This window comes from Pristis pectinata, chromosome 5 (assembly GCF_009764475.1).
Source record: "Pristis pectinata isolate sPriPec2 chromosome 5, sPriPec2.1.pri, whole genome shotgun sequence".
NCBI lineage: Eukaryota > Metazoa > Chordata > Chondrichthyes > Rhinopristiformes > Pristidae > Pristis > Pristis pectinata.
Window position 1 is genome coordinate 74,110,908 of NC_067409.1, and position 144,179 is coordinate 74,255,086.

The following is a 144,179-nucleotide window of genomic DNA, read 5'->3' on the forward strand; positions in this document are numbered from 1 at the left end:
ATGAAGGACAGACAATCTGGATGGTGTGCGACTTGAATGGGAACTTGCAGGTGGTGGTGTTCCCATGTGCCTGTTGTCTTCCTTGGGTATTGAGGTTGTGAGTATGGCAAGTGCTATCAGAGTAGCCTAGATGTGTTATTGCAGTGTATTTTACAGATGGTACACACTGCAGCCGTTGTATGTACACGTTGTATGAAATGACTATTTAGTGTGGTAGGTGGGATGCCAATGAAGCAGGCTGCTTTACCCTAGATGGAATTAAGCTTCATGAGAGATGTTGAAACTGTATTCATCCAGGCAAGTGACTTTTGTCCTGGAGAGGCTGCAAAGTTTTTGGAGTGTCAGGAGAGAATCACGTGCCACAGGATACCCAGCCTCTCACGTGGTCATGTAGCCACAATATTTATGGGGCTGATCGAGTTTCTAGCTAATGGTGACTCCCCAGGTTGTCATTTGGGATTGGCAGGGGGAAAGCAGGGACACTTGGCTATGGTAATGGCATTGAAGATGTTCATTGCTTGCTACTTTTGTAACACAAATGTTAACTTCATTTATCAGCCTATGCCTGAATATTGCCTAGGTCATGCTGCATGCAAGTTTGGCCTGATTTATTTGTTGGGGAGTTGCAAATGGAATTGTTTGGTGCAAATGTTGCCACCATCTGACCTTGTAGTGGAAAAAAGGTTGTTGATAAGGAAGTTGAAGATGGTTGGACTGAGGACAATGTGCTGGGATGATTGACCTCCAACAACCACAATTATCTTTTCACGAGGTATGACTCAACATTGAGTGGTTTCCCCCGATGCCCAATGACTTTAGCCACTGGTGAAGTTCCTGAAGACTGGAAGGTGGCTAATGTTGTTCTGTTGTTTAAGAAGTGTAGCAAGGACAAGCTAGGGAACTCCAGGCCGGTCAGCCTGACTTCAGTAGCGGGGAAGTTACTGGAGGGAATTGTGAGGGACAGGATCTACCAGCATTTGGATAGACTGAGTCTGATTAGGAGGAGTCAGCATAACTTTGTACCTAGAAAGTCATGTTTGACGAACCTTAGAGTTTTTTGGAGGTAACCAAAAAGGTAGATGACGGTAGGGCATTGGATGTTGTCTATTTGGACTTTAGCAAGGCCTTCGACAAGGACCCACATGGTGGGCTGGTCTGGAAGGTTAGGTCCCAGGGAATCCAGGGAGAGCTAGTTAAGTGGATTCAAAATTGGCTCGAAGGTAGGAAGCAGAGGGTGGTGGTTGGAGGTTGTTTCTCAGAATAGACACCGATCACTAGTGGTGTGCTGCAGGGGTTGGTGTTGGGACCCTTGTTATTTACATAAATGACTTGGATGTGAATGCACAAGGCTTGATCAGTAAATTTGCAGATGACATGAAATTTGGAGATGATGTTGATAGTGAAGAAGGTTATTGTAGATTACAGGGGGATCTTCAACAGTTAGGGAAGTGGGCCGAGGAGTGGCAAGTAGACTTCAATACAGATAAGTGCGAGGTGACGCATTTTGGAAAGTCAAACCAGCATAGGACTTGTACTATGAACGGTAGGGGACTAGGGAGTGTACTGGAACAGAGGGACCTAGGAGTACAAGTGCATAGTTTTTTGAAAGTGGCATCACAGGTAGACAGGGTGGTGAAAAACATGTTTAGCACACTGGCCTTCATCAGTCAGGACCTTGAGTATAGGAGTTGGGACGTTGCAGTTGTATAAGTTGTTGGTGAGGCTGCACTTGGAGTATTGTGTACAGTTTTGGTCACCCTGTTATAGGAAATATGTGGTTAAACTGTAGAGTGCAGAAAAGATTTACAAGGATGTTGTCAGGGCTAGAGAGTCTGAGTTATAGGGAGAGGTTGACCAGGCTAGGTTTTTATTCCTTGGAACGTAGGAGAATGAGGGGCAACCTTATAGAAATGTTTAATATTATGAGAGGCACAGATAAGGTGGACGGTAACAGTCTTCTCCCCAGGGTAGGGGAGTTCAAAACTAGGGGGCATAGATTTGTGGGAGGGGAAAGATTTAAAAGGGACTTCAGGGGCAACTTTTTCCACGCAGAAGGTGGTGAGTATATGGAACGAGCTGTCAGAAGAAGCATTTGGATAGGTACAAGGAGGGGCGAGGGGTTAGAGGGATATGGGCTGAATGCAAGAAATGGGAATAGCTGGGTGGGCACCGTGGTTGGCATGGACTCATTGGGCCAAATTGCTCTATGACTTCAGTTACATCAAGACACCTTGATGTCAAGGGCAGTCACTCTGCCCTTGTCAGGATAAAGGACGTGGGATAAGGGATGTGAGGGGAAGAAAAACTTCCCGAAATTGGACATGGAATATTAGCCATTATCTGGAAAGGTTGAGATGCTGCTGGGGAGGAAATTATAAAGCAAGATCTTAAACTGCATGATCTCCCTGGATTCTAGTGCCTTGTACTAGTGAGTTAAGGAGCAATAAAATAGGGCAAGTTAATGTGTGGCTGAGACATATTGCATGAAGGAGGGCTTCTGTTTCCAATTTTGGGGCAGGAAGGATCTGTTCAAGGTGGACATCTTGTACCTTGAGCTGATGTCAACTGCCTGGAAGGATATTACTATTCCCATGCCAGAGGGTTTAACCTTATTTTGTAGTGGAATAGACATCTGTATGAAATTTGAAGAGACTAGGATTAAAGGAATGAGAGAATGTGAGCACATAAATATAGTTTAGAAATAGTCAGGAGCAGACACCATGGAAATGTCAGGTGAGCTTTGAATGTACATACATATATTCCAAGGTGCATAAAATTTAATGGACTGCTGGCCAATAAAAGATAGGACTCAGAAGAGGAGGGCGTGAATGGAATGGACCAGATTGTGCCAATGAATGCCAGTAACACTGCATGGAACAGTGGCATTTCTCAGTTACATTGGGAGTGCCAATATGAACATGGAGATCCTAAACATGCTGGCCAAGCTTCATTGGACATTTGACTGCAATTCATCACTGGTCTTACTGACACACACACACTGTGGAATCTGTTCTTGGATCCTGCATGGTTTGGAAGGGAGGTCATGATGGCAAATCAGAAGAGGATTTTCAAGATTTTCAAGAGTGGAGGGCCACCTCAGCAGATAGGTATGTTACTTAAATACCTATGGTGAATGCCTAGCGCTTAAGTCCAAAGTCTGAATAGATTGCTTTAAGTAAGTGAAGCAAGCCTCAAGTTGTATGAAGGTCTGCTGGTGCATGCTTGGCCTTCTCAGTATGCAGAAGCACAGAAGACAAATCACAGACACTGAGGGATTTACAGCAAGTCATATAATTGTACAGCACAAAAACAGAGCCCTTCAGCCCACCATGTACATGTTGACCTTTTTGCCCATCTACACTAATCCCATTGCCTGCATTAGGTCTGTGTCCTTCTATGCCTTGCCTAGTTAAGTGTCTAAATGTCTCTTAAACAGTGATTGTATCTGATTCCAGCACCTCCTCTGGCAGCAAGTTCCAGATATCAATCACACTGTGTGAAAATACACTTACCACTCTGATCCCCTTTACAACTCCTTCCTCTCACCTAAAACCTTTAACCTCCTGTTTGATACCCTTACCATGGGAAAAAGATTCCAACTATCTACCCTATCCATGTCTCTAATAATCTTATATACTTCTACCAGCTCATCCCTTATCCTCCTTCACTCCAGGGAAAACAAGCCCAGCCTATCCAACCTCTCCCCATAACTAAAGTTCTCCAATCCAGGTAACGTCCTGGTGAATCTCCCCTGCACTCTTTCCAGTGCAATCACATCCTTCCTATAGTGTGGCAACCAGAACTGCACACAATACTCCAAGTCCTGTCTAACCAGTGTTTTGTAAAGTTGTAGCATTACATTCCCAACTCTTATATTCTATGCCCTGACCAATGAAGGCAAGCATGCCATATTCCTTCTTCACCACTCTGCTATTATGTCCATTATTTTCCTGAATGATTGATATTTTATTTAAATTGAATCACAATGGGAACAAAAGCATTGATCTAATTTGTGGGCTGTTGTATTTTTGCTTGGGTATTTACAGGAATGAAAGTTCATCATCCAGATGAGTGTAATGTTAAAAGGTTACATCAATACAAGAGTTCTAACCAATTTGCCTTCCACTCCAGAGATCTACAGTACCTTTTGGTTCTTCCCTAACCCCTTCCCTGACTCTGTACTTAAAACTTAGTTGCATCTCAAAACATTTCCCAGTTCTAATGCAAAGCCATCAAATGAAAACATTAACTGTTTGTTTCTCCTCCCATGCTGCCTGAATCATGAAGTATTTCCAGCATTTTTAATTTTTATATATATATATATATAAATAAAAAAATGAAATATATATTTGGACTGAAATAGATATTTTATAATATATTAAAATATATAAAAAATATATTTCAGTCCAGAAGTTGTTCCTCATACAATGGACCCCTACAACTGACACACTATTGAATTGTTATAGGGCATTACATGAAGTGGAGGAGTTTGATTTTAAACTACATTTACTAGTTTCCTTTTTCCACTAATTATGAAAAAAAGACCATTAAACTCCAGTAAATCAATAGATATTTACTAAAAAATACCTTATAACCATTGTAATTGCTTCATTACAAACACATTATTGAAGAAACTTGGTGTTTTCTTTGCAAAGAAGCATTTTAAATACACAACAGAATTTTAAGAATCTGATTCTGTAGCCATTAACACACATTTAAAAATATTTCTGGTTAAAATGCAAAGATTCAGTTAGAAGGATCAGTAGTTCTTCTTCTGGTGCCCATAACCATCAGGTCTAAGAAAGAAATACTGATCCCAATGCAAAATAATGCAACGTGAAAAAGTTTTACATTCCATTCAGCATTAAGCTAGGAAGATTCACAATGCAGAAGAGTTTACAAGGCACTAGTAGTGTCTGCAAGACATATGAAAATAAATATACCTAATCTATTATTCTTCTTAAAATTGATTTAAATATTAAAATTTAAATCAACTTCTTCTGGGAACATTGCATAAAGTCTTCAGCTGCTTTTCATATCCATATCATAAAAGTGTAAACAGCTTGTTGTATCTTGATCTGTGATGGTCCACTTGATTCCAAATTAGAAAATAATCCCAGTTATCAAATAGAAATAAGATCATCTTTGAATAAGATGCTTCTGCACTGAATCAGGATGATGATCCTGGAGCCAAATTCTCAAATTAGAAACTCCTAATTCAGACTGATCAGTAGCTCTCATGGTAATGGCTATCTATGGCCACCATACTTAGTTGCCCAGTCAGTCCTTCCATGTACTGGATGGATGGGTGGTGGATAAGCCAGGCGTTCTGCAGAATTTTTTTTGGCTGGATTGTAGCTGGGACCTGGGAGCTGGGACTGGTTTGGTTTGGTTTTCCATGTGTCAAGGTCTTTGGGAAAAAAAATATGTTAATACTGAAGATCATAAGACCACAAGATATAGGAGCACAATTAGGCCTTTCACCCCATCAGGTCTGTTCCAACCTGAACCTCCTTACCAATCAAGAACCTATCAATCTCTGCCTTAAATACACCCAATGTCTTGGCCTCCACTCCCCTCCGTGGCAATGAATTCCACAGATTCACCAACCTCTGGTTGAAGAGATTCCTCCCCATTTCAGTTCTAAAGGGACATCCCTTTATTCGAAGGCTGTGCCCTCGGATCCTGGAATCTCCAGCTAATAGAAACATCCTCTCCCCATCCACTCTATTCAGGCCTTTCAATTTAGATCTTAAGCCATAACCACATTTAACTTTTTACATGTTATTTAACCATGGAATGTAGGAACATTAGTTTTTTTGGAGCAAATTATCATAATGATGACGTGGAAACAAACAATATAGAAAGGGCAAAAAGCAGAAGAAAGTCCTGAAAAGTGGATTTTAAGGCAGAAGTGTTGGGGAAGCAGTGCTGGATCTACATCTGTGGGGAAGTGCATCACCCAAAGCATCTTTCGGTGGACAGCATTTGAAAAACAGGGATCTTGCACCCCAGAACCAATGCTTGTGCCAGGCTCACCAGGGTGTCCCAACAGAAATCTTGGTTTTCACTGCCATGTGAAACTAAGCTGTCAGTAGCTCTGCTAACCCCTGCTGCTCTGGTGGACTCAGACTTGGGGTGCCTGCATAGCTTGCTTTGGGTTAAGCCTGGTCCGAGTATAGCAGTTCCCTTTCAAGGAAACAGGATCTGCTACTGGGAGCACGATTGAGCAGCTTTTTGAGAAATCATTTAAAGTTTCAATGTTTTAAACTTATTTTAAATATATGCATTATTTTTGTGTTTTGAACATAAAAACAAAATAAAATGTTTTCTTAAGGCTTTCTAAATACCCCAAGTGTAACTGATTGCTTGTGAATGTGCATTGGGAAGAGCAACATTGGCTGATGTTCTGCAGGGCTCTGTACTGGGACCTCTGCTGTTTGTGATTTATATACAAATGACTTGGATGAAAACATGGATGGGTGGGTTAGTAAGTTCGCAGATGATACAAAGATTGGTGTCATTATGGATAGTGTAGAAGATTGCCAAAGGATACAGTGGGATATAGATCAATTGCAGATAGGATTAGGGAAATGGCAGATGGAGTTTAATCTGGCCAAGTGCCAGGTGTTCCACTTTGAGGGGTCAAATGTATAGGGACAGTACACAGTTAGTGGCAGGACCCTTAACAGTAGTGATGTACAGAGGAATCTTGGGGTCCAAGTCCATAGCTCCCTGAAAGTGGCTGCACAAGTTGATTGGTAGTAAAGGTGTATGGCATGCTTGCCTTTATTAGTCAAGGCGATGAGTTCAAGAGTCAGGAAGTTATGTTGCAGCTTTATAAAACTCTGGTTAGGCCACATCTGGAATATTGCATTCAGTTCTGGTTGCCCCATTATAGAAAGGATATGGAGGCTCTGGAGAGGGTGCAGAGAAGGATTCTGGATTAGAGGGCATGTGCTATGAGGAGAGGTTGAGTTGTTCTCTGGAGACCTGATAGAAGTTTATAAGATTATGAGAAGCATAGGTGAGAGGGGGTAAGTTCAAAGGAGATGTGCAGGGCAAGTTTTTTTTTTGTTACACAGAGGGTGGTGGGTGCCTGGAATGCACTGGCAGGGGTGGTGTTGGAGGTAAATATGATAGATACATTTTAGAGGTTCTTAGATAGGCACATGAATATGCAGAGAATGGAGGGATATGGATTTGCATAGGTAGAATGGACTAGTTTAGTAGGTTTTTAATTACTAGTTTAATTAATTTGGCATAACACTGTGGGCTGAAGGGCCTGTTCCTGTGCTGTATTGTTCTGTGTTCTATATTAGGTCCGGGCAAGGGTCTGCAGGGCAAGGCTTTTGGTAATTGTAGTAAGTGCCTAGTTTACTTTTAAGTAGGCAGTACCTACGGGTTTGCTTTTCTGTCCTGGTACTGATGTTTTGCTGTGTAGCTGCATTTACAATTAGCCTACTTCACAGCTGGGTAACAGTTCTGATGCAGGGTCCTGACCCGAAACATCGACCATTCTTTGCCTCCACAGATGCTGCTTGACCCACTGAGTTCCTCCAGCAGTTTGTTTTTTGCTCCAGATTCCAACATCTGCAGTCTCCTTCCTTCTACTTGGTCTTCAGTACAGCCAACAGTACACTTCATCTGCTATCTGCCATTTTTAGACGAGGTGGTCCAATTTTAACCCTTCCCATCACTGCATCGTCATTTTTGACAATGCATCTCATGTTTCAAAATCCCTTTAAAAACTTCCCTTCCCCAAAAATAAACTAGGTTCATTAATAAACTTGTGACCAGTTTGTCACAGTGGAAAAAAATTCACTGCTTGTACTTTTATAATTTTCTAATTTTGAAAGCATTATTTCCTCCATAACCTTTGCTGATTGTTTAACAAGCCTTCACAAAACGGCAGTTTTATTTTGGTTAGAAACAAACTTCTAAGTACATGGTGAGGGAAGATGGGGGAAAGAAATAGATACTTACTGCCAGAAGGTCCTCCAAAAGCAAACTGAATTCTCTGTCCTGCTGATCCCACTTCCTTTTTGAAAAAGGATGGAATATAACCACCAGTTGTTGTACTGTCTGAACCAAACACTCCCAGATTCCCTGTAACAATAACACATTACCTCATGTTGATTATTAATTACATTGAACTCCAGCTCACTCTGGAGATTTAAGATTAAGTGATGTTAAATTTTGTTCCTGGCCTCAGTCGTAACAGTGTACCACATTCAACAGTGCAGCAACGTTATCTACTCTCTAATTAATGCATGGTATGTGGGCATGTTGGCAAGGCAAGTAATAATTCAGCAGTAATCATAGGGCCGAAACTGCAAATCAAATAAATGATAAGAATGTTGGAAATAGTCAGCAGATCAGGCAGCATCTATGGAGAGAGAAACGCAGAGTCAACATTTTCATCCATTGACCTTTCAGTAGAACTAGCTCTGATGAAAGGTCATCAAACTGAAAGGTTAGTAGTTTCTCCTTCCACTGACGCTGCCTGATCTGCTAATTCAATGGTCATTTAAAATAAAGGAACAGGATAAATATTTGAAGAGAGAAAAAACCTCCTGAATTATCCAGTGCTGTATCATTCTAAAATTTCCCAATATTGAAGCAATTTACAATCAGTGGACAACTGTCCTACTTACCTGCATTAATTCTACCAATAGAAGTTCCTCCACCAATAATTCCCAGTGCTTTGCTATGTTCTTTATTGCTTCCTACCATGGATGTGTTCTTGGGATGTATCCCTGAAATAGAGTTAAGAAATACAAATATTACCCAGTTTAATGTGGTCTACGTTTTAAAAATTCTGATAATAGCATTCCAACTGAAATGCTTTAAGGGTAGTTATTCCAATTATGTTGGAGCTAATCATAAAGATACATGACAGAATTCAGTTTGTGGAGAATGTCATACCCATTGTACAGCTCCCTTTAGTTTTATTTAGTGAGTGGGGCAACTACATTTTTGACACTAGCAGGCAGCATGTTGAATTTGTGTTATCGGCTCTTTCAAGTGATTTCTCTATGATCAGTGTGGGTGATTTTATCTTCAAATGCCATATCTTGCTGATTGCATATGTAACTCACGATTAAATTCATTATCCCCAACTCCCCATCACTCACATAAATGCACAAGCACACATGTCAATATATCACAGGACTCAAACCTGCATTTACATGCTTTACACCATCTCACACTTAAGACCACTGCAAATTTCACACCCACACATGTGCTGCCATTCACAACAGTAACATCAACAAATTGGACAAGACTCAATGAAGCTCTTCATCCTTCCTTGTAAAAAGAGGTGTTGCACAACAGCAGGGAGGACAAAGAGCTGGAGGAGTACAAGGTTATCTGCCCGTTTTAACATGACTGGAATGGTGGATATCCTAGAAAGGCAATAGTCACTGACAGGCTGCAGTGATTCATATGGCTCTCTGTAGAGTTAATCCTCCTCCTCACATTCACTTCTGCATCAGTCCTCAATTTGTCCAAGCTGAAACTGCAGAGAATTCCAGCATGCACTTCATTACTTTTCTGCCGTCTCACCAGAACCCAATCCTTGAATTTTTCACCAGGAATACAAGAACTAGAGGCTGCCTAGTCTGCGGAGATGAAAACAGCCACCGGCCTGGATGCTGACTGTGCTTAGAATCTGGCAAAGGGAAGGAGCTTGCACACAGTGAGGTGGGAAAATATAAACACAAGATCAGCAAGGTCACACACTAATAAAGACTTGGATTGTGTCAAGCTATGGAAGAAGGCCAAGCAAAATACAGCAGGTGCTGAAACTAAGACAAAATCAGAAAAGGTGGAACAACTCAGCATCTGTGGGAAGAGAAAAAACATTATTATTTCTGGTTGAGCAATTCAGAACTGCAAACATTTAGAAATGAAATGAACTTGCAGGTAAAGAGGGAGGGCAGAAAAAAGGTTTGTGAAATGGTGGAGATCAGGAAAAGTAGCTTGCTGCAAGTGATAGGTGATGCTGGCAGAGAGAAGGGAATGAAGGTTTGTCTGGAGGAGATGCGGGGGGGGGGGGGGGGTGGCTGGTGGTGGGGATGAATAGTCTAAAATACCAGAAGAGGAGTGAGGGATGGGTCAGGTTTCATTTGACATCTACTTACACCTCCTCTAGAGAGAAATTCATCTCCCCTTCACCTGTCATTCAAGTTCATTTCATTTCCAAATGTTCAGTTCTGATGAAAGTTCATCAACCTGAAATGGTAATGTTGTTTGTTCAGCACCTGCTGTATTTTTCTTTGCCTTCTTCCATAGCTTGACACAATCCAAGTCCTTACTAGTGTGTGACCTTGTCCTCTGTCAAGCTCGTTATAGGTTCCCACCTCACTGTGTGCAGGTTCCTTCCCTTTGCCAGTTTTTAAGCACAGTCACTATCATGCACTTTTCCTCTTGCTCCCTCTATTCCCTCCCTCCCCTTTTGTTTTGCTTCTAATTTCTCTTCGTTCCAATGCTAGGTCCTCAACTTGTAACGTTAACAGTACCTAGGGGGTGTTTCCATCATCTTGTTTTTGGTGTTCAAATCCAAATGTTTGGTGGAAAGCCTGCCAGATATCTTCCACTCAGTATCAAGGAGCCTAAGACTCTACCATCAATTTGTCACAGGCCTTTGCACAGACAGTGGACCTATCCTTTCCTACATGCAATAGGTGGTCATCTCCTTCAGCACACCAATGGAATACCTATGCAGTATCCAAGTGATAGAAGCTCTCACTGTTGCCCTTATGCCTCTGGATACAAGGACAAAAAGTTTTCCAGGGCCTCAGTACATTCCATCAATTAAAACACAAAAGATTCTGAGGATGTGACAGGATCAATTTCAAGAATTGTTTACAGTGGCTGAAGAATCTAGAAGAGAGCGTTGTCTCAGATTATGGGATAGGCCATTTGGAATAGATGTGAGGGTCTTTGAAATCAGTCGTAACTTATATTCAGGATGGCTGTTAATAACTCTTTGGGTGTTAAAGAAATCAGGGGATATGTGGATGGGTGAGAAAGTAGAGTTGACAACCTTAAGTGAGAGGCTGGGGTTTCATCTGATTAAATGACAGGGCAGCCTTGAGAATATACAGGCCAGTTCTGCTCCATTTTCTGAGTCTAACGTGTTCCATTTGTCCTCCTGCAGACTACTAGCATTGCAGAGACATCACGCCACGAAATTGTTGTGGTGCATGGCATATGAAGCCCATTTTCTTTGAAGATAACAGCATTCATGTTTGCATTCCCATTAGTCAGCCAGTGTCCCTCAGTTACTGGCCAGACTGCTGTAGCCCAGGCCTAGATGCTATCGAGTGAAGCTGGACCATCTCAGCACAGAGTTATTGCAATATCTTAACAAGATCAGCAGCTTTACATCACTAGGGAGGCATCACATCAGAACAGTAGAAGGAGCAATCATGGAATGTGCAAGGGTGATCAGCTTAGTTCCTGCTGTTTGTTATTTCTGCATTGTCAGTAATAGTACAATATGCTAGTCAGTGATAAAGGAAAGATACGAGAGACCATTGAGGTTACTGGTATTGTTCATGCACTATATATAACTTTTTAACGTCCCTACATCTCCAATTGCCTGTTGGTCTCACTCCTCCCCTCATGCTCCTGCACTCACCCAGTAGGCAATGTCAAGAGCTGTTCCTTATAATGGTCAGGTAACATCAGCATGCAACCAACTATTGCAAGTCTTAATACCTACATAGGTGATTACTGCAGAGCTCCTCTGAAACAGTGCAAGCAGCAGAAATGTTGTTTCAGAAAAAACGGTGGTTCCACAACATTCCTTGTGGCAATGTGGCTCTGACCGTATGGCAGAGTCCTTGCACATTAAAACAGGAATATGCTATTTAGCCCCTTCAGCCTGTTCTGATATTCAGTGAAATCAGGTTGATTTGTGATGCAACTCCCACTACCAGGATTTGCTTCACATCCTGCAGTACTCCTTGTAAACAGAAATCTATAATCTTAGATTTGACATCATCCGTAAACTGCTCTGATGTGGCTTGCAATCTGGTGCCATCTATAGGGAACCTGAGGCACCCAGGAACAGGCTGGTGGAAGGCTACAGTTTGGAATTCTAATGCATTTCTTAGGGAACCAGTTGAGCCCCAGTCAAAGATGCAACATAGCTATCAGTGACTGTATCTTGTGTGTTCTACAGTATGTTAGACCTATATATATATATTAGATTTGATTTCACAGTGCTTTTCTGTCATTTGTGAGGAATAGCTCAAGAATGTGATGAAGAACTCTCCTCTTTCTCCAGCAACACACAGCATCCCTTATGATTGGCATCCCATTCACCACCAGCACACCATAGAACACTACAGCACAGTACAGGCCCTTCGGCCCACAATGTTGTGCCGATATTTTATCTTGCTCTAAGATCTATCTAACCCTTCCATCCCACATAGCCCCCTATTTTTCTATCATTCTGGTGTCTATCTAAGAGCCCCTTAAACGTCCCTAATGTATCTGCCCCCACAACCTCTGCCGACATTGCGTTCCACGCACCCACCACTCTGTGTAAAAAGCTCACCCCTGACATCCCCCTTATATCTTCCTCCAATCACCTTAAAATTATGTCCCCTTGTGTTAGCCATTATCGCCCTGGGAAAAAGTCTCTGACTGTCCACTTGATCTATGCCTCTTATCATCTTGTACACCTCTATCAAGTCACCTCTCATCCTCCTTCTCTCCAAAGAGAAAAGCCCCCAGCTTGCTCAACCTATCCTCATAAGACATGCTCTCCAATTCAAGCAACATCCTGGTAAGTCTCCTCTGCACCCTCTCTAAAGCTTCCACATCCTTCCTATAATGAGGCGACCAGAACTGAACACAATACTCCAAATATGGTCTAACCAGTTTTGTAGAGCTGCAATATTACCTCATGGCTCTTGAACTCAGTACCCCGACTAATGAAGGCCAACATCCCATAAGCCTTCGTAACAACCCTATCGACCTGCGTGGCAACCTTGAGGGATCTATGGACATGGATGAGGGATCTATGGACGTGGAACACAAGGAGTTCAGTGTGTACCACAAGGAGACTCGAGGAGTTATATAAAACCTTTATTAAACAGATTGGCCTCAACAAAGGCATTACATCTAATTCAGGATGCAGAGGAAGGAGAGTTTGCAGAAGAGATCTGGAGTGGTCCTAGGGAAGCAGGACTTTGATTACATGCCCCAGCACACTATAGTTGCAGTGTGTACCATCTACAAAATGCACTGCAGAAACTTGATGGGGCTTCTATCACAACACTCTTTAAACACACAACCCGTACTGTCTAGGGCAAGTGTACCAAGCACATGAAAATGATTCCACTTGCAGTCCATAAGACATAGGAGAGAATTAGGCCATTTGACCCATTGTGTCTGCTCTGTCATTCGATCATGGCAGATTTATTTTTCCCTCTCGACCCCATTCTCCTGGCTTCTCCCTGTAACTTTTGATACCCTTACTAATAGAGAACCTATCAACCTCCACTTTAAATATACCCAAAGACTTGGCCTCTACAGCCATCTGTGGCAATGAATTCCACAGATTCACCACCCTCTGGCTAAAGAAATTCCTCCTCATCTCTGTTCTAAAGGGATGGACTACTATTAGAAGCCCTCTGGTTCTAGACTCTCCTACTACTGGAAGCATCCTCTCCACATCCACTCTATTCAGCCTTTCAATATTTGGGTAGGTTTCAATGAGACCCCCCCTCATCCTTCCAAACTCCCGCAAATACTGGCCCAGAGCCATCAAACACTCCTCATACATTACCTTTTCATCCCCAGAATCATTCTCGTAAACCTCCTCTGGACCCTCTCCAATGCCAGCACATCCCTCCTTAGATATAGGGCCCAAAACTGCTCACAATACTCCAAATGTGGTCTGATCAATGTCTTATAAAACATCAGTATTACATCCTTGCTTTTATATTCTAGCCTTCTCGAAATGAATGCTAGCATTGCATTTGCCTTCCTTACTATCGATTCAACCTGCAAGTTAACCTTTAGGGAATCCTGAACTAGGAATCCCAAGTCCCTTTGCACCTCCGATTTCTAAATTTGCTCCCTGTTTAGAAAATAGTCTACACCTTTATTCCTCCACCAAAGTGCATGACCATACACTTCCCTATGCTGTATTCCATCTGCTACTTCTTTGCCCATTCTCCCAATCAGTCCAATTCCTTCTGCAGACTCCCTGCTTCCTCGATTTATCTTTGTATCATCTGCGAACTTGGCCACAAAGCCATCAATTCCGTCATCCAGATTATTAACATATAACGTGAAAAGTAGCAGATCCAACACCAAGCCCTGCAGAACACCACTAGTCACCAGCAGCCAACCAGAAAAGGCCCCCCTTTATTTCCACTCTTTGCTTTGTGCCAGTCAGCCAATTTTCTATCCATGCTTGTACCTTTCCTGTAAAGGGAACCATGGGCACCTATCTTGTTTAGTAGCCTCAAGTGTGACACCTCATCAAAGGCCTTCTGAAAATCCAAGTAAACAACATCCACTGACTCTTTGTCTTTCCTGCCTGTTACTTCCTCAAAGAATTCCAACAGATTTGTCAGGCAAGATCTCCCCTTAAGGAAACCATGCTGACTTTGGCATATTTTATAAAGTGCTTCCAAGTACCCCGAAACCTCATCCTTAATAAAGGACTCTAAATCCTGACTCCAATTCACACAACATCCTGACTTGGAAATATTGTTTAATCAGATGGATGGCAACATTTCAAAAAGTGGCTCAACATCACCCTCTCATGGGCAGATGGGGATGGATATTAAATGCTAGTCTGCCAGTGGCACCAACATATAGTGCAGTAATAAACCTAAAAACATGCTCCATTGTGTAATTTCCAGGTTACTATAACATTAGTAATGTTAGGGATTTCTAATTGTTTCATCTATTCCTTACGCCAAGGTACAGTTCTAAAGAAACCAGTGGTGTTGTACTGGCTTTATTTTGTGCACAAGTCTGTACAGGAAGCGATAGCAAGCAATGCAAAGATAAAAGGCATCATTCTTGCAGCTGCACGTCTACTTTCCAGCAAGTGTTTGTGGATAGCAAACCTGGTAGTTTTCTGCTCTTCAGCCGTCTTAGGCCTGCTGTGCTGGGACCAATACATCATGTACCAATATAGATCAAAAATTAAATCAGGAGTATTTCAGAGCTGCTCATCTCAATACCACAGGAGGTAGTTGAATGAATCTCAAGCTGACAAGTGTTCCCAGGTTTTGCTTACCTGGAAGGTATCTTGACTGCCTCAAATAGTGCTGCCTTGCTGAGGATGCAGATAATCCAGAATCTACTCTTGGGACAGTGGTTTTTGGAACTGTTTTTGTTCCTCTGCTGTTGTGATTTTGTTTGTGTTCAGCTGAACTGCAAATCAGAACAATGCATGTTGCTATTACACAAGAGAACAATCTGGAAATCTAGAAATAAATAACTGATTAATATCAGACAGAAAATAGATAAGGTTTAAAACTGCTAAACAGTTACTGTGTAATGGTGTGAATGGCCATTTGTGGGGGATGGCATTTTTAAATATTTATGTGAAATTCTGTATATGGAAAACTTCAAAAAGAAACAAATGAATTAAAAAAGACCAGGAAAGTAAATATGGGAGAGGGCAAGTTCAGTAAAATTGATTCCTGGAAGAAATTGAAGTACTGAAAATGTGGGATGCTTAGTTCAGATTTATATGTGTACTTGGAGACTGGTGTTTAACAATTTGCTCTGCTATACGAATAGGCTTTAGGGACAGTCAAGCAGTAAAAGGTTCTTTTGATAGAATGGAAATTTATCATTGTCTACTGGCACCAAATAATTTTACAGTAACAGACACTAGTTGTATTTAATTTTGCACCATTGTTCCATTAACTTCATGAGTAAGGTGAGAGTACACCAACAATCAATAAGCTTGCATGTGTTTAATGCTAGTCACCAAACCTGCAACAACCGCACTAACCTACAGTAAACTAACTTTAGTATTTTGGTTGAGTTTGAGAGCTTCAGACCCTTAGTGAAGTACTTCTGAAGTGCAGGTGCTGTTGTAATGGGTGAAACACAGAAGTTGACTTGATGTGGAGTAGCAAGCTTAGAGAAAGGATTCGAATGCAAGAGTGCAAAATGGTCAAATAGGAAGACATATGCACAAGGTGCAAGGAATTGGAGGAGTAATGTGTACATGATTGGGAAAGAGTTCAAAGAGTACAGTTTGCATAAATCCTTGCGTCACAGAGTAAAAAGCAAGACATCTGTCAGCCAAGTTTAGAATTTTGGTTTCAATGCACTAGAGGAAGAGCAGCCAATGGAGGTAAGCAAGACCAAGCATAATTGGGAATGGTGACACAACATGGGGCAGAATGCAAATTGCAGAAGTTTAGCTAATCTTAAGTTTATCTGAGGTGGTACTCAGAGGTCAACTGGGATAATGTTGAATTACAAGTACATGGATGACAAACAGTTACTGTAATGGTGAATAAGAGGCAAGGATGGTGGTAGATTATGCTGTCAGTGGAAAGAGACTGGTTTTAGTTGTGGCTAGAATAAGGATTTGAAGCTTGGCATCATTAAGACAGTCTTTGATCAGTGTAACATTGAATACATCTCTACCTCAGGTCAACTGCTGCTGAAACCCATGTCTTTATTATCCCTAGATGTTTAATCCAACATACATTTGGCTGGCTTCCATTATTTTACTCTCTGTAAACTCTGCTGTCCAAATCCTAACTAGAGCCTGACATGGGCATTAGCAACGAGGCCCCACAGCTCCAGAAATCCGGGTTTTATCCTGATCTTGGATGCTGTCTGTTTGGCATTTGCACATTCTCCTTGTGACCACATGGGCTTTTTACCAAGTTTTCCACTCTCCTCACACATCCAAAAAGCATGCTCGTAAGTTAATAGGCTAATGTAATTTCTCTTAGTGTTGGTAAGTAGGAAAACAATCCAAAAAGAGTTAATGGGCTATAGGGAAATATGGAATGGGAATGATGGGAGTGCTCCTCTGGAAGTTCTCCTCTGGAAGTTGGCATGGAGATGATGGGCCATGTGGATCAGAATAAGCAAGTATTTTAAATGTTATATCCTTCTTTTCAAATCCCTCAAATAGTATCACATCCGTCCATTTAATGCAGTCTCTTCCAGGGTACTGCCCCATTCTTAATCCCAAATTTAATTGCTCCACCACTGGTAATAGGGCCTTGGCAAATATGGACACAAAGTTCTTGAATTCACGTAAGAGATCTCTTCATCTTTATTTCTACCTCTAGGATGCTCCATAAAACCTCTCCCCTTGACCAAGCTTAAGGTCACCAATGCCATATGAATTAGACATATTTTGTTGATAATACTGCCGCGCAGTAGTTTGGACATTTTTTGCTATATTAAGTGTGCCCCATGAATGGAATTTGTTACTAATTATGTTGATCACATCTGTAGGTAAACTGTTCCATGATTCCATTAACCGCTTACTCGATTTTTTTCTTTTAACATTAAATGGAAACTATGGATCAAAATTCTACATGTTTTAAACACCTATTAATTCGTACAACACTCTCCTTACTTAAAGGTAAAATCTGAACATTTCATGTCAAAGAAATAAAAGGTGCATGCTTATTGGTTTAGTTGGTTTCATTCCATGGGAATCTGAATATAGGTTTGAACCCAAGTTAGCCCAATTATTGAAGCTCTGGTGATTGTACAACGTGTAACTGAAATGAAAGCAACCTTAACAGTGCTAAGGTAATTTCAGAAGTTCTGAACTTCCTGAGAGGCACTCACTGGCAATTTTCTGACTGCAGTCAGACATTGGACTCCTTTGAGTCCAGAAGTGGAGCAGTAACTTCCTGCAATTCCCCCAAGTTAGGCTGGGAAATCTGCCCACTTAACCTGTGCCATGAGACCTGGCATAGTTTCAGCAACATTTCAATGAAGAACCTGTAAAGAAGAAAGCTTTGTGCATTTTTGTCCTTCTTGAACTAACAGAAGTATTATAAAGTCAGGAAATGCTGGAAACACTCAGCAGGTCAGGCAGCAACTATGGAGAAAGAAACATAGATAATGTTTTAGTTTGAAGATCTTTCACCAGAATGGAAAAGTGAGAAAAAAAGTGTTTCAAGTTGCAGAAGGGATGGGAGATAGATGGATAGGACAAAAGCAATATTTCTGAAAGTTTGAGGACAGGGTTGCCATGGTGATATGCTGTTTCTGAAGCTGCCTGGTTGATAAGTTAATGTGGGCAGTTAGTGAGAAAAACAAAAGGAAAATGTAAAAGCTGTGAAAAGCAGTTCAAAGCTGTTGCAAATAACTGAAACCAAAAGAATGCTAGAAACCTAGTAGAGGGAGAGTCAGTGGAGGGAGTAAAACTGTTGGTATTACCTGACAGCAGAAGTGAGAGGTCAAATTACCTGGAACTGTTGATACCGACCGAATCCATTAATTGTGTTTGCTTCTTCCAGTGCTTTTTATGCTTTTAATTAATAGTGTGACCAACTTTTAATCATTTTTGAATGTTCTGGAGACCACAAACATTATGGGGCGGCACAGTTGCTCAGCAAGCAATGCTGCTGCCACATAGCTCCAGCAACTCGAGTTCAATCCTGACCTCTAGTGCCATCTGTGTAGATCTTCCATGTTTTCCTTGTGACCATGTGGGTTTCCCCCACGTTTCAAAGACGTGCTGGTTGGTAGGCTAATTGGCTGCTGTAAATTGCCCTGGTGTAGGTGGGTGATAAGGGAAAATCGGGGTGGGGTTTTGGGGCTTGTGAGAAAGACAATGGGTTACATAGAAATAAGTGGGAAATGGGATTGTTCTGAGAACTAGCATAAACACGATAGGCTGAATGGCTTCCTACCTTGTGAGGAAATATGAAAAGTTCTTAATATTTGACAATTTTGACAGCTACTTAGGCCTGAAGAATTGAATTAGTTCAGCCTTTGAGAGTGGGGATTATTCAGGCTTGACCATGTGATCTTTTATGCATGGAAGCCCTTGCAATTTTGTAGGATCCCACGGTGTTTAAAATGTCCAACTTCAATAAAAGTAGAGCTAAATTGTTAATCAACTTAAATTTAATAGCCCAGCCATGGATTTTGAATCTGAGTCAGCAGATTCTAAATATTCCAGATTGTTAAGTATGTCGACACATGGTTTCAAGTCTGGATATATTGCTTCATAACCAAATATTATTTATAAAATCAGCATGCATCATGGCCTCGAAACAAACATTATAGCAAAACATTAAAAAAGTATCATAATTTTCCTATTGCTGTGACAGTTTTTAGAATATCATCCTACCATTGTCTCAATTGGAAAAACAGAATAAATTACTTGACGCACCTTTGAAGATAACTGTCATTGCATTCCTCCTTCATTGGCACTACCGTAGCCTTTTTTGAGAAGGACACTCCAAAGTCAGAGCTATCAAAATCATCCCAACTGTCCATAGTTTTCATTGCAATCTGACCCCAACGACGTCTGCCACTTTTGAAACCCATAGCATTATTTTCACTTCCTCTGGCTGGCTTCTGCACTTCAGTCTTTGCATTGGAACAAAAAGCATGATACCTTCATTACTTACAGCAAAAAAAAAGTAGTATGTTTAATTCCATTAAGTTCCATCTAACCTGTCATCTTCCTCTGTACGTATGTCCACCACTTTCAGCAACATTGGAAAATTACTGTTGAGGTGAAGAGATATAATGCAATTCATCTTTTTCTGTGTGCACTGGTGGACACTCATGTCCCGAGCTTTCTGGCCACTCTTTGCTGACCTTCACTCTGATCAACATGTGATGATTCCAGTGATGGACATAAAGTTACAGCAATTCCCGTGCATTTGCACCTGAAATCAGTGTTAGGACAGTGTCTCTTTTCAATTGAATGGAGAGGAACGGCTGTGAGAGATAAAGTGTTACGTAGTATACACTATGTTTTAATGAACTGAATTTAGTTAAATGATTTTAAATGTTGGTAGGTGTTCTAAAGTATAAGTGAGACCCTTCCTCAGAACTGAAAAGGAGCTTGTAAAGCTGGGGGGGGGGGGGGGGGGGGTGGTGGTGGAGGGAGATGTGTCTGATAGGGTAAAACAGGGATAATCGTGGGGAGAACCAGTAATCAAGGTTATCTGGTCAATGAGTAAATAGGAGTAGTTAGAGAGCAAGAACATGGATGAAAGAATGTGGGAGCTGCCAAATGCAGAGCAGGAGGACAAGCTCAGTAAGTCAGGCTGGGCATGTCCTTGGCTCCCAGAGGAAAAAAAAGGGAAAAGTAATCAAGCTAAGCTAATATCACAGATGGATGACTGATGCAGACCAGGAAATTAAGTTACCTGAAATTGTAGAATTCACTATTGGTAAATTGGTTTATAATTGTCACATGTACTGAGGTACAGTGAAAAACTGGTCTTGCATACCGTTCGTACAGATCAATTCATTACACAGTGCATTGAGGTAGTACAAGCTAAAGCAATAACAGAATGTAGAATAAAGCATTACAGTCAGAGAGAGAATGCAGTGCAGGTAGACAATAAGGTGCAAGGTCATAACGAGGGCATATTGAGTCCAGAAATTTGCAATGTGCCCAGGCAGAAAATGAGGTGCTGTACTTCAAGCTTGCATTGGGCCTCACTGTGACAGTACAGGAAGCCACAGATCGATAGATCAGAATGGGAGTGGGATGGAAAATTAAAGCAGCAGGTAACAGGCAGCTCAGGGTCGCTCCTGCCGAATGAATGTAGGTGTTCCACAGGGACATTTGATTTTTTTTCCAATGTAGAGGAGACCACATGTGAACACCGAGTGCAGTACACTAGACTGGAAGTGCAAGTGAATCACTGCTTCACCTGGAAACACAGTTTGGGTCCCTGGATGGTGAGAGGGGAAGGGGTTAAAGGACAAGTGTTGCGTTACCTGCGGTTGCAAGGGGAGGTGTCATAAGAAGTGGGGTGGTTAGTGGGAGCAGAGGAGTGGACAGGGAGTCACAATGGGAATGGTCCCTTCCCTAATAGGTAGGTGGTAGGAGAATCAGGCTGGAGTTGATAGATTACAAGGAAATGTGGTGATTGGATATTGAATATATTACTCTGAGATATAGCATAGACTCGTCAGGCCAAATGGCTTCCTCGATGTTATGAGAAAATGAGAAATATACTTCAGAAACTTCTCCCCTCTCTGACTTGTATTATACTGCTATTTTTCCACTACGTATGTGGATAATTGCAGTTCCCCATTTTTGCTATTCTGTAGTTCTTGCATTGTTCTGCAACTTGCCTCCAGATTTACTCCCCTTTTCCCTATTTACCCTTTGGTAACCTATGTAGGCTCAGCAGTGTAACAATTCCTCTGTTTCTTAATTCTAACCAAACTGTTGCTTAGAAATTGGATTATGTAACACTCCTTTTTTGTACACTATGCAATTCAATATCTACAAAGAACAAAATGTAATCAAAAATCAGAGCATACCACGTGGACCATGTAATCCTTAATTTTCATTGTAAGCCGTTTGTGTATCTAACATGTGAACATGATACCCAGACAGGCACAGCAGCTTCCAGCAATGTCCAATATACATTTGAATCCCAATCACGTAATTCTTAAATGAGCACTGTAGGATCCTGTACTGTTTTCTACCTATGCAACTCGGAACATGACTAGCTGATCCTTCCACCTCTTCCTCTGCCCCCCACCCCCATCCACAGAATGTTTCATGCCTGTTCAATGATGTCTTGCTTTCTTAGTACCAAGAAAGCAACACTGTTTACGAGACTCATGACTATTTTTGTGGGCCCACGACTATTGAATCTTGTCTGATAATTGCCATCTGCTCTCTTTGAGCCTCCTACCTCCATGTGCAGTCACTTGGTTCATGCTACTGTGGTTATGCCATAAGCTAGGATACTATTTCCTTTTCTTGCTCAATGATAATGATGTTTTTTTTATTTGATAAGGCAAATGTAGTTCCTGTGACACTGGGAAGTAGAATGTCAAAAATGTTCTAATGGACTGTATCTGCAGTGATTAACTCAAGTTATCTATAGGGTGATTTTTATCTGAAGATCTACTTTCTTTCTACAGTTATGATTGAACAGCACAAGACTATTCTACAATTCAGTTCAGGGATTAGTTACAGGAACAGCTGCCTTTGTTACTTTATGGCTGATTACAGCTCTCTACTAAGACTTCATTCAGGTGTGATCCATTAAAAAGAGTCTTTTTTATTAATATAGATCTTACCAGATAGGTGTTGTTAGTGATGGAGGGAAGAACAGTTTGCTTGAAGTTCAACATCTCCTTTTCTGGTTCTTGGTGGTTAGCAGATTGTTGTGCAATTTGTACCTGCTGAAGTGGTTGATTTGTACCTTTCAACTGAGATTGAGATGGAGGCTGAGGCTGAGGCTGGGATTGAAGTTCGTACTTTGACAAAATTTCTTGCTTGTGCTCTGTAGGCTGAATTACTTTTTTCTGTATCTGCGGTGGCTGAGCATATTGCATCGGAGGACCCAAGGCTTGGCCCACTTGAAAATAAGAATATCGAAGTGCCTAAAATTTCAAAAGCCTGACACTTAGAATTCATTTTAAAATTATGAGTAACGTAAGAAAACGATCATAACAAAATAGATGAGGAAAGCCTTCTGATTACCTAGTTCAATTTCCCTTTAAAATCTACCTCATTCTATCATTGACCTGCCTCTTGAATGACTGCAAGAATATATTTTAGTGTTTTCTTGCATTCATTGTTTTAAAAACTTCTCTGTGAAGTACTCCAGCTGAGTGGCATAACTTAAACTCCATCTTCTTGAAAGATGGTACAGTAAAGCTCTAATAATCCAGCAGGGTCAGGAATTCAGTAATGGTAGATATTCTGGACTATTGGATGTTATTCCTTTTAATACAAAAACAAACAATTAATTTACTTTTTTCAGATATTACACTGCATTATAAATTTTCCAGTGAACCCGATAAGCTTAAAGAGAGTGCAGGAAACAGGGCCCATTAAGGTGAACATGCAAGATACAAAAGGAAATCAATCCTATTGGAGGGAGCAGCAGAATCACTACAAATGGGCACTTCTGAAAGAGCAATGAAAAGAAAGGCGAGTTCTTACCAAACTGTTTAAGTGAATGATTGCATCGAAACAAATGTATATAGGGATTCTAATGCCTAGTTCTAAAAACAAAAGGTTTCATTATCAAAATAATGAATGTAAACTTTCAATCTATACACAAAAAAAATTAATTTGAACAGTGTGCCAGATGGAATAGCAGATATGCAATATGTGGTTTGGTGCTAAAATTGGAAAGGTCCAGAAAAGATTTGGAGCAAAGACTAAGTTGGGAGCAGGGACACTGTGGGTAGTGTGTACGGGGGCAACTACAATGCCTGTGGAGTTGGGGAAACAGTCCTGTTCTTCCAGGCTTTGAAGGAAGGGCTTGTTGAACACTGCTATTATATTACTGCTCTTCCAGTTCTGCACATCACTGACCAACATGATGATACTGTCTGAGAAAGATCCTAATTCACATACTTAAGGAGACTTATGTGTCTTTCAAGGTTTATCTGCCAAAAATGGATGTCTAAATTTAGCTGTGGGATCAATACACGTATAGACTGAGCAAATGATATCGACTGCTAAAAATGTGAACATTGCATCCATTATTCGTGTATAAATTGGATATAATGCAAACAAATTCTTACCCCTATAATATGATTATTTTCCTTCGCCCTTTAAATTTACCCTATGCCACCATACTATGCTTTAATACATCTGAAATATTTAACTTTATGTACTGCCTCTGAACTAATCAAGGTTTCAGATGCAACATCAGAACTTTTTGTTGACTGTGTTCATATCATTTACAAACATCTTGTAGAAAATTAGCAAGTGATGATTAATAATACTTTCAGTCTGGTCTTTTATGTTGAATATTTGAAGGAGGAAGAAAACTTTCAATTGTCAGCTGATTGATTATCGAACTGGTGGAGTTTTGATATTGGCTGATTACAGAAGCAAAGGAGAAAGTAATGTTTCCATTGACCAATGCTTTCTAATTCTGCAGGCATGATTCAGCAGAACTGGCATTTATGTAATACCATCGCTTTCATAAAAAAAGGGTGATTACACTTAATCAACCTAATGCTGATGGTGGGTAAGCTACTGGAAAAAAACCTTACAACATAAAAGATCAATTAGAAAGCTACAGCTTGATCATGGACATCCAGCATGATTAAGGAATGGTGTCATCTAACTTATCTTCTCAAAAATGCTGGCAAGGAGGAGGACAGCACAGTTAATGTCTACACAACATGACTATGGCAATGACTAATTCCCACTAATCAGAATAGTGAAAAACGATGGGATCCAAAATAAGCAATGGAACCAAAACTGGTTCAGGTGACATAAAGCAGAGGGTAACGCTTGATGTTTTGGTGACTATTAGGCTGCTTATAGTGAAATTCCACAGTGCCAAGTCCCCTGATTCTTGTACATCGATGATTTAGACTTAAATTTAGGACTAAGATGTTTTAAGCCAACACCAACATTGGTCGTGTGCTGTTGGTGGGAAGAAAGTTGTAGCTGCAGTTTTTCATCAACACACTAGTTAAATAGGCATAAGTGTGGCAATTGGAATTCAATTTGGAGAAGCACGAGACAATGTATGTTGGGAATATAAATTAGGAGATATGTGATATTCCTGAGAAGTGTAGAGGAACAGAGGAATCTAGAAGTCCATAAAATGCTGAAGGTGCAGGGAAAGTAGAAAATAAGCTAAGGTGGTGAGACAGATACTTTCCATCAGTGGTCAAAGCATAGAATACAAGAGCAGGGAAGTCACAATGGAACTGCATAAACCACTAGTTAGCTACAACACTGCACACAGTTCTGATCACTACAGGAAGGATACAACAGCAATAAACAGGGTTCGTTTATTTTGTGTTTCATAGCAATAGAGGAGGCGGCCTTTCAGTCCATCAAGTCAACGCTGGTTCTCAGAACATTCCTACCAAGTCCATTCCCCAATATCTTACATTGCCTATCAACTCCTCCACCCCATTCTCCTGCTATCACCGACACTATGGGCAATTTACAGTAGCCAATTTAACCTACCAGTACATCTTTGGGACTTGGAAGGAAAGCAGAGCATCCAGAGAAAACCAATGTGATCACAGGGAGAGAAGTTCAAACTGTGCACAGACAGTGCCAGAGGTCAGGATCAAACCTGGATCACTGGAGCTTGTTGCACCACTGTGCTGCTTTGTGAGGAAGTTGCCTGGGCTGGAGAATAAGCATAAAGGTTGACTAGGACGACATTATTTTCTTTGATCAGAGGCTGCTGGTGGAACGTTTAATCAAGGTTCATAAAATGATAAGAGGCCTTGATAGGAAGTATTTCTAGTATTTCCCTTTGTTGAGAGGTCAATAACCAGGGGGTAAAGATTTAAGGTTAGAAGGATTAGAGGGGAGTTATAGAAAGTTTTTTTTTTAAAAACACCCTAAATCTAGAACACTGTCTGGGAAAGTGGTGGAGGCAGAAACGTTCAACACATACAAAAGTGTCTGGATGAGCAGCTGATATACCTTATTTGAAAGAGCTGGAAGATGGTCAGGTGGTCCCAGCTTTAAAAAAATGAATGGCCTCCTCTGTCATAAATTTTTATGATAATTGTATGAGGTTTGCAAATGACATTGCCTCCCCAAAAAAAGTTACTTAATGGTTGTGTTACTGGAAATTTATTTAGATGCTTTCCTCAGTGCACATATGTAAATGAGTTCAGCAATGAATTGAAAAGTGTATGTGTTACAGACTGATTCTGATAGGAAAGATCTACATAACTGTAGCTTCAGTTTATCAAACTGTGCAAAGTTACTGAAAATTCCTACTCTTAACTTACCTGACTAGCATTTGGTCTTTTTTTAGGATCCCAATAAAGTGTTTCTTTAATTAGCTGTATTGCTTCATTACTCGCATTGGGTATCAGTGTCTTCAGATGAATGGGCACGCACTGTGGAAATCGAAAATTCATGGCAGCTGAAAGCTGATAACCTTCTGGCCAGTCACTCTGTAAGGGGGAAAAGAGCTTAAAGGTGAGTAACTTGTTATTTTTACAGATAATCTACAACATTGATGTGACCTTATTTGTCCTACTTAGGAACTATCCAAGATTTCAATGAACATTATTAGGTTACTGGGGACTTGGTTATTATCGAAATCCATGCCTCCATGTGCACATCCATAAAGCTTCTGACCACAGGCTCCAACAATGTGCAATATTTAACAGAGTTGAATTTTAGTAAAATGTGGATTTTGATTTTTTTTGTTCTAATTGTGTTCTTTCTTGTAAAAATTATGTTATTCTTGTGAGTGCTGCTTATATGATGATGTGCCTGTGATGCTGCTGCAAGTAAGTTTTTCATTGCACCTGTGCATACATGTACTTGTGCATTTGACAATAAACTTGACTGTGACTTAGATAGCTATTCACACACATCTAACATTACTTAACATCTCTTCTACCTCTGTTCATCTGTGGTTGAGATCCTTTTATTGTCTCAAAATCCATGCTGTTTAAATTCCAGCTTCATATTGCTTTTCTCACTCATCATGCTATTGGGTTATTACTTATGATTGTGAAACAATGCACTTTAGAAAGTGAACCAACACGATGGATAAACATTCTACCTCCTCCAGACCAGAGTGAGCACAGAAACCTGAGCCCTAGTTCAGCATAGCTCTCGTAACTGCACCATTTATTCTCATTAATCAGATATTGCTACAGTGATCACTTGCTTTGTCCAAAGCCTTTGTCATCACGGAGACACAAGAGACTACAGATGCTGGAATCTGGAGCAACAAATTATCTGCTGGAAGAACTCAGCAGGTCCTGATGCTGTGTTTCAACCTGAAATGATGACAATTCCTTTCTTCCCACAGATGCTGCTTGACCCACTGAGTTCTTCCAGCAGATTATTCATTGTCTTTGTCATCACACTTGTAATTTAAAAAAATAAAACAGACACATCCAGCTCTAACAGCTACTGATTAGACAATAAGATAAAGGCACAATAGTTCAGGGAAATGGAATATGAGAGCAAGCAAGTTATTGTACAATTATACAACACATTAAGCAACAGCTGGAGTGAAATGTACAGTTCTGGGTGGTACATGATAGCACTGGAGAAGGTACAGAGGAGATTCACCATGATGTCGCCTGGATGTTTCAGCTACAAAGAAAAATTTGCATAGGTAGATAATAAGAAACTTCCCCCTTTGCAGAGGTCTCTAACTGGAGGGCAAGGGTTAAAGGTAAGGGGTAGGAGATTTAGAGGGAATTTGAGCAAGAATATTTCACCCAGAGGTTGGTTGAAATATGGAATAAACTACCTGAGGGAGTCAGTGGAGGCAGGTACTCCCAAAGTACTTAAGTAGCTTTAGATGAACATATGAAATGCCAAGGCATGGAACGTTACAGGCAGAGTGTTAGAAAATGGGAGTAGTGTAGATAAATGTTTGATAGACATGGTAGGCCAAAGTTACCTGTTTCAGTAAATGTATGACTATGACACTCTTTCACTATAATAAGTAGTCCATTCAGCCCCTTGTGCCTGCTCCACCATTCAACAAGCAGATCAAACTTTCCTCATTCATTTTTCTACTCTATCCCCATAGCCTTTGATTCTTTTATTCATTAAAAATCTATACACAACAGCTTTGAAAATATTCAAGGATTCAGTCTCCACAGCTTTCTGGTGCAAAGTATTCCAAAGACACATAACCCTTTGAAAATAAAAATTCTTCCTCACCTCAGTCTTAATGCCCTCTGGTACTAGACTCTCCCGTAAGAGAAAACACTCTCCCTGCATATATCTTATCTATATCAGTAAGACTGCCTCTCATTGTTAATAGAGTTATAGAGTAAGACAGCATGGAAACAGGCCCTTCACCCCAACTCATCTATGCCGACCAGGGTTCCCACCAAGCCAGTCCCATTTGCCCTCACTTGGCCCAAATCCTATCCATGTACTTTCCCAAATGTCTTTTAAACTCCAATGAGTACAGTCCCGACCTTTCCTGATAAGGTAATCTCTTTCTGCCCAAGATTTCCAAATGGGTACTGATAAAGACCACTGCTCTCACATTTACAATTGTTACTTACTTTTTTTGGTGTGCCTAACACTTGGCAAATTTTAAAGATTTCATCCACTTCACTGGTTCCTGGAAAGAGTGGCCTCAGTGTGTACAGTTCAGCCATAATACAGCCTAATGCCCAAATATCTATTGGAGAACTATAGACAGAAGATCGCAATAGAACTTCAGGAGCACGATACCTGGGAAAATATGGAAAGAAGTTGAAAGAAAAAAATGTTTTATGCTATCATTTTTCTCAGGATTGTCTGCAAGGGTCTTAGAATTGTTAAAATGTAAATCACTATTATGCAAAGACAATAGCGATTTTACAAATAGAAAATTCTCACAAATAATCATGGAGTGAGTGACCAATCACTCTATTTTTGTGTGGTTTTTAGTGACAGGTTTTACTAAGAAAATGGTAAAGTCAAGTTAGGTGGCAAAGTGAGTAGTCTTAATGGTTGAAGAAAATTACGAAGAGCTTTTGATATAGAGGGAGAAAGTGAGAGGGATAAAAGTACAAAATATTTTCTAAGTGATGTGAAACTAGAGAAAACAGATTTAGGGGCCTTTTCCTGACCTTATCTAGAATTAGGGTTGCCAACATTATATTTCAACACTGCACTCGTGTAGAAGCTTGACAGACTCTTTCTTCAAATGCAGTAAAATGAGAAGATATCAGAGAAATTAAGAAATTCCAGCACAAAATTTTAAAGAAAAAAAAAACAGGCAAGTTTCTTTTACATAAAGGCAGTTCTATACCATATGTGACTCTTAGCAACTCTAGCTGGAATACAAAGCACTCGAGGTTATTTTGTTATATACGCAAGACACTGACTAGACCTCACTTAAAAGTACTATGTTTAATTCTAGTTTACTGCAAGCTCCTTGTGGAAGTCTTTACTTTCTACAGTCCTTGAAGATTTGCTTTAACAATAGAGTATGTGCTTATTCAGGCAAGTCCTTTATACAAATGGTTAATAAAAATTGTATATATTATAGAGCCAGCGACCCAGGTCCAATTCTGGCTGCTGTCTGTAAGGAGTTTGTATGTTCTCCCCATGACTGTGTGGGTTTCCTCCAGGTGTTCTGGTTTCTTCCCACATTCCAAAGACATAAGGGTTAGGAAGTGGAGGTCATGCTATGTTGGCGCCGGAAGTGTGGTGACACTTGTGGGCTGCCCCCAGAACACACTACACAAAAGATGTATTTCACTGTGTGTTTTGATGTACATGTGACTAATGAAGAAATCTTATATCCTTTCATTTAAGGTTTTGGTTTCTTATAAAAATTTGGACTTACCATCGTGTGGATACATAGTCTGTATAGGGTGGACGTGACCTTAACTCTCTGGCTAACCCAAAGTCTGCTATTTTGACAAGATCTGGACCCATGCAGAGCAAGTTTTCTGGCTTCATGTCACGATGAAAAAATCCTAAGAGACATCCAGAATTTCTTAAAACGGCAACTATAGTTGATCTTCAGCACTTTGTGAAGCACTATTAGTAAATAAAAGATCTACAAATTTTACCATTATCTAACATTAGCCAAGATTGTACTGAACTACCTTCCTGTTGCATAGAGGAATGCTGCCTAACAATGTGTGGGTCAGCATATTCCTGACTTCAGCACCTGTGCGTTGCAGTACTGAAGTTTGTGTCTGGCTCTGTTGTGCTAATCCAGGAGATGCAGTTAATTTCTGGCCCCTTGGCTTTACACCAACCATTATAATACTTAGAGTGGCTCCCATCATTTGAATGGGGTTGCCGAACAGAACTGAAAGGTAAGTATGGGTATGTTTGTCGAGTTTTTTTTAAACTGTTACTTAATATTAATAATTTTAATTTATATCACGTAAATGTGTTTTTAACTAAACATTTAAAAGAAATCTTTATTTTAATCCTTTCAATTTGTTTTTAAATGTTTCTTAGCCGAGATATTTAAAAGTGGGTCCACGGCCTTCAACAGCAGCAAACAGTTGAAAGGCCATTTGGGTGGTTTAGAGCCAGAACCTCAGGATCTGCCACCTGAACTCCAGATGCAGATCATGCCCTGTTCTACTTTAAAGGATAGGTGCCACATTGAGGCCTGAAGCTCATTTTGTCCCACAGGGTTGCTCAAGGGGAGTGCGACTGTGGAGATGGTGCATAATCTTGAATGAGTCATTGGCAGCATTGAGCATGTTCCTGAGCCATGTTATGGTTTAAGTTGTTTAAAATTCATAAATTTCAGAGTCTTATGGCATTATTGCAGAAAATCTTAACTGGAAAATCATTGGAAGTTCTAGTGCATTCAAATAGGCAAGCTAGAAGAATATTGCACTGGGGGTTCTGTGTAGTGCAGTGATAGGTATTGGTATATTATTGTCACTTATACTGAGGTACAGTGAAAAACTTGTCTTGCATACTGATTGTACAGGTCAATTCATTATACAGTGCAGTTACATTGAGTTAGTACTGAGTGCATTGATGTAGTATAGGTAAAAACAATAACAGTACAAAGTGTCACAGCTACAGAGAAAGTGCAGTGCAATAAGATGCAAGGTCAATAAGGGGCAGACCAGAACAATCGAAAGTAAGCAAACAACTTACTTGACAGGAATCCCGGTATAGTGTTGCATTAGGAAGAATTGGTTGTCTAGGGATGGACCAAAGGTCCATCTAAGACATCTTACTCCATTCCCATAATACTCCCAAAGAAGCATTACACAGGGTATGACATCACCCCATGTAACTGATGTGGAAACTTGCATTGAAGGTGCAAGGGGACCAACTCCCAGGAGAATTTCCAGAATGATGATTTGTGGTCATTATCCCATTTTAGTTCAGAAAAAAATTTTCAATAGCATTATGCAGAAAAAAGGTTGTGATTCAATTTCCAGGCTATTGTTCCTTAATTCATTTTCAGAAGAGTTATATGGTCAGCAAAAAAGAGAAATACTTTTAAAATACTATTTATCCTCTGAACAGGAATTTAGAAAACATGCAGTGGATAATATGACAAACTTTCATGCCCAAAAAACTGAGTCAAAATATGTTACTTAATTTCCTTCTTTTTATCTATTGTAGCAATTATAAGTTAATGACATATTCTAAGTAGTAAGTTAACAGCAAAATAAAACACAGGAAGATAATATAACAATGGTCTGTATAAAAGTATATTTTAAATGGAGCTTCTTGTTTTCAGAGTTTTATATCCCAGAAACACTCAGCAGCTACGATGGATAGAGTATTATAATTAAAATCAGAAAGGACTGCCCAGTGCTGAACAAGCCACTGTTCATGGAAATTTATATGAATCTTTCTGATCAATAGTCCGAAAGGCTGAAGATGCAGTCCAACCATTGAGTATAAATGGAGGATGAAGTAGATGAATGGAAGTTTGGATGCTTTAGCTCAGTTTCTAACAAACAGCATACAAATTGTTGCAAACATGATTCAATTTTTTTTGAACTGGAAATGGAGTAGCGGAGAGATTTATGTTTTTCTATTGCCAGCTATTGCCATTGATTTTTCAGTTCTTGTTGCAGGTGAGATGGATTACACCAGGCCTCAGAAGAAACCTACCGTGCTTGTGGATAAACGCCAATCCTTGTATTATTTGATACATTATATTCCTAATGATTGATTCAGGAAATAACTTGTTTCTGTGGAGAGACAATAAGGTACAAGTATCTGTAATTGAGTGAAATAGTTTTCATGGCAATGCAGGTTCTCCCCAACTTGCAAGCACCCAACTTATGTACAGTCCGTATACGTAAACATTTGTCTGGGAGACTGGCGGTATGGATTTGCCGGCTGCTGCAGGGCTGTGTGGGAACTTTGTTCGCGGCCGCACTTCCGACTTGAGAACTATTCTCAGGAACAGAGCCCTGTTGTAATGTGGGTTGGACCTGTAGAGTTAATATTTGTAACGTCATCTGAATAAAACAAAACAGTGCAATTATTGTTTATATATAATCCAAACGGGAGCCATACTTTGCACAGAGTTTGAACAGAGAATGGGTGAGTTGTAATTAGAATGGAAGCTGAGAATTCAGTGACACTAAGAATCTACTGCAGCAAAAGGAAGTGATTTTTGATGCCTAACAAAAAGAATGGAGCACAGAACCCATGGATCCTAAATATTCAGTCATTATCTAGTGATTTAATATTTAGGTACTTTGTGTTTAACATCTCAGCAGTTCTTGTAATATTTGAATAAGTAATTTAACCTTTGCTTAGTTTGCAGTGAGAAGAAAATACAAAAAATGTAGCGTTGTTTAGACTATAATATTGACTTATCTAGGACCTTTAATGTGACAAAACATTCTGAAATGCTTCATAGGAGTGTTATCTGATAAAGATTGTTACTCAGCCACATAAATAGAAAATAGGACAATGATCAAAAGCTACCATAGAGAGATAAATGGCAAGGAGAGGAAAGGAGACTAAAGTAGGAAGGAATTCTAGAACTTAAAACCAAGACATTCAAACACACAATGTTGAATCGATTAAACTTAACAATGATCAAGAAGCCATAACTTAAGGAGAAGATATATCAGAGTGTTCTAGGGATGGAGATTTAAAAATAAAATGGGGAGGGCCAAAATCTGGGATCATAATTTTATATTCAGTCATTTCCTAAATGGAAATAAGAAAGAAGACTCAAGGATAATGAGTAAATAGAACCTGATGCGAGGTGTCAGAATAAACGCAGCAAAGATTTTTTCAACCTCAAGTTTATAGAGTACAAGGAAGGCTGTCACGGGGCGAACCAAAATCAACAATTCGTGAAATATCAAAGGACAAGGGCTAGAGTGGTAACAATTTAAGGCAGGGTGGAGTTAAGCAAGTGAAAAGAGGTGGTTTCAGTTTCTCGAGGAAAGAAATAAAACAGTAGAGGCAGCCAAGGGCATGGTTTTAACTTTATTGGAAAAACAGTTTACGAGTTCCTTACAGTTTTTATTGGATGGGAGGTTGAAGGAGAAAAAAAAGACCGCAGAGTCACTTCTGCATTCTAGTTTGATTCTGGAATAGTGAATAGTTTGGGAATCTGTAAGCAGGGCACATTATTGCCGTGCATGGACCAGCTAGATCTGATGAGTGAATAACTAAACCAACAATGAATCTGCTGGAGAAACTCAGTGGGTTGAGCAGCATCTGTAGGAGGAAAGAAATTATTGAAGTTTCAGGTCAAAACTCTGAATCAGGACCGAGAGTGGAGAGGTGAGATGCCCAGTATAAAGAGGGGAAGGGGAGTGGTGAGACAAGAGTCCAAGGTGATTGGTAGACTGAGGAGGGATGCAAGATGACAGGCAGGTTGTGCCAGGTACGAAACATCAATTCCTTTCCTCCCACAGATGCTGCTCGACCCGCTGAGTTCCTCCAGCGGATTGTTTGTTATTCCAGATTCCAGCACCTACAGTGTCTCAAAAATAACTGTATGACTGCCATACTCTTTCAAGTCAAGACCCTAAGACTTGAAGGAATACAGGTAAGAGTTATATCAACGCACAGCCAGTGTGGGAGAGAGAGTAATTATTTAAAGTGGATAGGTTATCTCACTGAACTATACAAAGTACTTCTCAGCAGGGTGGATGCAGAGTCGATGTTTTCTCTGGCTGCTGAGTCTAGAACCAGGGATCACAGTCTCAAAATAAAAGGTTGGCCATTCAAGATAAAAACATTTCTTCATCCCAGGGGCAGCAAATCTTTGGAATTCTCCACCCAAGAGGGTTGAGAGTATATTCAAGAAAGGTCAATAGAATTTTAGGTATTAAAAGGAGTCAAGAGATATAGTGTTACTGCAGGAAAGTGGCACTGATATAAAAGATCAGTCATGATCTTATCCAATGGCCAACAGGGACAAGAGGCTGAATCTTATGCTTCCATTTCTTAAGTTCTCATGCATTTATAACATTATGAATTAAATAATGTTTCATTACAGAAGATAACATCTAAATAAATGTTCCCTATGTGGCAACTCACCGTCTAGTCGGGCGAACCGGCTTGGCAGTCGGGACGCGCGGCGTCGGAGCGACGAGGCCCAAGATGGCGGCTGGCCTCGTCTTTCCGAGCGACGGGGAGAACCCGCGCGTGGTAAAGTCCTGATGACGTAGGACTTACGTCATTGCCGGTTGTTTTGGGCGGGAACATTCTCCCTTAAAGGGCCCGCGCAAGGCGGGAAAATAAACCAGTTCTGTTTGGCAATCCTCCGAGTAGTCTTGTTTTATTCCGCGGTAGCAACCGCTACATTGGTGACCCCGACGGTCCAAACGGCTTTTGGACCCGCGAAATGAACGACAGCGCAGCAGCCAACGCAGTGGCCCTCAAGCTGCCCACCTTTTGGACACTTCAGCCCAGCGTCTGGTTTACACAGGCCGAAGCGCAATTCCACCTTCGGCAGATCACCTCCGACTCCACGAAGTACTACCATGTGGTTAGCTCTCTGGACCAGGAGACAGCCGCCCAGGTTGGAGACTTCATCCAGTCGCCTCCGGAGGAAGATAAGTACCCGGCTTTCAAAGACCTTTTGATTCGGACCTTCGGCCTCTCCCGTCGTGAGCGCGCCGCCCGCCTGCTTCATCTGGATGGCCTGGGGGACAGATCCCCATCCGCCCTAATGAATGAGATGCTGGCATTGGCCGAGGGACACAAGCCATGCCTTATGTTCGAACAAGCCTTCCTCGAACAGCTCCCCGATGACATCCACTTGTTGTTAGCTGACGCCGACTTCAGCAACCCCCGTGAGGTGGCCGCCCGGGCAGATGTTCTGTGGAGGGCCAAACGCGAGAGCGGTTCGTCCGTCAGTCAAATCACCAGGCCGCGAGCCCAACGCCCGCCTCGCCCGGCCCCAGCAACCGAGCAACCACGCCCCAGGAACGCAGACGACGACACGGGTGACCAGCTGTGCTTCTACCATCAGAGGTGGGGTGCGGAGGCCCGTCGATGCTGCCCACCCTGCAAGTTTCAGGGAAACGCTAGGGCCAGCCGCCGCTGATGGCTACGGCGGCTGGCCGCCGACAGAGCCTCCTCTTCGTTCAGGACAAGAAATCTGGACGGTGTTTCCTCGTTGATACTGGAGGGAGGTCAGTATTTTGCCCCCGACAGGCCGCGACACTCGTGACAGGCCACCAGGTCCTCTACTCAATGCCGCCAACGGTACAACGATACGGTCTTTCGGCACCCGTACGCTTCAATTACAATTTGGCGGCAGCCGTTTTACCTGGACCTTTACCCTTGCCACCGTCGCCCGACCACTCCTAGGAGCCGATTTCCTTCGGGCCCACAACCTGTTAGTCGACCTGCGAAGGAAGCGGTTAGTCCACTCTAGCACTCTCTGGACCTATCCCCTGGGAGAAATCAGCCCACCAGCCCCGCGCCTGGACTCCATTTCCCTTTCTGGCGACGATTTTGCCAAGCTCCTAGCCGGATTCCCATCGATTTTGGCACCTTCGTTTACAAATTCTAGGCCCACACACGGGGTACGACACCACATCATTACCACAGGGCCACCCCTTCATGCCCGAGCACGACGATTACCTCCAGACAAGCTCCGCCTGGCAAAGGAAGAGTTCCGTCACATGGAGGAGCTGGGGATTGTTCGCAGGTCAGACAGCCCCTGGGCCTCCCCCCTGCACATGGTCCCCAAAGCCACCGGAGGGTGGAGGCCCTGCGGCGACTACCGCAGGCTGAATGACGCCACCACCCCGGACCGCTATCCCATCCCTCACATCCAGGACTTCGCAGCGAACTTACACGGGGCCCACATCTTTTCCAAAGTGGACCTCGTTAGGGGATACCACCAAATCCCGGTCCATCTGGACGACGTCCCCAAAACTGCGATTATCACCCCATTCGGCCTGTTCGAATTCCTTCGGATGCCGTTCGGCCTTAAGAACGCCGCGCAGACCTTCCAGCGGCTGATGGACGCGGTAGGCCGAGACCTGGACTTCGTGTTCATTTACTTGGACGACATACTGATCGCCAGCCGTAACTGCCAGGAACACCTTTCCCACCTCCGCCAGCTGTATTCCCGCCTCCGCGATTTCGGCCTCACGATCAACCCGTCCAAGTGCCAATTCGGACTTGACTCTATCGATTTCCTCGGCCACAACATCACCAGCGACGGGGCAACACCCCTACCCGCCAAGGTGGACGCTATCCGCCATTTTGCCCGCCCCGACACAGTCAAAGGCCTACAGGAATTCCTTGGGATGGTCAACTTTTACCATCGTTTCATCCCTGCAGCAGCCCGTATCATGCGCCCTCTGTTCTCGCTGCTGGCTGGTAAGGGCAAGGACATCACCTGGACTGATGAGGCTGCGGCTGCTTTCGTTAAGGCCAAAGACGCCCTGGCAGACGCCACGATGCTGGTACACCCCAGGACTGACGTCCCGACTGCCCTCACGGTAGACGCGTCCAACACCGCGGTGGGTGGGGTACTGGAACAGCTACTCGAAGGCCGCTGGCAACCCTTGGCATTTTTCAGCAAGCACCTTAGACTGCCCGAACTGAAGTACAGTGCTTTTGATCGGGAACTTCTAGCGCTGTATCTGGCGGTCCGGCATTTCCGATACTTTCTAGAAGGCAGGCCTTTCACCACTTTCACCAATCATAAGCCTCTGTCCTTTGCCTTCTCCAAAGTCTCCGATCCCTGGTCAGCTCGTCAGCAGAGACATTTATCCTACATTTCCGAGTTCACAACTGACATCCAACATGTCTCTGGAAAGGATAATGTCGTTGCTGATGCACTTTCCAGACCAATCATCCACAACCTATCCTTGGGTGTCGACTACACGGCCCTAGCTGACGCACAGCAAGCCGACGACAAACTGCCCAGCTACAGAACCGCAGTCTTGGGTCTGCAGCTCCGAGATTTCTTGGTTGGTCCAGGTCAGCGGACCATACTTTGCGACGTTGCGACTGGTCAGCCCCGCCCTATAGTCCCTGCAGCCTGGCGGAGACGCGTTTTAGACTCGGTACATGGGTTGGCGCACCGGTCCATCAGATCTACTGTCCGACTGGTCGCCAGCAAGTTTGTCTGGCATGGCCTGCGCAAACAGGTCAGTGAGTGGGCCAGGACTTGTCCGCACTGCCAGACATCAAAAATCCAGCGACACACCAAGGTCCCACCACAGCAGTTCGCGCCTACCCATAGGAGGTTCGACCACATACACGTCGACCTCGTGGGCCCTCTGTCGGTTTCAAGAGGAACCCGGTACCTCCTTACCATCGTGGACCGATTCACGAAAACCCCCCTGACTGACATCACAACTGATTCCTGCGCCCGGGCGCTGCACACAACTTGGGTCTCACGTTTTGGCGTTCCGGCCCACATCACTTCAGACAGAGGCACCCAATTAACTTCCAGTCTCTGGGCTGCATTAGCGAACCTGCTAGGGACGCAGCTGCATACCACCACGGCTTACCATCCTCAATCAAACGGGTTGGTGGAACGTTTTCACCGCCATCTGAAATCGGCCTTGATGGCCCGCCTGAAGGGTCCTAACTGGGTTGACGAGCTGCCTTGGGTCCTGCTCGGCATACGCACTGCCCCCAAAGAAGACCTTCGCACTTCGTCAGCTGAGCTTGTATACGGGGCGCCACTAGTTGTCCCCGGGGATTTCATACCTGCCCTTCGGGACCAAGGGGAACAACCCCCAGCAGTCCTACAAAGACTGCGCGAGAAGCTTGGCGACTTGGCCCCGATCCCCACCTCACGGCATGGTCAAGCCCCATCCTGCCAGCCCAAGGAACTACGGGACTGTGTTTGTTTTCGTTCGCAGGGGCACACCTCAGGCGCCATTGCAATGACCATATGAGGGACCGTTCCGAGTCATACGGAATAACGGATCCACTTTTATTTTGGACATTGGAGGCAGGGAACAGGTTTTCACGGCGGACCGCCTCAAACCGGCCCATTTGGATCTGCAACAGCCTGTCGAGGTTGCCACGCCGCAACGCAGAGGCCTGCCCCCTAAGCGGCAGCTGGCACAGCCCACGGACCTTGGGGACTGTATCGCCGGTTCTGGGGGGAGTTGTGTGGCGACTTACCGTCTAGTCGGGCGAACCGGCTCGGCAGTCGGGTCGCGCGGTGTCGGAGCGACGAGGCCCAAGATGGCGGCGGGCCTCGTCTTTCCGAGCGACGGGGAGAACCCGCGCGTGGGAAGTCCTGATGACGTAGGACTTACGTCATTGCCGGTTGTTTTGGGCGGGAACATTCTCCCTTAAAGGGCCCGCGCAAGGTGGGAAAATAAACCAGTTCTGTTTGGCAATCCTCCGAGTAGAGTCTTGTTTTATTCTGCGGTAGCAACCGCTACACCTAGTTGATTCTATAACATATTTTTCCAGTAGACAGGTCTGAATGCATTCCATCTAACAAACCACTTTTGCCAATTTGATTTGCTCAGTCCATAGCAAGGTTAAACTTCCCCCATGATTATTAAATTGCCTTTGGTGTTAGCTCTATTTCTAGATTAATTCTCTCTTCAATTATGCTGCTGTTGTTAGGGGATCTACAAACCACTTGCTTCTGTTGCTTTTCTCCAGAGTTGCTTCTTATTTCTACCCATTCAGATTTTACTTCTACTTATTCCAGGCCAGGATAATCTACTTCCTGTTACGGACTCAGTGAAAGTCCCTTTAAGATAGAGTGTGTGTGTGTGGGGCGTGCTTACGTCAATAGAAGATAAAGGACGTAATGACGTTGTTGAAGAAGTCAGAAGGAGAAGAAGAAGGAGAAGGAGAAGGAGAAGGAGAAGGAGAAGGAGAAGGAGAAGGAGAAGGAGAAGGAGAAGGAGAAGGAGAAGGAGAAGGAGAAGGAGAAGGAGAAGGAGAAGGAGAAGGAGAAGGAGAAGGAGAAGAAGGAGAAGGAGGAGAAGGAGAAGGAGAAGGAGAAGGAGAAGGAGAAGGAGAAGGAGAAGGAGAAGAAGAAGAGAGAAAGAAGGGAGAGAGACACCAGCCTGCTAGTTTTCTCTGTCGATGGATGAGAAACAATAACTGTGTCTGCCACTGAAATCCATGTATGGAAGTTGAAAGTAATCCGGTGGAGTTCACTTTGTTGCTGACCTGTAGAAGGAAACAGGTATTTGTGTGTGTGGACGACCACGATTCGGATGCTTTTCGGGGTGAGGAAGTCACTACCGAGTAAACACTGAAGTGTCGCTTGGGTTCCATCGTGGAACATTTGGATTTCATATTTACTCTCTCTATGTTTCTCTACATCTACGTCTTATCTTCAGACAACGGTGGTTGTTGAAGAAGCCCTTGCTCATGTTTCACCTTATGGCTTGCGGAACTGAACTTTAAGAACCATTCCGGAACTTGGAGTTTGGGACTGTCACACACACACACACACACGACGAGTTTAGTTTTGGGGTTAACGTTCGAGGTTTAACATTTTTGAATTCTAACATACTAACATTTTTACTTTTATTTTATGTATTATCATAAGTAGTAATTAATAAAATAGTTATTAACACTGAATCATGCTCAGTGTGTTTCTTTTGTTGCTGGTTCGTGACATTCCTAATTAACATTATGTCTGTGCCCTATTCCTACTTTTCTGCCGTCTTCAAATGTTGTACCCTGGAATATTTATTTCTCAACCTTGGTTTCCATGCACCACATTTCTATAAGGGCTATTAGGCCAAATCTATTCGTCTCTATTTGCGTTGTTAGTGCATTTACTTTGTTATGAATACTTTATGAATTCAGGTACAATGGTTTTAGTTTTAACTTTTTACCATTTTTCTATGATTCATTATCATAAAATTCTTTGTCTCTGGTTTCCTCTGGCTGTGCAGTCTACCATTACCCAAACTACCATTTTGTTTCATGGCCTTGAAATTCTCCTCATTTGAATTTTCCCCTCTTATAGTTCAGTGCTCTCGTTACAGCCTCAGTTTCCGATTTGCCAGAAAACTGGACCCAACCTGTCTACAGGAGCGGGTTAAAAATCACAGAAGGCTGATTTACAAAGTACTAATAATTTTCTGAAAATTAATACAATGTATCAATTTCTTAAGGGCTGATAATGTGCACCTTATTCCTGGATTAGGAAGCAGGGTTAACAAGCTACATGGGAGAGGACTTTGGTCATGAAGTTCCTGACTGAACACCACTGCAAAGCTAAAGTAAACAAGGAAGTTGTTGGGATACCAGATTAGATCATATAGATACAAAGGAGATACTAGAAAACTGAGAATACATGAAGTGGATAAGCCACCCCATCAGGATGGGATCTCTTTTGTCTTGCTAAGTGTAGAAATTAGGAAAGTGGTCATCATAACTTTCTAATTCATATATACTGATGTGTTTCCAAAGAACTCGAAGAATGCAAGTGTTTAAAAAAGAGAAATCAGTATAACAAAGGTGAGAAAGCTTTTGGGAAAAAAAAGATTGGGAGAAAATGAACAGCCAGTCGGACAAACATGGACCGAAAAAGGAGAGCCAGGCTGGAATTTCCCCAGAGCAAATCAAAATTTATTAAAACGATTAATTATGTATAACAAGGTAACAGAGGATGGTTGAAGGCAGTGCAGTTGATATTATGTTAATGGACTTTAAAACGATGTTTGACAAAATACCACATATTAGGTTTGCTGATAAATTAGAACCCAAGGAACAAAAGCACAAACAAAATTGGCAGAGGGATAGAAAGCAGAACTGTTATGAATTTCCCCAAGGCTGGGTATTATGACCACTGCTACTTTTGATACGTAGCAATGACTTTGACTTGGAGCAGTGGGCACAATTGCAAAACGTGGATGGCCGTAAAATGGGGAGGAAGCTAGTAATAGACTTCAAGAGGACAGGCTAATCGATCAAGCATGTCATTAACTTCAAGCAAAAGCTAGCTTATTAAGATAGACCCAAGTAAAGCATGAGCTTGACCCAAAATGGAGTAAAGAAACATGTGTAACCAATTGTTGTGAACAATACAATCAAGAGCACCAATCTAGACAGGATGTGAAAGATTTGGTGAGAGTAAAGGGATTTACTGCAGTGGTACAAGGGAATTCAGAGTATGGTTATTCTGATGGACCAGAGACGCTGGCTTTCATTCTTTAAAGTTGAGAAAGTGAAAAGACACATCTAATAAAAATTATGAACTACATAAAAATTATGAAGATTAAGGAATTGTTTACAGTGGCTGAAGGATCAGTAACTCCGCATTATACACTGGAGAGAACAGATTTAAGATGGTAGGCAAATTAACCAAGTCAACATGAAGAAAAAGCTTTTTATGCAATAAGTGATTAGGATTTGGAATACATAGCTTGAGAGGAAGGTGGATACAAAGCAAACTGAGTCCAAATTAATTTTGCAAGATTCTAGATCATTTTTAAACCAACATCACTGGTTTACAACCTCTGCCATGATTATTCTCGACACTGGTGCCCCACAGGGCTCTGTCCTCAGCCCCCTACTCTACTCCCTATATACTCATGACTGCATGGCCAGATTCTGCTCTAACTCCATCTACAAGTTTGCAGATGATACCACCATAATGGGCCAGATCTCAAATAACGACGAGTCGAAGTACAGAAAGGAGATAGAGAGCCTAGTGACATGGCATCAATGACAATAACCTTTCTCTCAATGTCAACAAAACAAAAGAGCTGGTCATTGACTTCAGGAAGGGGGGGGCAGTGCACATGCTCTTGTCTACATCAACCATGCTGAGGGTGAGAGCTTCAAGTTCCTATGAGTGAACATCACCAATAAGCTGTCCTAGTCCAACCACATAGACACCACAGCCGAGAAAGCTCACCAGCGCCTCTACTTCCTCAGGAGGCTAAAGAAATTTGGCATGTACCCGTTGACCCTCACCAATTTTTATCAATGCACCATAGAAAGCATCCTATCCAGATGCATCACGGCTTGGTACGGCAACTGCTCTGCCTGTGACTGCAAGAAACTGCAGAGAGTTGTGGACACAGCTCAGCACATCACGGAAACCAGCCTCCCCTCCATGGACTGTCTACAATTCTCGCTGCCTCAGTAAAGCAGCCAGCATAATCAAAGACCCCACCCACCCTGGACATTTTCTCTTCTCCCCTCTCCCATAGGGCAGAAGATACAAAAGCCTGAAAACATGTACTATGAGGCTCAAGGACGGCTTCTATCCCGCTGTTATAAGACTACTGAATGGTTCCCTAGTACGATAAGGTGGACTCTTGACTTCACAATCTGCCTCGTTATGACCTTGCATCTTATTGTCTACCTGCACTGCACTCTGTAACACTTTATACTGCATTCTGTTATTGTTTTATCTTGTACTACCTCGATGCACTGTGTAATGAATTATTCTGTATGAACAGAATGCAAGGCAAGTTTTTCACTGTACCTCAGTGCATGTGACAATAATAAACCAATTCCAATTCATATTATTCACAACAGTTGGTTACATGTTTTCTTTACACAAAGTTTTCTCAGGGTCTATTTGTTAAATCATTTATCCTTTTGGTTGGGAAACAGCAAAGCATCCACGACTGCAGTTTAATAACATTACTCGTTGCAAGGTATAACGCTCTGCATTATAAACTAAGATGTCCTCAACTCCCCAAAAGTAGTTTAAAAAGATGCTGAATAAAAGACATACCTATCTTTCATAAGTTGATACAGGTTTTCTTTCATGTATTCAAAAATAAAGTAAAGATGGTCATTTTCCCTTATAACTTCTTTGAGCTTGATAATATTTGCATGGTTTAACTTCTTTAGTGACTGTAAAAAAAACGTTGATAATGCATTACTGATCTCGCATGGAAAACATCTGGACAATGTAAAGTTCTGATATGTGGGTTGATGCATCAACACATTCCCTTTATATGAATAACTCCTGTTATATCATACATTGAAAGTTCTTTAAATGTTCTGAAAACCTTCTTTAACAAAATATTTTTTCCCCTGAGAATTCAGGAACAAAATCCTTCCCAATGAGCATACCTTTGTATTTCTAAACTGCTCAGCAAGAGATTCTCAATTTTGTCAACAGCTCTCTCTTCAAGTAATGTGGTGTTCTCCATCCATCATCTTGGTAGAATTAATATTACAATAATAACATAACTATTTTCAAAGTCCATTATTTAATTTGCAGATCAACAGAGAACCTTTTCATTATAATGCATACTATTAAGCTTGGTTTAAATAAACTATTTAAAAAAAGTTTAAAGTTCTATTTGTCTTCTAAAGCAATGGAGGAGAAACTCCAATAAAGTAGTTTAAACTAGTTTGGCAGGGGGATGGGAACCAGAGTAATAGATCAGAGGTTGGTGCATTTAGTGTACAAGTAGATGCAGAGTGTGGAAAGACTGTGAGGAAGGATAGGCATTTGAAAGGGCAAAATTGCAGTCAGTTGGATGAGCTGAAGTGTGTCTACTTTAATGCAAGTAGTATCAGCAACAAGTAGAATCAACTTGGAGCATGGGTAAGTACGTGGAACTATGACATGGTGGCCATTACAGAGACTTGACGGTCGCAAGGGCAGGAATGGCTGCTGGATATTCCGGGGTTTAGATATTTCAAAGGGGACAGGGACGGAGGTAAAAGAGGTGGGGGAGTGGCTTTGCTGATCAGGGACAGTATCACAGCTGTAGAAAGGGAGGATGTCCTGGAGGGATTGTCTACTGAGTCAGCATGGGTAGAAGTCAGAAACAGGAAGGGAGTGATCACTCTATTGGAAGTATTCTACAGACCCCCCTGTAGCAGCAGACACACTGAGGAACAGATCGGGAGGCAGATTTTGGAGAGGTGCAAAAAAAAACAGGGTTATTGTCATGGGTGATTTCAACTTCCCTAATATTGACTGGCACCTCCTTGGTGTAAAGGGGATAGATGGGGCAGAGTTTGTTAGGTGTGTCCACGAAGGATTTCTGACACAGTATGTGGACAGGCTGACGAGAGAAGAGGCCATCCTAGACCTGGTACTAGGCAATGGGCCTGATCAGGTTTCATATCTCTTGGTGGGACAGCATTTTGGAGTTAGTGACCATAACTCCTTGACCTTTGCCATAGCTTTGTCGAGGGATAGGAGCAGACGATATGGGAAAGTATTTAACTGGGGGAGGGGGAATTATGATTCTACTAGGCAGGAACTTGGGAGCGTAAATTGGGAATAGATGTTCTTGGGGAAAGTGCACAGTGGAAATGTGAAGGTTGCTTAGGGAGTACTTGCATGGGGTTCTGGATAGGTTTGTCCCATTGAGGTAGGGTAAGGATGGTTGAATGAAGGAACTGTGGTTGACAAGAGATGTAAAATATCTTGTCAAGTGGAAGAAAGAAGCTTACCTGAGGTTTAGAAAGCAATGATCAGACAGGGCTCTGGAGAGTTACAAGGTAGCCAGGATGGAGCTTAAGAATGGACTTGGGAGAGCTGGAATGGGGCATGAGAAGTTCTTGGTGAGTAGGATCAAGGAAAACCCCAAGTCATTCTACACGTATGTGAAGAATAGGAGGAAGACTAGAATGAGGGTAGGACCATTCAGGGATAAAAGAGGAAACATGTGCCTGGAGTCGGAAGAGGTAGGGGAGGCCCTTAATGAAGGCTTTGCTTCAGTATTCACCATTGAGAGAGACCTTGACGATTGTGAAGATGGTGTACAACAGGCTGATATGGTAGGGCACGTTGACGTGAGGAAAGAGGATGTGCTGGAACTTTTGAAAAACATTAGGATAGGTAAGTCACCAGGGCCAAACAGAATATATCCACAGTTATTACGGGAAGCGAGGGAAGAGATAGCTGCGCCTTTGGCAATGGTCTTTGCATCCTCACTGGCCACAGGAGTAGTGTCAGATGATTGGAGGGTGGCAAATGTTTTTCCTTTGTTTAAGAAAGGGAGTAGGGATAACCCTGGGAAGTACAGACCACTGAGTCTTACTTCAGTGGTGGGCAAATTACTGGAGAAGATTCTTAGAAACAGGATTTATGGGCATTTGGAGAAGCATAAGCTGATTAGGGACAGTCAGCATGGCTTTGTGAGGGGCAGGTCATGCCTCACGAGCCTGATTTAATTCTTTGAGGATGTGACAAAGCACATTACTGAAGGTAGAGCAGTGGATGTGGTGTACATGGATTTTAGTAAGGCATTTGATAAGGTTCCTCATGGAAGGCTTACTCAAAGTCAGGAGCCATGGGATCCAGGGAAACTTGGCTGTGTGGATTCAGAATTGGCTCACCCATAGAAGACAGAGGGTGGTGATAGATGGAGCATATTCTGCCTGGAGGTCGGTGACCAGTGGTGTTCTGCAGGGATCTGCTCTGGGACCCCTGCTCTTCGTGATTTTTAGACTTGGATAAGGATGTGGAAGGGTGGGTTAGTAAGTTTGCTGATGATACAAAGGTTGGTGGTGTTGTGGATAGTGTAAAAGGTTGCTGTAGATTACAACAGGATATTGATAGAATGCAGAGCTGGGCTGAGAAGTGGCAGATGGAGTTCAACCCAGATAAATGTGAAGTGATACACTTCGCGAGATCGAATTTGAAGGCAGAATACAAGGTTAATGGCAGGACTCTTAGCAGTGTGGAGGAACAGAGGGATCTTGGGGTCCACGTCCATAGATCCCTCAAGGTTGATAGGATTGTTGAGAAGGCGTATGGAGTGTTGGCCTTCATTAGTCAGGGGACTGAGTTCAAGAGCTGCGAGGTGATGCTGCAGCTCTATAGAACTCTGGTTAGACCACACTCTGTTCTGTTCAATTCTGGTTGCCTCATTATTGGAAGGATGTGGGAGCTTTAGAGAGGGTGCAGAGGAGATTTACCAGGATGCTGCCTGGATTGGAGAGCATGTCTTATGAGGAAAGGTTGAGTGAGCTAGGGCTTTTCTCTTTGGAGAGGAGGATGAAAGGTGACTTGATAGAGGTGTACAATATGATAAGAGGCATAGATCAAGTGGACAGTCAGAGACTTTTTTGCAGGGTGAAAATGGCTAACACGAGGGGGCATAATTTTAAGGTGATTGGAGGAAGATAAGGGGGACGTCAGGGGTGAGTTGTTTTTTTGTTTACACAGAGAGTGGTGGGTGCGTGGAACGCACTGCCGGCAGAGGTTGTAGGGGCAGATACATTAGGGACATTAAAGAGACACTTAGATAGACACATGAATGATAGAGAAATGAACATTACAGTGAGGGAAGGGTTAGATAGATGTTAGAGCAGGATAAAATGTCAGCACAACATGGTGGGCCGAAGGGCCTGTACTGTGCTGTAATGTTCTATGTTCTAGTATTTCATCCCATCATCAAATTCTGGCTTAAATTTGCTGTACATCTTCTAATTATTTTTATTGCATCCAGGAGTTGCAATTTTCAAAGTTGTTTTTGTAGGATTAAGATGCAAAGTAATTAAAGACAAATGAGAAAGGTTAGGGTTAGGTCTGCTGTATGAAGAGATATTAAGCAGATTATACTTGTACTCTCGAGTTGAAAAGGAGCAGTGATCTTATTGGGACATATAACACTCTTAAGGGATTTGACAGGGTAGTTGCAGAGAAGAAATTTCTTCACCTAGAGGGTGGTGAATCACGAATTCACTAATCAAGAGAGCAATAGACATTTAGTCATTCTGAAGACAGAAATACCAAGGTCACAGTTCTATGAGAAGCCGATCAGAAAATGTCATTGTGATCTATAGTGATGAGCATTTGGGTTGGTTAAGATTCACCCTGCAGTATTCTCTGAAGGGAGGAAGATAGCAACAGTCAACAATCAGAAGGATCTCCTTCAGACGTGTTGTTAGGGTGCTCCTCCTAGCTCAGACATTTTCAGGGACCTCACTCCACTGGCTTGAACCACATTTACTGAGCTACTTGCTGTTCTAATTCCTACAAAATTTGCCACCCTTTGACTCTGAATTTAAATAGCAAATTACAGATCCACCTCCTCAGTGTCTGAGAATGGCTATGGGAGCATGGGGGAAGAGACAGGGAGGGAGTGGGTTTCAGCCCCATAAGGAATCACATGTACTACTTAACAGAGATAGAAGCATTATGATGGAGCAAACCGTTAATATTATGCAGTACCTTAACTTCTCTGAGGTTCATACATTCATCCCAGGAGTAGAATTTCCTCTTCATCCTGCACAATTAACCACATGGACTGAAACAAATGGGTTTAAATGAAGCCTAGGTATTAGTACTAAATATATTCTTAAAAGGCAATGGGAAAGTTAAATGTAGTAATACATCAAGATAATCAAATACTCTATCTGAACATAATGTAGCCCTGCTGAGTAGGGAATTCTCACTGCATTAGGCAAGCTGATTAATGCAAATATCAAGAGTATAAATGTTCTTTAAATTTACTGAAGTCTCTGGTGTCTGTGAATATTTGTATATAAAACCTTCTGCCAGATTAAGTAGTCAAGAAGAATCTATCAGAGACAACTTTGTACAGGATTAAATGAATCTTTCATTTCATGCAGTTTGCAATTATATATTTATAAGGCTAACCATACATACAACATAAAAAGCACCTTTGCAGTTTGTGTTTGAAGAACATCCGAGACTTCAAAATCCCTTAAAGCCAACACAGCTCGCTTCAAATACAGTAGCAATCATGACAATCAGTTTGTGCATACAAGGTCCCACAAAAAGTTGATAATCTGTTTGAGTGATGTTTGCTAAGTGATAAATATTGGATCCTCCTGCATGCTATGGATGTTTAACTTCAGAACATGCAACATTATTCCCTTGATAGGTTTAATGCTTTAGATTAATACCTGATTTATATCTGACTAAAAACAAAATTACAATTCCCATCAGTAAAATCTACCTTTAAGGAGTTCTTAAACATTAAGCTATTACAAAGCTTCTCAAATAATCTAAGCAATACTGAATATTGCAGTTCACTTTAAATGTTTAATAATCTGGGTTTCCATTCCAAATATGAATAGATTTTCTGATTCCAGGTCCAAAAGTTTGCATGGAATGTAAATATTACAAATGGAGGCATAGAAAAGCATGTCAGATTTGAACTGGGCACATTAACATCTGCACCTAAATTTCACACCTGTTGAGAATATTTAAAATCTAGTCTACTGACCGTGGGTGAAGAGGGGTTTGTGAGTACAGCCATTGACAAGGGGCAGCATTAATCTGTTCCCCGTTTGTTGTAGAGGTAAAGGTTAGGCTACAGGCAATGACAACCTTAGATGTCCAGAGGAAATGAAGGGTTAAGGAGTTGTGATTGCTGATCGAGGTGAGTGACATTGGTGGGCTCAGGGTCATAATGGTGTCAATTAGGGCAATGATTGTCATAAGCGTTTAACAGTGTGAGCAATTACATTTATTGAATGATATACAGGAAATCCCTGCTTTTTGGAGGGGTTGCATTCCTAGAAAACTATCCGTATCACGATGGTCCATAACACAAAACCATACTTCCCATTGAATCCCATATTATAAGCGTAGATGCGTTCCCACAGGATGTTGTTCTCTCAACAGTAATGATGAGTACCACAGCTGCTGGTTTACAGATTTGCTTTGGAAACTGACAAGGTATTCTCTTAAGTGGTCAGCAGCTGTGTCTGGAGACACAAGCGACTGTAGATGCTTAACAACTTCCAACCTTCAGTCGGAATGGAGACATTCACTTTCAAATGCATATCAAGTAAGATAGTTTAATGATATAACTCACAACAAATAACAGTGTTCATTTAGGTTTACAACTTGCACTTAAACTTGCATTTAGACATCTTGAGGGTAAATAATATGGAAAATTCTTGAAAAAAAAAACTGCTAGACAGCAAAATGAACCTACCGCACTAAAAAGACTGCCATATTATCTGCATATGCATAAAAAAAGTTTATAAACAAGAAATAGACAAAATTTGTTTCTTTCTTTCATATTGTGTTTATTTAATCTCCCACCCACATAAATTCCGTAAAAGTGAATTTTATTCCACACCTTGCATATTTGGGTTTTTTTGCATTCCACAAGGGCGAATTTCTGTAACCCAAACAGCCATGCCTAAAAAATTGTCTTCTTAGTGTTATCTTTCTCAACACTAGTCACATGAAAAACTGATGTTCCCTGGAGTACAATGTCCAGGTTGAATTTCTGGAAACTACCAGATGCAAACTGCACTTGTGTGGATGAACCATTTGCTATGCCATAGGTGCAAATAATAATATCATTCAAAGTGCAATGCTAATTTACAGCACTGGTGGGAAAAAATTAAGTCACATTGATCTAAACCAGATCTTAAATTAGGCACTCACAATTCAATTAGATTGATCAACACACCTCTGAGCACCAAGGAAATTTTAGGCAATAAGAATTTACAACATAGAAGTAGGTTATTTGTCCAACTAATTTATTCCTGCAATTGAGCTCCTCTTTTATCCAATCCTTTCAGTAGATCTTTTAATTTCTTCCTTTGCCAGCTTACTTAACTTCCCTTTCAATAAATTTGCCTTTCATCTTAACAGCTATTCATGATATAGGAGTATGGACAATTTTCCACAATTTACTCCATATGCTGGATCTTTGAGCACTTGCTTTACCTATCTACATCCCTTAATAGGCTCCCTTTCACAATTTACTTTCCTACTTAATGTGCCTTCATCCAAGTGATATATATAAATTGCAAGAAAGCAAGGCCCCAGCAGCAATCCCTGTGGCACACCACTCATTACATCTTGCTAAAGAGAAGTAACCCATGTTTGCCTAAATTGTTTTCTGTTTGCTAGCCAATCATCTATGCTAATATGTTACCTCCTACACCACAAGCTTTTATTTTCCACTGTAATCTTTAATGACACACCTTATCAAATGCCCATTTTGTAATCCAGGGAAAACTGAGGAATATGGGGAGTTGCTTGAAATGTGGTTAGGTTGTCAAATGGCAGAATAGTCTCAAAGGGCCACTTAGGTTACTCCTGCTCATATTTACTTTTTTTAAAAAAGACTACCTGCTGCATGGAAAAGCCTTTTCCCCTCATGCCATGGCTTTTTTGCTAATGTTTTGTTCCCAGTCTGCCATAAATAGAAAGAGTTTCTTTTTATCCAGAACGACTTTGAACAATATCAACTTGTCTATGAATGTTCCCTGCTCAAAAGAAAAACAAAACCTGCTTCTCTGGGCTATTCAAGTAACTGAAATCCCTCAGATCTGATAAAGCATTTGAAAATGGACTAACAACTGCTACATATGTAAGTAAATGATATCCCCGTTTTGTCTTTCCACAACTTGGTGGCAGCACACTTCTGTTTGAAGCGTGCATGTTTCCCATCCTATGTTCTGAAACCTAAGGAAACCTCATTACATGGCTCAATTTAACCACCACTTTGGTTCCGTTTCTTTATTATGAAAATTTCTCAGGTCATAGTGTTTACAAAAATTACAAAAATAAATTTCTCCCCTGTGCCTATCCTTCATGAATATTATTGTAATATGTTAACATAGATAACAAGTTATTCTTACAATTTTTGCAGAAAATGCACACATACCTTTTGATTGCCACCAATTCTCCAGATTCATTACTCTTTCCCATGAGGACACAGCCATATGTGCCATCTCCTAACTGCTTTAGAGTTGTGTATCGATTCATATTTTGAGAACAAAATAATCAATACAGTTCAGTACTTAAGGCTCATGTAAAATATTCCTTCATTTGCTTGATTCAGTTTACAAAATTGTACAACTCCAAGACTGCTTTAAAAAGTCTTCAGATATTGATCTCAGAAATGAAAGAAGTCCCTGGATGTATGGCTGTTTTATATTTCCTTAATGCACTTTGTAATAGGATACAAGACTATCCTTGTACATGGTCCTCTGCCATTCTGCTGTGAAAACAAAACAGAAGCATCTTTATACTTCATTCTATACTGTATCTCATTAAAAAATTCTAAAATAATTATATTCAATCAGATACCACACAAGTCTGAACTTCCTGCCGCTCCCCTGTTAATTTTTCAATTGAACAGAAAGGTACTTGTAAACATGTTCCCCAACATCTCCCTCTTCTGACAGCTGGGCCAGGCCACTCATATGTGAAATGCAAATCAAGGAGCTCAGTACTGAAATATTTTTAAGTAATGGACGGTCATTAAAACTGGACAATTGTTGTCTAATGGCCCAGGGATCCAGTGTTTTCCTGATAGAAGTGGGTTCCTGAAATTAGTTTTAGCACCAGAAGCTGTACAATGGCTTTTAATAACTGACTTTGTAAAGCACTAAGGGCAACACCCAGATATTGCTTTTAAGATTTATTTTTGTAGAATTCAGGCATTCCTTGTATCTTCACTCTACGGCACGCTTCTAATGCTTGGGACAGCTAAATATTACCTCCATAGAATGTTCATAGATTATCCTAAAGAGAATGGTCAGGAACAAGGGTACTACACCATAGAATGCTTGCTCACCTTTCAGACGTGTGCGTATTAATTGTGTGGGGAGTGGGCTGGGTGGAAGGGAGTGCACAATTCCAAGATGGATTCAACAATTAATAATTTATCTCCAGCTCACAAAAATGATCTTCAATTGTATGTAAATAAATTGGTTTCAATTGATATTGGGACACACATGGATGGGAACCGGTGGACCATTAGGTTTTTTTGTAATATTAGTATTTGGGAAATAAAGGAATGCATTCTGTTGGGGTTTTATTATAAATCAAATTTGGCACAAGAGTCTGAACAAAATTTTGAAGATAAAAAAAAAATCACAAAATTCATGATTGCAACTGGAGGAGTAAAGTGACCAACCATTTATCATCACATTTCTGAAGTTAGTTCAATATCTGAAAGCATTACAAAATTAAAAACAAACTTAAAGATGAATTTACAGCACAAACAAAAGCATCATAAATTGTGAATACATTCATTTCTAGCAATTATTCATTTCTGGCAATTAAATCTTAAAATCAGACACAAGCATCAAACAGTATAAAGTTTACAATATAAAGATGATACGTACTTAAAAATTAGGAAGGGAACGCAAGCTTTAAGGACCCACATTAACCACAGAACAAATAATTTAAGCAGTGTTGAAAGCATATTTTAACCATTCTCCACGAATTGCCACTGATGTAATAGAATTTATATTTGATATTTCAATTATTCCATAGTGCCATGCAGCTGCATCCTGAATATGTAATGGTACTCTCACTACTAAACAGACTGAAATGTTGGAATTATTCTTTTCTATTATCAAAGCATCATACTTTGGAAGACTGAGTTTTACAAAATCATACAGCACAGGAGGTCTTTGAAGGCATGCTGCATCTGTGCCAGCTCTTTTAGAGTTATCTCTTACTCCCACTCTATAGCTCTTTAGTTTTTTCTTAGTCATCAAACATCCAAATGCTTTTCCAGACTCTAGCATGCTGTGAAAAAAAGTCTCCAGGAGGAAAATAGCTCTTTGGCCAATTACCTTAAACCTCTGTCCTTTGGTTACCAACCTTATTACAAATAGAAACCACTAAATGTATCAAAACTATTCATAATTTTGAACCATTACATGATCCCATTTCCTTCCAAGAATGACTGTAAGGAAAATAATTGGCAATATATTTCTGAAAGGTTAGCAAGTATTCCATGGACTAATATCAAGGCTTATCTGTATCTTATGTTCAGCTACCCTATTTGAGTAACCAAAAAAAGCACTTTTAAAATTGGAAAGCATCTTAAGATACTTCACACCATCATTAGCTTAACAAGTCATAAAGATATATTTGGGCAGATGACCAAAACCTTGGCCAAAGAAGAAAGTTGTAAGGAGAATCTTAAATAAAAGAGTAGTTTAGGAAGGTAATCCGAGTTTAGGGCTTCAGCAGATAAATGTGTGCCTGCCAATTTTGGTGGAAATAAAATCAAGAATGTCCATGAGGCTGGGAAATGAAAATCTCTATTAGGGTTGTAGAATTAATAGACCTTGCAGTGTAGGGAGCTGTGAGCCCATTTGAGGATTTAAAAAAAAACAAACTTGAGAATTAATTGGAACAAATCTAGGTGCAAGACTTTGGGATAATGGGCAAATGTGACTTGGTGCAGGTAAAGATGTAAGCAGTAGAGTTCTAGATGATATTAAATTGAAATGGAGTATGGAAGATGTGAGGCAATCCAAGCATTAAGTCCAGAGGTAACCAAAGCTTGGGAGCAGATTTCTGGAATAAATAAGCTGAGGCAGAACTGAGGTATTGCACAGATGGAAATACATTGTTCATTGATGGGAAGTGCTGGATGAGGTCCAAAAGTAAGCTCTAGGTCAACCGGTATGCATCTAGGTCAAGATTATGAATAGTCTGGTTTAGCCAGTAGCCATAGGGAATGAATAAATCAGAAGCCGGGTTACGAAGTTTGTGGCAAGGACCAAACATAATGGTTTCGGCCTTTGTTATTTCATTGCAGTCAAACAAGTAATCAGACAGTTTAAAGGAGTTAGGAAGTGGTGGTGGGGCAGAGGTATGAATTCAAAAGTGACTACAGACACTAGAATCTAGAACAAAAACAGAACCCTGGAAGAACTCAGCAGGTCAAGCAGCATCTGTGGAGGCAAAGCTTCCAAGTCGACATTTCAGGTTGAGATCCTGCATTAAGAGTGAGAGAGAACAGGAAGGATTGCGAGTATATGATAGTACATAGGGGTAGATGGAACCAGGTGGGGGAAAAGGATGGTGGGGCAGAGGCTAGTGGAGCCTTAGGGGAGGGTCGTATCATTTTCTGCTTGGGTAGCTTACAACCCAATGGTATGGATATTGAATTTTCCAATTTCAGGTAACCCACATCCTCAGTGCTCTCCTCATACATACCTTCCTAGTTTTCTTCTCCCTTTGTTTATCCCTCCCATCCCCTCCCTGCACCTAGTTCCATCTGCCCATCTGAGCTGCAGGTGGTAGATTGTGATACTACATTAAAAGCTATGACAGGAAACAAGCAATGGATAATATTTAATGAATTAATACATTGTACAACAAATATATATCCCTTTATGACAATAAAACCAAAAAAGGAAAATTGGTCCAGTCATTGCTATCAAGAAGTTAAAGACAGTATCATATCAAAAGAAAAAGCATATAATGTTTTAATGATATTATATTACAAGGTATGACAGGAAAACCCACCTTCTCTACTACTGAATATTAACTCATTTTCTCTCTTTCCCAGTTTTGACAAATGGTCTTGGACCTGAAACATTAACTGTTTCTTTTTCCACAGATGCTACCTAACCTGCTGTTTCAACAAGATCATGCTATAGGTTACCAATTGTAATATTAACTCAGTTTTTCCCTCTCTACTGACACTGCTTAATCTCCAGGACTTTCCATTCAACTATGAACTCCATTTCACAGCCTTCACAAATCTCTTCTTGTTTTCTCTTTTTCGAATTTCCCACATAATCTATCAACTAGATGTCTTCATCAGCAGCTTATTACCACAGCAATCATGGCCTACACTATTGGAGATATTCCCTTTATCCTATCCACTAATACTGACTTGTTTATGTTGAACATAAAATGTTAAATTTTAAGGCACTAGAAAAAAAACCCACATACGCTGACTTAAATTAAACAGAAAAGTTCACTCATTCTTTATGCAGCTGTTTGCTCCCATTTATTTCAATGGGATTGTTGCACATATGTTGTCAAACCTGGTATAGCTCAGCAGACAGATTTCCTACCATAACAACTGGAAAAATAATGCACTACCCTGTTCAACTCCATTTGGAGCCATCAGCACAACACGTCTCCAGGGCTGGAGTGAAGCTAAGTAAAAGACAGCACCTCTTCATTCAGTGGTGCTTACAAGCCAGCAGATTCATGTTTTGCTTTTCAAAGTGCTCTGTTATCACTATTACAAATTACAAAATTTTCTCAACTGACATGCTTCATTTTTTTCCCCTCCCCCTCCTTTCTTGAATTGTGGTATTATGTTTACTGTTTTCCAAGCTCTGGAGACCTTCCAAAATCTGGGAAGAAAACTAATGGATCCAATACCCTTTGAGCTATTTCCTTTAGAAGTATAGAATACCTGCCATCATGTGCAGGGGATTTGGCAGCCCTTATCCCAGTAGTCCGCCTAGTATTTTTGTCTAGAATTGTTAAGATCCTCAAACTTTTGCCCATTGGGTACCTTCTTTTCTTATGATGTTTTTAGCACCTTCTACTGTGAAAACAGATACAAGATAATTGCTGAACATTCTTGCCATTTCCTTACTACCAATTATTAATTCCTACAGATCCTAAGAGACCAATGTTTACTTTTGCTATTCTTCCTTTTTATGGACAAGTTCTTACCATCCGTTTGTATACTTCTTGCTAATTTATGACCATATTCTTTTTTCTTCCATCAACTTTTTAAGTGATTTTTTGCTAGTTTCTAAAATTCTTCCAGTCCACCTTCTACAAATTTGTAAGTGTTTTCCTTCAATCTAATGACATTCTTAACTGCTTTAGTTAGCCACTGATAGATCACTTTTCCCTTGGATTCCTTATTTCCCAATGGAACGTACTTCCATTGGGAACTAATAAAATATTTATTTAAATACCTGTTGGTGCTTATCTACCACAATACTTTCCAAATCGACCTGAGCCAATGTGTCCATCACACCTATGTATAGCCATTAAATTTAGGTCTCTAGGTCTAGCTCAAGTTTGCCTTAGCTTTGATCTTTATATCACTCTCACGCTTGTATTATGATCTCTCACAACGCAAGATCAAGAGAAGGCCACCAAGCCCTTCAAGCCTTCCCCACCATTCAACATGATCATGGCTCCTCTTCTATGCCAGTTCCCCATAACCATCAATTTACTAATCTTTCAAATATTTACCTTAAATATATATCTGATAATCTGGCCCCCATCACCTGCTGGGGCAGAGAATTCCAAAGATTCACTTGCTTCTGAGAGGAGACATTTTTATGCACCTCAGTTTTAAATGACTGGCCCCTTATTTTGTAGCTGTGTCCCCTTGTTCGTTACTTTTGCCCTAGTTAAAACATCTCAACATCCACCCTGTCAAGCCCCATCAGTATCTTATAAGGTTATTCCTCATTCTTGTAAACTCCAAGGAATACAGACCAGAACTGCCTTCTAGACTCTCTTGAAAGGATAACCCTTTCTTCCCAGAATTAGCCTGGTAAATCTCCTTTGGACTGTTTCCAACACTACCATATCCTTTCTTAGGTTTGGGTGGGGGGGGGGGGGGTGCAAAACTGTGCACAGTATTTGCCAGGTTTTTGCCTAATCATTCAATCAATTTGTAACCCATTGCAGAATCACAATGTCCTTATCACAACATGCTCTTCCAACTATTTTCAGATTATCAGCAAACCTGCAAACCTTACATTTTATTCCTCCTTCCTGGTCATTAATGCAAATAATAAACAATTGAGGGCCAAAAAACGATCCCTGGGGTACACCACTAGTTACATCTCTCTGTTTTCTACATGACAGAGAGTTTGCAGTCCATGCTAACACACACTTCCTCCAATATCCTGGGCTCTTAATTTATGCACGAGTCTCTCATGTGGCACCTTGTCAAATACCTTTTGGAAATCTAATACACAACACCTACAGGTTCCTCTCTATCAACTCCCCCGTCACACCCTCAAAGAATTCAAGCAAATTTGTCAAGCACGATTTACCTTTCATAAACCCACATTGACTAGATTTGATTATATTCAGCTGTCCTACATGATTAGTTATTCTTTTCTTTGATGATTGACTTTAACATCTTGCCAAGATAGATGTTAAACTAACCAGCCTATAGTTCCCTGCCTTCTGTGTTTCCCCCTTGTTGAACAAAGGAGTCACATTAGCTGTTTTCCAATCTTCAGGTACCCTCCTGGAATTCAGTGAGTTTTGAAAAATTTCAACCAATGGGTCCACTGTCCCTGCAGCCATTTCCCGCTAAATCCCTTGGGTGCAGGCCATTAGGTCCCAGCAATTTGTCTGCCTTTAGCCCCATGAGTTTTTGAGTACTTTATTCCTTGTGAATGGGATTTTTACAAGTTCCTCTTATCTGAAGTTAGCCCATCTTTTATCTTAGAGAAATTTGAGGTATCCTCTACAGTGAAGACTGATACAAAAAAAAAGTTGATTTAACATAAGTTTTATGTATTTAACTTTAGATATTTAACATAAGCCGGAAGCATGGTGACACTTGCGGGCTGTGCTCAGAACACTCTATGCAAAAGATGCATTTCACTATGTTTCGATGTACATGTGACTAATAAAGATATCTTATCTTATGAAAGTGCCATTTCTTTGTTTCTTGTTATTAATTCATCAGCCTCATTCTTTAGAGGTCCCACACCTATCTTAGCCATCTTCTTCCTATTTATATACCAACAGAAACTCTTACTGTTTGCTTTGATATTACACAAAACTTCTCTCAAAATCAATTTTCCCCAGAGCACCCTTTACAATAAAATTACCAATTTGTCTGATTAAACATGGCCAGATCTAAAATAGACCACCCCCTTGCTAAGTACATAACATACTGTTTTATACTGATTTAGTATGTACTGTAGCGACTCACCACACTGGCATCGAACTGGTTCCCGACATCGCGAATGTCATTGGAGGCCCTGATCCAAGATGGCGTGGGGCCCTCCTTCTTCCCCATCGTCGGGCTAGGAAAGCCTGCGCGCGGGAAGGTCAGGTGACCCGCGCGTGACGTAGTGCGAGGGAACTGTAGCGCAGGAAGTTTTCAGATATTAAAAGCGCACCGCGCCCCTGTCGTTCATTCGACTTCTGATTTCGAACCAGCGACTCTGTGTCTTCATTTTGTAGTGTGTAGCTGGCCGCTACATTGGTGACCCCAACGGGCCCAAACGTTTTTGGACCCACGATGTCTGCACAACAAAAGGTACAGGCAGTAGCCCTTAAACTGCCCACCTTTTGGACCCTCAGGCCCCGTGTCTGGTTCAACCAGGCCGAGGCCCAGTTCCAGATTCGCCAGATCACCAGGGACGACACCAAGTACTACTACATGGTGAGCGCCCTCGACCAAGACACCGCAGCTCAGGTCGAGGACTTCATCCAGGCGCCCCTGGAGGAGGAGAAGTACGATAAGTTCAAGACCCTCCTTCTCGAGACTTTCGGCCTTTCCCGACGCGAACGGGCCTCCCGCCTCCTCCACCTCGATGGGTTGGGCGACAGACCCCCCTCTGCGCTCATGAACCAGATGTTGGCCCTGGCAGACGGGCACAAACCCTGCCTGACGTTTGAGCAGGCCTTCCTGGAGCAGTTACCTGACGACATCCACCTGCTCCTGATGGATGCCGATTTCAGTGACCCCCGGAAGGTGGCCGCCCGGGCGGATGTCCTCTGGCCAGCAAAAAAGGAGAGCAGGCATCCGTTGAGCACGTTGCCACACCACGTACCCAGTGGCCCAGCAGGCCAGACCCGGCAATCAAATGCACTTTACCCGCCACCAGGTCTGAGACACCGACCGACCAATGGTGTTTCTACCACCAGCGGTGGGGCGCTGACGCCTGCAGATGCCGGCCACCATGCAGCTTTCCGGGAAACGCCAGAGCCAGCCGCCACTGATCACTATGGCGGCTGGCCACCCGGATAGCCTCTTGCACATGTAGGACAGGCATTCCGGACGTTTTTTTTCCTAGTGGACACCGGAGCCGAAGTCAGCGTCGCGCCTCCCAACAGCCACGAGACTCGCAACTGCACACCAGAACCCGCTCTCAGAGCCGCCAACGGTAGCGCCATTCGGACCTTTGGCACCCGTTTGGTGCACCTCCAGTTCGGCACCTGCAACTTTACTTGGAAGTTCATCCTGGCCGTCATCGCGCAACCACTCCTCGGGGCAGACTTCCTTCGCGCCAACAGTCTGCCGGTTGACCTGCGGGATAAGCATTTGGTACATGCCAGGACCTTCCAAACGTTCTCGTTGGGTGAGTCCAAGCTACCGGCCCCACACCTTGACTCTGTCACCACGTCAACAAATGAGTTTGCCAGGGTCCTGGCAGAATTCCCATCCGTACTAACACCCCAGTTCTCCACCACCTTGCCCAAGCACGGCATCCAGCATCACGTCCCCACCCAGGGCCCTCCCCTCCACGCCCGCGCCCGGCAGCTACCCCCGACAAGTTCCGCCTCACGAAAGAGGAATTCAAAAAAATGGAGGAGTTGGGGATCATCCGCAGGTCAGACAGCCCATGGGCCTCTCCGCTACACATGGTCCCCAAGGCAGCCGGAGGCTGGCGACCCCGTGGTGATTACCGACGCCTCAACGACATTACTACCCTGGACTGGTACCCCGTGCCGCATACTCAGGACTTCGCTGCCAACCTGCACGGGTGGTCCATTTATTCCAAGGTTGACCTCGTCCGCGGGTATCACCAGATCCCAGTGCATCCAGACAACATTCCGAAGACGGTGCTGATCACACCTTTCGGCCTCTTTGAATTCGTCTGGATGCCCTTTGGCCTCGAGAATGCTGCTCAGTCCTTCCAACGACTGATGGACGCGGTCGGGCGCAACCTTGATTTCGTCTTCATATACCTCGACGACATCTTGATCGCCAGCAGCAGCCACCAGGAACATTTCATGCACCTCCGCCAACTCTTTTCTTGCCTGAGGGATTTTGGCCTGACCATCAACCCAGCCAAATGCCAATTCGGGCTTGAGACAATCGATTTCCTGGGCCATCGGATTGACAAACACAGCGCCACGCCCCTGCCTGCAAAGGTCTCAGATCCCTGGTCAGCATGGCAGCGGTGGCACTTGTCGTACATCTCACAGAGTTCACCACTGATGTCCGCCATCTGTCTGGGAAAGAGGAAGTGCATCCGCGACCACGGTCACGACCCACCATCCAAGTTTTGTCCGAGGGGGTGGATTTCGGCGCCTTGGCGGAGGCACAGCGAATGGACATGGAGATGCCCAACTATCGCACCGCAGTCTCAGGCCTGCAACTGCAAGACCTACTGGTAGGCTCCAGTGAGCGCATCCTGCTCTGCAATATCCCCACAGGTAGACCCTGCCCCATCGTCCCAGCTGCCTGGCGCCGACGGGTGTTTGATTCCATCCACGGCCTTGCACACCCATCCATCCGGACTACTGTCCGGATAGTGTCAGACAAGTTCGTCTGGCATGGCCTGCGTAAACAGGTTTCCAAATGGGCCCGGTCCTGCACACACTGCCAGACCTCAAAAGTACAGCAGCGTGTCAAGGCCCCCCTGCAGGATTTTCAACCTACCCGCCGGAGGTTCGACCGTATCCACGTCGACCTCGTCGGCCCCCTCCCAGTCTCCCGAGGAGCGCGGTGCCTCCTCACGATTGTCGACCGTTTTACCTGCTGGCCTGAAGCCATTCCCCTCGCAGACACCTCCACCCAGTCCTGCGCATGGGCCCTTTTGTCAACTTGGGTGGCCTATTTCGGTGTCCCGCCACATATCACCTCAGACAGGGGAGCTCAATTCACCTCTGGCCTGTGGTCTGCTGTCGCCGACCTGTGGGGTTCCCAGATCCACCTCACCACTGCCTATCATCCACAATCCAATGGGCTGGTGGAGAGGTTCCATTGACACCTGAAGTTGGCACTCATGGCCTGCCTTAAGGGGCCCAACTGGGTAGATGAACTCCCCTGGATCCTGCTGGGGATACGCACCGAGCTAAAAGAGGACCTGCATGCCTCGTCCTTGGAGATGGTCTATGGAATGCCTTTAGTCATCCCTGGTGAGTTCCTACCAGCCCCTTGGGGGCTAGAGGAAGAACCTGCCGCAGCGCTCGACCGGCTGCGCGAGCGGCTTGGAAACCTGGCCCCGACATCCACCTCGCGACGCGGACAGGCCCCGACCCGTATGCCGACTTCCCTTTGTCTTCGTCAGGAGGGGCGCGCACTGAACACCGCTGCAGCGGTCATACGAAGGGCCATTCCGGGTCGTCAGGAACAATGGGTCTACTTTTGTGCTGGACATTGGGGGGCGCGAGGAGGTTTTTACTATTGACTGGCTGAAGCTGGCTCATTTAGACTTGAACCAACTTGTGGTGGTCCAGCGAGCATGATGCAGGGGCAGGCCACCCAAGTCTAGTTTATTGAATTCTGGTTTTCGCGACGGTATCGCCAGTTCTGGGGGGGGGGGGGGGGGGGGGGGTTATGTAGTGACTCACTGCACCGGCATTGAACCGGCTCCCGACATCGCGAATGTCGTCGGAGGCCCCGATCCAAGATGGCGTGGCGCCCTCCTCCTTCCCCATCATCGGGCTAGGAAAGCCCGCGTGCGGGAAGGTCAGGTGACCCGCGCGTGCTGTCAGCACGGAAACTGTAGCATGGGAAGTTTTCGGATATTAAAGGCGCACTGCGCCCCTGTCGTTCATTCGACTTCTGATTTCGAACCAGCGACTCTGTGTCTTCATTTCGTAGTGTGTAGCTGGCCGCTACAGTACTATATTAAAACTGTCCATGAACTGAGTTCTCACGGCTACCTTTGTCAATTTATGTTCTAATTTAATTTGCCCAGTCTACATTGCATTACCCTTTCTATAAATCCCCATTATTCCACAAAAACATTGAAAATAGGAACAAAAGTAGGTCAATTCAGCCCATTGAGCCTGCTCCACCATTCAATATGATCATGGGTGATGGTTCAAATTTAGTAGCCTGTTCCAACTTTCTCTGCATGTCCCTTGATCCCTCTTGCCCCGAGAATGATATCTGCATCCTTCTTGAATATATTTAATGATTTGACTTCAACTATTTTCTGTGGTAGAGAATTTCACAGGTTCACAACTCTCTGGGAGAAGACATTTCTCATCATCTGTCTTAAGTGGCTTACCTTTTATTCTTAGACTGTGACCATAGGGTACTAATCGGTCCAGTCCTATTAGAATTTTCTGTAAGATCCCCTCATTCTTCGAAACTCTAGTGAATATAAGCCTAATTGACCCAATGTCTCTTGATTCATCAGTTCTGGTGTCCTAGGAATCAGTTTGGTGCAACTTTGCTGAACTCCCTGCAGCAAGACATCCCTGCTTCTATATTCAGATTCTCTTGCTATGAGGGTCAGCACTCCTCTTGCCTTCTTAAGTGCCTAATGTAGCTGCATGCTTACCATCAACAATCGGTACACAAGAATGCCCAGGTCTTGTTGCATTTTCCCCTTTCCCAATCTACCATCATCCTTCCTGTTATTGTCACCAAACTTCAGATTTATCCACATTATATTGCAGCAGCTATTTCTTGAATGGTAATCTGCCTAACAGTATAGTCGTGGGAGCCTGTCAACTTCCAACAGTATTTTCTGCCTCTGTACTCTTTATCTCTAGCCAAACTGATTTTATTTCCTCCTCTTCTAAGCCCATTCCAATGGAACAGCTCTCTCCTTCCCCCATATTAGTGCCAGTGCCCTGTAAATCCAAACTCCACCCATTTAACAATCTGATCAGTTTGATCCTAAACCAAATTTACACATGGCTCAATTTGCACAAAGATAGTCATCTAGAGTTTACCACCTACTGGTTTTAATTATTAATTTAGACCATAGAACCTTATAACCATTTGGTTTTAGCCATGCTGTTGGCTTCTTCATGGATCCATAGTTCCTTTCCAAATCCAAGAAGATGTCCTTAATGCTAACATTCTAGCCTGAGGACTCATATTCACAAGCTAAGTAAGAGTATCCATCTTTCTAATTATACCATTACCTTCTCTCTTATCACTCCCCAATTTTCTGTTGGTCCATGGTCTCTGTTCCATGGGCCATGGTTGCTAGATCTATCCCTGCTAAGTTCACTATCCATCCTAACAGCTACTACTTGAGAAACACACAAAGGAGCTGAGGAACTCAGCAAGTCACTACTTTACACCTGTTGGATAAGGTCAACAGCCAAGATCATTATTATTTTTTGAAATATCCGTTTAGTTAAGGATTCTATTTACTTGCCATCTAGTTTGTTTTCTAAACAATTAGTCAATATTATTCATATTTACCTTTAATACTTTTCTAAGTTAAAATAAAATCACACCTAGTACAGGTAATCAGGATGAGAAAAAACTCAAATACTTCCTGCCTGAAGCTAGCCACTACCTCCTTCCCCCTGTACCAGTAGCCATATTCCTGACTTTCACACACTGTTCAACCATATTCCATCCATTCACTCTTTCCTTCAGGAAATCCTTTATATACTTTTTAAATGTGACTAAATTCCCCAAGTACTGACTCAGAGTTTGTACATAGTAATTAACACCTATTCAAATAACTGGTTATAGCTGGCCTCCTAATTAACTGTAATTTGTCACTGGCAAGTCACCTTACTTACTATTGACTAACTCTGTAAAACATATTACAAATTATTGTTCCAAGGTAAAATCTAAATGCAAAACTGAACCAAATTTGATAGAGATCACTCATTGATCAATTTCAATGCAAACCAAATTCCTGACTTTCACTCCTTATTTAAGTTGCACTCCATTCAAGTTGCACTTAATCAATATTGTCAATATCCTTTCCCGTTTTTCTTCTCTTTCAATCTCAAGTACATGATACACAGAAAAACTATATTGTTTGAATCATATGTAAGTGCAGCCACACCATGATCTAAAGAAGCTACCTTTATCTGATGTTTAATTCTTGTTGCTTACTATATAGTCACTGATATATATTAAATTTAACACCTATCTTATGGCTTTTGCTACTTTCCTCAAGGATCCCTTTAATGTTGGGGATAGTTTTCAGTTTCCCTGTACACACTGTCTTCCATTCCCATTTCTGCTTTTCCTTCCCCTACCAAGTTAGTGTAAACCTCCCCAAAAATTAACTTCTCTGTAACAACACGAGTCAGCTTTGTTGAGGTACAACCCACCCATCTTCTTGCTGTGCCCCCTTCCCCCAGAAACAGTCCTAATGCCAAGGAAGTCAAGACGCACCCTGCTTCCATTCCTTGTCTTTGTCAGGCTGCCCTGGAATTAAAGTCAGGTGGCACCAAGAAGATAGTGTTCTGCTTCTCTAGCAGGTGTTTAACAGCAAACCTGTTAACTATCAACTGAGTTTTTCTTCTGCTTGGCTTCTTCTGTCAGATTATTATTATTCATTTGTGTCCAGACAACATCAAACACCAGCTCCAAATAAGAAAAAACATTGCTGACCAAGCATCATTGAAAGCATCTACAGGTAGCATTACCTCAAGAAGGCAGCATATATCATCAAGGACCCCACCATGCAGGCCATGCCTTCTTCTTGCTGCTAACGTCAGGCAGGAGGCACAGAAACCACATCATCAGGTTGAGGAACAGCTACTTTCCTGCATCCGCCAGGTTCTTGAACCAACCTACACAACCCTAATCCTACCTCAGCAACCAGAACGCTACAAACTGCCTCTTGCACTACCATGGACTTATCTCTGTGCCTTTTTTGGCACTAATGCCTTGTTTTGCACAGTTTTTCTTCACTATCTAGTATAACTTTTACGTACAATTTATATTCTCTGCGTTGCCTGAACCTAGGTACCTGTGATGCTGCTGCAAGCAAGTTTTTCACTGTACTTGCACCTCACCGTATTTGTGCACATGACAATAAACTCACTTGTCTTGACTCAGTAACCTCACACCTCGTCTCTCTCAGGAGAAGGCTGACAGGAAGGGCTCCGGCCCGGCGCCTTCAAAAACCAGCCGCGCTGCCCAAGTCAGACAGACCGTGCCCAGTGCCTTCCTCGGGACTCCGGCTCACACCCAGCGACCCGGATCCACCCACGTCGGCTGTCCACAACGCTCACCCCGGTCGCTGCTGGCCTCCCACCCGCCCGGCTCTCGTTTATTTTAACGCCGCCGCTCCCGGTCTCAGGAGCTCCGCCACCTTCTCCATGGCAACGCTACGCGTCGTCCATAGGCAACGCGCATGCTCAAGTGTGCCCCGCCCTCTTGACCAATGAATGCCCGCTCTGCTTCCCCGCATCTGCGCAAGTGCAGACTGATCCATCTCGGTCGCACTGCGCAAACTCGCCCGGGCGGAGCTTGAAGCGGGAGGCAGACCTTACGGGGTGATATCTTGTGGCGGGAGTGTTCGTCTTTTCGGCCCACGTTTGTCCATGCATTTCCCCTTAAAGGGTGCTAGAATATAAATCAGGAAGGCAGGGATGTACTGCCAGGGATTGTAATCGGCATCCTGTGGTGGTGCCGACGGGAGCCCTGAATCATCCTTGTCAAATGGCTGCAATGCCGAATTTATCCCGGGTAGAAGGACAAAGCTGCTGCTCTGGCGTCTTCCTCTAACCTTCTTCCACCATGGTAACGGAGTGGTCAATTTACTCGACCGACAGCTCGAGTTCTGGACCATTGCCTTGATGCAAGGACATGGGTCTAAGATGTTATCCCTGTTTCTTTGCTCCGCGGATGCTGCCTGACCTGTTGAGTGTTTCCAGCATTCACTTTTCATTTCAGATTTTCAGCATTTCCTATTTTTGTTTGCTTTCGATTTCCATGAGTTCCAATCTTGCTTCTGTTGCAATCCCACCATGGCAACTAGGAAGTTAAATTCAAATTGTTGAATAGATCTGGATGTTTTTTTTTGGAAAAAAACGTTAGTCACAGTGACAATGACCATGAAATTACCAGATTGTTGCAAAGATCCATCTAATTTAATGTCCTTCAGGAAGGAAATGTGCCATCATTACCTGATCTGGCCTGAATGTGACTGTATACCCATCAATTTGGTTGACTATTAATTGGCTTCTCAGTTCAACGGCTATTTGGAGTGGAAGATGAATGCTGGAATTCAGCAATGTTCACATCTCCTGAATGAATATGTACAAAAAAATCTTTATTTATATAGGGCTATCACTAATGCCACTGACACTTCTAGATAGGAGTTGGTCCTACCCTTTATCATCTGTATCCATTTTTAGAAATTATTTGCATTTCTTAGACATTTCCTCACCGTAAAAACACCCTTTCCTATGGTACCTGTAGCAGATGTTGAGGACTGTTAAACTAATGCAGTAGTTCCTTGGCCACTTTCATGTTGAAATATTATACAACTTGATATCTGTGTTACTGCCTTCACAAGCTGAAGCCTATTCAAATTCTTTGTCCTGTATATAACTTTAACTGGCACTTGTCCCCTGTTGATTGTCCCTACTTTAAGAAGTTATAAGTTCAGTTCATGGTTGTTCATCAAACATATGTTTGCATGTAGTAGAAAGGATTGACCAAAGATTGTCATCATAAGCTGCATTAGTTATGTTTCTTGGAGCCTTGTAGGTTAGCAGAGATTAAATCTATGTTCTGACAAAGGGGCTTCAGCCTGAATCATTAACTCTGTTTCTCTTCTCACAGATGTGGCCTGACCTGCTGAGTATTTCTAGCATTTTCTGTTTATATTTTAAATCTATGTTACTAAATGGAGCTCAAACTGAAGTAATTGGTTGCTTCTATTTGGGCAATAACTTGAAAACCAAAAAGAAATCAAAAATTGCAAATGATGGAAATATGAAACCAAGGCAGAAAATATGAAACCTGTCCATAAAGAGACAGGTTTATACTGGAAATGTTGACTTATATTTTATTGATGCTGACTGATCTGTGTATTTACATTTTCTGCTACAGTCCTGAAAATAAACCTCCTCCAAACCTTCAAAGTACAGGATTCAAAAATGAAACCAATCAAGATGTAAAGATGATAAAAAAAGCTACTGGTATCTCAGCGGCTACATATCCCTGTCTGGCTGACTGGATGCAGCCAAGGGTTGAGCTCCCTGATAGGCTACTTTTCTAGTCAAGAAAAGGTGTGGTGAAAGAAAAAAGGAGAATGTCAGTTTCTATCAGACCCTGAAAAGATTTTGTTTCAACAATATTTTCTCCCAAGTTTGAAATGGCGCCGATTACGAATGATTAAACAATGTAAAGCAAGCTCCAGCTTGACTGAACAAAAAGAGTAACTTCATCACTATTACATAGCAAATACCCTTTGTGGGCGAGCCAAGCACTTTTTGAAAACACTTTCAAATAATAAAAAAAGTGAACACACTAATTGCCCAGAGTTTGACCATTAAAGAAAATGTTTTCAGTTAGTCATTGAGCTATGCAATAATGTTGTTTCAGTGAGATAATGTACTATTGTTCCCTTTCACATTGGGGTTGCCAGATTATAACATGCCAAATTTAGGCAGAGTTGTGGTGGTGATTGATGAACAGATAAGAGTAATATACCCATACTATGCATGACTTTTACTTAATCTACTGCATTGATATTATTGAACTTATTTAATAAAATAAATTTGCAAACAAAACAAACTTAAAACGATTATTCTAAAACTACTCAATATTGCAAATTCTCCAAGAGTTTTGAGTGATGTTTGGCAGCCAAACCTGCCCCTGTGTTCTTCCCCATCCCTTGTGCGAATGTATGACATTATTTGTTCTGAACCTCTCAATCCCAGGTGGCAGGGTGCCACAAAGCCTTGGTCCTGACAGGCTAAGGTAGGAGGTGGAGCCTTGTCTCCTGTCAACATGTAAGAAGCTTTTGAAGGATTGTTGTATGTTTCTGAGTTATAGACATTTAAAAATTGTTAACATTGGTTTAGATATAGAAATATAGTTGAAGTTTTGATTTTTTCAAATTAATAAATAATATTAAACTAAAGAAAGAAAAACAAACTACGTAGCTTTTTCTTTTCAATCTCTAGGTTAAATGAATAGGGATTCAGATCATAGGCTAGGTCTGGGTGGTGCAGAGTCACAGATGTGGTGGTATCTGAGAGTCGGCTCGCCCTGGATTTAACACTGGGACTCATTTATCTGGGAGCGGCTGAATGCCCAGTTCCTTTCAGAACTATTGGCTACAGCCAGTTCAATTTGTTCCACTATAGTAAAACTATCCTTCCTTTTCTTGACTTCCCAAATTCTTTAACAATTGGCCTTGTAATCCGATGTCTAATACTCTCTCATGGATTATTTATTTATGTCTTTGCTAAAAATTACAAACCTTACTCGATTTAAATACCTAAAAATTGTTAACATCTTAAATGTCAAGGATAATTGAAATAACTTACCATAACATTTCTAAACTCGGCAGAGATGGATTTTTGTTTTAGAATGTTGTTTCCCTTCTCCTGCTCTCCAACTTTTCAAGAGTAGATGACAGTAAAGGAAGTACAAAATAAATAAATGGACTAAGAAATGGTCAGTTTCTACATCAAAAAGTGAGCATTTCATAGCAGTTAAAGTGTTGAAGTTTGGGAGATGAATTCTTGAAGATTAAAAACCGTATGTGGAATATTAGATTAACTTTAAAATTTTGCAAATTGTTTTCTCATTCCAAATCTAGATGATATTTAAATTAGTTTTTTTAAAGAAGAAATTAACTTGGAACCTCTTCATTCTGGTCAATTCAGTACAATTTGCTGTAAATTAGCATAACCAACATGAAAACTAGTGTCACAATTCTAAGAAGTCAGCACTACTAAGGAATCCATGAAATGCACCAGCTTTAGGGCAGCATCAATATTAATTCCATTTAATGCAAAATCCTTCAAACTGCCAATTATTTTTAAAGCCAACATACTTAATCTTAGACCTGTTGTAATACTATTGGGCTGAGGGAAAGCTTGAATTTATTGCATGGGATAGTTTTGCTGCCAATCCTGGATTTTTTTTTCAGATCCATGCTGCTGTATTGTATTAGAAACAGTTTGTAACATGCTACCTACAAATACATTTTATATATAAGCTTCAATACAGACATTTTGAAGAGTATTGTGGTAATACAAAAAATAATGGTTTGTAACGAACAGAATTGGAAAGCTTACTGTGTGATTCAAAAAAGGTAACCTAAATACTTAAAGTTGCTGATCAATAATATTAATGCAGAATTTTACAGGAAAGTGATCCTCTTCCAGGTAAAGATAGAAAGGAGGTGCTAAGTGGGTGGGTATCACTCAAAATTAACAAGAGACCTTCAGATGGGATGCATCCTAGATGATGAGAGAAGGCTTGGTGGATACAGCAGAACCTCTGCTATCCTGATGCAGTCAGTTCCTGACTCCCAGTGGATTTCAGGCTATGACCATGTCTGTCAAGGTGCAGCTTACTTTTCTGCTTATCTCCATAACCTTCTCAAGACACTTAACTTTTCAAATCTGCATAAGGGTTAGGTGTATCATTCCATTACCCTTACCTTGTCATTGACCTTTATGTTCTCAGTACTTTTGGGATATGGCCGTGGCTGACCATCCCCATTTTCCCCAAGAGGATGAACTGCTGGTAGCTGTTTGATACAGCTAAGTACCTTGCCAGAGGGTGGTTAAGAGTAAATCTTACTGGTATGGGATTGGAGTCACCTATGGCCCAGATTGAGTAAATATAGAAGGTTTCCTTAAGGACATGGGTGACCATTTGGGTTTTTACAACTATCTCACAGCTTCATTCTCAGGGTTCAGCTTTTTAATTTCCAGATTTTTAATACTGAATTCAGTTTGCTTAGAAATTGTACAGTGAGATGCTGTGCTTTTGTGTGAAAATCATTTGTGTAAGATAATAACAATATCATAATCACCAAGAATTGTGTAGTTTTGGAATTTCAGTGCTGCTGTTCATAATGTATGATTGCAAATTGTGTCCATAGTACAAATTAATAAATTCATATTTTAACAATTAAAATCTGATTTATGAAGTTGTGAATATTTTAAAATCAATGATGAGATACTGGAGACAGTAGTTGACCCTGCAGCACTGATTCAGACTATAAAATAATCTTAAGCAAATTGTGCTGTCAAACATAAGACATAAGTCATAATGCCCTGCATTTTAAACAAGGAAAACCTTATTAGTTTGTTGTCGTTTGGTGGTAATCTGAATATAGGCTAGGTAGTTAATAAACCTTAGCATTTGTGTCTGTTTCCTCGACTAAAAACATATATGCCTAAAATCAACAAGTTTCACCTGAATAGCCCACAGATGTGATTTGTATTGTCAATTTGCCCTATCCAAAAAATAGTTGTGCAACACTGAAAAAGACCTCTCATTCCCATTGTTAATTTTTTGTCTTTGAACAGCAATGGTCAATGGTTTCTCTTTAAAATGCCTTTCTCACAAATACAATTACATGCAATCATCTACTGTCTGTACTAAATTTTATCTATACCAACTTACTACTATCAAAAAAGCACTTCCTGTATTAATACTTTTATCACACTTGTGAACTTTATCCCTTATAAATTTCTACTTACACTAAAATTGAAACGCCTTTTGTAAACTCTTGCTGCAATTTCAGGCTCTGTAATACCATGGCTTCAGATCACTTGGTATCTGGACTTGCTGCAGAGGTACTTTTAGATTTCCCAAACTGCCATGTAGTTATAAAGCTGTAAGTCTATCTGCATCTTATCAATAAGCTTGCTTTTAAGAACACAGTTTATCCAGGAACTCTTGGTCATTAAAATATTTTTGTGTCAACTTTTTACCACTGTAGGTAATACTTACCATTACCAAATTACCATTTGGTTTTGTGATTGTATTCTTGCACCAAGTAAAAAATAGAGACTGGAATTCGAAGTACTGAGATAATACCCAGTGGGATGCCGAGGTTTGGGAGACCTCTGCTTATCATGTATATTTAGAGAGCCCATAAAGGTAATTATGATTTGGAAGAGCATCCAGAAAAAAAAATCTGCAAAAGGGGATTGCTTTCCATATTCACTAAATCAGAAAATGAATGGAAGGTGGAGGACATCTGACAAAAAATTTGGCACCAAGGACCTACTCCAACAGGCTTCACAGGGTGATATCTTTTAATCAACACATCTTGCAGGAGCAATGTCAACCCTTCCACAAGATAGTTCCTAGTTACATCTTTGATAACCTCAAGTTCACACAAGGGCTCAAAGCTAAAGTTGTGGTCAGTCTCACTCTCAGACACCTTGCTTAGGATAGTTGTAGGCTATCTCTGCTGATTGATGCCACATGTGACACATGTCTCCTCATTACTCATTGAAGATGTCAAAAAAAGCTCTCTCTGCAATTGGGAGCCATCTGTCTTTGATCAATGCAACTTTAGTATTCATACCTGGACGGTGCATTTGGCTGCATTGCAGGCTTTCAGAGAAGCATACATTGCCTTACAGACTGATTCTTGGACACCTCCTGCCAAAAATGCCCTTCGCACAAGGAAGGTGTGTCCTGTACACACTATTTTTCAGAAACCTGTGCAGGTTCATCTGCTCACCTCCCACTAGCACTCTGTCATCCTCCATTTCCTTCCTATAACTGTAGCACGCACTCAGTCATTGCCAACACTCTCCAATAGCTGAAAGAGTGCTGCTTGAATTGCAGAATGACCCTCTAAGGGCTACTTCCTGAGCTCAGAGCTGTGAGAAAAGATGCCACTAATGTAGGATATTTGACCTCTAGTGCCAGTTGTTCCTGGTACAAGAATGATACTACATAATGGAGCCTGAAAGACTGTTTTGGAATTGGTGCTAATGCATTTTGAAATTTGTTTACAACAACATTAGTGGGGATTGCTAAATCTATCTTAAAGCTGGAAGAAAGTGCTGACAAATTTTTTGGCTCACATTCTGAAACTTGTCAGAGCCAATTCCATGGGAAATCAGAATATTTTAAACACACAATTATGTACTCCTGTGAAACTGATCATCCTGTAATGACAATCACACTGAACGTTTCAAGATTTTCTAAGAATTTTATCACAGAAAATATTTTCAATTTGATTAGTTTAACAGTAATAAATTATAATGTTAACATTCCATAATATATATCACAATGCAAAATTAATTTTGTCTGGATGAATTAATTGATTATCCCCTGCCTACTTGCCACTGATCTTAAATCTGCTTGCGTATCATCACCTATTATATATTAAAAAGTGTAGGTCATAATATTGGGCAACACACAAAGGAGTTGGAGGAACTCATCAGGTCAGGCAGCATCTATGGAGGGAAATGGATAGTCGACGATTTAGATCGAGACCCTTCATCAGGACTGGTCATAATATTCCCTTTCAAAATGCATTTAAGAATATTCCCGTGTCAGGCTTCGCCAAGGTGAAAATTCATTTTGCAAAAACTTCAACTTTAACCTGCAATAGCTGTTTTGCCAGTATATGGTGCTGTGGTTAGCAAGTATAATGTTAAACAATCTGACATGCAATGTTGGCTGCAATTACAGTTAGCATTTCTTTACATTCATTTTCATGCTGCTTTTATTGTTGGCAAGACCAATGTTTATTGTCTATCCCTGTTTGCCCTCTGAACTGAATGACTTGCTAGGCCATTTCAGAGTGTAGTTAAGGACATGCTGGTGGGTCTGAAGTCATATGAAGGTGGGGCTTGAATTTTTCAGTTTATATTTTTGGTTCTGTTTGAGGGTGTTATTTTGTTTTTCTTATTAGTGTTCAGCAAAGTTTTTGGATATCAGCTTTCAATCTCTTTCAATTCCTGTAAGCACATCTAATCTGAAATAACAACAAAGCCAATGCCAATGTGATATGTCTGTGTACTGATTCTGCAGGATAAATAGTGAAGCTGGTCCGTGATTTGAAATGTACTTCCCTTGATCTTAGAGGAATACATGGGCAGGGCCCTTGCCACTTGTTAGACATGATGATAAAGACCTGCCTTAACCCTGCTTCTTTTAAGGAGGTAATAGATTTCATTGTTCATGCTGGTACTTTAATCAAACATACACAGAACAGAGACTGAAGTGTACAGACTTTGCAAACTGTCAGCAAATAGATTCAGCACCAAAACTGACCCTGCCAGTCACAATGTCTTGTAGGATTTATTTTAGCAAGGTGATTAGCTGCTTGGTTAGATACTGGAGATCATTCATAAAATTTCTGCTAGGTGACAGTGAAATCCCTTAGACTGAACAATTTTAGCTAAGTCTTCATTTCCTTTCATATAATCATGCACAACTTTGATTTTCTGCCCCATTACCACCCCACTTATATTTTTTTTTCACTACTATCACACTGCTGACTAGTCAAATGCGATTGGTCAGTAGCCTACATCCACGATTTGAGAGCTGGATTTGTCTTCGGAAAACAAAATCCCACACAGGGCATAGAAAAGAAAGATATTTTCAATTTGGTATTTAAGGTTATTTCAGTTTATATCCAGTTAAAGTTGAGAAATGCAAACCCTACATACAGGCTAGATCTGGAAAAGATGGTAGATTTCTTTCTGTGAAGGACATTATTGAAGCAGACAGCTTTAAATGACAATCTTTTAGCTCCTTTGCCAGTATTACTGATAGCAGGTTGTTTCATTTATTTGTTTATTGCTTAAATTTAAACTCCATAGCTGCCATGATGAGATGTCTCCTGGTTGAATGTCCAGGTCACTGGATGACAATCTAGTAACTCAACCCCTGTGCTCACAATATCCACTGCTGAAGAACCAATAAAATATGTCCCTTCCCATGAGAAACAAAACCCTTCACTACCCCCTGAGTTTCCTAACCTACTGCCCAACGAAGAGTTTTTGATATTCCTGTCAACCAATGCTTTCATGGTCTCCCTTCCAAAATTCCGGAACGTGAAAACCACCACGACCAAATTCACACTGTGGCAGATGTTTCAGGGTAGGCCTTCTGTTTCCCACTCTTAAGTCTATCTTGGAGTGAAAAAGTTGTTCTGAGACAGAATATCTTAGATTCAAGCCCTGACTCTCCCTTCATGCCTGAAGTACTACTGTTCTCTAGGAGTGTCTTTAAAACGACAGCAAGAGAGGATCTGCCTATCCTCCCAGATGGGCCTAAAATATCCGCTGACACCAGTGGAACAGAAACAGGTATCTTAGCCAACATTTACAGTTCAACAGCACCAAACCAGATGGTCAAACTGCGCTCTTTCACACTGTTGCATGTCGGAACTTGCAGTTTGCAAGCTGCTGTGGTAGTTCCTTACATTACAACACTGACCACTACAAGATGAGTTAACTGACTTTGAAATGGAGATTTTGGACATCCTAAGGTTACGGAAGGTAACATATAAATGCCTTTCTTATTCTCCTCAGTTGCGAAAGGTCTTTCCCACACCTTTCCCCACCTCGTATCCATGTCAGCCACGACACCACTCCCAATTGCTTTTCCTTTCTCTGCTGCTGTCTTCTCCGCTTACCCCTTCTCTTTCTCCTATATCCCTTTGCTCTCATCCCTCCTCTCTCCTATCAGTTTGCACATTCTCTGCTCTTCCCACTCTCATTTCTTCTCTCTCCTCCTCTTAAGTATGCATTTCTTCTTTCCAGTGTTCTCCCTTTCTCCTAACTTCCAAGTTTGACTCCAATCACCTCTGGTTTCTGACCCCACTTTAAATTCAAACCTTGAGTGCAATGCCAAGGAGATCCACTAATTAAATATTAATAATGGGGAGAGGATCGAAATGTATTAAATAATCCAATGCTGGGCTTTGACAAAGAGAAAACTGACCTGTAGATGGCACTAATAGACACTGAGTGTTAAGCACCAGCCATGTTCAGGGTTGAAACCATTGCTGATACAGTCATAGACTCGTAAAGTGCAGAAACACACCCTTCAGCCGTCCGTGCCCATACCAACCATCAACTATCAATAATAATTCCAACGTGTACTTCCAGTAGAAATGCACTAATGTGAGGAAGGAATATATCTATAACAGATGTGGCACCATTTTAAGAATTGTATTATGTGACCAACTGTTCTCTGTGTATATATTACAACATTGTTTAGGTTGGAAGGTTCATGATACTGTCTGCCCCTCGGGAGAAGCCTCCTGCTTATCTGATAGGCACACAGCAAAGAAGTGCGGCCTTGCACAATGTAAGTTCTTTTATAAAGAAAGTACCTTAGCTTGTTAGTTCACAATCTTAATGAGTGAGAGAAAGATACTGAGTCAGAAACCCTCAGATTATAAACAAGAGGGCAAGACATAGAATTTTAATGAATGGTACAATTGCTAACCCCAAAGACCCCAGATTGCAATGGATGAAACTGTACTGCACCAACGTGCAGCTTTAACAGAAGTTCACCCTGAATCCCTTATTCTCTTGGTGGTAATGCTTGTGTTGTTCCTTCTTCTCTACCCTGTGTGGGTCATTGATAGCCGAGTGACAGCAGAAGCGGAAAAGGAAAGCGGAGCCCTAACACAACTTCTTCGAGCTTCTCAGATGACACTAAATTGGCAAACAACGATGAGCCTGCTGCAGTTTCCCCAACAACGACCATTCCTCTCAATTCCATACTATTCCAGTGCCAAGAAGATTTGTAAATTGGCAAGAGTTTCCAAGAACATAAGAAATAAGAGCAGGAGTAGGACATCTGGGCCCCTCCCAACAGCACCCCACCCCCCCCCCCAAGCCTGCTCCTCCATTCATCAAGAGCATGGCTGATCTTGTTTTGCCTTCACCTCCTCTTTCCTGCTTGATCCCTATTTTGCACATAGGAACTCGGTGTGTGAGTGTTGGTGGGCTATTTGTCTTGGGACTTGCATGCGGCCCATCTTGTTCTCATTTGGGCCACATTTATTCAAAATGAGGAGTTGCCACAGGACGCAGTATCATGCACAATATTTCACTGTTGATATTTCACGGAACATGGTTTCACTCTTTAAAGGTTTTAGTCTCTAGCCTATCAAGCAAATACAATAATTGCCAGTGGGCTGGTTCCATATCCAAAGTGTCACCTTTGGCTTCACAGTGACATTATTTAAGTCACATAATCACAGTTCTTTCCAGGACACCAGCATAAGTTGAGCAGCACAGTGGTGCAGCTGGTAGTGCTGCTGCCTCACAGCTCCAGAGACGCAGGTTCTGTGCTGTCCTCGGGTGCTGTCTGTGTGAAGCTTGCATGTTTTCCCTGTTGACACATGGGTTTCCCCTGGGTGTTCTGGTTTCCTCCCATATGCCAAGGATGTGCTGGTAGGTTAATTGGCTGCTGTAAATTACCTCTTTGTGTAGGTTAGTGTCAAAAAGAGTCAAAGGAAGGTTGATGGGCATGAGAGAGAATAGGTTGAAGTACTACAGGGATATAAGGAGAGTGGATATGTGACTGATTGGATTGTCAGCATGGACCTGATGGGTCAAGTGGCCTCCTTCTGTCTTGTTAATAAGTGCTACAGCTTTGTTTTCAAGTGGTCTCTTCAAAAGAGGCTGTCCTGACGGGTTTACGTCTCAATCAACTATTCATTCATCCCATTGTTTGTCGGTCTGCTGTGTGCAAATTAGTTTCTGCCTTTGGCTATAAGATAGTGACTGCATTTTAAAAGGTAAGTCATTGGCTATGAGGAGTAGTTTTACCCTAATGATATGGAAAAGTACCATAAAAATGGTAGCTTCTTGTACTAGGGGGCACCGTTTAATTAGATTCTATTATAAAGTAGCTCTTTCAAGAGAATTACTCAGTAAGGGATGATAGAAATCTCAGCACAGAAGAAGGCCATTCAATTTCACAGGGTGAGCAGTTGCTACAACCATCCATCTCCAATGTAAACAAAGGCTGCTGACTTCAGCACCCCTCACTGACTGTTGTCCAATCCCATTCCAACTGTTCCATTGCAGTACCCACTTAGCCTATAGAAACCACACAGCCTATAGAATTCATGTAGCTTATAGAACCCACGCAGCCTATAGAATCTGCCCAGCTTATAGAACCCATTAAGCCTTTAGAACCCAGCTTATCGAATCCATATGTTTTATAGAGCCTACTCAGAATATAGAACCCTTCCACGTATAAAACCCACTCTAGAGGGACAACAGACTGCAGATGCTGTACTCTGGAGCAAAAATAAACAAATTGTGGAGGAACTCAGCAGGTCAGGCAGCATCTGCAGAGGCAGAGGGGTCGTCAACTTTTCTGGTTGAGGACTGTGATATAGGGTCTACCTGACCAGCTGAGTTCACCCAGCAGTTTTGTTTTTGCTTATGGAACCCACCCTGTGTGTAGCATATAGAATCCATTGTTGCCAAAAACCACTCACTTGACTAAAGCTCTGTTGTTGATGATTGAATGCACAGAATCATGCAGCACAGAAACATGCCCTTCAGCCCACCACGTCCATGCTGACTATCAGGTACCTATCTGTACTAATCCCATTTACTAGCACTTGGTCCATAGCCTAAAATGCCTTGACAATTCAAATGCTCGTCCAGCTTCTTAAATGTTGTGAGTACTTACTTTTCCTCCCCCTCCCCACCCCCCCCCCCAAATCCTATTCTACTTCCAGGAAAACAAACCCAGCCTATCCAGTTTCTCTTCATAACAGAAGCAATCCATCCCAGACAACATCCTTGTGAATCTCCTAGGTACCCTCTCCAGTGCAATCGTGTTCTTTCTATATAGTGCAGTGACTAGAACACATAATATTCCATTTGTGGCCTAACTAATGTTTTATAAACTTGTACCAAGACCTCCCTGCTCTTATACTCTATGCCCCAGCTAATGAAGGGAAGCACTCTGTATACCTTCTTCATCATCCTATTTACCTGTGCTGCCACTTTCAGGGATCTTTATACTTGTACAAGAAGCCCCTGTGCAAATAAGTTCTGCAGAATATGCAATCTGGAAAAGTAGATCCTGACACATATATTAAGCAGCTGTAAAACCAACTGGAACCATGGAGTCATAGAGATGTATTGAACAGACACAGGGTCTTTGGCTCATCAAGTTCACCTCAACCATTAAGCACTCATTTTCATAAATCCCATTTTATTGTCCCCACATACCCAAAAGGCACCTTGTCCCACCCAGATCCTATCAGTCTCCTACACAAGGGGTGGAGAGGGGGGAGAGGGGTGCAATTTACAATGGTCAATAAACCAAAAAGCGCACATCTTTAGGATGTGTCAGGAAACTAGGGCATCCGGAGGAAATCCACACCATCAGAAGGAGAACATGTAAACTCCACACAGGCAGCAGCTGGGGTCAGGATTGAACCAGGTCACTGGAACTGTGAAGCAACAGCATTACTATCTCTTCCACTGGTCACCCAAATCTCTATTAAAAAACAACAAAATTCTAGATCAGCTGACTAATAACTCAAATCAGATACCAAGAATCTGATTGAAGGCAAAATGGTACCACTTGTGTCAGAGGAAGTTGGATAAAAATAAACAAATTGCTTTCTTCTGATCACTATGAATTATTTACTGCTTCATCAACTGTGGAAATTCACTAAATTGTTTGTCTAAATGTTAAAATATTAGGAAATTATTAAATATCACACTGATATCGGTAATAGTAAATTCATTGCTGTTTCTATTTTATATTAGTTAGTTCGATGAATCTAATTTTTGTTACATTGAGAAGAATGTTATTATTTTAGATAATAGGTGTCCCATACACAATTACTCTATCAATGAATCAGCTGGAATGACTAGTGGTATGTAATTCTATTCTATACCCGGTTTGATTTCATTAGACATAACCTCATGGAAATGCCACTCAAATTTTCAAAATTACGTGCAATTTAATAGATTTTATAATTTTCTAATGAAATATGTGCACATTATTTTAATTAAATTACTGGCATATTTAACTGAGGACTGGGACTAGGGGGGAATAGTATTGTCAGTGCACTAAATTAAGCAAAAGTAGATGGTTCAAAATAAAAAAAAGCCTGGACGTGCTGGAAATTTGAAATAGGAGCAGAAAATGCAGGAAATACTCAGCAAGTCAGGTAGCATCTGTGGAGAGAGAAACACAGTTAACACTTCAGATTGAACTGAAGCAATAACTCTGCTTCTCTTCCCATTAGAGGGTTGTTCTGTTATCTTAAGACTTCTACAAGTATAAAGTGCAAATGAAAGATTGATTTTATTAACCAGGAGAAACCAAGACATTGTAAAAACAGTCAGTAAGTCTATGCTAGTGTTTTTGTTGTCTATCCTCTCTCATCTAAACTTGGCAGCATAATGCACTCTTTTCTCCTACATCTTATGCTAACCTAAAGCTTTTACAATGTTTGTGTCAACTTCTCAATGTGGTGGCAAGATCTATATTCTTGTCCTCTCTCAGAAGTTTCTTCTGAGCTCTCTTTTGATTTCTTGGTGACTATTATGAATTGATGTGCACCTTTTTTGCTCTTTCTCATGACTGAAACATTATTATGTCTTTTCTATCAAAATCTTTCATAAATTTAAAGATCTTTATTAGGTCATCCCCAAGCCTTTGCTCTCTGAGAGATGAGAACCACCCTGTTCATCATTTCTTGATAAGTGTGAGATTGCAGTTCTGGTATCTGCCTTGTAAATAAATTTTACCTTCAGTATCTCTATCTCCTAGCCATAGTAAAACAAATGTGATCTATCCAAAGCTCATACAGGTGTAGAATAACTTTTCCACGTGTCAGATACACCCATTGGCTTGGTTTGCTTCCATTGCCACCTTTTTGATTGGAGCTGCTACTTTCAGTGATATGTATTTCAACTTCCAGAATTCTTATTCTTCTACTCAATTAGATTAGGTTTTTATTTTCTAAGTAATATGTGACCCCCTGGGTGTACAGACACAGGAATCACGAGTATATTCAAATTATAACTGCACTGGCAGGGCATAGCAAAGTTATTTCACAGCAGTCCAGTAAGTTTTTTTCTGTGAATGCAAAATTAAACAAAAGGTCCTGTAAGATTATTTCAGATTTTGCAGTCAGTAGTGAAGAAACAGGACCAGCTATTGATTACACTTATACTTGGACTTTTTCGCTGTAACTTCTGGTATTTAAAAATTCAAAGCAGTGTGCCATCCTCTGAAGTTGAAGCTATCAGGGGTCTAGAACTTGTGTGACCAAGAAAAGCAACTGTGTCTCTCCTTAACCAATTAGATTGAAGAGTCTTAGGCAGGTCTGAGCTAGGCAACGTAAGTTAGGATAGTTAATTCAATGCCAAACCATTCACAGAAAGTAAAATAATTTTAAACAACACTCAATTAAGAGAGAGGAGAGAAGAGAAAGAGAGAGAAAGGAAAAAAACAACAGAAAGGAAAAAATAAAAAGATAAATGATCTATTTTAAAAACATTATTTGTCTGAAAGAATTAGCTACATACTTTTAAAATGAAATTTTCAGACTAGAGAGGTTGTTGGGAATAATTAAGAATTATTGTGTAGATAGATAGATATCTTTATTAGTCACATGTACATCGAAACACATAGTGAAATACATCTTTTGCGTAGAGTGTTCTGGGGGCAGCCCGCAAGTGTTGCCATGCTTCCGGCGCCCACAACTTCTTAACCTGTACGTCTTTTGGAATGTGGGAGGAAACCAGAGCACCTGGAGGAAACCCATGCAGTCACGGGGAGAACGTACAAACTCCTTACAGATAGTGGCCGGATTTGAACCCGGGTTGTTGGCACTGTAAAGTGTTACGCTAACCGCTACACTATATATTAATTTGTATCTAATGGGTTAATTCTGCAATTTCATGCCATGTATGTGAAGGCCAAGTCTTTTGTTAAGATTCTGTTCTGACAATGTTTCTGGAAGAGGAAGGAACTTGTACAGCAATTACTGCATTTAACTCTGCAGTTTCCTCAATAGGAACATAAATCTTGACAGCTTTTGCATTGTTTTTAACTGCAAAATCTGAATCGATGTGTATCACTGAATCAAAATATAAGAATAAATCAGAAATCTATTTCACTCTTTGATGTCAGAAACAGTTTTTTGAAAAGATCAAATTCACGCAGTCTGCACTTCTTTTTTAACTGTGCTCAATGTCCAACTTTGTAATCCATCAAATATTGTTTTTGACAGATATCATTCTTGAGATATTCTTTTACACATTGCAGATAAACATGTGAAGATAAATCACTGCCAGCTGAGATAAATTGCTTGGGAAATCTCGCAAAGAGAAACATTTGATGTTTTACAGACTGCAAATGTTTTAGACAAACAAAAAAACCAGCATTTATATAATGTGGCCAGTCACATTCTTTAATTGCTTGATTTGAATTTAACTGAACTGCATGAATTACCATTTACAATTGCTTCTATTTGAATTGTCAGTATTTTATTTTGAACTTGATATTTTTCTGTTGTTTTCTTCAACCAAAATAATGTATAAAGTTCAAACTAAAAGCTTGATTATTTCAAAATCAGATCCATGGTAGCTGGAAAGAGATTTGCATAATTCACACTGTCGGACCTTGCAAAGTTCCTCACCATTTATAAACTAATTTTCTGGGTAGCTGGCAGAATCCACATAGATATTCCTAGTAGGAGCAACTTTATATTTTATATTTTATATTTATGGCATAGCATGGATTATATCTATTTATTGAAAATAGCAAAATTAAGGCCCAGGGACTTTGGTAACAGTGAGAACAATCTCAATAAAGAGTTAAGTGCAGATTTCAAAGATGGTCAGCTCATGTTTGTCAAAAGCATTTCAGTTTGTAGAACTACTTCCTATCTCTCTATGCTATCTGCAGAGGATAAATCACAAAACATGGATTGTTTGACTTGTTTTATCTTTACCTCAGTGCTGTTGAAAGAAATCAGCTAATCATTCAATCTACTTTCACAGCAGATTTCCTATATTTTCAATATAGCAGTAATAGGATCTAATTTCAAATGTCTGCACTGCCTCGTTCATAGCACCACCCTGACATCCTTCAGAAATGCAAAGCCACAGAGCTCCGGTGCTGCTTTCTCTGGTGCTAATGACTGTTTTTTTTCTTGGTAATGGCACTTGGAGATGATCAAATAAAATCAGGTAAGCGGGTTGGAATCTGCAGCAAAGCAGCTGGTAGATGCTTATCAACAACAGCCCACAATATCCTGGCTATAAGATTGTTATCAAGGTGAGTGAGCAACAACTGAAGCAAAGTTTGGACCAGCAGTTTCATGCTTATTTAGTAGATGTATACACTACATTTTTGGCCGGTGTTTCAGGGACAGATAAGGATTCTCAGAAAAATGTGTCCTCTGCAAAACTAATCTGCAGAAGTTCTCAGAGTATATTGGATCACTTAATTGATAACCTAATCTCTGGGTTAACAAGGATCTCTTTTGAAGAGCAACTGCATCCAGACTCCTCATTGCAAAGTGATAACTAGAAAGGGGGGTGGGTGGGAAGGTGGAATAACTGGATTAGTTAATCTGAACAAAAGAAATTATGAAAAACTAAGAAACAACACAAGCAATATCATTGTGTGGAAAGAAACACGTAGACACATACAAATCAACAGCTGCATATTTAAACCCACAATATATCAACACATGCATGAACTGTCCATGCATTAACGCGTATGAGCATTGCAGCATACAACTGTAATCATCAAGACTCTCTTTGGTCAATATTGCCTCAGTTTGATCTTGGCTCTTGAAACATGTTTAATTCAATAAAGGAATTGCTGCCATGTTTGCACAAGAGTCAGCTTTTCAGCTGCCATTCATGTCATTCTAGTAGGGAGCATCGAAGTGGCTGATATAAAATTCAGAAGTGTGCTTGACAGTGAATTATATAAAACCAGAGATCAAAGGGGATTTTGGTTTTAGATTATAGCAGAATTACTGCAAAAGTCCATGCATCTAAATAAAAGGCCCTCACCATTTGAATGGTTGTGTTGTTTCTCTGATATTCAGCCCTGGGATGATAGAAATCTCATCCAACTTAATATTAAGAAGAATGAAGCCATCATCTTTGGAGACTATCACAGACTCTCTTCCCTTGACATCATTTCAGCCCACTCATAATTCGATCGGGTGTTTGGTTGTTGGCTGCAACATCTCTTTTTGTAGCTCAGCATCAGTTATAGAGTCACACAGCACAGAAACAGGCCCTTCAGCCCAACTTGTCCTTGCCAACCAAGATGCCCATCTAAGCTAGTCCCAGTTGCCTGCATTTGACCCCTATTCCTCTAAACCTTTCCTATTGTGTACCTGTCCAAATGTCTTTTAAGTGTTATTGTACCTGCCTTAACCACTTTCCCTGGCAGCTCTTTCCATATATGTACCACCCTCTGTGTGAAAAAGTTGCTCCTCAGGTTTCTATTAAGTCTTTCCTCTCTCACCTTAAACCTATTTCCTCTAGTACTTGATTTCCCAATCTTGGGAAAAAATTTGTTACTATCAATGATCCTCTAAAGAACTTTGGGGACAGTATGTTAATGGAAACAGTCAGGTCAGAAGACAATTGAACACTTCATGTGTCACAACATTGCAGTCAACCCCAGTTGTGTTTTCACACTTTGCGTTGGCAAGGTGCAACTGCCTTCAATTTGAGCAGATTCCATCAGACCAGCTGCAGAGGTTCTAGATGATTCTAATCCCAGGATGTTGAAGGATAGGTAACTAACCTTGTCCAAGGGGCAATGTTGGCATTTTAAATATTGTATTCAGACCACGCGTCTCCTATTTTAAATTTAAACCTGTCTGACTAGACTTCCTGGCTCAGGAAACCAGGCAGTTGAAGGGAAATAACTGGATCCAGGAGATATTGAAACCCAGCAGTAGATCCTCACCTGCAATCCAAGAACCCACCCACACCACCCCAGCTCTTCTGAACACCTGCTATCTCTTGCAATTTCCTTTCAAAGGTGTCTGATCACCAGCTGAACTGCTCCACATGGATCTAGTCTCCTTCCACCACTCCCTCAGTTCCTCACACCTCCTCCAAAATGCCTCCAGTCTTCACCAGCTGGCCTCCAATCTTGCCTCTGGTTTCCCAATCCACTGTGATCCAAGCTTCAATCTTGCCTCCGTCTCCATTGCCACCCTAAACACAGTTTTTGGTTGTGGTTTGAGGGCAAAAGCTAACTCACCTAACAGCCTAGAAAACTGACTGATGCTAAAAATTGAAAACTATTACAGCAAATCACAAAAAGATTGGACAAATGGGGTAGGACTAGTGTTGATGACAGGGAGCAATGTTTGTGACCAAAGACAAGAGCTTCAATCTTCTGACGCAAGTTCAGCCACATGAAACGGTTAAGCTCATGACAAAGGGTGTTTGACCTGAAACGTTAGCTCTGTTTCTCTTCCCACAGCTGCGGCCTGACTTACTGAGTATTTCCAGCATTTTCTGCTTTAGATGTCCATCATCTGCGGTTTCTTTGAGTTTCATCAACTCTCATATTCGTAATTCCCATATTTCTGCATAGAAGAAGGTCATTCAGCCCGCTGAGTCTTTGCTGGCTTTCAGACCAAGCCTATCATTCCCACTCACTGACTAATTTCCCTATTACCTGTTCTCCCTTACATGTGTATCAGCTCCTCCCTGAATCTTTTACCACCCGCCTGCACCAATTAACCCACCAACCAGTGCGTCTTTGGGATGTGGGAGGAAACCAGAGCACCCGGGGGAAGCCCACGCAGTCACAGGGAGAATGTGCAAACTCTGCACAGAGGTCAGGATAGAACCCAGCTCACTGGAGCTGTAAGGTAGTTGCACTACCTTTAGTGCTACTAATGCCATCCAACTCTCTCTCTTCCATATATTGCGACCTGACCTGCTGAGAATTTCCAGTGTTCTCTGCTTTTATTTCACCTAATGCCTGTTAACAAACCAACAAACAGTTTCCTTAATTTACTTGACAATATAATTTCCCTGAAATCACTTTTCAAGCCCTTTCTAGCCCTGGAAATTCAGTAACACAGCAGGTTCTTGATAGAAATCAGCATCACATCATGGAATTTAACATATCCACCATTTTACAAGTTTGTTTGCTAAGGAGACTCATTAGTTTGTCACCATTTACTTTTCTCAAAAGATACTCCAATTTTCTTACCTTAACTTCGAATTGTATTTTGCTACATTTTTAACTTCTTTTTGTTATATTTGTGATGATAAACATATTCTCCAGGTTTTGCAAAATTTCAATATGACTAATAAAAAAATTGCTTCTTTCTACTATTTATGAACCTTCAGAACCTAGGAAAAATGTGCATGGATTGGAATGCAGATAGAATTACTATTTTTTAATGAAACATGGAGTTGGACCCTGCATTGGGTATTCTGAAAGAAAACATGACAAAGAGTATTTACTCGCAGGTTGACTGACCACAAAGGAATTGTCTTCAGCTCTATGAATTTCAAATTCAAGCTGCTGAAACGTAACCCAAACTCACAGAATTTCACTTTACTGATAGCACATGCATAATCTTTCCACAAGCCTTGACTCAGTCAACTTTTCTGAGGTGAGTCTAGTATATTTACATATGGGTTGCCAGAAGAGTTAGAGATCACAGATAGGTGCAACTCTACTACTTGAGATTAGCTTACTAAAACCAATCAGCAGAATGGTAATAAATATCATTCTCTTGGTCTATGGGCTTAAATATCTACCTTCCACCTTTTCCACAGAGTGAGAGGTTATGGGTGGGCTAGAAAGAGGCATCAGGCAGGTCAGATATTGCTCATGAGCTCTTTGTTGTGAATCTCTGAATTGGATTCTTCCACAAATACTTGTGAAGGGAGAATGTTTTGTTGGCAATACTTGCAAGATATCATAGGTTACTTGGCATGAATGTATTGTTAACTGTCTAAGAAATAAACAGAAAAGTTTGATAATAACATGTCTGAATACAAAAGGAATCTGAAAATGTCATTCACATTTCTTCATGCCAGATAACCTTAGCTTTAACCTTAACAATTATTAGTACTCCATCAAATTCAAATACCAAAGCAACTTGCTTTCACAATGTAGACTTAATGAATGTGTAAACGTTATTGTGATCTGAAATGTATTGGGCAACAGGTGGCTAAATTTCAGTCTCTGAAATCTATTCAGAGGCAAAATTCTGGGACAGATTCTACAGTTAAAAATAACCAGTGGGGCTAACAGCTCAATAAATAAATCTGATGGAGACTTCCTGTGACCGCGCAAATGCAAGTTAGATGCTTAAGATGGGATGTTGCAATGTACAATGGCCATCTTCTCCAGAACTGTCCACCAACAGCATCTCACTGACACTCCATTAAATGGCTTGAGTTTGCTGCACTCGTCAGACATACATGTAACACAAAATTACCCAGAAAATGTTAGAGGTTGTCAATTCAAGTATAGATATACTTTTAACTATTTGGTAAATCTTAAATCATTCCAAACAATCTAATAAGCATTGATAATTAAATTTAACAAGTGTGGAGACTCATTCCTTCATATCTCAATTATTTCTTGAGATTGAAGAAAGTATAAAAAATGTTATTTTTTCCATTTGTTTTGCCTCTTTTATAACTCTGATACCTCCCCATTTTCTTTCTCTTTACTTGGTTTCCCACATCTGACTTGGCTTTGAATTCGGTGGTCTAAGATACTTCCTACTTTAGCTTCTGCACAGAATATTAATTATTCTCCACTCTGATGCACTGTGGTGATTACATCGTTGCCGTATTCATTTGGATCTCAGGTCCTTTGCAAAGGTGCTTGGATTATTAATTTCACCGAAATTTTGCAGAAAAGCCCCAGAATTGATATGTATGATTTCTCCTGGTTCAGTATGGCAATCTTATTCACTACTTAACCACAATCATATGAGTGAGTTTTGAGCTTTGAGCTGTGCAACAAGCAGGAAAAATTAAAATAACATTCAGAGATTTTGTAACACAGTGAGTTTAAAGTATCATCACAAAAACTTAGGACTTTCTTGTTATTGTTTGCAAATGTGCTGTATGATTGCCCTATTTTGCAAGTGTCCCTCTGTTATGAAATTCTTGCTGTGGTATATGAAGCAATGTGATAGAACTGTGAGAAAATGGATATAAGGAAAACCTGATTGTCTTGTTTAGCACGAATAAGTAGGTGTAGGTGGTAACACAAAACAGGTTTGCAGTTGGTCTAAGGATTTCATGAGTTAAACACTACAGTTATATTTAATTGCAAAAAAAAACAAGCTGCTGGAGGAACTCAGTGGAGGGAACTGGACAGTAGACGTTTTGTGTTGTGACCCTTCATCTGGACTGATAGAGGGGAGCTAGCCAGTATAAAGTGAGGGGGAGGGATGGGACAAGAGCTGGCAAACAATAGGTGGATCCTGCATTAGTCCTTCCTCCTCCTTCTGCCCCCCCCCCCACCTCCTCCTCCTCTTGTGATAATCAAGAGCTGAGCCATCATCATGGTAAGATCATGCCAAATAAAGCAGGTTGTGTTCTGAAGGGAAGCCCCTGACTGGTCCAGGTAATAAAGCTCTGATGGTTGATGCCCTGCTGTTCTTGGTGGCTCTGTGACTCTTTTATAATTGCACTCTCCACACTTACAGGTGCCTGCACTGGTGGGAGGACCTGCAGATTCATTTTGCTCATTAACTATCTGTAGTCTTGTACTATGGGGGAAACTGGTTTCAAGGTGCATACCATTAACCCATTCAGGAGTGGTGGTCTTTATGATTGACAAATAGCAGGTGTATGTATCCGGACACGTGTGTGCTTTCTCACTCCCTAAACCTAGGTGATCCCGTTTTCTGGGCAAAAGGCACGCTTGTGCTTTGTGCTGTTCGTTGTTCAAAGAAGTTGATTAATTCTTCTCCTTGAAGAAGAATTCTTTGAAGAAGAAGAAACTGCCCATTGCCCACGACTGGAGATCACTGTGATCTTGTCCTCCACAGGCAGAGTGGTCCAGGTTGCTGGCAGATCTTAGTGAGCAATATTTTGAGAAGCTTAGCTTCTGGCTTCATCACATTTCTCTGGATCCAGAGGATGGTTCCCAGAAGACTCTTTGGACCAACTCTCCTGGCTCGAGACTCCTCAGGGAAAGTTTGTGGTCTGAAATGGGATACCATCAAGAGACTAGCAGCAGTACGATTCTCTCCTGGGAACCTTGAGTGCCATCTGAGGAGTGAAGAGAACTGAATAAATGTATGATCAAATAGTCCTGGTTTGCATCTTCTTGCTGATGTTCAAACCTGATTTCATATGTGTTGCTCATGATGTGGCAGGGCTGGCACTAAGTGGGTGTTACACAAAGATCACCTGTATTCCCCTGGCACACATGCACAGTACATGTGGTACCACGGCATTCATCATTGCAGTTAATGATTGGCAAGTAAGTTGCAAGATCAGATGGAAAGTTGGGCAGAGCATTGGCAGATGGAATCTAATCCCAGCGTGTGCAAGGTAATGCATTTTGAGAAGTTAAAAGGAGTCGGACACATATAGTAAATGGTGAGGCACTAAGGAATGTCGATGAACAGAGGGACCTTGGGGTTCAAGTCCATTGTTCCCTGAAAGTGGCAACACAGGTCAATAAGGTGGTGAAGAAGGCATATGGCATAGTTGCCTTCACTGGTCGAGGCATAGATCATAAGAGTTGGAACGTTATGTTATAACTTTACAAAACACTGCTAAGGTTACACTTGGACTGTGGTGGAGAGGGTGCAGAGAAGATTCACTGGGATGTTGCCTATATTAGAGGACTTTAATTATGGGGAGAGATTGGATAGGCTGGGCTTGTTTTCCCTGGAACAAAGGAGGCTGAGGGGTGATCTGATAGGAGGATAAGATTATGCGAGGCATAGATAGGGTAGATAGTCAAAATCTTTTTGCCCATCTTCACTAATCCCACCTGCCCTCATTAGGACGGTATCCTTCTATGCCTTGCCCATTTAAATGTCTACCTAAGTGCCTCTTAAACATAGCGATTGTATCTGATTCCATCATTTCCTTTGGCAGTGGGTGCCAGATAGCAACCACTCAAAACGTTAGAAACATATCCCTCAAATTCCTTTTGTCTCCTTCGTCTCACCTTACACCTACGCCCTCTTATAAAAGAGTCACAGACCCACCAGAAACAGGAGGGCATAGGTTTAAGGTGAGGAAGGAGAGAAATGAAATTTGAGAGATACAGTCCTAATGAGGGCAAGTGGGATTAGTGAAGATGGGCAAAAAGGTCGGCATGGACATGGTGGGCTGAAGGGCCTCTTTCTGAGCTGTACGACTCTATGACTCCATGACACTAAATAGGAACTTGTGGCTCCCCCACCCTGTCCACCCCTTAATGCTGCCTACAGATTTTATTTTCCAGGCCAGGATAGCTTAAAAGTTTTAAGAAAAGTCTTTCAGCAATTTACGCAGCCTTGCTTCACAAGGATGTTGTATAATCTTTGCACGCATGACAATAACTCTCCACTTTCCTCACCATTCATTGCCTCCATAATCATGCTTTGAAATTTAAGCAGCTGAAACCTAAAAAACAAACACCTTTTCAGTCGCAAACTCTGTGAAGCCACAACAGATACCCTGACATTGCCTGTTCCTGAACATTCAACCTTGAAATGTTTTTTGTCAAGAAACTGGAGGTTCTTATCATTGAAACAAAGAGGATTAAGACTTGATGCGGTAGTGGTGTTCAGAATTAGGAAAGGCTGTGATAAAGAAAAACTACTTACATTAGTTATGGAGCTATAGAGTCATAGCCACACAGCAAGGCAACAGGCCCTTCAGCCCATCAAGTCTCTGCCAACCATTAAGCAGCCATTTACACTAATTCCATGTTATTCTCTCCATATTACCAACAACTCCCCCCAGATTCTATCACCCACCTACACATTAGGGAAAATGAACTGATGTATTAATGGAATTTCACAGTTCAAGATTCTTTCTTCCTGTAATAGAATTTTCCAGGTTTGAAAATAATGGTTGCAACTTGATGACTGAACAAATGACTGAAATTTAGGGGCGGCACGGTAGTGTAGCGGTTAGCACGACGCTATTACAACGCCAGCGATCGGGGCTCGATTCCCATCGCTGTCTGTAAGGAGTTTGTACGTTCTCCTGTGTCTGCGTGGGTTTCCTCCGGGTGCTCTGGTTTCCTCCCACATTGCAAAGACGTACGGGTAGGTTAATTTGGGTTTAAAAAATGAGCGCGCGGACTCGTTGGGCCGGAAGGGCCTGTTACCACGCTGTAAATAAAATTTTAAAAATTTTTTTAAAAAAATTCACAATTATGGGGAAGAATTTATAAAGCAAAAAACTGCTGATGCTGTAGATCTGAAATAAAGACAGAACGTGAAGAGCAAATGTTTCAGGTCAACAACCCTTTGTCAGAACTGGGGAAATTTAGAAAGTAGGCACGTTAATTTGCACAGAAGGAGAAGTGAGATCAAACTAAAGGAATTGCCTTTCACCTGCCAGCTCTTGCTCCACCCCTTCCCTCCACCTTCTTATACTGGCCATCTCCCCTCTATCTTTCAGTCCAGATGAAGTGTCTCAACAAGAAATTTCGACTGTCCATTTCCCTCCACAGATACTGCCTGACCCATAGAGTTCCTCCAGCGTTTTGTGTGTTGCTCCAGATTCCAGTATTTACAGTCTCTTGTGTCTCCAAACAAAAGGAATGTCTGCGATAGGATGGAGATCAAGGGAAAATGGATGATACAGACTGGTGTTGGATAAGAGAGGGTGGTGAATGGCAGCTAGTCTGTCTGGGGAGATGCAGATAGAGAGAGAATGGAGGAAAGAGATACAGAACACTTGCTGGGAAGACGTGCCCATTAATGATCTTTTGGGCAGCATACTTACTGGCATAGGACTTTTAGAAATAATCAGCTTATTCAAAGTTCTGCTCAGTCATCAGCAGCACAGGCCTTTATACAGAAATCAGTCTTTGGGTTTCATAGCAATCAATCTCACTCCCAGTCCAGCCCAGCACTGAATACACTGAGAAGGTGGAAAAACACATAGGAGGGTGTATGTCCCTGCTACCAGTTCATTGCTATTAACCTGAGCATTTAACACACTTATAGCTGAAGGCCTTGCCTTCACACACGCTCCCGAGCCCCTCCGTTGACTCCAGCTACTGGAGGTCAGGATTCCACTGCCACACCTGTGCTGACTTCTGCAGACTTGACAACTCACATTAATATTGGGAAATATGGGAGGTGTTGGGGGGGGGGCGGTTGGAATGGGGAGCAAGGTGGCACAGAGGTGTTGCTAGTAGACCTGCTGCCTCACAGCTCTACAATGACCCCCATTCAACCTCACTGGTGCTGTCTGAACACAGAACATAGAACAGTATAGCACAGGAACAGGCCCTTCAGCCCACAGTGTTGTGCTGAACTAATTAAGCTAATGACACCTAATTAAATTAATCCTTTCTGCCTGCACGTGGTCCATATCCCTCCATTCTCTGCATATTCATGTGCCTATCTAAGAGCCTCTTAAACACCTCTATTGTATCTGCCTCCACTACCATCCCTGGTAGCACATTCTAGGCACCCACCATTTTCTGTGTAAGAAGCTTTCCCTGCACATCTCCTTTGAACTTTTCCCCCTCTCACCTTAAATGCATGCCCTCTGGTATTAGACATTTCTACCCCAGAGAAAAGGATACTGGCTGTCTATTCTATCTATGCCTCTCATAACTTCATAAACTTTTCTCAGGTCTTCCCTCAGTCTCCACTGTTCCAGAGAAGACGACACAAATCTGTTCAACCTCTCCTTATAGCACATGCCCTTCAATCCAGGCAGCATCCTGGTAAACCTCTCCTGCATCCTCTCCAAAGCCTCCATATCCTTCCCATAATGGGGTGACCAGAAATGAATGCAACACTCCAAATGTGGCCTAACCAGAGTTTTATAAAGTTGCAATATAACTTCCTGACTCTTGAACTCAATGCCTTGACTAATAAAGGCGAGCATGCTGTACGCCTTCTTTACCACCCTATCGACTTGTGCGGCCACTTACAGGGAGCTACGGATTCGGTTTGTACAGAGTTTGCATGTTCTCACTGTGACTGTGTGGATTTCCTCTGGGTGCTCTGGTTTCCTCCCACATTCCAAAGACAAGCAGGTTGTCAGGTTAATTGGCCACAGTAAATTGCGCTTAGTGTGTAGATGAGTGGTAGAGTTTGGGGGGAGATGATGGGCATGTGGGGAGAATAAAATGGGATTAGTGTAGATGGGTGGGTGATGGTCAGCATGGACAGTGGGCTGAAGGGCCTGTTCCCAGGCTGTATGAAGGAAGAGAGGCAGAAGAAAGAAGGGATAGAGGGGGAGAAGGAATGAGAAGCAGAGAAGAGCCCAGACAGACAAGAGGAGAAAGGAGGGGGAAAGTGGAGAAGGGGAGAGGTGGGGGGGGGGGGGAAGAGACAGTGAGAGAGAGAGGAAGAAGATGAGAGACAGACAGTAGAGAGAGGGAGTGATGCAATGAAGGCTCAACCTAACCCAGGGAACAAACTCAGCTCTTGATTGAAGACAGGCTTGGTTTGATTTTCCGCCTGCTCTCAGACCACTGCGTGAATGCAATGTTGCTCCTCACTCTGTCTCATCTCTTTCTCTATCCCCCTTTTCACCTTGTCTCCCCTCCATCTCCAAACCCTCTCTCTCCTCCTCCTCCCCAAAAGCAAAGCATTTTCCTTTGCACCATTCATAACGATTGGTTTTCTGGTATTGTTTAACAGTGCAATTAAAACCTCTGTTAATATTTCTGTCTTTGCTCATTCGGCCTTTGTTCAGCCACTTATGGTTAGGTTAGCTGCAGTCACCAAGCTCAGGGGATGGGAAATTCGAAAGGCAATTGTTTCAGGGAGAGGTGGAAATTAGTTGGGGTGGAGTTGGTAATGATACAGCAGCAAATTTCTTGCCAAAAAGTCTGGTGGAAAAGTGAAGTCAACATCCAAATCCTTAGCTGCTGGGGTGGGATTTGAACTCAAATCTCTGGATCTTTAGTCTCGGCCTCTGGATTATTAGTGTGGTGACAAAATTTCTATAGTACAGCACCCTTATAAGACCATAAGATATAAGAGCAGAATTAGGCCATTTGGCCCATCGGGTCTGCTCCACCATTCAATCATGGCTGGTTTTTTCCAACCCCATTCTCCTGCCATCTCCCTGTAACCCTTAACCCCCTTACCAATCAAGAACATATCAATCTCTGCCTTAAGTAGACCCAATGACAACCTCCATAGCCCTTTGTGGCAACAAATTCCACAGATTCACCACCGTCTGGCTGAAGAAATACCTCCTCATCTCAGTTTTAAAGGGACATACCTTTATTCTGAGGCTGTTCCTCTTGGATCCTAGATTCTCCTAATGGAAACATCCTCTCCAGGTCCACTCTATCCAGGCCTTTCAGTATCCGGTAGGTTTCAATGAGATTCCACCTCATCCTTCTGAACTTCATCGAGTACAGGCCCAAAGACATCAAATGCTCCTCCTTTCATTTCTGGGATCATACTTGTGACCCTCCTCTGGACCATCTTTAAGGCCAACGCATCTTTCCTAAGGTACAGGGCCCTAAATTGCTCACAATATTCCAAATGTGGTCTGACCAACACCTTATAAAGCCTCAGCAGTATGTCCATACTTCCTTATCAGAACCAACTGGAATAAAGTAGCACAAATAGGCTGGGTAATCGTACAAATTGTCCAGATATATAAACTACAACCACAATCAAGGCAGTACATTATAATTATGCCATGGGGTGGTGAACATGGAGAAATCTCTAAAAGAAAAGAATGAATTGAGGTCAATTGATTTAGAGTCCTTTGACCATTTACAGTAATCCTACACTAATCCCTTTGTACCACCAATTTACACTAATCCCCAACTTGTCCCATTTTATTCTCCCCACATTCCCATCAGTTCCTCCCAGATTCTACCACTCCCCTACACACAAGGGGCAATTCCCAGTGGCCAGCCTTCATGTCGTTGGGATGTGGGGGGGGAACCTGAGTTTCCAGGGGAAATCTACGCAGTCATGGGGAGAATGTGCAAGCTCCACACACACAGCGCAAGAGGTCAGAATTGTACCTGGGTCACTAAGATGTGAGGCAGCAGCTCTACTTGAAGCACCAGGCTCCATTCAATGAAGGGTTTGGATTGATACCTTCTGAAAGGAGGACTGAGGATTGAAAGGGGCAGGAAATTAGAACTTCCCAAAACAAGGAATTGGCACCTGGTCTGAGAGGGAAGTCCACAATAGGATAATCCAATGTGATGCTGCAGATTTGATGGGCCAAAGTTTTGGCTCCTGTTGGGAAAAATATGAAGCAAGTTTGATTTTGAAATTGCTGAATTAATTGTTGAAGGTGGAACTGTCACATGATAACCCAAACTGACTGCCTCAGAGACAGGTTAGCCCCTACTCTCCTCAATCTGTCATTACCATGTTTACATCAAAATTACACTTTGGCATGAACAGCATAATAACGGCGTCAAAAGAAAGGAAGATCTCACATTACGCACTCATCCTAAAGATAAACATTGTGCTTTCAGTCAGGATCATCAAGTACTGGGAAGTATGTCAAGGTCATTTGCCTATAAATTGAAACAACTTGTTCTCACCTTGTAAAGACCACTACCACTTGTGAGATGTAAATGGATCAATTTATAGAGACAGAGAGAGCCCATCTATATAGTACTGACAAGTCGGACAGAGACTCTTTTCTGGAGCAACAAACAATCTGCGGGAGGATCTCAGCGGATTGAGTAGCATCTGTGGGAGGAAAAGAATTGCCGATGCTTCGGATCGAAACCCTGCATCAGAACTCATTCCGTTCCCCCTATAGTTAATGCTCGACCCGCTGAGTTCCTCCAGCAGGTTGTTTGTTGCTCCAGATTCCAGCATCTGCAGTCTCTTGTGTCTCGGAGACTCCATTCTGTATCTGTTGTTTAAGAAGTGTGGGAAAACTAAATTAGGACATTGAAGTCTAATGCCCATCGTGGGAAATTCACTTGAATTGGGACTTTCATTTTTGTGGCTGTGGGTGGCCAGCATGAGCTGGTGCTTCTGACTAACAACTGGATGTGTAAGAATGGAAGCAGGCAAGCGTTCCTGCTGGAGGAGTTGTTGAAAGCAGATGAGGTGGTCAAAGGCTGTGGATGGGTCAAGGGGGTCACGGAGAGATAGGTTCCTTTTGCTGCAATCATGCAGGATGTCATTAGTTTTAGTGATCATTTCCTTTGCAGTGATATTGTAGGGATTCAGACTTGACAAAATAGGTATAACTTTGGCATGCTTCTGTACATTGAAATATGTTTAGAATGTTTGCATGTATTGAAACATACAATTGTTTTTACAATTTGTGAACTGCAAATTGAAGATTTGTAGAAACTTCCCATCCTCTACAAATGCTGTCTTGCATGGATGGAGTCATACAGAGAGATACAGCAGGGAAACAGGCCCTTTGGCCCATCAAGTCAGTGCCGACCATCAACCACCCATTTACACTAATCACACACTCATCCCATTTTTTATTCTCCCTACATTCTTATCAACTCCCCCCAGATTCTACCACCACCTACACACTAGGGGCAATTTACAGTGGCAACTAACTTATTGACCCTCATATCTATGGGATGTGGGGACTCCTGGAGGAATCCCACATAGTCACAGGGAGAACTCCACACAGCAGAACTGGCCTTCTGAATTTGTTAGTGAGTCTGGGACTTCCTCGTCTCAAAGCTCCTGCACAGAAGTGCAGGGCCTCAGATGGTTTTAATGGATGACCGTCAATGGTTGGAATCAACAGTAATTATCAGCATGATCCCCCTCTGTGCTTGGTTTGGTCTATTTTTATTGTCACATGTACTGCAATACAGTGAAAAGCTTTTGTTTGCATGCCATCCAGAAAGATCATTCCATACATAAGTACATCGAGGTAGTAGAAAGTCAAAAAAGACAATGCAGAATATAGTGTTACAGCTACGGAGAAGGTGCAGCTGATGTCCTGCTTATTTTTGGTTGTGGTTAAGACACAGAATTAAATCATTGCTGGAACCTTAGAGATAAGCCAATATTTAATAAGGTTGAATGTATTACTAGAGAAACAAAGGACTGCAGATGCTGGAATTGTGATGAAAAACACTATAATGCTGGAGGAACTCAGCAGGCCAGGCAGCATCTGTGGAGAAAAGCAGGCGGTCAACGTTTCGGGTCAGGACCCTTCTTCAGGACTGAAGATAGGAAAAGGGGAAGCCCAATATATAGTAGGGCAAAGTAGAGCAGTGATAGGTGGACAAAAGAGGGAAGGTGGGGTGGGCACAAGGTGATGATAGGTAGGTGTGGGGGAGGACGGGCGAGCAGATCCACTAGGGTATGGGTCAAAGGTAAGGAGAGAAAGGAAAAAAAGCAGTAGAAAAAAGAGAGATAGGCGAGGAAAGGGAAGAAGAGAAGAAGCATGGTTGGGGGGGTGGGGATGGGGTGTGGGGATTACTTAAGTGGGAGAATTACTGGCACTTTTAGCAGTGTTTAAGTTTTTGCCCTTTCCATGAATATCTTCCCATATTTTCTTGACCTGAACTGCTTTTGCAGTTTTATGCCATTTCCTTATTTCCTTTTCATTAAAGTACCTCATGAATCTCCTTGGGATACTCATTTTTGTTCACCCCAAGGACATGATTGTAATACCATTGCAATTTGCATTTTAATTCTGATTAAGATTGTATGTGTAGAATTTATACTATGTAATAACTACATCCTTGATAAGATGGAAACCTTGTCACCTTTTGACATAAGAGCAGAGAGAATAAGTATAAAAAATATTTGAACATCGAACATTACAGCACATTATAGCTGAGTTCCTTCAGCCTATGATGTTGTACCGACCTTTTAACCTACTCTAAGATCAATCTAACCCTTCCCTCCCACATACTTTTCCATTTTTCTATCATCCATATGCCCATCTAAGAGTCTCTTAAATGTCCCTAATGAATCTGTCTCTCCACTGGCAGTGCGTTCCATGCACCCACCACTCTCTGTGTAAAAAAACTTACCTCTGCCATCCCCCCTGTACTTTCCTCCAATTACCTTAAAATTATTCCCCATCATGTTAGCCATTTCTGCCCTGGGAAAAAGTCTCTGTCTGTCCACTCAATCTCTGCCTCTTATCATCTTGTACACCTCTATCAGGTCACCTCTCATCCTCTTTCGCTCCAAAGAGAAAAGCCCCAGCTCACTCAACCTATCCTCATAAGACATATGCTCTCCAATCCAGACAGCATCCTGGTAAATCTGCTCTATGTCCTTTCTAAAGCTTCCACATCCTTCCTATAGTGAGGTAACCAGAATTGAACACAATACTCTAGGTGTGGTATAACCAGGGTTTTATAGAGCTGCAACATTACCTCACGGCTCTTGAACTCAATCCCCTGACTAATGAAGGCCAACATGCCATATGCCTTCTTAACAACCCTATCAACTTGCGTGGCAACTTTGAGGGATCTATGGACGTGGACCCCAAGATCCCTCTGTTCTTCCACACTGCTAATTATTTTGTTAAAATAATTTCTTTGTTTAATTATAAGAAGTCTTCCAGCCTTGGGATAGTGCATAGCAGCACTGTAGTGCAGCAGTTACTGTTGCTGTGCACAGCTCTAGTGACCCGGGTTCAATCCTGACCTCCAGTGCTGCCTGTGTGGAGTTTGCACGTCCTCCCTGTGCCTGCGTGGGTTTCCTCTGGTGCTCTGGTTTCGTACCACATCCCACAGATGTGTGGGTTGGTAAATTGGCCTCTGTAAATTGCTCCTGGTGTAAGTGGGTGGTAGGACAATAGGGGCGGGTTGAGGGATGTGGTGTTGGGAGAGAGAGAGAGTAGGTTACAGGGAAAATAGGTGAAGAAATGGGAACAATAGGATCACTCTAAGAGTCGGTATAAACTTGATGGCCAAATGGACTCTTCCTATGTCAGAATAAAATATATGAAAAATATGAGTTAAAATAAATCAAGTCTTCTTTTTGCCTTGCCTTTCAAAGCACCTGGCAGGGGCTGTGGGAGGGGAAGTGATTTGTGGGAGACTAGAGGCAGGGAGGGGATGTTAATATTATTAATTGATAATATTTAAGCAGATGCATCATTTTATGCTATAATAAAGCTTGGTACCTGAAGGTTTGCTGTGCATCATCCCACAATGGACATGTATGCGAACATCAGATTCAATAAAACAATGACTGGGAATAGGGCACTCATATTCAACCTAATTGTGTAATTATTTCTTTATTAGGAGAGATACTTCAATCGTTTACAGGATACTGATCTGAGGCACAACGTCTTTCATGAATAAAAGGGTTTTCAATCATTCGTTGAGTTATTCTTTAAAAAGCTTCCAGCAAGGTAAGTCAGTATTTAAAAGCTGATGTTGAAGTGCACCCATTATATTTCTCATAGCACTCTTGCAAAACATTCAGACTTGTCGAAATTCCTTCATCGAATATTGGCCCAGAGGCTGCAAATTTACAGAAATGTGCCTCTAACATTCTGCACGTAGGCAATTTTCCACATTGGGATTACAGCCAAACTTGAAGTAATTGTTTGAATGCTGGTAGCTCTGATATAGAGTATCTACATCACGTAAACAAGCTTGTCCCAGATGCATCAGTGATGTCTGAAGATTAAAGTGCAACTGTACAAATCCTACCCAGACATAAACCAGTGTATTGAAGATTCTGTTCTTGTTATTTATGTTTTGCAGTTTATTTTTATGTGCATTTCAATGTGTATATTCATACTTCAACAGTCCTTTGTGTTTTACCAGCACTGCTCAGCTGCAGATCTCATCACAGACTTGGTCCAAAGATGGAACAGCAAGCTGAATTCCAGAAATAAGGTTAGAATGACTGCCCTTGACATCAGGGCAGTGTTTGTCTGACACACAAGGTGTTGGAGGAACACAGCAGGTCTCAGATTTCCTCCAGCGTCTTGTGTGTTGCTCCAGATTCCAGCATCTGCAGTCCCTTGTGTCTCCAGTGTTTGACTGAGTATGACAAGGAGCTCTGGTAAAATTAAAGTTCAGGGAAATCAAGGGGAAAATAGTCCAGATGTTGGAGCAATACTTTGCGTAATGGAAGATGGTTATTGGCATTGTTGAGTTATCCCAGCTTTAGGACATGGCTGCAGAAGTTCCTTGGGCCCAACCATATTCAACTGCTTCATCAATGACTTCCACCATTAGGTCAGAAGTAGAGATGTTCACCAATGATTGCTCAATGTTCAATTCCACTTGTAACTGCTCAACAAATAAAGCAGTCTATGCCTGCATGTAAGCAAGACTTAGACAAATGTTCAGGCATGGGGTGATAAGTGGCAGATAGTATTTCTCCCACAGGTAATAATACTTCCAACAAGAAAAAGTCTAATCACCTTTTCCCAACATTACTGACGTTACTGCCTCCAAGTCCACCAGAAACGTAACTGAACATGAAATACTGTGGTGATAAGAGCGAGTCAGAGACTTGGCAAGTGACTCACCTCCTGACATCTCAAAGTCTTGCAATCAAATAGAAGGCACAAATTAAGAATGTGATGGAATACTACAGGCAACCCCTATGTTACATGGGCTTGTGTTCCCAGCAAACGGACTGTATCACAAATTTCCAGAACATGAAGTTGCATCATCTGTGTATGCATCAAGAGTTTCAACATGAGTTGAAACAAGAATATATTGTGTTGATTTAGTTACTTTCTTTCACATAAATCCTGTGAGAATGAATTTCATTCTGTATTTCAAATTTTTGGGTATTGATTTGTGAATTCTGGGAGGGCAAACCTGAATGGCCGTAATCTGGGGGTGGCCAGTATGAAACTTTCCTGGATGAGTGCACAAAAATCACTCAATACGCTAACCACGCCTCCACGGTGTTGTAATAAATGGCATCAAAGGCACATAATACCGGTGAGAACAATTGCTAAAAATGGTGAGAGACGGGAAACTAGTTTCACTGTTCATAGGAACAAACATCTGTACGTATGTTGGATTATTGAATTTAATAATATTATGGGTGCTCGGTTGTGGGTAGGGGTGTCTGAAAATTGGGCGTTCATAACCTGGGGAATAGCCTGTATTGATGGTTTAATGCCTCATAGCAAGTTAACAGTGCCTCCCCAGAGTGATGTCTTCTAATGCTGAAGAATGGGACCATTTTTGCTCTTGGAATTGTGGAATCAGCATCTTGCTCACTATGGAAATGCAATTTAAGATGCACCGTGGTTTCACTTGTGCAGGAGATACAAACTGTATCACCCACTACAGAAACCATTTGAAGTGCAGGCTCTCATTCCTTTAAACTTTAAAAATGCAACATTTGTAAAACATAGAACGTTACACCACAGGAACAGGCTCTTTGGCCCACAATATTGTGCTGAGCTAATTAAATGCCCAACTAAACTAAACCCTTCTGCCTACTCACTGTCCATATCCCTCCATTCTCTGCACATTCATGTGCCTATCTAAGAGGCTCTTGAATGTCACTATCATATCTGCCTCCACCACCACCTCTGGCAGTGCACTCCAGGCACCCACCACTCTGTGTAAAAAAACTTGCCGCACACATCTCCTCTGAACTTGCCAACTCTCACCTTAAATGCATGCCCTCTGGTATTAGACATTTCAACCCTGGGAAAAAGATACCGGCTGTCTACTCTGTCTGTGCCTCTCATAATCTTATAAACCTCTATCAGATCTCCCCTCAGCCTCTGCTGCTCCAGAGAAAACAACCCAAGTTCGTCCAACCTCTCCACATGCCCTCTAATCCAGGCAGCATCCTGGTAAACCTCTTCTGCACCCTCTCCAAAACCTCCACATCCTTCCTATAATAGGGTGACCAGAATTGACTGCAATATTCCAGATGTGGCCTAACTAGAGTTTTATAAAGTCACAATCCTATTTAAGTCTACTTTTGCTTTCTCTCTTTCCCTTTATCCCATATTTATTTCCCTCTCTCTCTTTTTCTTGCTGTATCAGATTCACCAACTCTAGCTCACCCTTCTTGCAATGCCAGTCTCACAGCTCTTGAAGCTGGTTGGCTAGGGTGCTCTGTGATTGCTCGCCGGTTCACTCACAGTCTGGATGCTCTATTCCCTTGCTACGATGTTATCAGCTTGCACTTTCAGCAGCTTGATGCACACACAAAAAATTAAACAACCTGAACATGAAAGGACAAGTCTAACTAAAGGCAGATGCTGTTAACTCCTTGGCTCCAGTGGATGCTGGCACATTATGTTTTCAGATGCTATTTTTGCAAGGGTGTAGGGGGCTGGAATGCAGAAAGAAACCAGATTATTGGGGTAAACTTTCTGAGTTTGCAGCTGGCATAAAGGTTATCCCAGTGTCCAATGGAAAATTTTCTGGTGCTTCTTGACATTAGAGCATTGGGTTCAGATACGCCTTTCCCAGTAGAAGCTCTTGTAAGCGCCTGTGTTGCAAACAGCACTTCTCTACACCTCACTCTCTCATTGCTCATTGACCGTATAATACATTTATTTGGCAGTTGAAGGCTTTCTCCTGCTCTTGAGAAATGTGGCAGAAACTGCAAGCTGAAATACTGTACAAGGGTTTTTAGTGGACGAGTGAAAGCACTCGTGTGAGACTGTTGGCTGGAGTTTCACCAGGATGTTGCCTGGAATGGAGAGCTGTATTTGTAGGGAGAGATTGGATAGGCTGGGTTTGTTCTCACCAGAGCGAAGGAGGCTGAGGGGGTGACCTAATAGAAGTTAATAACATTAGGAGGCGCATAGGCAGTGTAGGTAGAGTCTTTTTTCCAGGGCTGGAGAGTCTAGAACTAGAGCGCACTGATTTAAGATGAGAGGGGAGAAATTTAAAGGAGATGTGAGGGTAAGTTTTTTTTACAGAGAGGGTGGTGAATATCTAGAATGAGCTCCCAGAAGAGGTGGTGATGGCAGCTGCTTTTACAATGTTTAAAAGGCACTTGGGTCAGGCACTTGGATAGGAACGATGTAGAGGAATATGGGCCTAATGCTGGCAAATGGGATTGACATAGATAGGTATCATGGTCAGCATAGATGAGCGGTGCTGTAAGGGCCCATTTCTGTCCTGTACGATTTTATGATTCTATGAAGTTCCACAAAGCTGCTCCAACCCCATTGGTATAATGGTACTGGAAACACTGTTATGTACATTAAACAGCTTTAACCATGGAATCTAAAAAGACATGAGGAAAAATGCACAAAAACTCCATAAACTCTGTCTACACTTCTTGCTGCCTCGGTAAAGCAGCCAACATAATCAAAGACCCCACCCACCCCAGACATTCTCTCTTCTCCCCCCTCCCATCGGGCAGAAGATACAAAAGCATGAAAGCACGAAGGCTCAAGGACAGCTTCTATCCCACTGTTATAAGACTATTGAATGGTCCCTTCGTACGATAAGATGGATTCTTGACCTAAGAATCTATCTCATTGTCTACCAGCACTGCACCTTCTCTGTAACTGTAATACTTTAATCTGCATCCTGTTATTGCTTTCCTTTGTATTATCTCAATGCACTGTTGTAATGAAATGATCTGTATGGATGGCATGCAAAACAAAGTTTTTCACTGTACCTCAGTACATGTGACAATAGTAAGCCAATTTACCAAAGCTGTTGTCAAACTGGATCCTTACAGAACTTCCTTGCCATTAAGTGCTGTATCAAGAATGCACAGCGAGTTCTTACAGATTAGCAAAACTTACTTCTGTTCTTTGAAGTCTCCTTCTCTCATATCAGAACTCACAGAAATACTATAAGTATAATAATTCTGAGGCAGTGCATAGGATCCAAATCCCTCCCAAAATTCCCCTATCTTTCCACCTTTCTCCCTTTAAAGATGCTCTTTAAAATCTACATCTTGATTGATTTTTCATCTTCTGTTCTAAGATCTCCTTATTTGGCCCAGTGGCCAAGTTTGTTTGATAACTTCCTTGTGGGAAGTTTTAGTAATTCAGAGCAGAAACACATTTGTGAGTCATTATTATTGCTACTCATATCAGAATGAGGCCTGAATACTTAATGGTCCAAATACGACTTCAGATTTAATTGCTAAACCCTAGCGGTGGTGAACAAGTTGTGAATGGCCATCACATTAGTGTTCCCCCAGTTATCCTGCAGCTAGTGATTCCTAATGTCTATCTTTGAGTGTAAGGCAATGAATGGATCATCCATAGTTTCTCTCCACAATGCTCTCACACTAATGTTATAAGCAGTTGTGAGGCCATCTGAGTGAGGCACTACAGGAATGCAGCACCAGTTGAACTATGCCCAACTGATGAATTGTTGCTTCAGCAGAAAAAAACTGGTAAAAAGCATCAATTGGGCTGCATAATAAAACTCTTTAGTTGTTGTGCATCCAACTGAGACTTTAAAATGGGGCCCACAAAGTGCACTTGCACTTCTGGCAGGAAGTGTGCAAACACCATTTGTTAAACAGGTTTTAGTGCACATACCTGATGACTGTTAGCATTTTGCAGAACAAACTAATGCCATGAACTCCTGTACAATCCAGATCATCCCGAGCAGCTGTGTAATGGAGGACTCTGATCTACGGGTTGTTTCCAGGCACACACCCCAAGGCAAGTATCAAGTGCTGGAACATCATCAACTCGGTGAAAGATGCACTATGGCCTGCCCAAAACTTGTTGATCTTCCAGTACAACGAGATGTCCTTAAGGGAATGCTGCCAGCTGGCATAGTCCAGGCTGCAGGAGTACACGCTGAGAGACATACTGAAGTTTGGTGCAGCCAATGCAAAGGCAGGCTTTGAGGGGAAGCATGCAATCTGCGCCCACTAGACATTAAAGGGCTGGGTCCTGTGTAACAACCTCGCAAACACATGAAGGGTATATTGTTCAAAGAGGCCACATGAGTGGCATTGGTGCTTTATACAGAGAATATATTAACTTGATGACACTATGGATATATAGACTGGACAACACTATGGATGTACACAAAGCCATGTACTGGTTTTATTTACCTTGTATATATTTTTTTGTGAATGAAGCTTATTTTTGAAAATAAAAGAAGTCTGCCACTCTCACTTTGCAACTCCGTGCTCCAGACAACTTAACCTTGGACAGCAAACTCATCAAACAACTTGAAGGACCAGATCCCCAGCCAATGTTATTGAAGGGGTCATAAAGTAACACACATTAATGCTGGATTACTTACTCTGGCTGCTGGCGCTATGTTCTTTGAGGTTTCTCCTTTTTGGCTCAGGTTTAATGAAGTACAAGGAGTGGTCTGTCTGGGCTTGCAGTGAGTTGGGATCACTTCAAATATTGTGATGAAGAAAGCTGATGACAAAAAGGGAGGCCTGGTTAAGGCTTTATCTGGGAACTGAAGAAAGCCGGGAGATTAAAGAGAACATCAGTATATGAGATAAGAGATAGCAAGGATTGAGAAAAGCACTGGCGCAAATAGTTTATAGGTTCTCTGACTGTCGGGTGTGACCTCAACTTTGCCTATGTTGAAATCCATTCCATGTTCTCTTAATCTATTGATATCACTTTGCAACTTTAAACTTTTACCCATACTACTTATGATGCTATCCGTCTTCCTATTATTGGCAAGCTTGAATATGTACCTTTCCAACAGATTATCTAAGTCATTAGTAAATCTGTTGAATTCTTGAATACCCAAGGTGGGTGACACCACCACTCACATCCTGACACACCTTCATATTACACTATCTCTCTGCCTAATACTTAGTTTCTCAATAACTTGCTGGAGGAACTCAGCGGGTCAGGCGGCATCTAGGGAGGGAAATGGATGTCTATTTCCCTCTATAGATGCTGCTTGACCCACTGAGTTCCTCCAGTGTTTTGTGTGCTGCTCCAGATTCCAGCAACTGCAGTCTCTTGTGTCTCTTTTCTTTATGGATCAATGCTCGCTCTCTCTAATCAAATAACATCAGCTTCCCTAACAGCTTTCAGTGGTTTGCACAACCAGATCCATCTGGGTACACTTACTGTCATTTACTTCATGCAACATATTCTACTTTCTGTTCTGCCACAATGTATCTCAGTTCTAGCCACAACCTCTCCTGCCAATTCACCTAACCAGTATGCATCCTTCTCGCAGCTTACTTTTCCAGCCAGTTGCAGTGGACTTGCTCCAAGTTATCATTTTTAGATGGTGTCAATCTTGTGTGCAAAACTTGGACCAAGGGCTGTTTAAATTCTTCCCCATCTGCTTGCTGACCACCTGGTTCCTGGTTAAACAAATGACTCAATGTTAAGTTTTTCATCCTTGTTTTCAAACCATTCCAAGGCTTCAACCTCCTCCATCAATGTAAAGTCGTCTGGTAAACCATCAAAGAGTCCAATCAAGTGTACACGTGTAGAGCTAAGAGTGCTATGAACAAAGGATTCAGCAGGAGGCAAACTAAGGCAGGAATGACTTGGGGATGGAATAATGCAGCCTTAATGATGACATAGTTACACAAAGTACACAGTGAATGGCAGGAACCTTAACAACATTGATACACAGATGGACTTGCGTCCAAGTCCATAGCTCCCTCAAAGTGCCTGCACAAGTTGATAGGGTAGTTGAAGGTGTATGGCATGCTTGCCTTTATTAGTTGAGGCACTGAGTTCAAGAGTCAGGATGTTATGTTGCAGCTCTGGTTAGGCCGCATCTGGGATAGGGCATTCAATTCTGGTTGCCCCATTATAGGAAGGATGTGGAGGCTTTGGAGAGGGTGCAGAAGAGGTTTACCAGGATGCTGCCTGGATTAGAGGGCATGTGCGGTAAGGAGAGGTTGGACAAATTAGGGTTGTTTTCTCTGGAACGGCAGAGGCTGAGGGGAGACCTGATAGAAGTTTATAAGATTATGAGAGGCATAGATAGAGCAGACAGCTGGTGTCTTTTTCTCATTGTTAAAATTTCTAATACTGGAGGGCATGCATTGAAGGTGAGAGGGGATAAGTTCAAATGAGATGTGTGGGGTAAGTTTTTTACACAGAGACCGGTGGGTGCCTGGGGTGGTGGTGGAGGCCGAAATGATACAGGTGCTTAAGAGGCTTTTAGATAGGCACATGAATATGCAGAGAATGGAGGGATATGGACCACGTGCAGGCAGAAGGGATTAGTGTAATTAGGCATAATTAGCTTAATTCGTTTAGCACAGCATCATGGACCAAAGGGCCTGTTCCTGTGCTGCAGTGTTCTATATTCTATGTTCTATATTGTATGTCAACAGAATCTTCTCCTGGGTCATATATGACCCAAGGGTTGCAAAGTAACTGGTTCCATTTCAGATCGTTGTCAGGGAGAAGGTTGGAGTCAGTGGCTGGGCAACAGAGGACATGGGTGGGGATTGAAGATGATGGTTCAGTCTTATCAGTGTTCAGTTGTAGAAATTAGTGCTCACCCAGCACTGGATGATAGTTAAGCTGTCTGACGGTTTAGCAACAGAGAAGAATCGAGAGAAGAGGTGATGAGCAGAGCTGGGAATAGGAGCGGCGTTGTGCTTTAAGTGAGGTTGAAAAGAGACAGTACATAGATGAGAAATAGTTAGGAATCCAGGATCTGTCCCTTGGGAACTCCAGTGTTTTACGTTAAAGCGTGGGAAGAGAAGACATTGCAAGTTGTTCTCTGGTTACGACCAAGCGGGTAAGAATGGAAGCAGGTGAATGTGGTCCCAATCAGATGGCTAGTGTTGTGGCTGTTCTAAAATCATAGAATTATTAGTGCACAGAAGGATGCCATTCAACCCATTGGATCTATTCCTGCTCCCCATACAGCAAACTATTCAGTCCCATTTTGTCATTGATTTCCTGTCGTCCTACAAATTCTTTTCCCTCAGGTACTTATATTTTGAAAGCTCTGGCTGTCTTCATTTCCATTGACCTTTCAGGTAGAGACTTCCAAAGCAGCAGCTATTTTTTTTTCCTAATATTCCCTTCTTTGATCCTTGAACCATCCGCTGGCAGGAAGAGTTTGCTCTATTTATCCAATTTAAACTAATTAGGATTTTGTTCCTCTCAATCTTCTTTGCTAATAGAGATACCAGCCCCAACTTCTCCAGTCTAACCTCACAAGTTGAGATCCCTCAACCTTAGAACCATTCCGGTAAATCTTCGCCACACACTCCCTGGGATAGCACGGTAGCGTAGCAGTTAGCGCGACGCTATTACAGCGCCAGCGATCGGGGTTTGATTCCCGTCGCTGTCTGTAAGGAGTTTGTACATTCTCCCGTGTCTGTGTGGGTTTCCTCCGGGTGCTCTGGTTTCCTCCCACATTCCAAAGACGTATGGGTAGGTTAATTTGGGTTTAAAAAAAATGGGCGGTGTGGATTCGTTGGGCCGGAAGGGCCTGTTACCACGCTGTAAATAAAAAAAATCAGAAAAAAAACCTTCAAATCCTCTGTAAGGTGTTGTGACTGGTATTGGAGGCAATACAGTCCATCCCTGGGTTACAAATGCCCGACTTATGGTCACCCCTACATACGAATGAGCTCCCATTACATTATTAAATTCAAAAGTCTGATGTGCATACCTATGTTCGTTTCTACAAACAGCAAGAAATAGTTTGCTCTCTCTCCACGTTTAGTAATTGTTCTTTCTTAGCAGTCTTATGTGCTATTAAGGTCATTTATTACAACACTGTAGAGGTGTGGTTATCATATCGAGTGATTTTTGTGTATTTTCCGACTTACAGACAAAATCGACTTATGGATGTCTGTAAAAACAGCCCGTTGTTTCCCAGGGAAGGCCTGTACTCTGGTTGCAGCCTAATCTGTCTTTCATTCAGGCTCAACATACTCTCTCTGCTTTTGTACTCCATTTATGAAGCCCAGGATTCCGTATGCTTTACTAAGCACTCTCTCAACGTCCAAAGAGTTTCAAAGGCTAATGCACATAAGCACACAGGTCCCTCTACCCTTGCACCCACCTTAGAACAGTGTCGTTAAGTATACTTTCTGTCAAAGCGTCTCACTTCACACTTCTCTGTGTTGAATTTCATCCACTGCTCACCTGCCCATTCTGCCAGCCCACCTATGTTTTGTTGCAACCTGTACTATCCTCCTCTCTGACTTCCCCACCTCAACGTTTGGGTCATGTGCAAGTTTTTAAATTTTATCCTACACCCTAAATCCAAGTCACTAATAGTTATCAATAACAACACTGGTCCCGGTGCTCACCTATGCCACATTAGAGTGGATGTAGAGAGGATGTTTCCATTAGTAGGAGAATCTCGGATCTGAGGGCACAACCTCAGAATAAAGAGACATCCATTGATAACCGAGATGAGGAGGAACTTCTTCAGCCAGAAGGTGGTGAATCTGTGGAATTTGTTGCCATGGAGGGCCGCGGAGGCCAAGTCATTGGGTGTATTTAAGGCAGAGATTGACAGGTTCTTGATTGGTAAGGGGGGGTTAAAGGTTACAGGGAGAAGGTGGCAGAATGGGGAAGAAATCAGCCATGATTGAATGGTGGAGAAGACTTGATGGGCTGAATGGCCTGATTCTGCACCCATATCTTACAGTCTTATGGTTTATACCATCTTCCTGTTCGAAAGACAACCACCTATCTCTACTCTCTGTCTTCTGTCCTTGAATCAATATTTTTTATCCATCCTGCCACTGACCCTTAAATTTCTTGTGTCTCAGTTTTGTTAATAGTCATTTTATTTTCTTATTTATCCAATACCTTCTGAAAAATCTGTACAGTTGACATCTACTACACCCCCTTCATCAACCCTCCTTGTTACATCATTGGCTACTCCTAATGACTGCTGGCAGAGTGTGGAACAGCAAGCCACTGACAGGGGGTTATGGGAGAGGATGGTGTGGCCAACAATGGTTAGAAGCAAGCTGAGAAGAGCAGGGTTGGACATATTATCTTGGTCACAATGACGTTAACTGACATTAATGAGAGTAAACAAAAACATTTGGTACCATGGCAAGAAGATACTGGGGATCAAACCAGGAAAAATTAGCACAAGTTTTAGAGGCTACATCATCTCCAAGGAATTTGGAACAGAAAGTGAGGCTGAAGTTCAGGATAGTTCTAAATCTAGAGGACATTGGTTTAAGGTGAGAGGGGAAAGATTTACTGGGGACCTGAGAGACAAGTTTTTCACACAAAGGGTCATGAGTATATGGAACGAGCTGCCAGAAGAAGTGGTAGAGGCAGGTACAATGGAAATGTTTAAGAGACATTTAGACAGGTACATGGATAGGAAAGGTTTAGAGGTATATGGGCCAAATGCAGGCAAATGGGACTCTCAGATAGGCAACTTAGTCAGCATAGATGAGTTAGGCTGAAGGGTCTGTTTCTGTGCTGTATGACTCTCTGACTCAATGGTTCTGAGAGGATTAAGAAGAGTTTGTAGTGGGATAATGAAGCCAGGAATCGTCTTTGCATTCTAGTATGATCCCAGAATGTGGAAGCCTTTTGGTGATGAAAACATGTTGCATTACACAATCCAGCTGGTTGGAGAGGTGAAATTCTTGCCATATGAAGCCTGCATTCCATGAATTTAATGGGGAGTAGTGAGGGGCAGGTTTAATTAGTTTTAGTGGGGACCAGAGCAGCAAAACTGGAAGTTAGGGTTTGATTAACCAAATGGGTAACTGCAGAAATGCCGTGGTTAATAGAACGTGAAGAGTTCAACTGCTGAAATTTCACGGGTATAGATGCAAGGGATTTAGGAGAATGTTTTATTCAAGGAAGAGCAGAAAGAAGTGCAGGGAAAGGTGAGTGGGTGGTGAGTGATTTCACATGGCTTACTGAGGTAGACAGGGTTGATTCTGGGTGTTTGAGTCAGTGAGGGAATGGGGACCCATTGACTTTTTATGTAAAGTGCTGCAAAATCATAACTACATTTAAAAAGAAAAGGTTAATATTTCCCTTATGCCACATGTTCAGAGGAAACTTTTATTTCAAGATAATTAGTTTTAAAAAATGTTTTCACAATTGTTTTTGCTGTTTTCTGTTCTATATATAAAATTGTTTGTAAGCAAAGAAATTTTGCATTGGCATGGGAACCTAATAGTTGCTTGCTTGGATATTATACAAAGAAACATACCTTACGGATCAAGGATGTACAGTTTATGTGACTGGTCATTGATACTGAATGTGAAAAATCCCTAAAGTTAAGACAGATCCAAAAAACAAACTCTGGGTGCTTCTGAAAATAAAAAAAATACAGATATTAGACGTTTGAAATAAGAACAGAGACAGTTCTAGAGACACTTAGCAGGTCAGGCAGCATCTGTGGAGAGAGAAGCAGCTGGAACATTAACTCAGTTTCTCTTTGCACAGATACTGCTTGATCTGGTGAGTGCTTCCAGAATTTACTATTTTTTATTTCTGGATGCTTTTGTCTATGGTTGATAGTTCTTTGCAGCTTTTGGGAAGGTTTGAATATACTTCACACAATATTCCAACATGGGCAATTAGACAAACATGGCTTATTGACAGACTGAAGCTGTAAGGGTGTTGGGAATCTGTTGGAAATTCAGGAAAGGGGGCTGTAGGTGACACAGGTGTAAAGAGCTGGGGAAACAGTGCATGACAGTGAGCGGGGACAAACATAATCAGACCTTAACCTTTGACTATGGGAAGGTCACACGCCTCAGTAAAGTTACACTGAAACATTTGCTGAGTCAGAATTGAGTTAGCTGAGTGACTGGACTGGAAAGGATGTAAGTGACCTGTGTCACCCATGCCAAGGAGATGATTTCAAAGTCAACTCTAAGGTGTTTTAAACATCATAGAATGGCAGTGTTGCATGTACGCTCCGTGCTTTGTAGTCTGCTTAGCTGGTTCCCTTGGCAATACATTTGGATCTTGAATCTATTAACTTACCTTCTTTTTTTTTGGATGATTTTTTGAAGCTATTACAGACACAGCCTTGTGAAGATTGACAGACAGGCAACTTATGGATAGGTAGCTTGATGGTCAGTTGTAGTCCTTACTTGTATAATAACACAGAAGAATAGAAGCTGTGTATTCCCATGCTGTTCTAAGTTCCTCACTCTGTTGACCTCAATCTATGCTCACTCTAGTCCTATTCATCACCAAGGTAATGCGACTTCCAAACAAATGCTGCTAGGACTCAGGGGGCTGAATTAAAGGGAAAGGTTGGGCAGGGTAGGCCTTTATTCCTTGGAACATAGGAGATTGAGGCGTGATCTTATAGAGGTGGATAAATTCATGAGGGGCATAGATAGGGTGAACACGCATAGTATTTTCCCCAATGACAACATTCAGAAGACATTTGGATAAGTACCTGGATAGGTGGGGTTTAGAGGGATATGGGCCAAATGGGACGAGCTTGGTGGACACCATGGTCGGCATGGACGAGTTGGGCCAAAGGGCCTGTTTCTGTGCTGTATTATTATGACTCTATGACTCTAAATATGTTTACTTGAGCTGAAGCTGCTGAGACAGACCAGCCTTGTTAAGGTTGTTGACTACATATCCACTTATTTCCCAAGAGTTTTGCCTTTGTATTAAAGCAGCACTAGTTTTTTGGCCAGTCAGTTCTCTTCGCTGATGTTTGATGTTCCTCCTGTAGTGGCCTGTGGAACTATGGCAGAGAATTTTGATTTATGGTGTACTACACTGAAAATGCTTTTGAGGTAACTTTGAGATCATCTCCGTGGCTAGTGCAGGAGAGACACAGGTCACTTGCATCCTTTCCAATCCAGTCACACAGTTTACTTAATTCTGACTCAGCAAATGCTTTACTGCAGCCGGTGACCCTGTCACAGGCAAAGGTTGAGCTCAGATTATGTTCAACCCTGCAAGCTGTTTACACCTGTGCCTAACTGCTTGGGATCTTTTGTCTCTGCATTTTGAAATGTGAAATATAACACCTAATGGTGGCTAATGTTGTTCTGTTGTTTAAGAAGGGTAACAAGGACCAGCCAGGGAACTGCAGATCAGTCAGCCTGACATCAGTAGTGGGCAAGTTACTGGAGGGAATTCTGAGGGACAGGATCCATCAGCATTTGGATAGACAGAGTCTGATTAGGAGGAGTCAGCATGGCTTTGTGCGTTGAAAGTCGTGCTTGACGAACCTTGTAGAGTTTTTTGAAGAGGTATCTAAAAAGGTAGCTGAGGGTAGGGCAGTGGATGTTGTCTATCTGAACTTTAGCAAGGCCTTTGACAAGGTCCCACATGGTGGGCTGGTCTGGAAGGTTAGGTCCCATAGAATCTAGGGAGAGCTAGTTAGGTGGATTCAAAATTGGCTCGGAGGTAGGACGCAGAGGTTGGTGGTTGAAGGTTGCTTCTCCAAATGGAGGCTGGTGACTAGTGGTGTGCTGCAGGGGTTGGTGTTGGAAGCCTTGTTATTTGTTATTCATATAAATGATTTGGGTGCGAATGCACAAGGCTTGATCAGTAAGTTTACGGATGACATGAAATTAGGAGGTGTTATTGATAGTGAAGAAGGTTATCGTAGATTGCAGGGGGACTTTGATCAGTTAGGGAAGTGGGCCGAGGAGTGGCAAATGGATTTCAATACAGATAAGTGTGAGGTGATGCATTTTGGAAAGTCAAACCAGCATAGGACTTATACTATGAATGGTAGGGTACTAGGGAATGTAATGGAACAGAGGGACCTAGAAACACAAATGCATAGTTCATTGAAAGCAGCGTCACAGGTAGACAGGGTGGTGAAAAAGGTATTTAGCACACTGGCCTTCATCAGTCAGGGCACTGAGTATAGGAACTGGGACATCATGCTGCAGTTGTATAAGTCATTTGTGAGGCCGTACTTGGAGTACTATGTTCAGTTTTGGTCACCCTGTTATAGGAAAGAAGTGGTTAAACTGTACAGAGGGCAGAAAAGATTTACAAGGATGTTGACAGTACTAGACGGCCTGAGTTATAGGGAGAGGTTGGCCAGGCTAGGTCTTTATTCCTTGGAATGTAGGAGAATGAGGGGTGACCTTATAGATATGTTTAAAATTATGAGAGGCATAGATAAGGTGGACAGTAACAGTCTTTTCCCCAAGGTAGGGAACTCCTAAACTACGGGGCATAGATTTAGGGTGAAAGGGGAAAGATTTAAAAGGGACCTGAGGGGCAATTTTTTTGCACAGAGGGTGGTGAATATATGGAACAAGCTGCCAGAGGAAGTGGTTGAGGCAGGTACAATAGTATCACTTAAGAAGCACTTCGATAGGTACATGGAGGGGCGGGGCTTAGAGGGACATGGGCCGAATGCAGGAAATTGGGACTAGATGGGTGGGCACTGTGGTCGGCGTTGGCTTGTTCAGACGAATGGCCTGTATCCATGCTGTATTGCTCTATGACTCTATGATTTGATGACCTTGAGGCATTAGAAACTCTTGCTCTGTTACATGCATGAAATACACACTGTCACTTTGATGCACTTTGAACTGCTTCTGAAAGTCAGTTCCATAGACTGGAACTAAATTCAGAAGTACATACATTGTGTGTTTAATACACACAACAGGGGACACATTCTCACCACTTTCTTCTCAATAGGACCTTCTTTTAAAAAAAGGACCTGATTTATTTTTCTGCAGCATTAACAGAATGTATCACTTCCTGTTGAAGGTTGTTTATCTGTCACAGGGTCGGTACTACTGTTGAAAAACTCCAGAATCTAAAATAAAAACAGAAAATTGCAGGAAATACTCAGCGGGTCAGGCAGCAACTGTGGGAAGATAAAGAGGGTTAACATTTCAGGTCAGACCCTTCGTCAGAACTGGGAAGGAGACAAAAGAAGCCGTAGGGAGGGTGGGGGAGGGCGGATATCTCTGACAGGGTAAAATGAGGGTGATCATGGGGATGAGCTGTAAACAAGGTTATCCGGACAAAGAAGGAATGGAGCAGTTAGAGAGTGAGAACAGTCATTAAAGAATGTAGGAGATGCAAAATGAAGAGCAGGAAGACATGACTGGCAGGTGCTACGTTAGTTGATTAACCAAATCTAAATGCTCACATGAAAATAGATGAAAGAAAATATTGGACTGGATACTTTTTCTTCACAAGTCTGCCCCTATTTTGTCATTCTTAAACTATGCCATGTGGCCTGTATTGATTGTGGTTTAATAATGCATATAGTTGACAACATTAATTGCTGAATGTACATTAACTTTTTCTTCCTCCGGCAATAGTATAATAGACCTGTGTTCTAATTTCTACACTGAGTTTACACAATGATGTTTTTGATCCTTTGCCTGTCCATTTCCCTTTTGATATTTATCCTTTTGATTATCCAGGCATGATTGCTCATTGTTGGTTTTAGATGTTATGTTTTTCTGTGACTCAGGGGCTAAAGTGTTGCAATTTCCTTTCTTTAAACACCTATTCATCACCACTCTTTAGAATCCAGCTATTTCTGAGAATCTTTTTTTTTGTTTAAATTCCATTTTCGCAGGGCTCCTTTTTTGTGTCTGTATTTTTTGTCTCTGCATTTCAAAAGGCATTTTCTAAATTTGTCTTTGAGCCCTCCTTGGTGATCCCAAATATCATGTTTGATCCCCCTACTATTTATATAAACAATCCCTATACACTAAACCCACTCACAAGGAGGTGGAGAGAAACAGAAGGGGATCACAAATTTGTGTGGTAGTGTCATCAGTAAAATTAATGAAAATAACAAATTGGAAGAAATGTACTTGTGTTGTTGATCTGATATTACCCATTTTAAACTGTCGCCACCAGTCAAGATCCAGACCAAGTATTGTAAAGGGAGTGATAAAACAAAGACAGAAAAGCACTGAACCACAGTTAGATGAGAAAATGGAGGCAATCTAGAAAAAGACACAAGGAGAAGGCAGATCAAAGACCAACCCAATCAGCCAAAATACTTACGTCATCATGCTGCATTTGGAGGTGTGCTGCTTTTGGTACTGCCCTCCTTTCCCCGTGCAGGTTTGAATCCTGCCAATGACGGAGCAGCGGGTCCAGTTGAAGTAACCCGTGTAATTTTAGGGGCAGGCACGGTAGTGTAGCGGTTAGCGTAATGCTATTACAGTGCCAGTGACCTGGGTTCAATTCACGTCGCTGTCTGTAAGAAGTTTGTACGTTCCCCTCGTGTCTGCGTGGGTTTCCTCCTGGTGCTCCAGTTTCCTCCCACATTCCAAAGATGTACAGGTTAGGAAGTTGTGGGCATGCTATGTTGGCGCTGGAAGCGTGGCGACACTTGTGGGTGCCCCCAGAACACTCTATGCAAAAAGGTGCATTTCACTGTGTGTTTTGATGTACATGTGACTAATAAAGATATCTTATCTACATTGTGCCCAATTGTGCATCCTCACTCTTTCTTTGACCATGGCTTGCATAGGCAAAGAAAGAACATTTATCCATTAAATAAGGTTAACTCAGTCAGCCAACATATAGTTGAATTATGCAAACTGGATAGTTTAGGTTGTATCCCTAGCCTTTGCCATTGCACTTCGTGTCAGTTGTTAGTTTGAGGGAAAATAATCATCCATGATGATGAAGGGTCAGTGACCTGAAAAGTTGATTTTGGTTCTTTCTCCACAGATGCTACCTCATCGACTGAATATTTCCAGCAATTCCTACTTTTCCTTCAGATTACTAGCACTTGTAGCTTTTAGCCTTTCAAAGGGAAAACATTAGAGATTCAATATTGGCTGCATTAAAGATAACATCTTAAAAAAGTATTTTTACTTTCGAATTTTTGCCTCCTCTCCAAATGTCTTCATTGAAGTTGCACCACTCACCCAGCTGGCTATCCATTCTTTGTTAGTGTGTGTTGGACTGCAGTAGGCTTTTTCCGAACGTCTATTACATATCTTACAGACAGAATTATTAGATGAGGATTAAGTGGGGAAATCCTAGCTGTTATTTTCCCTCTTTTGCCCTAGGGTGCTCTGATTAATTGGAACAGATGACTTGAAGTACCTTAGCAAAGACCAGGAATACAACCTCATTTTGGTTTGCGCAATTCATCCTGTAAGTTATTTAACCATTATCTAATAATAAAATGTTTCTGTCATTCATAGTATCTTATATAGTAAATTGTACAGCGGAAACCAACAAAAAGGAAAATGCTGGATGGCAAAAAAGCTAGAGAAAGCATACGATTACTGTTAATCCAACCATCAGCAGAATTTTAACAACATTTTCTTATCTTTTAAAAAACTTAAAATATTTTAAAAACTTTGTTTATACAGCACGGTAACAGGCCCTCCCGGCCCAACGAGCCAGCACTGCCCAATTACACCCATGTTAAACTACAAACCTGTACGTCTTTGGAGCACCCGGAGGAAACCCACACAGTCACAGAGAGAACATACAAGCTCCTTACACCCCAATTGAACCCCGATTGCTGGCGCTGTAATGGTGTTATGCTAACCACTACGCTGCCGTGCCACACCCTCTTCATCAATGATGAGTTTGTGGTTTTGCCGATATCACTCATCTCCTAATCTGATCACATTCTTGGTCCAAATGTGGATCAAAGAGCTAAAACTCCAGAGGTGAGGTGAGAGTGACGGCCCTTGATACCAAGGCAGTATTTGACAGGTGCTTTAATACCTATAAAGTGCCTGGGGACATCTTGAACTAATGAAGAGTGCCACATAAAGGTGTCTTCCTTTCTTTCCATTCTGGATCATAAATGGTTTGGAGGAAAAATTATTCAGTCCCCAGAAGAACAAAACAGCATAGCGCCATTCTGTGCGTCTGCCTGCTTTTGGAGCAGAGGCACTTTAATTCATCCTCAAAGAGGTATCTTAAAATGACTCCATGCAGATCCCATTCCATGACTCCATTGATGTGACTCAGAATGGGATCCAAGGGCGGCTAGGAGTTCCACTCCAGCAGCTGTCCAATGGCAGAAAAAGATGTTCAGAACTTCAGCTCTCAAATCTACTTAAACTGCAGAGGAATAAATATTGATATACTTATCCTTTAACTTTAGATCTGATCGTTGTTGCGGTGATTACGTGCTGCATTGCAAAGGCATCTAAGAGCAGCAAAACCAGTCTTCAGACCAGTACATGACCATTGCAAATCATCTGCAAAAATGATCTGAACCACACCGTCCACAATAACTTTGTACAACATGAAATGAATCCTGAAGTAATGAAAAAATATCTTGACTTAGGTCTTGTAGTAAAATGTATAACATATCACTAAACAGGAGGGTCAACAGGGAGTGCAGATCAATTAGCACTTTACTTTGCCCTGTAGACATAACAGAGGCAATGTGCTTTGCTCTTGCTGTGAACCAAAACGAATGCAGAATAGAAGCTAAAAGATGACGAAACTATGTTGTTTGTTAATCTTAGCAAAGTGCAGGAGTCGTTGTCCAACACACCTGCTTTCCTTCTCGTTTTACACAGAATGCATACACACTCTAGTTTTCTTTTCTGCTGCCAGTTAATCATTGATCTCCCCGTCAGTGTCCTGTTTAGATATCAAGATACTACTTAAAGGCAGGTGCCTAGAAGTTCTTTTGTGTGATGCCAGCGTTTTTGCAATAAGCTTTGGGAAATCGATGTTCCCTAGTGTGAAATGCAGTCACTCAGCTTATCTGTCTGAATTGTGCCACAGTTACACTGGGCATTTTGGTCATGATTCATGCTTACAAAAGCGATTCATTTTCAACATGGTAAAATGATAATTGCTAATGCAATGAGAGCACAAGTTATGCCATTCCTCTAAACCTTTCCTATCCATGTACATGTCCAAGTGTCTTTTAAATGTTGTTACTGTATCTGCAAGACTCTAGCTTTGAAGCCTTATCACACTGAATGGGCACCCAAATACGTTGGACCAGATTGCGCCAAACCACACATGCAAGCCCCACTGCCACTCTAAGCCTTGGCTCTTAACAACTCCGAGGTCTTGCCACCACTGTCATTCCGTGAAGCAGAGCGGTCTATGATCGTCAACATGGCCTCAGGCTGCATATGCTGAGGCCACGCCCTCAAACCAGTTGACAGCCTCCTGATAGTTTCTGGTCCCAGAGGGCTTTTCCACTGTTTCCAGTCCCTCTGATGATCAAGGAGTTTTGGAAGCATCAATAAAGAAATAACTAATTTTTAAAAAACACATTTACATAAAATGCATTAAACTGCCGACAATTAAATTCAGAAAAAATAAGCAAGACAACTTACCCAAATGTGTTTACTTAATGAAGTTCAGCCACCCCATTGAGATGAAGTGTATTTGGTCCTTTAGCTCACCAATTTATGGAACATTGCTGAACTCAATAGTAAATTCCACGAAATGCATTGTGGACCTTGGATCGGGCCTCCTGCTGCAGTGTATGGTCTGGATCACGGTGACACATGCAGTCAAGCACTTCAGTGGCTCCCTCCAGCACTGTTCGGCACTTTTCCACACGTTATTTCCTCATCCGTTGCACCAGTGCTTTGGGGCTAGAGAACATTATACTATTGCAAGGCTTTGCTTCCACTAGGGATTGCTGCAGACTTCAGTCAGATGTATTCATTAAACTGAGGCATCTGCAATGTGCATTTTGACATTTGATGCTCACAGCTCCAGTGACCCGGGTTAAGTCCTGACCTCTGATACTGTCTGTGTGGAGTTTGCACATTCTCCCTCCCTGTGACCACGTGAGTTTCCCCTGGGTGCTCTGGTTTACTCTCATATCCCAAAGACATGCAGGTTGGTAGGTTAATTGGCTGCTGTAAATTGGCCCCAGTGCGCGGGTGAATGGTCAAGTCTGGGTGGAACTGCTGGGAATGTGGTGATAATGGGATTAGTGTAGGGTTAGCGTAAATGGGTGAGTGATGTTCGGATAGACTCTGTGTGCCGAAGAGCTTACTCTTCTGCTGTATGTCTCCATGACTTTATGTCACCTGTGCAAAATGCTTGTGTGTTTGCATATCCTGATTATTGGCTATGTGTCCACCAGTTTGGCCATCTAGTTTTCCTCAATTCTGACCATTCATCACTCGTCCAAAAAAATATGGCATTCCACAAGGGAAGAAGAAGTCCATTTTGCTAAAATGTCCACTGCTGGAAATTTTGTTGGTTCCAGCCTAACCAGGAGTCAAGGCATTTGTTGAGCTGGTTAAATTGGCTGAATTGCATGTGCCCCACCCCAGTGCCCTGAATCAATGACTCATCTTTAACAGCTGGAATCAACATCTGGGTGAAACTGCTTCAGATGTTGTGTTAGATTGAGATGCGTCACTGAAAACTGCAAGCATGATACTTGTTTGTCTGTTCAAGGAATCTGAAGTTGTCATTTGTACTTTCTGTTTGTACAAAGAGTACTTATTTTCAGCCACACACCCCATTTTATCTTCTTTTCTAATATTTGGCTCACAGATTTGTTTTCTATAACTCCTGGTTTAGATACCTTACATCTTTTGGTGCTCCATTTTCCTTGAGTGCTTAAAGCACATGGATGAAGATTTAAAAAAAAACTCAAAAACCTGAAATAAAAACAGAAAATGCTGGAAAAATTCAACATACAGGCAACATCTGTGGATAGAGAAACGAGTTAATATTTCAGGTCAATGAAGGGTCCTGGGACTGAAACGTTAATTGTTTCTCTGTTTGCGGATGCTGCCTGACTTGATTACTGTTTCCAGCATTTTCTGATTTTATTTTACATAAAATAAAGAAGTTGGAGTAGGACTGTGATCTCTGCAGCCTTCCCTACCCTGTCCTCCTTGATTCCCTTAATATCCAAAAATCTATCAATTTCAGCTTTGACTGTACTGGTGCAGGGTTTTGAGCTAAACGTCAGCAATTCCTTTCCCCCCACAGAAGCTGCTTGACCTGCTGGGTTCCTCCAGCACATTGTTTGCTGCTCCAGATTCCATCATCTGCAATCTCTTGTGTCTTAGCTTTGAATATATTCAGCAACCATCCCCCTGATCAGCAGTGCAGAATTCTACTGTTTGTCACACCAAGTAAGACATTTCTCCTCATACAGTCCTAGGGTTATAGAGTCATACAGCACAGAAACAGGCTTCTCAGCTCACTATGTCCATGCTGACCATCAATCACCCATCCATACTAATCCCATTTAACAGCACTTGGTCCATAGATAGGTCCATCTCTTGTCTACATTGCTCACCCCTTCTCCTGAGACTATGACCACTATTTCTAGATTCTTTAACCTGAGGCAACAGCCTCTCAGACGTCTGCCATCTTGTTTGTCTCAGAGATAATTTCTCATCCTTTGAAATTCCAGTGACGGTGAACCACAGGCTGTCTCCTTCATTCTATAAACCAATTTAGTAGGTCCATACTGCACTGATAACATGGGAACATTCCCTTCCCGAGATTAATTGATCAGAACTACACAGCGTGCTCGGGGTGTTGTGTCAGTAAAGCCCCATATGTTGGCAGCAAGGCTTACTTACATATAGTGATGACAATGAATGCCAACAGACAATTTACCTTCCCAATTGCATGCTGGACCTACATGTTTACTTTCTGCATCTCATGAACCCATCTACCCAGATCCCTCCCCACCCAGATTTACTTGTTTCTCAATGTTTAAAAACATTCTGTTTTGCTTTTCTTCTAAAGTGGCGAAGCTTACGTTTTCCCGCATCATTACTTCATCTTTCACCCTCTTGCCCACTCGCTTAACCTGCAGAGACCTTATGCCTTCCGCACCTCTCACGTTCCCATCCTTGTTTGCACCATCAGAATGCCTGGATACCTCACACTCTGCCTTCCTTTTTTTCCTGTCAACAATATAAATTGCTGATGGCCCAATAATGTGACGCTGCACATAACATGGAGGTGTGCTGCTGATTCCTGCTCATTGTTTTCTAATATCTTGACTGTTAGTCCACCTCTGTTTTAGTCTCATCATTGACACCACCTTTTCTCCTTGAGACCTCCTCTAATTTAAAGCCCTTGTTGCTGCCTCTATTTATACCCTCTGATGGGTCCCTGCTCCGAGCCATGAATAGGCAGAGCCCTGCCCAGTGGGATAGTTCCTTTCTATTGTCCCCATGAACATTTCTTCCCCACACCACTCTGTCGACCATTTGTTCACCCCCCCCCCTTTGCCAATGTGCACATACCTTTGGTAACAATCCAGACTTTTTAACCCTTCAGGTGCTGTTCGTTAATTTAGTTCTTCGCACCGATAATCTGCAAATCAGACCTCTTCCCTACTCTTTACTATGATGTTAGTTCCCACATGGACTACAGTGGACAGTCACCCTGGTAGAGAACATCTCATGTGGGACTCTCAAAACAGCTTATTACTGGCTGCTGTCTCTCCCTTACAACCACCACAGTATGTTTCTTCTCCTGCTACACCTTTCTGCAGCTTCCTTTTCCCACATAATTTATCCTTATCCTCACAGACAGCAAGAACACTGTACCTATTAGTTAGGATAGCTATTCTGCACCTCACTGGTGTTGCCCTTAATCTGTACTCTATCAGTCATGTTGGCCCCATTTGAAACAGCACCCATCTATGTGTTGCAGACCCTTCTTACCCCGGTCCCTTCTATGAACGATGTAGGAGGGCATTGGTTTCTGCTGCCCCAGTACAAGAACTATTCAACAATACTGTTCTTCATCAATGCTGCACATTTTTTCTACCTTTCAAACATTTATCTAACTTCTTTTGGAGATGTTCAGCTGAATTTCCCTGTATGGCCCTATCTTGTTTGAATACTCTTGTCTGAACCTTTAGCTAATTAATTTAAATCTGACCCCTTTGGTTCTTGAAGTGTTAACCCAATTAAAGCATCTAGGAATTTTGAATGCCTCTCTTAAATCTCCACTTAACCTTCTTTGGTCTAAAGAAAACAATCCCAGTCTTTCCAATTTCTACACATAACTGAATCTTTTGTGGTGTGAATCAAAATGTCAATACTTCATTTTCTACTTCATTGTTATTGCCTGGATTGTTCTAATTGCATCTCAGCCTGAATAGCAGGCTCAGTTCGGGTCCTATAATGCAATCAGACCTCTGACTAGATTCGATTTGTAGAAGCATTGACTTTTGTGGGTTGGCATGGTGGGGGGAGATTGGTTGCACCATCATCAAAGTATTTAAAGCTTATTGGTTTGGTATTGGCATGGGTTTATTATTGTTACATGTACCAAGATACAGTGAAAAACTTTGTTTTTCATGCCAACCAAACAGATCATTCCATACATAATTACATTGAGACAGTAAAAAGAAAACAGAATGCAGAACATAGTGTTACAGTTACAGAGAAAGTGCAGTGCAGGTAGATAAATAAAGGTCAAGGGCCATGATGAGATAAATTGGGAGATCAAGAGATCAAGAATTCATCTTTTAGCGTATGAGAGGTCTGTTGATAACAGCAGGATAGAAGCTGTCCTTGAGCCTTGTGGTACATGCTCTCAGGTTTTTGTATCTTCTGCCCAACGGGAGAGGGGAGAAGAGAGAATGACCGAGGTGGGAGAGGTCCTTGATTATGTTAACTACTTAATGTATTTCTAGTGCAGTGTCGTCGATTTTCAAGAATGGATGTATTGGGACTATGATTTTGACAACCTGCAATGGGAAAAGGCAAATTGATTTTGGCTGCCACTATAGCTGGACTGTGTCGGGTTGGGGTAAATGGAATTAGTGATAAGGAAGCCATGGAAGAATCTACAAGTAGGCAGCAGAGAAAGCAGAAACATGGTTGGGCAGGGGTGGTGGATGGTGGTAGGCACACGGATGGCTCCACCAACCAGCTGCAGGAGTAAGGGCTAAAGTCCTTTACCCTGTCAGAGACATACTCATAGAAGCATTTACAACTGACTGTGCACTGACCATCAAATACCCATTTATACTAATCCCTGTTTGTTCTCCCCACCTTCCCCCACCACCCACCTACATAAGAACATAAGAAATACGAGCAGGAGTAGGCCATCTGGCCCATTGAGTCTGCTCCGCCATTCAATAAGATCATGGCTGATCTGCCTGTGGACTCAGATCCACCTGCCTTTTCCCCATAACCCTTAATTCCCCTGCTGTGCAAAAGTTTATCTAACTGTGTCTTAAATATATTTAATGACGTAGCCTCTACTGCTTCCCTGGGCAGAGAATTCCATAGATTCACTACTCTCTGGGAAAAGCAGTTTCTCATCTCTGTCCTAAATCTATTTCCCCAAATCTTGAGGCTATGTCCCCTAGTTTTAGTCTACCAGTGGAATCAACTTTCCTGCCTCTATGTTGTCTATCACTTTCATATTTTTATGTTTTCATAAGATCCCCTCTCATTCTTCTGAATTCCAGCGAGTATAGTCCCAGGCGACTCAATCTCTCCTCATAGGCTAACCCCCTCATCTCCAGAATCAACCTGGTGAACCTCCTCTGCACCATCTCCAAAGCAAGTATATCTTTCCTTGAGTAAGGAGACCAGAACTGCACGTGGTACTCCAGGTGCGGCCTCACCAGTACCCTGTACAGTTGCAGCATAACCTCCCTGCTCTTAAGTTCAATCTCTTTAGCAATGAAGGCCAACATTCCATTTGCCTTCTTGATAACCTGTTGAACCTGCCAGCTAACCTTTTGCAATTCATGCACAAGCACTCCCAAGTCCCTCTGCACAACAGCATGCTGCAATCTTTCACCATTAAAATAATAATCTGATCTTCTATTTTTCCTTCCAGAGTGGATGACCTCACACATACCAACATTGTACTCCATCTGCCAGACCCTTGCCCACTCACTTAACCTATCTATATCTCTCTGCAGGCTCTCTGCATCCTCTGCACAATTTGCTTTTCCACTCAATTTATGTCATCAGCAAACTTGGATGCGCTACACTTGCTCCCCTCTTCCAAATCGTTAATGTATATCGTGAACAGTTGTGGGCCCAGCACCAACCCCTGCAGCACCCCGCTCACCACTGATTGCCAGCCGGAGAAACACCCATTTATCCATCTACCTGCAGTAAAAGCAATTTACAGTGGTCACTCAACCTACCAACTTGTATATCTTTTGAATGTGGGAAAAATTGGAGCACCCAGAGGAAAAGCAGATAGTAACGGGGAGACACGCAAACTCCACACAGGCAGCACCTGAGGTCAGGATTGAACCAGGGTCACTGGAACTGTGAGGCAGTGGCTCTACCAGCTATGCCACCTGCTGCCCTATGGCTCTAAGTATCAGGGCAGGAGGTCACTGACCTCAGCTTTGATCTTTAAGGAAGTCCTTTCATTGGCTATATCTGGCAGCCATGCATACCATGGAAATGAAAGTTACCACTGCCCTCAGTTGGATACTTCCAAGAAGTGGCAAGAAACAGGAGAATGGAGTCAGCCTTGCAGATATGAATCAGATAGGTGACTTTATCTGCTGAGGAAGAAGATCTTACGCAGGCGATGACAGGAGTCAGACTGAGTAAACACTGGGATTTGCAGTTCTGGCTGGCTTCCATCAAGTGCAAGACTGCCCCCATATAGCTATTCAATGCAGTCTGACCAGCGAGGATCTTGTTTGAACTTCAAGCTTCCTACTATTATCTGTTCAGTTCTTCAGGAAAGGTTCTGACATGACTCTCAGGAAGATCTTCATAAGCCTTTATCCTCAGCAGCTGAAAATCCCCATCATGTCTCTCCCTGACACCCTTAACAAGAAATGATGTCTTCGGCTAATGGATAGCTCCTTCCACTATTGCTCATGACAAGGCTTGAGAAACTGATAGCTCAGCAGAAACAGCAGGAAAGGACCACCTTGTGAATTGGCAATCAATGGATTTGCTGTTGTGGGGGTCAAGATGCCTCGATAGCTTGGGAGAGTCTCTGCTGCAATCACTGCCCAGGCCTCAAGAATCATTATGGTTTAACTTTGTCAGTGAAGAGGACTGAAGGTGAGAACTCTCCGCCTGAAGGGAAGGCTGAGGAAAGATCAAAGCACAGCAAGGGGACCAATGAAAAGGATGAGCTCATTCATTTAGCTGGACAAATGTTACCTGATACAGCCATGTCCTCTTGAACACAGTCATCATAGAAACCATAACTCACTGCTTCCACATCCCTCAAGTTGTGACCATCAAAGCACTTCTCTACCTTCCACACAGTTGAGATGTAAATCAGGCAGTGAAGTCATCTTTCAGTTGTGGAGTGTGCGGGCATGTCAAATGATATAACGTGCTCTTCAAGTGACATCAAAATGGCCTGGGCTTTGCTGGTAAGTTGGTGATTGCTGACCCCATTATTTGGGTCCACAAGGAGCCCAGAGGTGGAACAGTCTCATTGAGATTCCCCAACATTTACTGGGGGATCGGCTCTTGGATCCTGTGCTAGGTTAAACCCAGTGCACAATCTGTGCCTCCATTGACTTCAACAGGGACTATGGAGTGGTGGAGAAGAATGCAAAGGGCAAGCTAACTTCCTTTTTCATAATTACTTTGGCTTTGTTTGCAATTTTAAATAGTTTGTGTGCATTTAAGTATCTTTAAATAATATTATATATTTAACTTCTGGTAATTTTTAATTAAAAATGACTTACTTCATTTTTAGCGGTTTTTATTGAGACATTTAAAAAAGCTTACAGCTTGTCAGCTGGTTAAGCTGGAAATGGGCCTTTACTGGCAGTCAAAGCTATCAGGGTGCACTTGGGGTTGGAGCATTTTCAGTGAACCCTTGGAGGACTGGCTGTTGCTGTAGCCAACTGTTGTAGTCCATATAGCTTTGGGCTAGTGAGGTAGCGTGTCTATATCCACACCTGGGTGTGGCGTGACCACAGATGGTGTTGGCGACAAACAGGCCGGTATCGGTAAGATCTTGTCTGCATGGTAATCGATGAAACACACGTGTGCTCTTCCTCCATCAACCTTTGCTACTTCTACAGCAGCTTCAGCAGAGGTGGTGTTGGGTTGTTGTGTGCCTTCCTGAGTTGCTGGCAGTCATTGACCTCTGGATACTGGGGCAAATGGGGACTTTTTCTGGACTGCTCCACTTGCAGTTCTTCAGTGACACCTGGACCAGCAGGAGTTGAGGCATCAAATTGATATTGGTTGAGGGGCTAAAAATGATGAGACGTTATTTTACGCTCTGAATTGGAGGCTGGCCATGATGCACAAACACAATCTGCCTGTGAAACTGCCTCTGCCTGTGAATCCTGTCCAGAAAAACTATATCCAGGCAGGTAAACAATACATTGCAATCTACAAGCCACGAGAGAAGAGAATAACAAACAGATGCACAGATGACCTAAAGTAATGAAGTTCTCAAGCAACAGTCTCCTGGAGGAGCTCAATGAGTCGAGCAGCATCTGTTGGTGGGAAAGGAATTGTCGATATTTCAGGTTTCCTTTCCCTCCACAGATGCTGCTCGACCCACTGAGTTCCTCTAGTAGATTGTTTATTGCTCCAGATTCCAGCATTTGCAGTCTCCTGTGTCTCCAAAGCCCTTGTCTTGATTGATGCTCTTTGCACGCAACTTCACAGAATGAGGAAGCAAAATATGTACAATGTTTATAATCTGTTGCTAAGAATCAACTGTAGAATTGTTGTACCCTTTGTAAATATGCACAGTCCATCTGTTAAAGAAAATCTTAGTCTAATGTCAAGGATTTAGAAGATAATTAGAACTCAAGACTTTTCCAGGCAACTTTATTTTTAGTTTGATAGATTTATAAGGAATGATATTCAGCATTATTCTCCTTGCAAGGAACATTAAGGACTTGAAATGTGTGCATATTCTATGCTTAAATTTCTGAGTTCTTACATTAATAAGTCAGAAAATATGTACTGCTCAATATCAAATGTGTAAATTTAATAAGCTGATTATGATTCTTGAGAATGTTAAAATGCATGTGACCAGATTTTATTTAAGTTGGTTGAATACAATTCTCTTTGCACAGATAATCACTTGATTGGAGTTGGAATTGGTTTATTATTCTCAGGTGTACCGAGATACAGTGATCAACTTTTGTTGACATGTCATCCAAGCAGATTATGCCATACATAGGTACATCAAGGTCACAGAATATGGTGCAGCAGTTACAGACAAAGCGCAGTGCAGGTAGACAAATAAAGTGCAAGGGCCATGACGAGGTAGATTGGGAGATCAAGAGTTCATCTTTAGCATATGAGAGGTCTGTTTAAGAGTCTGATAACAGTGGGATAGAAGCTGTCCTTGAGTCTGGTGGTACACATTTTCAAGTTTTTGTACCTTCTGCCTGACGGGAGGGGGGAGAAGGTAGAATGACCAGGGTGGGAGGGGTCCTTGATTATGTTGGCTGCTTTCCCGAGGCAGCGGGAAGTGTAGACAAAGTCAATGGAGGGATGGCTGCTTTGCATGATGGATGGAGCTGTGTCCACAACTCTCTGCAGTAGTTCAACATTAGCTGAAGGTAACTCTACTTTCCGTGAAATTCATCTGCAAATAGGAAGGTAAATTCCAGCGGGATTGAAATAGTTTGTAGTGGCAAGATCGCCAAGCCAAACTCCCACTGAGCCCATTCTATTTTTCAAAATACGTTGAACTAGGAAATACATCTTTATCCATCACACGCCCAGCAGAAAGTTTTCTTATACCTATAACAACACAGACGGAGGACTTTTGACCCATTGGGTCCATGCCAGTTCTGAAGGGAGCAATCCCATCACTCCCATTCCCTGTCTCCTTATTGCCTTGTACCTTTGCGACTGCCACACAGCATGGATACAGGCCCTTTGGCCCAGCTGGTCCTTGCCAACCAAGATGCCTATCAAAGCTAGTCCCATTTGCCCGCATTTGGCCCATATCTCTCTTTCCTCTCCATGTACCTGCCCAAGTGTCTTATAAAGGTTGTTAGTGTACCTGCCTCAAACACTTCCTCTGACAGCCTGTTCCATAAACAGACCACCTTCTGTGTGAAAAAGCTGCCCCTCAGCGTCCTTTTAAATCTCTCCTCTCTCACAAACCTATGCCTTCTAGTTTTTGATTCCCCAAACCTGATAAAAGACTGTGTGCATTCACCTTACCTATGTCCCTCCTGATTTTATACACCTCTATAAGATCACCCCTCACTCTCCTATGCTCCAATAAATAAAGGCCCAGCCTGCTCAACATCTCTATAACTCAGTCCCTTGAGGCCTGGCAGCATCCTTGTAAGGCTCCAGAGACTCTTACTATCTCCAGAGGTAAGAAGAGTTTCAAGTATTTGATAGCCAAGAAGCATTAAAAGTTTTCAGATATACATCATTTACCTATAAAACTACATACCCTACATTTCAGTTTCTCTCAATACTTCCCTTTGTTAATTGCAATCTTTCACTGACTGATTCCTGTAGGAAACATACTTTAAGAAAACAACACCTATCAAAGAGGACAAGGTTACACTGATATGGATCATTAACACTGACAGGAGCGAAATCAAGGTGGCATAAATTAGCTCTGATCTCATTCTTCATGCTTCCTGTGACCCAATGTATGTTTTCTCTCTTCCACGGCATCAGATTAACATCTGCAGATTTGTGAGTGGTTGCGTTAACTAGTTCACTACCAATACACTCTCCAAATTTTCGATCAGCACATTTTACTAAATAGTGAACAATGCAGTGAACACCTAACGTTGTGTAAAATAAGTGTTGCTTATGGGGCTGTGAGACCAAAAAGAGTTTTGCACACTTGAAATTATTAAATATTAAAAAGCCCAATGTTACTATTTTCTGAAGAGACACTTCCTATTGTCAAGCATGGATCTATTCTGCAAAATTTTCCATTATTTGGTGAATGTGTATGTGTTAAATTGATCTTAGAAAATCTCTAATAAACAGAGAAGGAAGCTATTCAACAGGATAAGCTGGTGTCTTTCTCATAACTCTGCAGATGGCCCCTCGCTAAAGTTTTTGAATTTTTTGGAAACAATAGGTGAGAATTTCGTGAAGACCTGTGTCATAGCAATAGCTATCATTCCAGGAGGTCATGGCATGTGGTTCTGCCATTACTGAAACTACACCACATTTTGTTGGCCCATTTGTTACAATTAGACTTGACAGACACAATTTTCATCAGTGAACATCAATGGAGGAAGCTTTCACCTCAGACACTCAGACCAATGAAAAAATATTCCCATTGTTAACAAGTGGAATTAATTAATAAATTGACCATAACGCCAATCATTTAAAAATGTACCAGGCAGCCCAAAGGTGTTGTATTTGTAGTTTACAATTTTTTCTTAAAAATGGACACCATGATTTAAAGCGGGTAAGATTTATAATGTTGACTTATGCATTCTTAACGGTTGTATTTTGACAGCCAATTGTATAAATACTCTCACTGATGAACTATCTTCCCACATAACCCTAATACTGTGCAGTCTTGAAAGGTCAAATTGATAAAAATGTTGCCAAAACTAAACATTAATTATATCCGCTGAAGTGATTTAAACAATCAAATTCTGCTAAGCCTATTTATAATTGGCTATATTTTAGTGTAAAAATAGTAATTTTAAAATTCTCATCTTTGTGTTCAAGGCCGAAAATGCAGGAAACAGTCAGCAGGTCATGCAGCATTTGTGGAGAGAGAAATGTTTCAGGTCGAAGATTCTTCTTCAGAATTGGGAAAGGGTGATTAAAAAAAGGTAGTTTTAAGTTGCAGAGAAGGTGGTGGGAGGGATAGTTAGAGAATATCTGTGATAGGGTGAGACCAGTTTCCATGGGGATGAATCCTCCAATCCAATTGGTTAATGAAGAGAGTTAAAGGGTGATTATGCTTCTTGTCTGTGCTACCTGTGGCTAATGTTTCTAGGATTTTCTGTTTTATTTCAGCATCTACGGTTTTTTGTTATTATGAAGGCTCATTCCTTCCAGCCTTGCATACCATCGCTTCTACTCTCCCGTACTCTCCTGCTTTTAGTTTCTTTGCCAAATGGGGCCTTGGTGCATCGCTCTCTCCATTGCACTTATCCTCAAAATCTCCCTCGGTGACCGACCATCTTGATATCTTCCTGCGGGGCTGTGGCAAACTTTCTCAAGGTTTTGTTTGGCAATATGCATTAGGACAGTTTGTTATGTTAGAGGCATTATATAAACACCTGTTGTTAGTGGTGCTAACAGCAATCACCATCACAGCTTCTCATCGGTTAACACAGAAATATATAAGTTGGTGCCTAAGATGTGAGTTTCCTATAAAGGCTACCTAAAGATTGCAGCTCATCCACTATTTCCCCACTTAAGTAGATTGAGGATTGTGAAGTTGCTATAATTATATAATAAATACGAACTAAACTTGACAGATAAAATTAGGGCAGTCCAGATGGAAGGCCTCAACTGTCCATTTCCCTCCAGCAGCTTGATTTTTGCTCCAGATTCCATCATCTGCAGTCCCTTGTGTCTCCAGAGTTAGGGCTTGTTCAATTCATTGCACACACCACTTTAAAAATTTGAAAGTCTTAATTACTGCTAGACAGCAAGGGACCTGACATTACATTTTCATTAGTCATAGGTAAGGTGCCAAAAGACTGGAGGATATCTAATGTTTTTTCCTTTATTTAAGAAGTGCAGCAGAGATAAACCAGGTAACCACAGGATGGTGAGCATTACATCAGTGGGAGGGATATTATTGGAGAAAATCCTAAGGGATAGGATTTATGTACATTTGAAAAGATGGGGACTGATCAGGGATAGTCAGCATGGCATTGTGCAGAGAAATCCTGCCTCACTAATTTGATTAAGTCTTTTGAGGGGGTAACTAAGAAGAATGTTGAAGGCAGGGTGGTAGATTTTGTCTCTGTGGACTTTAGTCAGAGGAGATTCACCAGAACGGTACCAAGATTGGAGGACGTTATGGAGAGAGATTGGATAGGCTGGGGTTGTTTTCCCTGGAGCGGAGGAGGCTGAGGGATGACCCGAGAGAGGTATATAAATTTATAAGAGTAACAGATAGGGTAGATACTATGAATCATTTTCCCATGTTAGAAGTATCCAAAACAAGAGGGATAGGTTTAGGGTGAGAGGGAGGAGTTTTGAAAGGCATTTCGGGGAAATGTATTTTTACACAGGGAATGGCTGATATCTAGAACCCACTGCCAGAGGAGCTGGTGGAATCAGATACAATTACAACATCCAAGAGGAATTTAGACAGGCACTTAAATAGGCAAGGAATAGACGGATACAGACCTTACATAGGCAAATGGGGTGAGTGTAGATGGGCAAAAAGGTTGGCATGGATGCGGTGGGCCGAAGGCCCAGTTCTGAGCTGGATGATTTTAGACATGACCTACAGGGTTGTGAACCAAGTGCTGGATTGGGAGGGGAGATTAGGCTGGGTAGTTCTTTTTGGACTGGAATGAAAAGAATGGGCTGAATGCCCTCCTTTGGTGTATTGAATGTTCTATGATTCTATGACTTCAGTGGTCGGGAGGAAAGGCCCTGCTGCCAAACGTCAGCCATTAATTCCAACAATGATCAGAAGGGCTTGATGTGCTGTTTTGCAGTCTCCTCCACCTCAGTCAAGGGATATCAGCAACGCAGCAACAATTTCAGTTATTTGTGAGAGAAAATATCCTGAATATGTTATGGAGTCATAAAGTTTTACAGCATGGAAACTGGCCCTTTGGCCCAAATTGTCCATGCCAACCAAGGTGCCCACCTGAGCTAGTCCCATTTGCCTGTGTATTAGAGGCCCATACCCCTCTAAATCTTTCCTATCCATGTAACTGTCTTTTAAACATAGTAATTTTACCCACCTCTACCACTTCCTCAGGCAGCTCGTTCCATATACCCACCATCCTCTTTATGAAAAACATGCCTCTCAGGTCCCCTTTAAATCTCTCCCCTCTCACCTTAAACCTATGCCCTCTAGTTTTAGACTCCCTTACCTTGGGAAAAAGACTGTAACCATCCACCTTATCTATGCCACTCATGATTTTATAAACCTAGAAGGTCACCCCTCAGCCTCCTTCGCTCTAGGGAAAACATTCCTAGCCTATCCAATCTCTCCTTATAATTCAAGTCCTCAAGTCCCAGCAACATCCTTGTGAATTTTTTCTGCACCCTCTCTAGCTTAATCACATCCTTCCAAAAACGTGGCTACCAGAATTGCACACAGTACTCCAAGTGTAGTCTCAACATCTTGTACAACTTTAACATGATGTCCCAATTCCTGTACTCATTGCCCTGACTCACGATGGCAGTATGCCGTATGCCTTCTTCACCACCCTGTCTACCTGTATCACCTCTTTCAGGGAACTATGTACCTGTACCCCTAGGTCTCTCTGTTCTACAACACTCCCCAGGGCCCTGTCATTTACTATGTAAGTCCTGCCCTGGTTCAACTTCCCAAAATGCAACACTGCATTTGTCTGAGTGATGTTTATACATGAGATGAAAGTGAGTTTTAATCATGCACTGAGTGATAAATTATTGTATCGCGAACTCTCTGACTTTGGAAAAATATACTTATATATGCAGATTTTAATTTCCTCAGATGAATTAATGATATTTCAATTTTTACCCAATTTTTGTTCCAATTTTCAATACAAAGTTTGTGGATTGTTTAAAGTATTGGTTAAAAGTTATACTTTTCCCTTCCTGGTGAGGATTCATCGTGGGATTGTCCATTTAGCCAGCTTGGTAACATCACAGCTGCTGTTCACCTTGAACTGATGCCTGATTTCAGCCAGTGTGGGAATTGGGGAAATCTATGCCACAGAGATGGGTAGATCACTGTGGGAACCTTTTATCAAGGTCACCCCTGAATGCAAACTCCAGGCTGTTAAGATCTAAGTTTACAGTTAGAACACTTGTTGTCTGAAAAGACCTGTTTTGTATCAATCGTGGAAACAAAGGAACCTACAAAAACATTTGCATCACAGTGACAGAGGTCATAAAAAATGTATCTTGTTGATTCCAAAGGGCCTCAGTTGTGCCTGGGAGGTGATGAAACGTTTTCTGCCAACACTTTTCTTGAAAGCAGAGTTGATACGGTTGTACCTTATACCCTTAACAAATGTATCCTATAATAGTTTGGAAAATTGAAGTGTAACTTGCACTTATATGGTGCCTTTCAGTTTTTGAAGTGTGGTCACTCTTGTAAATCAGGGACAAATTATTCAATATGATCCCTACCGGAACATTAGACACTGCTTTTTTTATGCCTGTAACACTAGTGCTATCTAGGCTATGTCAGTTGAATCCGCTGTAAAAAGTTGTGCTTGTTCTTTTGCAGATTTCTGGTCTGGTTCTGTTGGTTTAGCTGAATCTGTGGATTCTGCTAAATTTGTGTGGCACACAAGTACCTACCTCTCATGCACTAAAGATGAACTCTTGATCTCTCAGTCTACTCATCTTGGCCCTTGCACTTTATTTGCCTACCTGCACTGCATTTTCTCTATAACTGCAAAACTATATCCTGCAGACACAAGAGACTACTTGGAATATGGAGAAACACACAAAAAACTGGAGGAACTCAGCGGGTCGGGGAACATCTGTGGAGGGAAAAAGACAGTCAACATTTAGGGTTGAGACCCTCCAGTTGAAGGGTCTCGACCCAACACATTGACTATATTCGGCATTCTGTTTTCTTTGCACTACCTCGATGTACTTATGTATGGAATGATCTGCCTGGATGGCACGCAAAACCAAAGCTTTTCACTGTATCTTGGTACATGTGACAATAATAAACCAATACTAATACCAACACCAGTGTGTGCTGTGTATGGGGTTTGGTGCGGCAAGGGCAGTCAAGTAGCCTGATACTTAAAGACGTCAATAAAATGGATAAATAAAATTAAATAAATTTATTTATTCTGGTTTCTGCTTCACGAACAAATCTGGATAGAAAGAGGGACAGTTGTGTACCTCTGACCCATGGAAAGTACATCCTGTGTCATATGGGAACCCTTGATGCATCTCATGCCCTGTACAGCCACAGGACTTCAAATGGAGAAGCTCGAGTTCCAGGTTTTAAAGCCTAAGCAATATCTTAGGCCAGCTGTAAGGCTCAGTGTTTTATGGAAAGACTGTTTCAGTTGTCTCACAGTTCAAGGGACTGCAGGCAGAGTGGGAATGGGTGGCTATCAGACAGACAAGAACAAAACAGGCAAGTAGTTCAGGAAATCCTTGACAGCATCTTGCTTTCTAACCAGTATTTGGTTCTGAATACTCCCTGAGGAAAGGATTTCCCATTCATGTGCAGCCAGAGTGTAAATGTTGCTCAATGGAAGGCATAGCTGTATGGGGAGGGAAGACAGAGATCAAGAGAGCATTCATTATAGGAGTTAGGGGAGGAGGTGGGTGTTTCTGTGACCACTGATGTGATTCCAAGATAGGAAGCTGCCTCCATGGGGATAGGGCCAAGCCTATCACTAAGCAGCTGCAGAATATTCTATAAGGGAAGCATTATCAACCAGAAGCCGTGGTCCATATGTGTACCAATGACATAGACATGAGGTCCTACAGGCATTATTTAAGGAAATAGGAAAGAGATTAAGAAGCATAACCTCAAAGTTGGTAACTGCTCAGTTATCAAATTCAAGATTACTCTGTGTGCCAGTGAGTATAGAAGTTGAAGTGCATGGCCAAAGAGATGGTACAGGAGGGAGGGCTTTAGAGTCCTGGGACATTGGGACTAGCCCCGGGGAAGGTGGAACCTGTCCAAGAAGGAAAGATTGCACCTCAACAGGGCCAGGTCCACCATGCAGCTGTACAACAATTTGGTTAGGCCATACTGGGAGCACTGCATGCAGTTCTGGTTGCCCCATTACAGGAAGGATGTGGAGGCCTTGGAGAGGGTGTAAAAGAGGTTTAACAGGATGTTGTCTGGATTAGAGGGTACTGGACAAACTTGGATTGTTTCCTTTGGAGTGTTGGAGGCTGAGGGGAAACTCGATAGAAGTTTATAAAATTATGAGAGGCATGTATTGGGTAGACAGTCAGAATGTTTTTCCCAGGGTGGAAATGTCAAATACTAGAAGGCAGTTAAGGTGAGAGGGGGAAAGTTTACAAGAGATGTGTGGGGCAAGTTTTTTTTAACACAGGAAGTGGTAGGTGCCTGGAACACGCTGCTGGGGTGTGTGGTGGAAGCAGATAAGATAGTAATGTTTAAGAGGCTTTTAGACAGGCACATGAAAGTGTAGGGAATGGAGAGATATGGACCATGTGCACGCAGAAGGGATTAGTTTAATTTGGAATCATGTTTGGTGCCGATATCATGGGCTGAAGCCCTGTTCCTGTGCTGTACTGTTCTATGTTTTACATGGCAACATTTCTGGGTCTGTTGAGGAGGATTTAAACCAACTTGGCAGGGGAACAGGAACCCGAACAAAGATTCTGCAGGAAGAAAATCAGATCTGGAAACCAATGAAGAAAATTAATGAGAAATGTTGAAAGGCAAAGAAAACAAAGGTTAGAATAGAGATAAAAAAATGAGTCTGACTGTCTTTAATGATGTAGACCTAAATGCAAGTAGTATAGTGAAAAAGGCAGGTGAGATGAGGGCACTGTGGAAGTATGATATTACAGTGCTTACTGCAATGCGAGTTAAAGAGAGGGAAGACCGGAAATTTAATGTTCCTGATTACAGGATTTCAGTCGAGATAGGGGAATAATAAAGAAACAATCAGAGCTGTGAGAATGGGGGGCATGTGGGGAGGATCATCAAATGACGCCATAAGGATTGAACTAAAGAACAAAGAAAAGGAGCACTCACCCTTCTGGGAGTGTACTATAGACCTCCAAACAATCCAAGTAAATAACTGATATCTACAAAAGCACCAGTCAGTGGGGGATTTCAGTTACCTGAATGTTAACTGGGATGCAGTCAGTGTGAAAGGTATGGAGGGCACAGAATTCTTAAACTGCATTCAGGAGGAATGGCTTGGACTGTAGCAGTTCTTGACCTCAGGCACTGTTTCTGCAGATTTTGCATTCTCCCTATGACTATGTGGGTTTGCTCCAGGTGCTTCAGTTTCCTCCCAAGGATTTTCAGGTAGATTTACATCACTTTTTAGTGTGGGTTAATAGCAAAAAGATTCAAAGGGGAATTGATGCACATGTGAGAGAGAAAAAAGCTACAGGGAAATAAGGAGGGGGGGAATGGGGACTGATAGGATTGCTCTAGTGGGAGCCAGCATGGACATGATGGGCCAAATGGCCTCCATCTGCATTGTTATAAATGAAGCAAGCCCGACCAAGAGGGATGGAGAGGCAATTCTGGATTTATGTTTAGAGAATCATGCTGGTCAGGTAGAAAGAGTATCAGTGGGGGAGAGTTTTGTGAACTTACTGATCATATTATGGAAAAGAACTAAAATAAGATAGGAGTAAAGGTTGTGCATTGGGGGAAGCCAACATTACTAGGCCAAGAAATGATACAGGCCATCCCCAGGTTATGAACGTCCGACTTATGGACACCTCTACACATGAACGAGCTCCCATAATATCATTAAATTCAAAAGTCCATCGTATGTACATACATCGTTCCTATGAACAGCAGAACTATTTTCCTCTCTCTCTCCAGGTTTAATAATTGTTCTTTCTTATCAGCCTCATGTGCTTTTGATGCCATTCATTACAATACTGTGGAGACATGGATATCATATCGAGTGATTTTTTGTGTATTTTCTGACGGATGGATAAAATCGACTTTTGTAAAAACAGAACCCATTCATTACCCGGGGGTGGTTTGTACAGCAAGAGTGAACTGGAAATGGCTAAAGTCTCACAGCAATGGGAATCATTTAAGAAGGGAATTCAAGGGATTCAGGATAAACATGGTCCCACAAGGATAAACCAGACTGCCAGATCTAGAGCCCCCCGAATGAGAAGATGTATGAAGGTTAGGATAAGGCAAAAGAGGTAATGTTATTTTAGACATTGGGAGCTTACTATAAAAGAAGTACACAAACTGTGAATTTAAAAGGAAAATTAGGAAAGCAAAGAGAAGGTATGGAAAAATACTGCACGTGCATAATACATAGAACAGTACAGCACAGGAACAGGCCCTTCAGCCCACCATATCTGTGACGAACATGATGCCAAATTAAACCAATCCCTTCTGCCTCCACATGGTCCATATCCCTCCATTCCCTGCATATTTATGTGCCTATCTAATGCCATTTGAATGCCACAATCGTATCTGCTTCCACCACTACCCCTGGCAGCCTGTTCCAGGCACCTATGCTCTCTGTGCAAAAAACTTACCCTGCACATCTCCATTAAATTTTCCCCTCTCAACTTAAAGCTATGCCCTCTAGAATTTGACATTTCTACCCTGGGAAAAAAGACTCTGTTTATCTACCCTTTCTATGCCTCTCATAATTTTATAAACTTTTAACAGGTCTCCCCTCAGCCTCTGATGCTCCAGAGAAAACCTTGTTGTACTTCTCTAAAGCATTACACTTCTCCACAAGTTAGCTGGTGCAACGTCAGAGATGGCAAGGTAATTGGAAACTATTATCAGGGACAAAATAAACTTTAATTTAAGAAGGCATGGCATAATACAGCATGGATTGGTCATAGGCAAGTTGTACTTGACTAACTTGATTGGATTCTTTGATGGGGTAAAAGTAAAGACTGATTAAAATTCACTATGTGTGTATGAGGTCTTTTTTGAGGCATTTGAGAAAGTTCTGTTCACTTGAGGTTCTTCAAAGTATAAGGAGGTGAGCTGATAAACTATTGAACAGGGAACCTCAAAATGCTGATACTCAGTCACGTGAAAGCTCAGGTTACCGTGTGTTGTAGAGTAGGCCTCATGTATGCAGTCAGGTGCATTAGCCATTCCTCTGAGATCTCCCACCATTGTAGAGGGTGCAGCACAAAGAGGTCTACCAGGCAGCAGGCCTGGGGTGGAGGTAGGGGATGATTGGTGGGGAAGGCTGGAGATTGGTGGTTCGGAAAAGCATCACTTGAAGGAATGAGGGGCAGTGAGGAGATGATTCTGGGGGAAGGGGAAGATGGGCAGGATGACTAGGGAAGTAATGGGAATGTCTTAAAAGGTGATCACAGGATGGGTGGGTGGACACTGTGGAAATGATCGTGAAGATAGGGATAGGATCCCAGATGAGGGTATGGAGATGATTGGGCAGAGATCAGTGAAGGACCTGAGGGGCCATGAACACATAAGAACACAAGAAATTAGAACAGGAGAGCATTCAGCTCTTCTTGCCTGCTCCGCCATTCTGTCAGATGATGGCTGATGGTTTAATTCAACACCACTTTCCTGCACCATATTCCTTGATTCCCTTCACATCTAAAGATCTATCAATCTCCATCTTTTATAGGTAAAGCAATCTTGAGAGGAGATGAGGGAACATTCTTCACAGGAGGGTATAAGAATCTGGAACATCTGGTCTGCACCCCCGGTTCTAGACATCTCAGCCAGGGAAAGCATCCTCCCTCTCCCTGCAGCCTGTCACGCTTTGTAGGATTCACTGAGATCACCTCTCATTCTTCTAAACTTTAGAGAATGCAGGTCTACTCAATCTCTCTGCACATGGCATACCTGCCATGCCTGGAACTAGATTAGTGAATCTTTATTAGATGGAGACCAAAAGTGTACACAGTACTCAGAGTGTGGTCTCACCAAGGCCCAATACTTTTGCAGTGAGATATGCTTACTCCTCTACTCAAATACTCCAGTGAGAAAGGACAACATACTGTTTTCCTCCTTAATTGGACACGCAAGTTGGCTTTCAATGACTTGTGTATAAGGACACCTATGTCCCTTTTCAACATCAACATTTCCTAATCTGTCACCACTAAAAAAAAGTTTCCTAATTTGTGCTCCAAATGGATAACTTCTCAATTTTCCACATTACTTTGCATTTGCCATGTTCTTGTCCATTCACTCAGCTTGTCTCTATTCCCCTTCTTTACATCCTCCCCTGTACTCACAATCCCACCTAGCTCTGTATTATCAGCACACTTGGAAATGTTCATTGATATAGATCATGAATAGTTGGGGCTCATGCACAATCCCTACCACTCCACTAGCTTGTCAACCTGAGAACAATCTATTTATTTCTATTCTTTGATTTATGTCTGATATCTTAATTCTCAAACTATATTATTGGCAACTCTGTGTGCTCTAAACACATTAATTAACCTCCTGTGCGGGATCTTATTCAAAGTCAATTGAATTTAAATACATTGCATTCACTGGTTGCCCCTAAAAGTTCCCTGTTTTCTTCCTCCTTTCTTAAATATTTGCCACCCTCCAATCCAATGAACCATTTCAGAATTTATCGAATTAAGAAGATGATTACCAAAGTGTCCATAATCTCTAAAACCACTGAAAATAAAAAAAATGCAGATGCTGGGAATCTAAAATAAAAATGGAAAGTGCTGGATCACAGCTATGTGCAAAGAAATTCTGCCCTTCACAATTTGGACCCACCCAGAATGACAGATGTGCCATCAGCTCCTTTAATTTTTTATCTCATTCCATTCTGACTTATCAGTCTGTGGCCTTCTGCACTGTTACAATGAGGCCTAATGCAAGCTTGAGGAACAGCAACTCATCTTCCGCCTGGGCACGTTGCAGCCTTCTGGACTTGATATTGAATTCTATAACTTCAGCTAACTTGATTTCTCTGTCTGTATCAGTGAATCTGTAATATAAACTTCTTTGATGGGGTGTTTTCTTCTTTTGTTTTTCTTTATTTTTCTCTCTGGGAGTGAAGGACATGCCCAGCTTGACATGGTTTTATGAAAGGTAAATCATATTTGACAGATTTGCTCTAATTCTTTGGGAATGTGACAAGGTAGAGTTGATAGAGGGGACCCTGTAGATGTAGTGTATTAGATTTCCAAAAGGCCTTTGACAAGGTGCCACATGGGAGGCTGGTGCATAAATTAGAAGCCCATGGTATTGGAGGATGTGTTAGAAGGGATTGAAAACTGGCAGTCACATAGAAATCAGAGTTGGAATGAACTCTTTTTCCGACTGGAGGAATGGTAGAGTACTGCAGGGATCGGTTCTTGGCCTACAGTTGTTCGCTTTTACATTTATGACCTGGAGGAGGGAACAGTATGTATTGTTTCCAGATTTGCCAATGGTACAAAAATTGGTGGAAGGGCATGATGAGGATACTGTGATTCTTCAACAGAACATAGATAGGTTGAGTGAGGTAAAAGACTGGCAATTGGAGTTTAATGTGGGAAAGTGTGAGGACATGTACTTCAGTAAGAAAAATCAGAAGGCAGATTATCGTGAAAATGGAGACAGACTGCGAGTGAGTGAAGTTCAGAGGGATCAATGTGCTTGAGTACATAAATCACAAAAAGCTAGTGGGCAGTTAAGGAGTTAAGGCAGCATATGACATTTTGGCCTTCAACGCAAAGAGGTTGGAGTTTAAAAATAGGGAAGTTTTGCTGCAATTGCACAAGGTGTTGGTGAGGTCTCACCTGGAACACTGTGCACAGTTTTGGTCCCCTAACCTAAGAAAATATTGTTACATTGGAGGCAGTCTAAAGAGGCTAATTCCTGGGATGAGGGTTATCCTGCCAAGAGAGGCTAAATAGTTTAGGCCTTGGAGTTTAGAAGAATGAGGGGTGACCTTCTTCAAACATATAAAACCCTAAGGGGGCTCGACACAGTAGATATCAAAATGTTTTCACTCATGGGAAGAGTCTCAAACAAGGGGACCAGTCATTTAAAACAGAGGTTTCCTCTCACAGAGGGTAGTGAATCTCTGGAATTCTTTGCCCCAGAGGGTGGTGGAAGCTAGATCATTAGAAGTATTTAAAATGGAGGTGGATAAACATCAAGGAACAGAGGGGTATGGAGAAATGGCATAGGAGAGGAGTTGAGGCCAGCATAGATCAGCTAGGATCACATTGAACGGTGGGACAGGCTCAAAGGGCCCAATGGCTTCCTCCTGCTCCTATTTCTCTCAGTTCTGACTTCAACACAGAGCTCAATGGGAGACACTTATCAGTGCTGATAATTTTGCAAATAAGCTTCAATTCTAATTTTTACTGTGCTTGGCATATATTTATTCTGCAGACAAAGACTAATGACAAATATTGTTAAGTGCTGATTGAAAGGTAAAACCACCTCTCCCTGCTCTTCTACCCCCAATTAAAATTAACTGTACCAACATCTCACCAAACATAATGTACAAGAAAACCTACAGATTTTAGAAACTTGAAATAAAAGCAGGAAGTACTGGAAATAGCCAGTCAGCCAGGACCTTCAACCCAAACCACTAACTCAGCTGCTCTCTTTACACATACTACCCAACCTACTGCATACTCCTGGTGTTCTCTGTTTATACCTAGGCAAAATGCATTGTCAAATTCTGATTGGTCAAGCTTCAATGAGCTATGGTGCTCTCATTAGCTGATGGTAATTTGCCTACTGCTTTTTTATTGGCTGAGTGTAAATTATGTAAAACAGTCTTATTGGTGGCGTGAATGTGAACAAGATGGCTGTGTTGAAGGAAGGCTGGGTTGATTCAGCATGTTGTTCAAATGTTTAAAAAGTAGGCTATGACGATTTTATATTCTGTTAATGTTTTTTGTAGCTTTCAGTAACTTTCCCACAGTCAAGAGCGCTGTAACAAAAGAGTGTTGTGTGAGGTAACCAGTATGTACAGTTACAGCAGCCATGGAGTCAGAATTATCTGGCACAGAAACAGGCCCTTCAGCCCAACCCGTCCCTGCCTACCTGAGCATTTGCCTGCATTTGGCCCGTATCCCTCTAAACCTTCCCTGTCCAAGTATCTGTCCAAATGTCATTTAAACATTGTAACTGTACCCACCTCTACAGCTCCCCCTGCCAGCTCATTCCATATACCCACCACCCTCTGTGTGGAAAAGTTGCCCCTCAGGTCCTCTTTAAATATTTCCCATCTCACCTTAAACCCATGCCCTCTAGCTTTAGACTCCCCCTACCCTGGGAAAAAGACTATGATCATCCGCCTTATCTATGCCCCTCATGACCAGAAACTGTGGCCTCCAGTCATAGCAGACCCTCCCCCCAATGACCTCTGGTCAATGTGGCCCCTGATGACCTCTGGTCAATGTGGCCCCTGGTGACCTCGTCTCTGCGGTTTCATGTAATCTCCAGTCACCCTTGCCTCTACCTGCAGGTAGCGTCGGCAAAGCACTCACTGATAAATATATCTCTATGTAAAATATAAGCCAGTACCTCAACTTCTCTCTCTCAGATGCTGCCTGACCTACCAAGTGTTTGTAGCATTTTCTGCTATTTATTTCAAATGATTATTTATTAAATGCAACATCCAGCAATATATCTGGGCACTGCCAGCTCTGTTCATGAATACATTCACTGCCAACCACTTCTGTTATGTACTGCTGATATATCACTGTGAATACAAAGGCTCTAATGCATGAATACCTGCACATTCAGTTCCAACAGCTACTGATACACTTTTACCAAATAAAGTCACTATCAATACCTACCAACATATATATGCAATCTTAACCTACCCAACAGAGATAGGGTTGGTTTAGGTGGGAAGTTATAAAAGTTATCTGAAACCAACTCCCCTTTAAAATATAAAGGCTCATTTTTCTCATTCTGGATGTGTGTTGGATTTATAACTTTTAATGAGGTTCTATTCATCATTTTAACAAAGTTTCTTTTTTTTTAAAATCAGGATTGTCCAGATTCTATTAGCCTTGGAGAAATTCAGCAGGACAAAGTAAACATTGCTGTTGCCGGGAGCTCAGTGTTTAATGATAATTCCTAATGCTCTTGACAATGAGGTGTTAAAATGCCTTCTTGACTGCTTGCAGTGCTTGTGCTGAAGTTACCGTTGCTGCACCATTACTTAGTTAGACTTGTGTTTTGTGGAGAGTGGAAAGTCTCTGGGAGTTGAGTTCCTTGCCATAAAATACTCAGCTTCTGACATGCTATGGTGGCCAGCGGTTACTGAGCATTTTCCTTGCTGCTCATTACTCAAGGAACTTTGCTGCTTCTTAAGTAGTGAACCTCTTGTCAGTTCCCTGAGCCAGTACTGGTTAATGCACTGGGAAATATTGTAGATAGAACCAGATATAGACTGGAATGTCTCTGAGGTGGAAGAACTGAGGACCCTTATCCCCAGCTGAATGATCTGTCCACAATCCTGTGGCTGCAGACTTGAACTTGCTCTTTATCTCTTCAGAGAATTGGTCTCCAAAGGCAATTGTTCCTTGGTCACTGTTAACTGAAGGTGGATATGCCCTCCTAGCCAGAGCCCTTTCCCACCTCCTTCTCCTGTCTCTTCTGTGCAGTGTCCTATAGCTCTTTTCAATCGCCTTATTGTGTTGACAATCTAAACAAATGACCACCAGTGCACCCATTTCTGAACTGCAAAGGTTTATGGCTAAAGGTATTCCGGGTTGAATTCCAGCCACAGAACTCTCTGAATAAAGTTGAATGAAAGAAGAACCCAAAGCTCCCTCCACCTCAATCACCAACAATCCTGCAAGAAAGTGTAAATCTAATTAAGTACCTCACAGCAAAGTGTTCTTCCTGCTGCTAAACTCCATATTTCTTATGTATGACTCACACCAATTGTGGATGACATGAAATTAGCGGTGTTGTGGATAGTGAGGAATGTTGTCTAAGGCTACAGCAGGATATAGATCAGCTGGAGAGTTGGGCAGAGCAATGGTAGATGGAATTTAATCTCAACCAGTGAGAATTGTTGCATCTTAGGAAGTCAATTAAGGGTAGGACATGCACAGTAAATGGTAAGAGCCTAAGTACTGTTGATGCACAGAAATACTTTGGGGTATGTCCATAGTTCCCTGAAAGTGGCAACGTGTGGATAGGGTGGTGAAGGAGGTATGCGTGTCTTCATCGGATGGGGCATAGAATTTTAGAGTAGGAGAGGAGATTCACTTGGATGTTGCCTGGTTTGGAGGGTTTTTGTAATAAGGAGAGTTTGGATAGGCTAGGCTTGTTTTCCATGGAGCAAAGGAGGCTGAAGGGCAACCTGACAAAGTTATATAAAATTATGAGAGGTATAGATAGAGTCATAGTAGGAATCTTTTCCTTGGTCGAGGTGTCTAAAACAAGAGGACATCAGCTTCAGCTGAGAGGGAGGTTTAGAGGGGAAAGTTTTTCATGCAGATAGTGGTTGATATCTGGAACATCCTGCCAGAGGAGGTGGTGGAGATGGATAACATTTAAGAGGCAGCTAAATATGCATTTGAATAGCCAAGGCATTGAAGGCTACAGGTGTCATGCGGGAAAATGGGATTTGTGTAGTTAGGTACAGTGGTCGGTATGGATGTGGTGGGCCAAAGGGCCTGTTTCTGTGCTGTATGGCTCTAGGACACATTGTTAACTATTATGAACAAATTTAGCAGAGCTGCATTAAATCAGCACTAGAGAGTGGTGGTTATCATCTGATTACTTCGCACCTTTCTAGCCTGTGAATGTGATATACGTGTTAACATAATATTTAATTTGCTGAGCAGTGTAAACAGCACTAAACACCCATGGCAAATACAGGAATCTTAGAAAATGCATCACATAATTTTGTTATATGATCTTCGAGGCTTTTGTGGGGCCAGCCCCCAAAAGTTTGATAAATGCCTCATTTGATTACTTTTTTACTCATAAAATGAAATTGCCACAAATAAAATAACAACAGAAATGCTGAGGACACTCAGCAGGCAGCGTCTGTGGAGAAAGAAACAGCGACCTAAAGTATTAACCCTGTTTCTC

At 41.9% G+C, this 144,179-nt stretch overlaps 1 protein-coding gene across 1 annotated transcript; it reads right to left on the bottom strand.

The window, feature by feature from the left end:
• Positions 1-4,554: 4,554 nt before the first annotated feature.
• Positions 4,555-64,951, bottom strand: mak (male germ cell-associated kinase). Its single transcript, XM_052016336.1, has 14 exons — positions 64,634-64,951; positions 50,596-50,931; positions 47,166-47,220; positions 42,753-42,874; positions 31,730-31,809; positions 29,466-29,598; positions 28,192-28,363; positions 25,930-26,097; positions 22,273-22,578; positions 19,379-19,578; positions 15,278-15,414; positions 8,658-8,759; positions 7,987-8,109; positions 4,555-5,410 (listed from the first exon to the last, which is right to left on the bottom strand). The coding sequence occupies exons 2-14, from the start codon at positions 50,694-50,696 to the stop codon at positions 5,250-5,252; spliced, it is 1,860 nt and encodes a 619-aa protein (XP_051872296.1). The 5' UTR covers positions 50,697-50,931; positions 64,634-64,951; the 3' UTR covers positions 4,555-5,249.
• Between the last annotated feature and the right edge of the window lie 79,228 nt (positions 64,952-144,179).

Coding starts and splice junctions, on each gene's coding strand:
- mak (XM_052016336.1), bottom strand. CDS start 50,696: ATGAATCGATACACAACTCTAAAGCAGTTAGGAGATGGCACATATGGC. Junction 26,098..28,191: donor TGTTAGGCACACCAAAAAAA/GTAAGTAACAAT, acceptor TCCCCCTTACAG/AGTGACTGGCCAGAAGGTTA. Junction 15,415..19,378: donor AATGACAGTTATCTTCAAAG/GTGCGTCAAGTA, acceptor TCTGATTTGCAG/TTCAGCTGAACACAAACAAA.